General features: G+C 44.4%; 6 protein-coding genes and 1 non-coding gene across 11 annotated transcripts in view; 6 read left to right on the top strand and 1 right to left on the bottom strand.

Moving 5' to 3' along the window:
• The window catches only part of LOC125747530 (RNA-binding protein 38-like), a 10,205-nt gene extending 7,133 nt beyond the window's left edge, over nucleotides 1–3,072 (top strand). Inside the window, exon 4 of the mRNA XM_049022873.1 lies at nucleotides 1,773–3,072. Coding sequence (XP_048878830.1) covers nucleotides 1,773–2,070 — 298 coding nt within the window. The 3' untranslated portion in view covers nucleotides 2,071–3,072. The remainder of the gene's footprint in view (nucleotides 1–1,772) is intronic.
• Nucleotides 3,073–24,675: 21,603 nt separating this feature from the next.
• LOC125747526 (cytochrome b-c1 complex subunit 1, mitochondrial-like) lies at nucleotides 24,676–35,621 on the top strand. The gene is made up of 13 exons (XM_049022861.1): nucleotides 24,676–24,812; nucleotides 25,816–25,956; nucleotides 26,222–26,308; nucleotides 26,799–26,928; nucleotides 27,795–27,993; nucleotides 28,977–29,056; nucleotides 29,300–29,415; nucleotides 31,242–31,385; nucleotides 33,055–33,215; nucleotides 33,602–33,687; nucleotides 34,272–34,360; nucleotides 34,770–34,845; nucleotides 35,072–35,621. Exons 1-13 carry the CDS (start codon nucleotides 24,750–24,752, stop codon nucleotides 35,134–35,136), a joined length of 1,437 nt encoding a protein of 478 aa, XP_048878818.1. The 5' UTR covers nucleotides 24,676–24,749; the 3' UTR covers nucleotides 35,137–35,621.
• A 12,496-nt stretch (nucleotides 35,622–48,117) lies between these two features.
• cidec (cell death inducing DFFA like effector c) lies at nucleotides 48,118–53,312 on the top strand. Of its 2 annotated transcripts, none has more exons than XM_049022871.1 (6): nucleotides 48,118–48,260; nucleotides 50,723–50,805; nucleotides 50,895–51,048; nucleotides 51,666–51,815; nucleotides 52,312–52,502; nucleotides 52,775–53,312. In XM_049022871.1, exons 2-6 carry the CDS (start codon nucleotides 50,750–50,752, stop codon nucleotides 52,947–52,949), a joined length of 726 nt encoding a protein of 241 aa, XP_048878828.1. In that variant the 5' UTR covers nucleotides 48,118–48,260; nucleotides 50,723–50,749; the 3' UTR covers nucleotides 52,950–53,312. The 2 variants fall into 2 exon arrangements, with proteins under 2 accessions (XP_048878828.1, XP_048878829.1); XM_049022872.1 differs by lacking the exon at nucleotides 48,118–48,260 and adding an exon at nucleotides 49,882–50,040.
• Nucleotides 53,313–59,496: 6,184 nt separating this feature from the next.
• Nucleotides 59,497–81,741, top strand: LOC125747525 (G-protein coupled receptor 22-like). The gene is given in 3 exon segments (XM_049022860.1): nucleotides 59,497–59,881; nucleotides 78,173–79,143; nucleotides 79,145–81,741. Coding segments are annotated over 2 exon segments (1,473 nt in total). The 5' UTR covers nucleotides 59,497–59,881; nucleotides 78,173–78,279; the 3' UTR covers nucleotides 79,754–81,741.
• Nucleotides 81,742–92,586: 10,845 nt separating this feature from the next.
• On the top strand, nucleotides 92,587–92,659 carry trnaf-gaa (transfer RNA phenylalanine (anticodon GAA)). Its single transcript has one exon. It is a non-coding gene; the product is annotated as a tRNA-Phe (tRNA).
• Nucleotides 92,660–98,344: 5,685 nt separating this feature from the next.
• LOC125747531 (dynein light chain roadblock-type 1-like) lies at nucleotides 98,345–100,744 on the bottom strand. Its single transcript, XM_049022875.1, has 4 exons — nucleotides 100,624–100,744; nucleotides 100,076–100,151; nucleotides 99,397–99,564; nucleotides 98,345–99,111 (listed from the first exon to the last, which is right to left on the bottom strand). Exons 1-4 carry the CDS (start codon nucleotides 100,624–100,626, stop codon nucleotides 99,068–99,070), a joined length of 291 nt encoding a protein of 96 aa, XP_048878832.1. The 5' UTR covers nucleotides 100,627–100,744; the 3' UTR covers nucleotides 98,345–99,067.
• A 6,895-nt stretch (nucleotides 100,745–107,639) lies between these two features.
• The window catches only part of st3gal8 (ST3 beta-galactoside alpha-2,3-sialyltransferase 8), a 22,941-nt gene continuing 12,598 nt past the window's right edge, over nucleotides 107,640–117,982 (top strand). The window contains exons 1-3 of one of the 4 annotated variants that reach the window (XM_049022868.1): nucleotides 107,640–107,740; nucleotides 111,407–111,613; nucleotides 117,871–117,982. The exon at nucleotides 117,871–117,982 is cut by the window's right edge and continues 493 nt beyond it. The gene's annotated coding sequence lies outside the window, so the exon portion shown is untranslated. Of the gene's footprint in view, nucleotides 107,741–110,756; nucleotides 111,614–116,723; nucleotides 116,960–117,870 lie in introns of those variants that run through there. The other 3 variants (XM_049022869.1, XM_049022867.1, XM_049022870.1) reach the window with 3 other exon arrangements.

Here is a 117,982-nt window from a genome sequence, read left to right as displayed (position 1 = left end):
GTATTGACCCTAAATGTGGGCTATATGGTGTAAAATCATCCAATAGGTAAGTTCCTGAGGTTGACCGTGAGCCAGGAAGGGCCAGTCAGGTGGCTTGTGGTGACTCTTTCGGTAAATATGGTGGTGCTGCATGTGCGGTTCAGCTGTGCCTCTCTGTCCATGCTGTGCCGCCTCCCCTCAGAGACAGCGCTGTGGCTGCCCCACACAGCATATCCCCCAGGGCGCCCTGCGCTCCCCGATGAAGCAGTCCGAGCCAGAAGGGAGGGCGAGGAGGAGCCGTGTGAGGTGCAGGACTCTGCATGGCCTGGCCCAGTCCGCCTGGCCCCCCGAAGGTGCCGGAGTGCAGTGTGCTGGTGTGCAGTGTGCTGCTCGGTGCCGGCCGCCAGCCCGTCAGTGTGGCCCGCTTCTCCTTTCATGGCATGGCTTTGGTTTGCAGTGTGGAGTGTCCGCTTGGTGGGGGGGGGGGTTTGCTGTGTGGGTGAGGTGATTGGTGGAGCGTGGTAGTGTGCACTCAGTCGGCCCCCCTCCCCACTATGTCAGGTGGCCGTCCTGCAGCACCCAACCCCCCCAAATCACTGCTAGTCAGAGGTGGAAAGTTCAAGTGCAGAAAGTACAAAGCCAGACTGGGGTGTTATTTCAGCCAAGCAGCTGTGACTCTTTATATTCAACTGGTTGGTTGAGGCCAAACCTTGCTCTGGATTTGAACTTTCTGGACCTGAACTTCCACCTCTGGTGCTAGTTCAACTTTTCCTGGGCCTTGGACTCTGGAGCTGTGACAAGTAACCCAGACCCTTGTGTTGGTTTGCGCTGGTAAACATTGATAAGCTACTTTGGTTTCTTCGCTATATGAAAGATGCTCTTCTGGGTTCGAAATGTAACGCCAAGGCATTGCATTAAAATATGAATGGATAACCATTCATCTTAAATTTAATGTAGTCTTCAGCTTGCCAAGGTCTAGTCACACAAAGGCCTGCAAAAAATCCCAGGCTCCTTTCAGAGTTGGACAAAACAGGCATTATAACAGTGCAGGTACCGAAATGAATCGGAAATGCAGAAGACGACTGGGAGATGTTTTTAACTTTTGTTTTTACATTCCGCCTGGGTCTCTTCACCCCCCACCCCTCCTGTCTGTCACCTGGTGCTACTTTGTTTATAAAAACCCACCCAATCGGCTTTTAAATGTTTCCTCCCCCTCCTCCAGAAGAGGAAGAACAGAGCTGGCATGGTGGTCCCTTGCAGGTTCCCCATCTGTAGGGTTGGTTGGGTTCCCACACGCTGCTTCCGTTTTCTGACTGTGAAGAACAGCCACTTTTCAGATTCTCTGCCAGTCTTTGAGTCACATGTTGCATAATGTTAACGTGACTACTGTAACCATAAATGAGGTTACATTCCCCTGTGGGATCCTGCTGTACTTTTGCAATGGCTATGACATTAAGTTTTATCCATTTGTATCTTGTTCCCATCTTTGAATCTGGATTTGTACCATTAGTGACTCTTGAATATGGCCATTTTCTGACTCGACAAACCCGTGTATGTTCAACACTCTTTGAACAGTTCAACAGTTGGTCACCTGGTAACTCAAGCAGTCTCTCGAGATATGAAGCATCTACTTACTTTCTGTCCTTATTGTGTGTTCCTTTAACCGGGGGTGGGGGTGGGTGTGTGAACAATTGCAGTGCCTTTTGTTTGGAAAATGTTGTTTTTACCATGTTTTGCCCCCCTGAATGCCCTGCTCTCCACTGTACCTGACTCCTTTTTGTGTGTCTTTGCAGGCTGGCCCAGCAGTACATATATCCCCAGGCCTTTGTTCAGCCCAGCCTGGTGGTACCTGCCCAAGCCGCCGCCTCTTCCTCCGTTAGCTCCACCTACACCGATTACAGCTCCGCCTACGCCCAGTATGCAGCTGCCTCTGCTGCCTTTGAGCAGTACCCCTACGCTGCTTCGCCTGGGTTTCTGGGCTACAGTTATGCTCCCAGTCCTGCAACTCCAGCACCCATTCATCAGTCCCTCCCGGCAGCTGCCTTCCTGCAGTACCCCCCCCAGCCGGTGCAGCCTGACCGCATGCAATAAGGACCCGCGCACGCTAGGCACGAGCTGGACTGTTGCACTGATTGGGCAGGGTGAAACCCTCCTGGCTGCGACGTCTGGAAAGTTGTCAAGTTCTGCCAGAAGCACAGTCCAATGTTCGTTATTTTCGGTATTATTTCTTTGTTCTGAATATTTAGTTTCAATCATGGGACGCCTCACAGCGTCTGAGCTCGATCTGCCTGGCTAAGCGGATAGAGCCGGTGGGAGGGTCCCCGGGAGGGTCGGCAGGCAACAGGACCGAGAGGCTTGGCTTCTTGGACATTTTTGGGATGGGGGTTTGGGGTGTGGAAAAGGGCGAGCCGACAGGACAGCGGCTCAACAGAATGTCCGTGTACAACCCCATGGGGCCGGCACCACCCATCCAGCTGGGTCCTGCAGAAAGACACTTATCCAATTCGAGGCCTTAAAGACTACACTTTCTTATATGCACTCTTCACATACTCTCTCCCACCCTCACCCCAAATGTGAACATCATCCTCCACCTTTTGCTATAAAAGACTCTTTGATACAGTGCAACCTACATTACTCTAGATGGATGTAGATAATCATAGCTGATTTCAGTATGCAATGTTGTTTTTTTAAGCAGAAATATGTGGCAAGCACATTGAGTAAAATCCACAAGGTAGCTGACACTGTACTTCATGTGTATTTTGTACAACTGAATCGAATTTCATTCGTAAGATGTTGCTTTATAAAAGGATGTGTGTGCGACAGTTTTAAATGTTGCTGCAATTCTAAGGTAAATTTTACAGTATTTATGTCAAGATATTTAAATGAACACTTAAGTTAAACTTTCTAGGAGTGTTTTTGTGTCTCGTTACCTTGTTTTTAATTTGTCCCTGTGGGTCGTTCGGCACCTTCTCTCTAGCCGGATTATTGGCAGTGTGCTGGCGCTCTCCTTAATGGGGCCATTTCCATACTCCTTTTACTTATGGAAAAAGCCATACCAAAAACAATGGACAAAAATTAAAAAATTGCGGAAAAGCTGAGCGTTTGCTTGTATTTCTTTTATGCAGCCAAGCTCGAGCGTTTTGCCCTTTTCTCAGTACCATGGAGGGGGGGGGGGGTCCCCGTAGATGGCTGTGGTGATGCCATGTGGGACTGTGACCGTATCTGCTTGGTGTGAGAAGTGGCACTGCACTGCTGAACATCGGATTGCCGACACCCCTATGACTAACGCCTGGGATTTTGCACACCAAACATACAAACATTGCAGTGGTAGAGTTTTGATATTAAGAAATGTGGCAAAAACTTTTGCCGCTGTCTCCTCTACACTCGGAGTACCTTTACTGTCATTGTATAGGAAGTACAGTCAAATTCATTCTTCCTCTCCTGTAAGGGACACACACACACACAGGCTGCTTTCACACATGAATTCTGGACATTGCCTGGAGAATCAGGTTAGGGCGTTTTTGATGTGGCCCTTTCACATGTGTGCCGGACACATTTACACCTACTGGAAATGTTCTGGTTTAGATGAGGTGGCACTTGGGTAGTGCATGCGGGAGGCAGGCCTTGACGCAAAAAGTATGCTGCGGAAATCGCAGTGTTTTGCTTCCGGCACTACTAACAGGTTCTCTGATCCCGTCATCTCTCCAGTTAACTGTGTTCACTGGGGTCTCCTTTGTATTCGTGACCCTCTTAGCCCTCGGTGTTTCAGTTTTTATTTTCATGCCCGATGCATGATAGAAACACCAACAACACAGCCATTCACTTCCAATGAATTCTGGAATTCTTCCTGCTTCATTGACACATGGAGGTCAATCCGAAATTACCCAGACTTTATACTACGGAACTAGCAGGGTAAAATCCGTTTAATGTCCGGCATGACTGATTTGGATCGATACATACAACCCCTCTGAGTTATGTCTAGCGATGTCTGGCAGTGCGTGTCTGAAAAGGGCTGCATGTGTATTGGTGAGAGCGAAGTTAGGGGCCAGAGTGCACGGTCAGCTTTTCTGACACCTCTGGAGTGCGTAATAAAATTACTCTGCTGGCCATGGAAATCAGATACTGGTACCTGAAACCAAGGAGCCACATGCCAGCCCACCGCCACTGCGTTGGGTAATTCTTTATAGCACTAAACATGACCTCCTGTAATCTCCAGAACCACTGCAAGGGTTGATATCTGGAGATGACTCTATGCACACTACGGTGGCATGTGAAGTTATTTTTGCACTTGCAGCCTTCCTGTTAGCTTTAGCAAGTCTGGCCATGTTCCTCAGTTCCTATCTGTACTGTACTGAAGTGTAACCTCGTGATTGGTGGAGTTGGCTGTTTGTGCTACTAAATTGGCCACTGGGTGTTTCTGAATTACTGTGGTAGTTATACAGCATGTGCTGTGCTGTGGTTGGGTTAACAACGCCTGCTTTGGTATTCATATCTGCTGCTGTTTTGTGACCCTGTACTTCACTCTTGATTTTTTTATTTCATTTATTTCATTCAAAACTGCTATCTCCAATGGTCTAATAGTGTGTGACTGTGTGATATCACACAGGATATGCCCTGAAATGGGCTGGTATCCAGTCTTGTACCCTGTACTACCTGGGATAGGCTCCAGGCCCCCACAGGTGACCATGTACTGCATAAGTGGTTAGAAGGATGGATGGATGGATGGATGGAAATCCATCTTAAATGCAGTTTGGTGAGGTTTCAACTTAAATTGAAAATGGGAAATAATAGAGGTTTTTTTTTTTTCCAAGTCAATGTGGTCTAGTTTGATGGGACTAACTGGCCATTGTACAACCCCCTTTCAAAAAAAGTTGGGATGTTGTGGGAAACGTAAATAAAAACAGAAAAATGATTTGCGAATCATATAAGCCCATATTTAATTGTACATAGAATAAAGGTGTCATATCAAATATTGAAATGTTGTTTTATGACAAATACATTGTGCAATGCTAAAACAAAACACCTGGTTAAATACTTCTACTAGTTAGGTTAACTGACAACAGGTCGGTAAGATGACTGGGCACATGAGGAGCCTCCCAGTGTGTCTGTGCAGTGCAGATAGGGAGAGGTTCACCACTCTGTTGAAGGCTGGTGCAACAATTTATGAATAATGTTCCTCCAAATAATATTACAAAGAATTTGGGAATTTCATCATCTGTGGTACATAATATCATTACAATATTCCGAGAATCAGGAGAAATCCGTGTAGTAGGGAAGAAGGCCGAACACCAATATTGGATAGCAGTGATCTCCGGGTCCTCAGGCGGCACTGCATTAAAAACAGACAGAATTCCATGGTGGAAATCACTGCATGGACTCAGGAACACTTCCGAAAACCACTGTCTGTGAGCACAGTTTGTTGCTGCATCCACAAATGCAGGATGAAACGCAACCATGCAAAGAGAATAATCTGTATCTGAACATGATCCAGAAACAATGGCAACTTCTCTGCTCCTGAGTTCTTTTAAGTTGGGCTGAGGAAAATTGGAAAATTTCCCCGTGGTCTGTTTTTGGAAATCATGGACGCCGAGTCCTCCAAGCTAAAGAGGAGAGGGACCATGCAGCTTGTTATCAGCATACAATTCAAAACCCAGGATCCGTGATGGTATGGGGGTGCATTAGTGCCCGTGACTTGGGTAGTTTGCACATCTGGGGAGGTATCATTGATGCAGGTTTTGGAGAAACATATGCAGCCATCCCATCAACGCTGGATGACCCTGTATATTTCGACAAGACAATTTCAAACTGCATTCTGTCCGCATTACAACAGTACAACGCTTCTGTAGTATTGTAGAAGAGTCCAGGTGATAGACTGGCCTGCCTGCAGTCCAGATCCGTCACCCACTGAAAACATTTGGCACATCATAAAATTAAATATATGACAGAGGAGACCCTGAACTCTTGACCAGTGGAAATCCTATATCGTGCATGAATGGGACAACATTTCACTTTCAAAACTCCAGCAACTGCTCTCCTCAGTTACCAAATGTTTACAGAGTGATAAAAGAAGAGATGATGAAACACGGTGGCAAACATGCCCCCATCCCATCTCAGTGAAACGTGTTGCTGGCATCAAATTCAAATTGAGCTTATATTTGTCATAAAACAACAACATTTCTTAGTTTTGACATTTGATATGTCATCTTTGTTGTATTTTTAATTAAATGTCTGTTTATATGATTTGTAAATCATTGCCTTTATTTACTTTTTGCATAGTTTCCCAACTTGTTTGGAAACAGGGTTGTAGGATGCAGAAAACAGGACAACTAATATTAAATTAATTATACGTGTGTTGGCAAATGTAAACACTCTCCTGGAAGATTTTAAATGAAATTCTGAGAAATGAAAAAAAAAAAGCTTTTTGGAAATTTGATGTTTTTACCTACAGGCTCTGGATCGTAAAAAGCTAAAAAGTAATAAACAGAATTCGTCTGGCACTTTGCCCTAACCCAGCATGTGGCATGGGGGGTGGGACGTCGTTTTCGTCATCAGGAATCGAGGCTGGTTCGGGGTGGGGGGAGGTGTCAGGATGCTGAGGCCTTCTGTCTTATCTGCTGTTACAGGCAAGTGAGTCGTGACCTTCGTCAGGCTGGGGGTACAGGGGGGCGAGAGAGGCGGGGCAAAACTTGATGTAGTTACTCTGTTGCTGGGCAGAATCAGTAAAACTAACTCACATGTGGGACAAGGGCAGAAGGTCGCATTATTAATGAATTACCCTGCTCTGGGGTCCCATACGCAGCCAAGCATGGTGCAGTTTTAATAGCTCCATGCTAATCCAGCACAGGCTTGAGCTTGATGACTTTGGCAGGGAGGCTGTCTGGGAACTTGTAGTATCAAGCTATCCCTCAATCGCACATCCTTTTGCCCCCATAGGGGCCGCCTATAGGGCCTGGTCTGGCGTCCACAGCCTGGGACCCTACCTCCATCGCTCAGGGATATACTTAGGGGCCCAGGACACAGGGATCCGATATAGTCACCACGGGAGATAAAGTGGATGTTTCTGGAGTGGCTCTTTGAGGCCTGGAACCACATGCGGGTCAGGGAAGTAGCGTCAGGCAAATTATCAGCTCTGTTATCAGCCCTAATGGCAGTCTCTGGCTCGAGGTCAGACTTTGAGGGACTGCAGTGATAACAGCAAGAGTACATGGTTGGCAGATCTAGTTTACTTTCTTAAACTAGTAAACTAGTGGCCCGTACCCTGGTGCCGAGTGTGGCGCAGCAGGTAAACAGCCAGCGTCTGCATTGGGGGATTCGCAGCCCCGTCTTGCTGTGGCCCTGTCTGCAAACGCACGGCCTGATCCGGACTCCTCCTGCAGGTTAGCATCACTGGGGTCGTGACACAGAGCAGGAGGGTAACTCTTCAGTTCAGTTCAGTTCAGCGTTCACAGATCTGCAGAGGCGGAGGAAGTCACCAGCTGGGCCCGAATGTGTTTTCGCTTGAGTCACAGAGTGTTGCGTTCGGCTAATGCTATGTGGTTCACAAACTCCCTGCGGGTAACAACAAAGGGGGATGAAAAATAGGGTGGGGGGCATGGGGGGGCTCGATGCGTTTGGTTTACTATAGGAACAGCTGCAGGGTCTGGATAATTATAACACTTACGGTTGCATGCACATTGTAAAGCCTAAAGAAAACAGCTCTTCCACAGCCACAAAGAACACAGTGTATGTCAGGCATGGGGGGAAGGTTCTAGTAACAGGGTTTCCTTGGTTCTTTGCCAGATTTTCTTATCTGCTGTCAACATGCATAAGTTCCCCGAAGGGCCCCACCACACCCCTCCAGCACTCCCTCAGGGGGGCCCCGGTCCCTCTGTGGATACACTCTGCGGCCTTCTAATAAAGTTTTCCGTGGTGCCCTCACTCAGCTGCATGCTTGCACGCTTTTACACAGTGTCACGCTTGCACACTTACGTTACTCACCCTCTCCCCGTGAGCTCGGACGAGCTCAGCGTGATTTTGAAAAAAATAAAGAAGTCGCAACTGTAGCGGGAGCTGAAGCGGAGCGTGCGATTAAGCAGCCCCAGCGAGGAGAAGCGCAGATGCAGGGTTATTTTTACTGACTCTAAACATGGCTATGAAATGAGCAGGACAAGCTGATCCTTTTCTGCCAAGCTCATCTCCTCACATGGCTCCTAAACAGCTTTGCTTATATTCTCCACACGCTGTGGTTACCTCTTAAAGCTCTATGCTGATTGGTCTCCGTACCAGAACAGTGAGCCAACACTGACAAGTAAACTGACCGAAACAGCCTTTGTCCTGCAACACCACGGCACTCCGCAGGTATTCTGTTCTGAAGACGCTCTCATAATCTTCTTGCTGCTCTCCAGCTTCAGGTTCACTTTCCGTCAGAAAATTTCTGTGCTTGTGGAGGTATTTCACATGGACTGTTTCAGTAAAGGAGGGCATTGTGAGGTTCAGGATGTTCTCCAGCTCTATGCCTTACCCCTGAACCCCCCCCCCCCCCCCCCCCACCCCGCCATGCCAGTCTTGAGCAGGATAAGCGGTTAAATACCTGAGTTATACAATGTGATCACTCAGGATTATTATTACCAAAATGTTTAATAATATTAAGCAATTGAATGAAGTAACTCACAGAAGTGTGTGATCCTTGAACAGAGGTGTGTCACTGGACCAGCTCACATGCCAGGAGCAGCTCTCCCTCTGTACTGTATACTTGACCAGTGTTGTGTTTGCTCTTCTGTAAGAAGGAAGAAGCCTCACGTTACTGGTAACCAGAAGGCTCAGTCACCAACGCAAATCCTGTCCCTTCCTTGTATAACAAATGTGATCCTTTATTCAGTGCCCCAAGGATTTCAAAGATGTTTGTGCAAACACAGTACACTACAGCACAATTAGTGAGGAAAATGGAACATGTTTCACTTAGTGTATGCTTTTATCCAAAGTGATACATTTAAGAGAGTGGGGTCAGGAAGTCCCCAGGGTGACTGGGGGCTATGGGCCGCGCTCAGGGGCCCAATGGGGACATTAACTGCCACAGGATTTAATCATGAATCATAAATCATGAGTCCTAACCTGCAGAACTACACACTGCCTCCATATGTATCTGTAAAAGTATCACATAGGGATTGAAGGAGTTGGTAAAAAAATGCTTTTGTAAAATCCATCACCTCCACAGGAAAGATGGCTCTGTAGAACATTCACATGACGTATTTAAGGCAACTGACTTCCCCTGCGCACTGGCTTTGACCTCCCTAGATACACATGTCACCTCTCCCCTCCCTATTGGCTTGATGCTGGCCCATTGCTGATTTAAGGGCCCTGAACTTCACCATATAAAGGACAGCATTATTCCCAATACTGTGTCATGATCCGCAGTGGCGTGACACTGTGCCTGCCCTCCTACCCAGAGTTCGCTCTTTCTCTCTCAATGCCACCCACTTGTGGAAAAACATCCCAACATGTGCAAGATCACAACCACATAACTGCTATAAATGATGGACTCCTACATCTCTTAAAATTAAAAGGAGACGTGAACATCCCCTAATATACTACAGCGATGTCCATCCCCATCACAGAAGCTGACGTGACACACATCTCTATGCACTGACAGTGACCCAGAACATCACAGATACATACGAAGCAGCTGCTAATGCGATACCGTATGATTCAGCCCTATTGCAGTGCCGTGCATTTCGACATGATACGATGCCATGCAAAAGAATACGATGCTATGCAATTCAATATGGTGCAGATACAGGAAGAGTTTAGAGAGGGGGATCAATCTAAATATAAAATTATTGGCCAAACACTGGCCACATTTCTAAATAATAAAGGCATAGGGTCTTTACTAATAATTATATATTGATAAATCAGATTTTATCGATGCAAAGAAGTTAGAAATGATGCATCCCGAGTTCCTCCCAAATCACATCAGGTTTACACTGTTTTAATCGGGGCAGTTGCATTACGAACTTTTATGCTGGTGTAACGATGTGAATTGGTGAATCTTATCATCCCTACTGCGTTAATTATGTAATTACACTTACAACTGTTCATTTGCTTGCCGTGGCCCTTATCAGGTGAATAAAAGCTGAACAGAAATTGTCTTGATTTCCATGACGGCGATTCCATGTGAGAGAGGTCACATGACCGGTCTGAAAGGAGATTAAGGGGGTCTTCGGTGGAAAACTGCTTCTGAGTTGCAGCCTTTCGCAGGAACTTCCACATGGGAGTGAGCCAGAGACAGACCGCTACTGGGGCAGTTTTATTACTGGCAAGGCTAAACACATAGGTGGTCCTATAGCAATGCAAAAAATGGTGCAATGAAAGAACAGTCATTATGTCTAACAATGCATTTAAAAGCCCTGTAAATTTCCTAACTTATCCAGGTGAAGGTTAGTGTGAAAGAAAAGTCAAATGTCTTGTAAAAATGAGGCTAAGGAGCTTTGAGTTTATACTTTTGTTCAACTAACCCTGTTCTCTGACCGCATGCTTTTCTCATTTGTGCGTCGCTTTGGGCAAAAGTATCTGCTAAATATAACTATACTGACTGCAGCTATATAGCAGAGCCACTGCCACACGCCTACAGTACACTTCTCAAAGAATGGAGAACCCTTCTGTGGCCTGTAGGAGTCATGGCGGTTAAGAAACTGGATGTATGGCTGAAAGTTTATTGTCCACTTGTAAGAAGTATTATAATAAGTGTTAACTATATTTAACAAAACAATAACTATATATGAGTTTTGAACAAACAAATGTCTTACAGGGAACAGAAAAATGAATCTATGTTATGCATAATGATTAAACGGTTGAAATGTGATTAATAAGAACATAAGAAATTTACAAATGAGAGGAGGCCATTCGGCCCATCAAGCTCCTTTGGGGAGAACTTAACTAATAGCTCAGAGTTGTTAAAATCTTATTTAGCTCTGATTTAAAGTAACCCAGGGGTTTAGCTTGCGCTACACTATTCTATACTCTAACTACACGCTGTGTAAAGAAGTGCTTCCTCAAATTAGTTTTAAAATGTTCTCCCGCTTATTTCCACCTATGGCCACGAGTTCTAGTCCATCCATCCATTTTCCAAACCGCTTATCCTATTGGGTCGCGGGGGGTCCGGAGCCCATCCCGGAATCAATGGGCACGAGGCAGGGAACAACCCAGGATGGGGGGCCAGCCCATCGCAGGGCACACTCACACACCAGTCACTCACACATGCACACGAGTTCTAGTATTTAAACTAATTTTGAAGTAGCCATTTGACTGAACAGCATCCAGACCTGTTAGAATCTTATATACCTGGATCATGTCCCCCCTTAGTCTCCTTTGCTCGAGGCTAAACAGATTCAGCTCAGCTAACCTCTCCTCATAAGACATTTCTCTAAGACCAGCAAATCATTCTCATAGCCCCACGTTGCACTCTTTCCAAGGCAGCAATGTCCTTCTTAAGGTATGGTGACCAAACCTGCACACAATATTCTAGGTGGGGTCTTACCAAGGAATTATATAATCGTTGCATCAGCTCCCTTGACTTGAACTCCATACACCTAGAGATGTAACCCAACATCCTATTGGCCTTTTTTATTGCTTCCCCACACTGGTGAGAGTGGGACATGGAAGCATCAACATATACAACGAGGTCGTTCTCATAATGAACTACCTTTATTTCCGTCAAACCCATAAAATATCTGTACTTTATATTTCTGCTCTCTGCATGGATTACCTTACATTTATCTATGTTAAATTTCATGTGCCAGTTATCAGCCCAGTCGCTAATTAAATCAAGATCCCATTGTAGCCTCTGTGCTGCTAATTTAGTATCTGCTACACCACCCACCTTGGTGTCGTCTGCAAATCTAACCAGTTTACTGTACGTATTGGTGTCAATATCATTAATATAAATTAGAAACAATAATGGTCCTAAAACTGAACCCTGCAGTACCCCACTATGAATGCAAGCCCACTGTGACATTGTGCCTCTAATAACTACTCACTGCTTCCTGTCTGTTAACCAGTTTTCGATCCAAGCTGCTACAGTCCCTAAAATCCCTGTAGCTTTGAGCTTCAGCAAGAGCTGTTTGTGGGGGACAACATCAAAGGCCTTCTGGAAATTCCGAGTCCTCTGTGACTGTGACTCTTTATACTCAATTTGGTTGGTTGAAATAAAATCTAGGTCTGGACTTACCCTCTCTGGACCTGAATTACCCACCTCTGCTCCTGCACTTTTTGTTACATTATTGTTTACAATAGGGCTGCCCAAGCCTGCTGCAGGAGACCTCCCACCCTGTGGATCTTATGCTTTGTTCCATTTACCTCAGATGCCAGAACTAGGAATTGGGAATGATGTCACCCACGAGTTAACAGCGTTCCGGTACAGCAAGTCGGAAAGCCATTTAGCAATACCAGGGACCCATTTCAAAAAGCAAGATTTCTTGCTTACCCTGGATAACTTGTTGGATTTAATTTACCCCAGTTTAAATTACCTTCATCTGGCCTTTATTTAGCCGAGACTACGTTAAATCCGACAAGTTGCCCACTTAGCTTAATGAATCAGGCCTCAGTCCTAGCCTGGTTAATTGTTAGCTGTTGTTAGCAATATCAGTGGATAACAACACATTACATGGTATTTTGTGTAGCAACATGTCCACAGACGGTTGGATAACACTGTGTACGACTGATTTAATGAGCCACAAATAAGACATAAGTGCTAATAAACAGTATAAAACTACAGATTTAACTTCTGTTGATTAAGGGCGCAGCCATCTTGAATTCTGAGCTTTGGGTTATGTCGATTTCTTCAAGTTCACGAGTCAGATTTCCGACTTCAGGGGGCGTTCCAGTTGAAATTTATGACTAGGAACTCTAGGAACTAGGAACTAGAATTTATGAATTGCGAGTTGAAATGGAATACAGCATTAGCTGCAGCCATAGTTTAACACGCCTGATGCAGATAGTCAGGCCCTTTAGCTGCTGCTCAGTATTAGAGCCAGCTATACTAACATAGCCACTGAAGCAACGGATTGTCCGCTTCTTTGTAATTTGTTTTTTAAATAGCGTGACAACCTTGATATATTGCCGAATTTTATATATAGTTTAGTTTTGTATAATGTTTACCTCTTGAATCTTTTGTTACTTCAGATTGTAATTGCTTCGCTTGGGATGTTACGTCACGCTGTGGAACACGATGACAGGGGGGGTGTCTTCCTGATGGCAGGTCGGCCAGGGGGGTGTCTTGGGGCCACACTGGTCATGTGCTCTGAACACGCTGCAGAGAGCCGCTGCCCCTTTTCTCCGCGACGCTGTGCTTCTCTGTTCCAGCAGTGTCCCGGTTGCGCTGACCCCCACGTACCCTCTCCTGAGTGTGTTTGCAGGCACTAAAACCTCCCGTTCCTGCTGAAGCCAGCATTCCAGCGCTCAGTTTACACTCTGCTGTGCCCATATTAGGGTGCTTTCTCCAAGTAGCTGCCCCTGCAGAGCGTGTATGAGAGACACGGTGCAAATGAACAGTCCCATGTGGCAATACTGTATAACGTGCATTTCTGCAGAGTGACTTGCATTGAGTCGGTCTTATTCTTCTCCTCTTTATCTCAGTGGTAGGTGAAGCTCTTGGGTCTCTGAAGACCTAATGGCTGGAGCATCAAGCGACTTTCACCTTAGAGACATGTGTCTGCAAGACTGGGAAACGCAGATTTGGAAATTGTGCTGTTTTCCTGTTGGCAGGCACAGGTTTCCAAACATCCCGGGGTGGGGGGGGGGTGTGGAGTTCCACACCCACCTCATCCTGGGGGAGGGAATGGGGTTCCAGCTCCATTGGACTTTCTGCAGATGGATGCTAGGTGTCATAATAAACTGGTTGATTGCCTTGTTTTATACTGAAAGGAATATTCAAAACTTGCAGCTTACACATAGGATACCCATAAGATGGCGATGAACTATTTCTGGGAAAAGGATCCGTGAAGCTGCATAGTCATACTGTACCTTTAATCTGCATATATTTTAAAGTGTTCTTGGGAGAGCTTATACCACTTTTGGTGTGTGTGTGTGTGTGTGTGAGGTTGCTGTGTAGTGTAAATATGTCACACTTTGCCCTTACGTATCTTTTAGGCCAGTTCCGCTGTCATCTAAATGGCGTGACCATTCATCTCAGAGACAACTGTGTCATCCAGAGAACGAGCCTGGCACAGGTGCATGCTGGGGGCCCACAGCTGTCCACCCTCTGCCTGCCCCATGACCTTTGAACTCCACCTGTTGCTCTGGTGCTCAGTGCTGTCACCTTCGTGGGAACTGCTGGATGTCGCTTTACCCTTCTGACTGTAGATGTTCTGCAGGCCAAAGCAATGTACATTTCTGATAAATGTCAGTCCCCTGCAGCAGCTGGGGGTTAAGAGCTTAGCTGAGGGGCCAGGAATTATAGCCAGCACCCTTCTGATTACAGGCACAGCATATACTAACCCACTGAGCCCAACATAATACACAGCATCACATAATGCGAGCAGAGACCCTTACAGACCTATAGGCATATTCCGCCTGCTGTTCTCACATCTCAGACTGGATGGATTTCCTTTGTCCCTCTGCTAGAATGTGTGTGGGAGTTTGATGCAGGTTCTGCTCCAAACTTTATAAGGTCAGGAGTCGCTGCAGAAGTGCTGCTATTTATAAGCGAGGTTTATGGGGGGGGTGCCGAGGATGACGGGTGGCCATGTGTTTCCCGTCAGGGCACGATGCAGCCTGCCTGCCTCAAGCATCCTCAAAGACAACCTCCTAATCTGCATTATCACAGGCCCTGCCATTGTGACACACTTTATCTGTCTATTAGGTAAGATACCCCCCTTATCAAGGATTTTCCGTGGCCCCTGGCAACCTCTGTCTCCTCAGCTGACAGAGGGGGTGGGAGGGGAGCTGTGTTCAGTGTCTTTCACAGTTCGTGACACTGGAGGTGTTTCGGGTGAAGTCAGCGGTGTGATTTGAAAGGACAGACAGTCAGTAGACAGGCCGAGCTGGGAGTTCCGTGTCACGGCAGCCCCGCTCACAGAGAGGGCTAAGCAAAGAGGTGCGTTTAATGCTCTCCAAGCTCCCGCTGTGCTCGGACAGACCTGATGACTCAGGGATTCTGGGATTTTGTGAAGTGCTGGCAGTCGACCAACTTGGGAACAGATGTTTGCGGGATTAGCGGCTAACAGCTAACTCCTCCCCTATACAAACATGCACAGAGCCCCCACCCTGCTGAAACACCCTCCAATAAACAACAACATGACAGAACAGTAAATAAATCAGGGCTGTGCTCCTAGTCACAATCTCTGTTTGAGACCTACACGTGTAATCAGGATATACCTCACTGAATACCAGCATTTTATCTGTCGTCTTTATCCAGAGTGATTTGCAAACTTTATCGTGGATATTTTGCTGAAGAGCTGTAAGTACCTCTCAGTGGTCAGACAGCATGATCTAATCACAGCCCTCAAGGGCCAAGAACTGCTGATTTTCCAGCCTTGCTTTACCTGTGAGAGGCACTGTGACTCTGTGTGTATTTGTGGCACTTAATATGTGCCTCTATCAGCCCTGCCCCAGTCACTGTCCTTATTTTAGAAATTTCCCTCCATCATGCCTTTACATGCACTTTATAAGAGTTGGGTCAGTAAAGTAACCCTTCCTAAGGGTATTAGGGACAACTCAGCAAAGTTTGGGCATCTTCACTGTGCATGAATCTGGAAACAGAAGGACGAATGAGAGTCTCCTTCAGGGACAGGAAGGCCAAAGAGAAAGACAAGATATTAAATGGTCTGTAGCACTGAATCAATTCTACTGCCTCAGGAGTAAATACATACAATGTAAAATGCGAAGTCATGTCGTACACACCTTGTTTAACTTGTTACTTTTGGTGTTTCATGCATAGAAGTAAGGATAGTCTGAGAAAAAATGTTTGAACCATGTACCAGCATTTTATAAGCCATGACTGTACCTCAGGTGAATCTGCGAGATATTATGGTGATGTATTCATCAAAAGGGCATCTACCCCTGTACCACTCTCAGACCCAGTTAGCTATACAAACCATTCAGAGCTAAATCAGAAAAATCAACCCCCATTTGTGCACGGCTTTAAATATACAAGCAGCCGACCAGTTACCAACTGCCATGCAAATGATGAGGAAATGAGCACCTTATCGGTTTAATAAGAACTGGAAAGAGGTGCAGTGTGGCAGAAAAACTGGATCCACTGCAGCCGAACTGGGCAAGGACTGAACTGGTAATCATTTAAAAATCATTCCAGATGTCATCCACGGGAAAAAACCGGAAGAGCAGGTCGGCACGGTTTTCCTGAAGCTCGCACTAGTGCCTTTGTGTGTGCGTGTCTGTGTGTATGGATTAGGTTTATATTACATTGTGGGGACCAAATGTCCCCTACGATGTGATAAAAACCTGTTAATTTGACGTTGTGGGGACCATTTTTCAGGTCCCCACAAAGATCTGTGAATACGATCAAAAAAGGAAAAATGCCTGAAGTCCCGTATTTTGTTTGGTTACTTATGGTTAAGGTTAGGGCTGGGTGGGGGTTAGGTGAGGAGATTTCCTCATAGAAATGAATGGAGAATCCCCACAAATATATAATTACAAACCTGTGTGTGTGCGTGGGTGTGTGTGTGTGTGTGCACCATAGTGAGTTTCAACTGCCCTGAGACGTCAGGATTTTCATTTCCCCCTGTGGGCTGGGGAACGACATCACAATCCATGACATCACAACGGGGCACTATGTGTGCAGCGAAGACAATGGGGCTGTGTGTGGCACAGAGGGTCCTCACACACGCCCGCACAAAGGGCAAACACGGCGGCTCAATCGCTGCCTTTAAGGGCCGCCCTGTGGCCACGCCTCCTCCCTGTGGGCTGCCGAGATGGAGGGGGGGGGAACTGGGGGAAGGGGGTGACCCAACGGGGCCGCTTGACAAAAGGGCAGACGCTCGCTGCGGCTCCTAACGGCTGCCTGGCTGACCTTACTGGCGCATGCACACACACCACATTCATGCCGGAACCCCTCCCCGTCCTCCACCGGCCATCATGGCCTCCTACAAAAGCCCTCTTCTTAAGAGAGCAGGTCTGTGTAGCGCTAAAGCGCAGTTTGAAGGCAGCACCTGGAGCAGACTCCTCACCAAACGCTCGTTAAGCTCCAGTCCCTGAGCGCTGGCCCTGCCAGAGGCTTGAGCAATCGGCACCACAGTCAGCGGTTAGAGGGGAGGCTCTGTTTTGGTAAGGAGGCGTAAACAACCTGAGTTCTTCAGGACAAACACACCTGGCTGGTGAAGTGACTCAGCTCAGGACGCAACGCAGCCAGTGGCTATTCGAAAAAACAGCGACCACAAATTATCTCGGGATCCTAGCAACAGACATCTACACACCTGTCATCCTGGAACGCTGGATAAATAGTCAAGTGTGCCGCAGGGCTTTCTGTTATGTTACCATTCACACACTCGCCGGTGGTACCAGCCGGTGTCTGCCCTCTCTGTTCTTTGAGCTGACTTTCCATGTTACAGTTTCGGGAAGCAGCACAGAGCTTCAGCCAAGCCGTCCTCTGCAGTGTGTCGCTGCGGGATCTTTGGAACAGCCCAGCTCGAAATGTATGTTTTTAGTCTGGTCCACTGCAAATTGCAGGCCATAGAAGAGTTGTTCATTAAGCAGCATTGTATTTTAAACGTTTATTTAGCAGCTGGGGGAGGGGGGGGGGGGGGGGGTACATGATCAGGCTTTTGTGTTCGGAGGGCGGGCCCCCTGGAAAGCTGGCAAACACAAACACATGACCCAGCAGTGGGTGGAAGGAACGGGGGCTTTCGGGTGTTAGGAGATGTGTGCAACAGCAGAGAGGAACAACAACAAGGCCCATTTCAGCTTTGGCACAAGGGAAAACGCAATAAAACAAAATGAGAGTTGAGGCATGGAAAGGGCTGTAAGAGGGTGTTGGTTGGGCTGAGTCATTCTGCGGCCAATCGAAAACAGAGCTCGAGCTTACATAATGACGGCTGAAGCACATATGCAGGCAATGAACGTGTCAGGAGCTAGTTTGGGTACCTGGGGCGCAGGTAGTGAAATAGGTGTTTGGTGACAGGTATTCCTGGATGCCCACTGCCTGACATGTCACTCCTGTTCTGTGGGTCCTAATGGACCCCCTGTGACCCCTTCTTGCGCCCCCCTTCCTGTGCTCCCTCTGTAAGTTGCCGTCATTAGCGTGTCCTCACCGCGGCACCATCCTATTTTCTGTCTCTCTCTCTGTCTAGCACGCTGTGCTGCGGCGTGGGCAGACCTATTCCCTCCGCTGCAGAGGGGCTCTTTGTGGAGCTCTGCTGTAATTACCACCTTTGCTAGGAACTGCCTGGAACGTAAAGCGGAGCCAAGTGGTGGGTGGGGATTTGATGGGGATTGTCCTTCACTCAGGCTGAGAAAGCATGCAGCGGGTCACTGGGATTCAAGGGCAAAGCGTGGCTGTTATACCTTTGATTTTGATATAACCAGAAAGATATAGCTGCTTTCTCTAGACCATAAAAGAATGCTTCACGTTCTACCGGATTATTGCACAAGGAAAATTTGACGGCTCCGAATCTCATTAGTCACAAATGAATGTGACCCGGGACTGACATGAATCTGGTATATAAAAGTATATATATGGGAAAGACGTCAGGACCATGTGACAAGCGATTCAGTAACACAGAGCTACACATGCAGACTAGTTAGAGAGCAAGTTGCAGCATAAGAGAGAGCAGAAGGGTACCGGTATCTTTGATTTCCGGGAAGTGCTGTGTAATAGGTTGAAATAGTCTTTCTTGAATTTTCAGCACTCTAAAATGTTTTACCTACAGTTTAATATTAAATAACCAAACAAGTAAGATAAAGTAAATGAACGTCTGCACTACGATTTGAAATTAATTATTTGAAATAAACTGTCATTTGTGAAAGTAAACTAAAGTAAAGGCAGAAATAAATGGCAACAATTCACTCAGCAAATATTTGAAACACCAGACATGGCTTCCAGTAATGCTTATTGTAATTGGCCGTTATAGGTCTGTTTGCGTTTCCACTTTATCTGCTGGTCTTAGTGAGAGATGTGATACTGTTCATTTAAGGAAATGCCACTTAATATATTAATATGAGATCCAGGGTTACCAATAAGACAATCTATTGAAATGATACTGAAAAATACGTATTTAGTAAGCATTTCTTCTGAATCTTTTGTCAAATTGATCAAAGGGCAGCTTTGGCTTAACTGCACTCAGTTTGCAGTTTTATCAGGCTTAGTTTGACTTATCTGAAATTGTTCAATAAACAATATGCACTTTCCAGCACCTGCCTCTAACTGGGGCTCACTTTGTCTGTGGGTCCCTTGCACAGACATGCCAGGTAAATGTACATACAGGCAAGAAGGGGGTATATTTGCACATCCTGAAACAAGGCCTGAACATCTAAAGCTCTGTGTATTTTGGTACTGATAAAGCGTTTTGAATGCACAGACATTTTCATTATTAATGGGAACCGGTGCTCTTCCACCAAGTCAGGGGTCCATAGACAATTATTTACTTTTCTTATTTAGCAGACACCCTTCTTCAAAGACATACACTTCAGAGAGCAGCATCAGACTTTATCCCTTGGAGCAATGACCCAATGGGTAGGGTTTATTGGCCCGATAGTAAAGCCACTTTACCAGGCAGGGGATATAAACCAGCAACCTTCTGTCATAACCCAGGGAACCACACCACGTAATGGGGAGGGGAGAACAGGTCTGATCGGATTACTTCTAATACCAGATATGGGCATTAACATATTGGGCCCCATAATACCACAGCAGCCATTGACTCAACCAGCCTATGAAATGCTTACCATATTTAATTGTGTGGCTTTGGCTGTTTGGGGCTACCAGGGGTTTCTGGCTGATTCCATTCCACAGTATTTATGCCTTGGAGTTAAAAAAAGAAAAACAACCCATAAAGATTATAGCTAAAAGTGATCCTACAATGCCTCAGCAAACCATAACTGGCTTCAGCTCAAAAATAGACTTTGTCTTACGTTTTATTTTATGTATTGTCAAAACAAATGAGCTATCCTTCTATTTCTTCAGCTATCTCGTATGCCAAGTTATCTTTGTGGGCATCCACTTCTTGCTAACACAAGTTATGCTCACAATAGTCGCTAGATGTCAGAAAAGGACTAGCCCGTGTGTCCTCTGCCATACCCATGAGGATAAAATGTCGTTTTACATAGTCATTGATCGCCACCTGGTGGACAATACCCAATTATTACAGGGGTAACCAAAGGAAACCAACACAGACTTGAGAAGACCATGCAAACCCCACACCCACAGACCCATAACCTGGAGATGTTGAGGTTGCCACACCTCACTGTTTTTGTGGAAAATCCAGAAACTCAAATATAGTGGCATACTGACTCCAGTTTTTTTTTAATTTGTTGAACTTTTTAATTTACTAGTGCCCTCAAATTCATATCAGCTCTGCCGTGGCAAGAATGTAGCACGGGAACAAAAATGATTCAGCTGAACAAGATGTGAAAATGACGTGAGCTATTGCAGTGATCTGTTAAACACTTTCATTAGTGCAGTATTATGATGAATACGCCTGCTCCAGCAGTTCCCTGCATTTACACATAATTTAACGAGATTGTGAATTCAGATTCCTGGGAAGGGCTGCACTCTTCTGAGTGCTAGCCGACCTGAGCTGTTTTACAGTGCACATCCATCCATCCGTTTTCCAAACTGCTTATCCGTCTGGGTCATGGGGGGTCTGGAGCCTATCCTGGAAGCTACGGGCATGAGGCAGGGAACAACCCAGGACAGGTAGCTAGCCCATCACAGGGCACACTCACACAATTCACTCAGACATCCTATGGGCAATTTAGTAACTTCAATTAAACTGGAGTACATGGAGGAAACCCCACAACGACATGAGGAGAGCATGCAAACTCTGCATATCTCTGACTTACTGCAGTGGACCATAAGTGACAATCATGTATTATACATAAGCAGACGTGAAAGTGCAGTAATGTTGTCTTTAAACAAGGGAAGGAGTCAGTCATGCCCTGCCAGGGCCATAGGGGCTGATGCTGTCCATCGTGTGCCTGCACTCAGAACACTGATTATAATAATTCTATGATAAAACATTAAGCAACATCTGGCGTTTTTGGGTGTGAATGATTCACTGATTAGATCCATCCATCACTTTTCTAAACCGCTTATCCTACTGGGTTGTGGGGGGTCCGGAACCTATCTCGGAAGCAATGGGCACGAGGCAGGGAACAACTCAGGATGGGGGGGGGGGGGGGGGTCAGCCCATTGCAAGGCACACTCACACACCATTCACTCACACATGCACACCTATGGGCAATTTAGTAACTCCAATTAACCTCAGCATGTTTTTGGACTGTGGGGGGAAACCGGAGTACCCGGAGGAAACCCCACGACGACATGGGGAGAACATGCAAACTCCACACACATGTAACCCAGGCGGAGACTTGAACCTGGAAATCATGCTGATTAAAAATGATCTTCTTACTAAGCACAAAAATAATATCTGATTAGTAGTAGTGTACATAGATCAGCTACAGCAATAAATCATCTGACAGGTGAAGTTGAATGAAATTAAATATATCCTTATGTCTATATATAATGTCATTATATATAAGGCAAGTGGACAGTTAGTTCTTGAAGTTATTGTGTTGGAAGAAGGAAAAAAAATTCACAACGACCACATGGTGCTCGCTAGATGACTGGGCCAGAGCATTGCCAAAAGGGCAGGTCTTGTGTTGTCTTCTCAGTATGCATTGGTTAGTACCTACCAAAAGTGGTCAAAGGAAGACCAATTGTAAACCGGCCTTGAGGTCTGATCCCATAGGAGAGGTACTATAGCCTGAAAAGGTAAATGCTGGCTACGATTGAATGAGGTCAGAACACACAGTGGATCACAATTTGCTCTGTACAGGGCTGCACAGCCACAGACCGCTCAGAGTGTCATTGCTGTCCCCTGTCCACTGTCAAAAGTGCCTACAATGGGCATGTGAGCATCAGAACTGGACCATGAAGTAATGGAAGATGGTGGCCTGGTCTGATGAGTCATGTTTTCTGTTACATCATGTAGACGGCCAGGTGGATGTGCGTTGTTTACCTGAGGAAGAAATGGCACCAGGACGCACTATGGTAAGAAGGTAAGCTAGCAGAGGCAGTGTGATCAGGTCAGTGTTCTGCTGAGAAACCTTGGGTCCTGGCATGTATGTATATGATAATTTGACACGTATCACCCACCTAAACACTGCAGCAGACCAGATACACCCCTTCATGACAGTGGGGTTCCCTGATGGCAGTGATCTCTTTCAGCAGGATAATGTGCCTTGTCACACTGCAAAAATGGTTCAGGATTGGTTTGAGGAACATGACAAAGAGTTCAAGGTGTTGACTTGGCCTCCAAATTCTCCAGATCTCAATCCGACTGAGCATCTGCAGGACGTGCTGAACAAATGAGTCCGATCCATGGAGGCCCCACCTCACAACCTACAGGACTTAAAGGATCTGCTGCTAATGTCTAATCCCACAGGACACCTTCAGAGGTCTTCTGGAGTCAGTGCCTTGACAGGTCAGAGCTGCTGTGGTGGCACGAGGGGAACATACACAATATTAGGAAGGTGGTTTTAATGTTATGGCTGATCAGTGTACATAATTCCCTGTGAGAAGAGTGGAGACTCCTGCAAACCTGTTTGTTTTTTTCCAACTAACTCGCTGTGCCGTGCAAATGACATTTTCCATTAATAAGTAATGAGGACACCCTTAAATATAATGGGTGGAAAATTGCTTTGCAAGAAAGTGATGAATACAGTGATGACAAGTCATGCATTTTTAATATGTTTTATCGGCTGGTAGAAGGTGTGAAAGATCATGGGTTGGGTTTCAGGCCATCCTTTCATGGGCTTCATGCGATATTCATGCCTTGTTTCGTAGCAAGATGTTGCCTCTTGGGGAATCCCTTCTGTTTACAGTGTGTGCGTGTGGCCACAAGGGTGCCACAATAATGACTAAGAGCTGCATGAATTCCATAAAAGTGTTTACGAAGCATACGAAAAATGGTCCATGTGCACAAAATGCATTAATACATTATCCAAACATTAATATGCACACATCTAACCACTCTATCATGTGCATTACAATGAAAACATATATAATTAAAATTTCTACCCTCAGTGACTAGGCATTGGGGCAGTGAGTAGCTCTGCAGGTTGGAAGATCACTAGCTTGAGTCCCAGCCTTGGCAGAATAGTCACATGGTCTGTACATGGGCCCCTGAGCAAGGCCCTTAACCCCCATCTCTGGGGGAGCTACAAACTGGGTGATCCTGCGCTCTGACCCTCAACTTTGGTAAAGAAGATGGCACAGGAAGAGAGAAGCAATCCAACGTTCCTGTACTCATACTTGTGCAAATGGCAAATTAAGGGTGTTTTCTTCATTACCAACATACAGTATATAGCCAAAAGTATGTGGATACCAGCTTGTCCAACATATCAACATTCTGAAATCAAGGTGAAGCTGGTCAGCCTGTTGTCGTTAGAATAGCCTCCTCTATTATGGGAAGGCATTACATTAGATTGCTTGATCATTGATGGTGGGAATTGCTGCCATTTAAGTTGGGTATGTGTGTTGGATGAGCAGGTCCCTTTCCGTTGAGTCTGTGTGGCCGACCATTTGCTTTCAGATGGTTCAACTTCACAGTGACTTCGCACTGGACAGGGCAGGTCTAGCAGGGCAGAACTGTGGTGAACTGACATGTGGGAAAGATGCCGTCCTATGATGGTGCCAAGTGGAATGTCACTAACCTGCTCTGTGTGGCCATCCATTCTGCTGCTAATGTTTGCTGCAGGAGGTTGTGTGACTGTGTGCTTAAACAACGTCAGCAATGGGTGTGATGGAATGACGCAATCCCTCCTAGGAGTGTCCATGTATTGTAACTCATGCAGAAAACAATAAAACAAAATGAAAAACACTCAAATGACAAAATACATGCAATACTAAGAATGAGAGAAGTATATTCTATAATTTCCCAACAACCCAAACAGCCTGGCCAACATTTTATAATGGAATATTTTCTCATTATCCCCCATGTTTACAATCTAATCCATCTTCCCGGCTTAGTTGTCACCTATAATCTAAATATTTAGTTGAATTGGGTCTACTGGAACACTGCAGGGTGGCATGGTGCAGTGCAGTGCAGTGGCTCACGCTGTTGCCTCACACCTTTGGGGCCAGGGTTCAAGTATTTGTCATGGTACAAAGTATATGGAGTTTGTATGTTCTCCCTGTGTGGGGTTTCCTCTGAATACTATGGTCTCCCCTCCACACGCAGTCCAAAAATATGCTGATGTTAATTGGAGTTACCAACTTGTACATGTGTGAGTGATTGCTATGAGAGTGTGCCCTATGATGTGTTGTTCATTGCACCAGCAACCCTGAATATGACAAGCAGTTACAAAAAATTGATGGAGAGTTACGTTGCCGTTTCAGGCACAGACTGTAGTTAATAAAACTATATGACTATACTCATTACATGCATATAAGAAAGTAAAACCGATTTTTTAAAAAATCAAATGCATGTTAATTGAAACTGGATATATTGAAGTATGACTATTATAATAATGACTATTTGAATGCAGCTTGCCAATAATAGCATCGGAGACACGTGCGTCGCTCCTGACACCTAGTGGCCGTCAGTTTGCCCACAGTAAAGATGGCGGCGTCCATGTGGAGGGTTGGTAGCTCTGCAGGCCGAGCAATCGCTAAAGCTCGCAGTGTAAGTCGTTGATTTTTTAATGTACTGCTTAGTGGTATTATTATAAACCCTATGTGATTTCCCTATTTCTGCTTCAAAACACATGATCTCCACAAACAACCCGGGGATCACCTTAATAGTGCGGAATCAGGGGTCTGCGCTAGCAATTAGCCTAGCAGATCTGGGAAGGTCACACAGTACAGAGTCATTACAAGATTACAGTGTTGTCGGTACGGAGTAGGATGGCTGTTTCTAAAACGTTATTAAACCATTTTAGCAATCGCATGACTGCTTTGGTTTTATGCAAATATCTAACGTTACAGAGAAAGCAGAAGGACAGTTTGGTGGCCTATATACTGAATGTGCTTTATTTTGAAGTAATGACTATTTAGTCACAAAATCGAAATTAAAAGGTTAACACTGAATTAAATACTCTTGAAAGTATAACCTAGACTCGTTCATGTGCTGAACTGCTTAAAACTATTAACAAATTTAGTGATTTAATTATTATCTAGTGATCTGTCGTTACATAAACCGGCTATGATGGGGGGGAACCTAAAACAGAAAACTGTTTTGGTGTTATAACGATATTTATGATCATTGTATAATTTGCTTAAGGAATGATTTTGTAAACTATAAGCTTAACTAACTGATTAGCCGTTTACAGTACTTTTTATAACGTGAATATTTTGCGTTGTCCTTCATATGAAGTTGACTGCTTATACATGTCCGTATATACAAGCATAAGAGCTAGTTGTATGTTTTACTAACGAGTCATTTTTATATAAGGGTACATTTATTGCGTTGGAGGATGAATGGATTTATGAATGATTGTTATGCATACTTTTAATTGTACTATAGTGTTTGCAATATACAGGAAATGCTTTTAAACCAAGTTGGACAGGGTTAATATCTTGCTCCAAGCCATTACAGTAGGCCTTTCTGGCACTGTTTTTCCCTCCTACTGTATGTTCAGTTTTTAACTAGCATGTAGACCTAATATTTTGTCTTTTATTCTGTCCAGCCTGTCCTCCTGGCTTGGAAACGGGGACAGGGTAGCATCTCCTACGCCCAGAGTCTCCAGGCTCACCCAGAGACACTCCTGAGCACCCTGGACAATGGCCTTCGTGTGGCCTCTGAGGAGACAGGGCACAGCACCTGCACGGTGAGCATGTGCCACGCACGCATGCACGCACACACACACCACACCACAATTGCCAAGCAAAAAAGGCCCTTAAAACTGCTTTCTGACAATAAATTTATTGGACCAATATGCACCGTTATAGTATTTTTCTTTGAGGTTTCTTGTCATTATGGAAGTGTGTTGCAAATAATTATTATTCTTATTCAGTAATCAGGGTTTTGTGTTAAATATGAGGTGGTATGTGTGCCCCCCACCCCCCACCCCCCCCCCCCCCCCCCCCCTTCAGGTAGGGCTGTGGGTGAACTGCGGCAGTCGCTATGAAACGACAAAGAACAATGGAGCTGCTTTCTTCTTGGAGCACTTGGCATTTAAGGCAGGTATCCATCGGTCTGGCTGGCTGAAAATGCTCAAATGCAACCAGGGCCTCCTGCTGTCCTCCTCAGCAGTATAAACATCTGTCTCTTACTTACTGTTATTTAATTTTTTTAAGCCTGATACCCATTACCCATTCGACTCCTCGACAGCGTGTATGTTTGTAAGGTGCTCGTTGCCTCACTTGAACTTTGGACAAAAGCATCTGCCACATAAATGTGAATGTAGTGCTGTATTGCAATTCTTATCATTCTCTCAAATGTGAAAAATGAATGTTGGTAACTGCTGATAAAACTTGAAGTATTTAGACTGACTGGGCAATTGTCGGTCAGCACTGATCATGGTGAAAATCGGCTGTTTTCTGTCATAAGCCGGTCGATCAGTGCATTCTTATTTCTGTGTTTTAGTTTCTTGTTGCTATTTACACTGCTCTTAATATATTAAATGATGCGTTCCATCTTAATTCTTTCTCCTGCATTTTAAATTCCTAGGGGACCAAAAAGTACCCACAGGGGGCACTAGAGCAGGAGGTGGAGTCTATGGGCGCACACCTCAGTGCCTACACCTCCCGTGAGCTCACCGCCTACTACATGAAGAGCCTCGCCAAGGACCTTCCTAAAGGTGAGCTCTTTGCTGCTCTGAGGCTTTGGGGCCCTGTCGGGCCCTTGGGGACCTATGTCTGCCTGGGAGAGGCATGAGGTGCTTTCCCCCTGCAGGAACTGGTATATCTGGGACCATTTTTTGAGTCCCTGCTCCAGACTAGAACCATGAACTGTGGGAGTGGGATTTACAGCAATAAGCTTTGTCGATTGGATGATGACAAGCAGCTGCGCTAACATGGAAGTTGCACAGAAGTGCTGGGGGAAGAGATAGAAGGACTGGAGCAGATGAAATTATGGTTGCATCTCGATTACATTAAATGTATCAATGACTGCATCAATATACTTTTGTCCAATATCTCCGGTGTCGGCAGTGAAACTTGCGAGGTGCTTATTAGCGGAAGAAGGTTAAATAATTTTTTTTATTCTGTGGAGCCAGGTTTAGTAATGAATTATAAATGTGTCACGGGTCTTGTAAATGAAATGTAAATAAACGACTGTGTCCCATTTTTTAGATTGGGGGGATTAATTACACTAACAAAATGACTAGTGTATCCTCGACTGTTTTGGGGTGGCGGTGTAGTGACATTTAACCTACGTGTCTCCCACACTTCTTTAGCATTAAGGTCCCAGTTCTTACTATGTGGTGGGAAGACGCCACATGAAAAGTCGAGGTGACCCTGAAACTAGGTTATTGAACATCTGTGGCAAAGTGCCTATGGAGAGGAGCAGTTTCATAGACAGGGCATTCAGTGCCTCCTTAGGCCATGCCTGCATGTGTCAGTCTGTCCTGTCCGTCTGTCTTGCCTGCCTGCCTGTCCATCCATCCATCTGCCTACCTGCCCACCCATCTGTGTGTGTGTGTGTAATGGAGGCCATGTTTCCCAGCCGTGGAGCTGCTTGCGGAGGTGGTGCAGGGTAGCCTGCTGAGCGAGGCCGAGATCGATCGCCAGCGGGGGGTAGTGCTGCAGGAGCTGGAGGAAATGGAGGGCAGCCTGCAGGACGTCTGCCTGGATCTCCTGCATGCCACCGCCTTCCAGGGCACTCCCCTGGGACGGAGCATCCTGGGCCCCTCCCACAATGCCAGGTATGTGGCCAAACATGCTTCCACACTCACTCTCTCTCTCCCACCCCTTCATGCCGCAGCTCTCTTACATTAGTGCAATATGTATGTAAGTAATATGTAAATCCTTGAGCTCACCCCCAATTTCACAATGCCCTGTGTTTGTACTTTCTAAGTACTCTGCAAACCTTCCTCTTGCTACTTGCTGTGTGTATGTTGGCCCACCGTTTTCCTCCATATGGATGGCATGACGGTAAAGCCCGTCTGATTTGTTAATCTTTGTGGGTGTGTCCAGATGTCATCATCATTAATGAATCCCAGTCATACCCTCCTTGTCATCAAAAACACTGAAAATCATCCTTTTTGATACCTGGTGTTGGTTTAGGGATGAAACGGTTACCAGTTTCAAGGGATTCAAAATTCGTTAGTATCCCGCAACAAAGTACCAAAGTTTCACATTTTAATCAATTATTAAAATTGTGGCTGATACCGCACTTGGAAAAACTTGCATTAAATACTGTACAACATCAGCCAAAGTTGGTAGCAGTCTCTCAGGTGCAGTTCCGCAAGCGCAGCATGCAAAGTGGGTTTGTTTGTTTCAGTGAAAGCATGGAGGAAGGCAGTGACAGTGCAGCGGAGATTTTTAGTGTTAATGTACATTTAATATGGTTTTCATATGTTTACGTAAAGTATTGACTGTGATTATTTTAATGGTCATGCGAACATAAGGCATATAGTGCTGCTAATTTAGTATTTTTTCCAGTATAGAACTTGAAGTGATTTCAGTTTGTAAGTATTTTTTGAACATTTTTAGCACATTTTAACAGTACTGCGATAACATTGATTGGCGTGAATTTCAGTCACTATAATCTTATTCTATAATTTTCCTTCCGTTTCATCTCTAAGCTGGCTAAGTCTCCGCGAGTCTGTTCGCATTTCCACGTGTCAGGCCGCCTTCGCCCTGTAGAGCCACATCTCCCCCTTACTCTTGCTGTCCCGTCCTGCAGGACCCTCACTCGCCAGGACTTGCTGGAGTTCATCAGCAGCCACTTCAAGGCCCCTCGCATGGTACTGGCTGCAGCCGGAGGTACTTCTCTTCTCTTCCTGTGAATTTCCCATCGATTTCTGCTCTCAATCTGTATTGACTCATTTATAACGACATGCATGCTATTTCTGCATTGACTTAAGTGAGTTTGTGGACTTGTTTTGGTGCGCTTGGCTATTTCAGATTTCTTTTCATTTGAATCTACTGCTGTTGCATCGATGCTTTTTTTTGCCATATTTGGCTGGTCCCCATCCTATTTGCGGAATTGTGACCCTGCCCCCACAGGCGTGAATCACCGGGAGCTGGTGGACCTGGCGCGCCAGCACTTGGGGGGCATGTCCTTCCAGTACGAGAGAGATGCTGTGCCTGTGCTGTCTCACTGCCGCTTTACTGGGAGTGAGGTGAGACTGACTACGCACATGCTGGCCCAGATAGCCAATCCAACTGTAGCCACCACTAGCTCACCCCTGTTAATTGGAAGAACTAATTAAGCCACACCCATTGCTGACTTAGGTGTAGCGCACAGCCAATCAGTCCCCAGCTGCAAACACTGGCAGCAGGATATACTTCCTTCCTAATGCCATGCTACAGCTGCCCTGGCCAGTGTGAAGTAACTGTGAAGTGGAACCATCTGAGAGCACGAGGTCGGCTACACCGGTTCACGGAATGGGACCTGCTCATCGAACATCTATACCCAACCTGAATGGCAGCAAATGCCACCATAAATGTTCCAGCATCTTCCCAGTAGAGGAGAAGGTATTCTAGCATCAAAAGGTTTTCCAACTTCATGTCAGTGCTTTTGGTTTTGGAATGAGATGTTGGACGAGCTCGTGTCCATATGCTTTGCTGTATAGTGTTCGCTGAGGCTGAAATACAGCAGACATGCAAGCCAGATGTATTCCTGGTGATATGAGAAAGTTTCAGCCTTGAGGGAGTATGATGGAGGACATCAATAGCCACATAATAGATGACAAAGCAAAGATCAAATGGAGATAGAAGGAATACGTAGAAGACCTCTGTAGCGAAGCTATCAACAGACAGTATACATTTAATGAGGTCAGATCCTTGGAGAAGCCTTCAATAATGGATGGAACCTTCAAATGTCACTACTGTTACTGTTGAAAAGGATGGCCATCGGGATAGCTGGCGGCGAAGAACAGTCAGTCTTGACCGAATTATGCAAACTCAGTGTGCTACAGATTGAATGGATCTGCTTATATTATACCATATACCATAAAAGACCTGACAGTGTGCAAACTGTCATGCAATTTTCCTTATGTCTCATGCCAGTAAGATTATGTTAAATGTTGTTCAAGTTCAGATTAGTATCCTCCCTAAACAGAATTGCCTGATTTAGAAGTTAGATTCAGGAAAGGCCGCAGAGAGATCAGTGATGTCGCACAGTAGATAATCGAAAAAACCATGGAATAACAGGAGGAGGGAAATGTTTTTTTATTAATTACAATAAGGCCTTTGATTGCATTGACATGGACTTCTCAGGAAAATGGGTGTATCAGCAAATCTCATGAGAGAATTTTGAACTGGATGAAAATCTAGATTCAAGAGGGAATATTGAGAAATGTAGTGGTTTCGGATTAGTTAAGCCGTTAGATAAGGCTGCAGATTGGCTGCGCACCTATTCAGCTTGTATCCAGAACATACAATGAGACTTAACAGTGCATGAAGAAACCTCAATGACCTTCTATATACTGATAACACCGACTTACAGCAGGAAGTGAAAATTGGGCCGCAACGAAACCAAATAAGTAGAGTTTTGTTCAAATCCAAAAATTTGAATTTTCACACAAAACACAAATGACCAGATTGAGTGAGTTATGCCAAGATCCAGTGCATTGGGAAAGATCATAATATTTGAGTAAGGTAAAGAACAGGACAACCAGCAAGACGTTGGAAGATCTCAGCCATGTCAACCTGGATCGTGCCTTTGGGATACCTGAAGACCTGGAGAGATGACAGAAATATACAGAGGAATGTCATCTATGTGGTGACCACTAGACAAAGATTTGATTGGACCTATTAGTGATGACTTTCATGATAGCTGTCAAAGGCTGTAGTAGAATTTCAATAGATGTCATTGTACAGCGAGCATAAGAGTGAGGTTTACCAGTGTAAGTGTCACTGTGGCGGTGGTAGTATAATCCCGCCTTCAGCTTGCTTATGTTCTTGCGTTGGTTTGGTTGTTCCCACTTTTCCTGCCCCTCTGCAGGTACGCATGCGTGATGACGCCATGCCCCTGGCACACGTAGCCATCGCCGTGGAGGGGGCCAGCGCCACCAGTCCTGACCTCGTGCCCCTCATGCTGGCCAATGCCATCGTCGGGAGCTACGACGTGACCTACGGCGGGGGGAAGGTACGAACGCAAGGGGGGTCTCCCTGCCAGGATCCGTACCACGGCCATCGTGGGATTACCTTCCCCTCCACTCTGCCGCCTCCCACCTCCCTCCGATAGTTCACTGACAGGATTACAGATGACAAAACAAAGGATTACACCCCCCTGAGAAATGGCAGCATTTTTGTGTTGTTGTAAGGTTTTTATCTCATTTTGAGCTCAGCATTGATTTTGCAATGTGTCCCGGGGAGCAGGATAAACACCCTGTGATTCTCGGCGCTGGTAGATGCTGTGCTTTGGGCTCTTTTACCCCCCCCACCACGTCTTTACACTGGTGCTCCAGCTCTTTGCAGATGCTGGCTTCACGTACAGTTTTGCGCATTAATGGTGATGCTTCTTATGCAAAATTCTTTGCTGCAAAAATTACCATGCAGAGCAAACTGCAGTCAAAGTCCTGACTCTTGCTGGTGGAGGAATGATGATTAAAAACAGGATATAAATGGCATTTCAGGCACCTTCCAGAAGGCAGCAGTAGGTTCAGGTGTGGGACGCGCTTTGTGGAGCTCTCAGAGAAGCTGCTCTCCCTTTTGGAATTCTTAGAGATGCATGATATCATACTGGTATTGTTGATACCATTTTTTTAAATCAAATATCAGTCCAATGTGTCAGCCTTGCTTAATATTGCTGGCCAATATTTATATCTTTTCATATTTATATTAAGTTAGCAGCAACAGAGTTATAGACGCCACTATAGAAATATTGCAGATGATTGCATTTGATGATCAGCCATTTTCTGTAGTGGAGGACGAGGGATTTAATTGGTCGTTGCTGGCAAGTGACTCAGATTAGCTGGTTATCAGTGATATTAGACAAAACTATTCCTCCCTATTGGTCCGGATTTCCTTATGGGTACATAACTTTGTCCTAAATTGTACTTGGCACTGATCTAATGCATAGTATCATTATTGGACCAATACCACCAGAAATTGCTGGATCGGATAATGGGGGAGTCAGATGCCAATGATTCTTCCATTAGAAATAGCTGGAAAAATCACGAAAATGCTTGTCGTCTTACTACGACGCCATCGCCTGATCTGTCATGTTGACTAGTGGTGTAATAATGGACCGAGCCCCCCCCCATGGTTCAGCACACCGAACATTCCCTGCTTTACGTGTTATGTAAGATCTTGCACTAATAAATGGAAAGCAGAGCCGATTTTTCTTTACTGATCCGAAAAATGATCTGATCCGTGACTCAGAAGCAGTGATCCAGTCTAAATCATGAGTTTTGTGATCCATTGCACCACAAATGTTGGCTGAGTTGAAAGAGTTGGGGTATGCAGTGATATTTTTACGATCGCTTTCTCAATTTTTAATTTGGCGTCAGACTGCACAATTTGCACTTTAAGAAATATAAAATAAAAGAGAAGAAATTTCGGATTGGTATTTTAATATTGCTATCATGATCAGACCTGATGAAATACGATGCCGTCTCTAATTGTATTGTATGTATCACACAGGCATGTGTGTATAACGTGCATTTATATTATTAACTTGTCATCCGTCGCCTCACATGTGCTGCCATTTGCTGCAGTTTGTATCTGTAATGTGTTATTGATCAGTGACCCGTCTGGTTGGCATCACTGCTTGCGGGTCCGTGGCTTAACCCCCGTTCTCGGTGTCATGGCAGAACCTTAGCAGCAGGCTGGCACGTGCCGCCGTGGAAGACAAGCTGTGCCAGCGGTACCACGCCTTCCACACCTCCTATGCCGACACTGGCCTGCTGGGCGTGTACTTCGTCTCCGATAAGCACCACATCGATGACATGATGTTCATGGTGCAGAACACCTGGTCAGTGCATCGGCCCCCCCCCCCCCCCCCCCCCCGCCCCTCCTCACCTATTAAATAACAGGAAGCGGCAGTTCGGAATGCAGGCACGACGTCAGCATGCGGGAATGACCTTAAGCACTGTGCTTCTGCTAAAGCATTAAGCTCCTTCAGATTGCTGCCATCTTTTCCCTTTAATCTGAATCGTTTCCCGGTCCTCTTCCATCTGCTACCTTGTGTTCTGAGGCATCCTGACTAGTTCGTTGGATCAGTACTCGGTATTCCCTCATACCGAGCGCGTTCAGAGTGACTCACCTGCCGGTGGGCGGAGTTTCTCGCCCATCTCACCCTGTTAATATGGAATCATGGCCCATCGCATGATCGTGTGTCCCCCTCTCTCCCTGTCGCAGGATGAACCTTTGCACCACCGTGACCGAGAGCGACGTGGCCAGGGCCAAGAATGCGGTGAAGGCCGCACTGCTAGACCAGCTGGACGGTAAGCAGTGTCCGGTTTCTGATAACCAGCTGAATCCAGTTGTGTCATCTTCCCTGCTGCCACTGTGTGGTCTTGGCTTTGCTCTATAAGCTTGTAACACTGTTGTACTAATTGCCACCTTGACTATTCATCTCTGCTGCTCTGCTCATTTCCTTTAATGACATTCAGGGTGATGCAGTTAATCGTCTTTGTTTCTATGTTATTTTCCTAAGTGAATAATTCAGGGCTATTACCATATTAACTTTTTGAATAAATCAGCAACATGCGCCCCCCCCCCCCCCCACCTCCTCTTTATTGTTCTTCAGTCTGATTTTGTTCTTCAGAAAAAAAGAATCAGAGCTCAGTCTGAAGTTCGGTGAAATTAACTTGATTTTATTTGTTTCGAAAACTACTTAGAAGGTTTATTGCACATTATATTCTGAGCACAGGCTGACCCCCTCCGGAGCTTCAGTTAGAGGATCAGTTACAGCCTGTGCTGTCACAGCAGCGTATTCGCGTCCGCACCCATACCCTCCAGCTGGATCGGACCGTCTAGCATCCCCCCCCCCAGCTCGTGCTCACTCTGTCACTCTCCACCCCCCAAGGAACGACGTCAGCATGTGAGGACATCGGCCGGCAGGTCCTGACCCACGGCCGGCGTGTTCCCCTGGCAGAGTGGGACGCCAAGATCGACGTGAGTGTCTCTTAAGCCTCGTCCCTTTCGTTGACTCCCACGCGGCACAGTGACGCGTCACCAAGTCCGTGATGGAGTCTTGAACTTCGCTATTCACTGTCACCTGAATGTCCTGCTTTCAGCACTAGCAGCAGCTGCTGCTCGATACTGACATACGAAATGAGCCTCTTCAAAAAAGAATCTGAATGAAGGTCTTTAAAAAAAAAAAAAAATGTAATTAGTACTGTAGCTTTCATGGCCCCTGTCATCCATACTTGCTCAGGCCTGCTATCAGTAAAGAGTGAATTCTTGTTAAATATATTTTTTTACATCAGACCTTTGACCCTTGTGGTGGGAGTCTTGCTGACACGGTAAATGGGCGTCAGTGTCACTCGGTGTCCTGATCAGTGTGTTACCCCCCCCCCCACAGGCTGTCACCGCCAAGATGGTGCGTGACGTCTGCTCGAAATACATCTACGACAAGTGTCCTGCCGTGGCTGCAGTGGGTGAGTCACAGCCGATGGCACAGAGATGCTGCGCTCGTGTGTGTGTGTGTGTGTGTGTGTGTGTGTGTGTGTGTGTGTGTGCGTGCGTGCGTGACTGCAGTGGTGAGCTGTGCATGTGTGTGTGTGTGCAGTAAACATGTACATGTTGCCTGTGAGTCCTTTGCAGGCTGTCTGCCTGTGTGTCTGATAGAGCTGAGAGCTCTGCGCTCTCTGTCGCCCCCTCCAGGGCCCATCGAGCAGCTCCCTGACTACAACCGCGTCCGCAGCAGCATGTACTGGCTGAGGATCTGAGTCTGCCGCCACCCGCCTCCATGTGCATCTGCTCCCCCTCTCGCCTCTCCACCTTCTCCCTCACAGAGGAATACCATCCATCCATCCATCCTTCCTCGACCGTCGACCGTTTCCTTCTCTCTCCCACACTCAGCCCTGACGTCATGAAGTTCTATTCACCTCCAGCTGTTTATTTTCTTATTTCTGAGACTGTAAATTGGGTAGCAAACGCTTTATGGAGTTTGTCAGTTCTCTGTGATGTCACCGTGCTTCAGGACGGCTGGCGCTGTGCTGTATGGGGAGAGTGTCAGAGGAGAGCTTTGCAATCAAGAACATGAACTAGTACTCACCCCCTAGGGCCTTGCTGGACATCAGATGTAGCAGAGGGGAGTGGAGGGGGCGTATTTATTTCAGTGTGACCTGCGGTTTTCCTTTTTGTCTTCTACTCGACAATATTGTAGAAGATCTCATTCCATGAGGTTGAATAAAAGATTATATAAAGTGCTGCACACTGGTGACTGTCTTTCTTACTCCGCTCATCCACAGTCCACTTCTGTCATCCATGTTATTATGTTTTATTGCTAATATGGTTTCTTTATGCTGATCCATAATCATATTTTACTCTGCGTACTTCAGCTGATTATTCATTATTGAATACTGGAGATATTCCATGTTAAGTACCTTTCAGAAAGGTCTTACAGTACAGCCCCTATTTGATATCCCTTCTTACACATTGTGTGTCTGTGTGTGTGTGCATGCCTGCGTGTGGTCCAGATATACGTTATGTTGTGGGGGCCAAATGTCCCCACAATATGATAAAAACCTGTTGTTTTCACATTGTGGGGACCATTTTTTCGGTACCTGCAAGAGGGATTTCAATTAAATAAAAATCTGTCCCTGCAATCAAAAAACTAAAAATAATAATAGACTTGTATTCTATTTTGTTACTTATGATTAAGGTCAGGGCTGGGGAGGGGTTAAGGGTGTCAGGATTGGGATTAGGGTTATTCCCATGGAAATGAATGGATGGTCCCCATTTAGATGGGAAGACCAACTTGTGTGTGTGTGTGTGTGTGTGTGTGAGCTTGCTTGTCTGTGTTCGTATGTTAGAATGCCATGACTTGCAAACCATCAGCTGACGTATAAGTCTTGCCTGCTGAGCGGATCACCATAACAGCAGCTGACATCCGGCCTGCGTCCCTTCAGCTCTCCGTAAGCGAGACCGAATGGCCGTGTGCCCGGGTCATGCGTGCGGCAGAGGGATCATCTGTGGCGTCCCCCAAGCTGTCATGGTGGGCGATGACCGCAGGGTGCAGGCCGAGACGCCTCTTCATGCTGCTTTCTGATTCTAAGGAGATGACACATGTCAGGAGATGTTTGCCAGGGAGGCGTAATTCAGCAGGCACAAGCCCAGCATTCCCCCACCTGAACTCCGTGTAGAAGGAGCATTGTCACCGAACCTGGCAACCGGCTATGAGCTCTGCTTTTGAGCTCTGCACAGCTTCGCGTACCTCATCTTGGCACGGCTTTTCCTGTCGACCGTCCCTGAGAACCAAAACACAGAGTGTCTCTGTCTGAAAAGCTCACAAGAGCTTTTATTCTACTTTTTAGAACAGGGTTCTAAGTTTAGGAAGACATCTTAGATGACCGGGTTTAATAACTGAACGATAAATGACAGCCGAAGAACAAGTTTGGCCCCGTATGTATGGAGGTGGGCAAACAAAACTGAGGTGCAAACAGCAGCATCAAGCATCCTAAAGTGCAACCGAAAGTGACACTTTCTCACTGTACCTATGAGAATCCATGAGCTGGTCATACGACACAGTGTTACAGAAAACACACATCCACAGATGCATGAATATAGAAAAGCCAATGCAACCTGCAGAAGACACTTTAACCAAAATATTCCACACACTTCACATAAAAGCAGAATGCGTGCCAGAGAGTCACTGCTGATGTACCCTTGCAGTGTGACAATATTCCTGGAAGCCACTGTGATATACTCATACTGGAGAAAAGAGATGGATGTGTCACGTCCAGAGTCCGCATGGGGTCAGAGGTGCACCTGGCTGTCTAGACGTGGCTGTGGCCCACCGCGTGGAAATCATTAGCAGGTGACAGGGAGGCACCTGGGGACAACAGGTTTGTAGTGACAAAGCAGGCCGTGGAGCTTTTACACAGCAGGGAACAGCACCCACCAAGAAAGAGAACAGAGGACTAAAAATGTGTGTGTTACGAAATTTAAACAGGGCGTATGAGTGTAAGGCTTGAAATAGGAACAAAACGCAAACAAGAGGGTCGGTCGTATTACACTGCGATGGCATTTCCTGTCCCGATCAAATATGTTAACACTCTGATCTATATTATTTGGGGGCAGTGTGTCTCAGAAAGTGATGGGATCTGTGCCTGTTTCCAGGTTGCTGGTTCAAATCCCCTGGGTAGCGGAGTAATCGCATCACCACTGGGCCCTTCAGCACGGCCCTTAATTCCAGCTGCTCCAGAGTCCCCGGGAGCCTCTCTGGCCCCAAACTTTCCTCACAAAGGCACCTGCTGAATATGTACACTGATCTCAGAAGAATGGCAATGACAATTAATTTATCATGAGATCACAAACAAACAGACCTCAACTTGATGTTTTTCCACTATTTTTGTTTTAAGGAAAATTCCATCCTGTTAGCTGTAGCTAAGTGAGAACTTGTGTGAGCCACTGCTCTGTAAGCTAATATAAGAGTGAAAACATGGTTAATCCTGATATCTTTTGATAAATACACGATGTACAAGCACCTCCCACGGATTCCGTAGACGTCACTCTGCGTCAATGTTGTCAACCACCATCTCATAATGTTCTAATAGTTGAATTAGCCTCCTGTCATAAATGCACCCGTCATGCGTAATTCAAAGAAGTCAGATTCTGGCCACCTGACAGGATGTGTAATCCATCACTCTGTGTGTGAATGAGGGGACGCCGTGGATTATATAGCTATCTATGCAGCCTTGATAAAGCTGTCAGCTCTGCCACCCTGCTCATTTCCTGCCTGTGTTATCACTGGGGGCAGGCCCTGTCACTTGCGTTGCTGGCTGATTGTTGGCTGAGGGTGCCCGGGCAGTTCCTGTATTAAAACTGCACTTACAGTGGGTCCAAATTTAATTATTCATTTGTCCTCAATCTTGCTCGTCATGTGTCTTGTGGGAGATGAGGTATTTGCAGCTTTGAGTTGTGAGTTCTGTGAGCATTACTAACAGGGTGCCAGAGAAGTGACCCCCGTATCAGGTCCACAGAGGACTGTGATGGCGAGCCAGGTGCCGGAGATAATGCTGTAACAGAAAACGTATGAGGTATTTCATAGTGGAAGTAATCAGGGTAAAGGTCATGCGAAATTCAGGTGAGACAGAGCAGTGTGTCGAATTATAGCCAGCGGAGTATTACGTCACTTAATGGGACCAAAGTCTGGATTGGGATCAGTTTGTATGTTTATGTCTCTGACTTACTGCAGTGGACCATAAGTGACAATCATGTATTATACATAAGCAGACGTGAAAGTGCAGTAATGTTGTCTTTAAATACGGGAAGGAGTCAGTCATGCCCTGCCAGTGCCATAGGGGCTGATGCTGTCCATCGTGTGCCTGCACTCAGAACACTGATTATAATAATTCTATGATAAAAAAATTAAGCAACATTTGGCGTTTTGGGGTGTGAATGATTCACTGATTATATCACCAATTATTATCATTATTGTTTATCTGCTAGGTGAGGTATCACATAAACAGTGGCTTTAGTAATCTGGCTCCCCCCAAATCACATAATCCCTTTGACTTTGATTCTGCCTTAATGTTCAGTATTTCGGCCACACTTGACCTACAGAGTAGGAGATCAGCTTGATGGGAGATGTCCTGCCGGCGTGTGTTGGGGGGGTTTTGACCCGGACAATGTCGGAGAAATGCCTGACATCTCTCTTACCCACAGTGGGGTAGAAAGTCTTTGGATTCACAGTCACACAGGTACAAGCTGAAACATCGTCGCATAAACTCAGTCATGTTGCACAGCATAGGGCTGTATGTAGAATCCTTTTGTAGAAGTATGCATGCACAGAACAGCAGGTGGTGCAAAAAATTGATTTTCCCTTGATTTACCCCTCTGAGTATCTTCTCTGGTGATGCTCTGCCAAGCCTCTACTGCAGCCATCTCCAGCTTCTCCTTGTTTCAGGGACTTGCCCCTTTAAGTTTCTTCTTCGGCATATGGATTGACTCCATATTTAGCTATTGTTGCCTTAGCAGTATGTTTGGGATCATTATCTTGCTGCAGGATGAAACGTCATCCAATGAGTTTGGAGACATTTACTGGAACTTGAGCAGATAAGATTTTTCTACACACCTCAGAATTCATTGTTAGCAGTTACATCATCAAGGAAGGTAAGTGTGCCGGTACCTGAGGCAGCCAAACATGTGCAAGCAACAACACCCCCACTACAATATTTTACAGATGAGGTGGTATGCTTTGTATCTTGGGCTGTTCCTCTCCACACTTTCCTGTTGCCATCACTCTGACACAGGTTAATCTTCATCTCATCTGTCCACAATACCTTTTTCCAGTATTCTCCTGGATCTTTTAAGTACCTTTCCCCCAAACTGTAATCTGGTTATTCTGTTTTTGTGGCTAGTTAGTGGTTTGCATCTTGCATTGTAGCCCCTGTATTTCTGTTCATGAAGTCTTCTGTGGGTGGGAGTCTCTGACAAAGACGCACTTGCCTCCTGAAGCGGTGGAGGTCTTCCTTGGCCTACCTGAGCTCACCAGTGCATTCTTTCTTCTGAATGATACTCCAGACAGCTGATCTTGTATTGCTAAGGTTTGATTGATGTCTCTAATGGTTTTACTCTTGTTTTTCGGCCTCATAATAGTCCAGTGTCTTTGACTTTCATTGGCACAGCTTTGCTCCTCATGTTGAACAATGGCAACTATAGATTCCACATGGTAGAAGCCAGCCTAGGTGTCTTATCCATGCACTAATAAAGGAATGAAACACACCAGCATAATCGCAAACAGCTGTGAATCCCATTGTCCCAAATATAATGGAGGGCACTGCATAATGGCATTAACTGTATAACAATATAATTTCATTCAGTGAACTGTACAAAACTGTGAACTATTCCCCCTTTTTTACAATGAAACTAAGCAAATAAAAATAAATGCTTTAACAACGTGACAAAAGTGTAAAGAACATTTTAATTAAAAATATGAAGATCAAGTACCACACTGTGAGACCTAAAGATACAAGAGATGAAACTGGTGTAACATTTGGCCAGTGTTTTACCTACAAGCTAAAAAGAGAGCCACTGTCTGGCTGGGTGGCAGAACATTCTTTGCTCTCCACATCTCAGTCCTGTAAATGGTCCCTCCCAGCTCAAACATGGACTGTCTGGAGGTCCTCGAGGACCAGCTTGGGAAACACTGATCTTGACACTTTGGATTTCCCTTACAGTCCATGCAGTTTGATGGATCGATTGCTTGCTGCCTTGTGCCCTGTGGATACTGCACTTGGATTACAGTATTTTTTTGCTCTTGCTGTGTTCCTATGCATTTCCTCGAGCATGTGAGTTACCCATAAGTCTGTGCTCTGTGATAGCCAAATGTCCCATACAAAATTTGACACCCCTGCTCTAAGGAGACCGAAGTGACCATGGAAGATGAAGGGTTAATGCTGGGTTAGTTTCAAAGCATCACATTCAGGGAAAATGAAAAGTTACATTCCTATAAAATAATCTCATCCCAAGCGTGAAGCATGGTGGTGATTTATGGGTTGAGACTGTTTTACAGCCTCTGGACTCAACCCAAAGAAGTCAGTGAGTAGAAGCTATTCTGTAAACAGGAAGAGGCACAATATTACCAAGCAAAGAGACTGATAAACAAGTACAGGGAACGTTCGGTGTTGTTACAACAAAAAAACCCATAGTCACTAAATCTAAGTGTTCATATTCATTTTAAAAAATATGATATACTAAATCAAGAGAAAGGGCACGATTTATGTATTTAATAAGATTTTCTTTCTGTGATTGGGACTTCATACATTACATTTATTTATTTAGCATACACTTCTGTCCAAAGAGACATATGACTGAGGGTTGGAGAGCTGGGTCAGCCAGTCCCTGAAGCAACTGTAGATTAAAGATGCTGCTCAGGGGCCCAAAGGTGACATCACTCTGCCTGCTACAGGACTTTAATCTGCAACTTTCTGATCCAGCTGTCATGAACAAGCAACCTGGTAAAATACTGTGTCAATAGATAAAGTAACATCAGAACCGTCTGCCCGCCCATGAATAGCCACTTTATCGTGGTGGAGGGGTATGCATGTCTCTCTCATTCTAGGAGCTATGTTGTCTTGGGCCCCTGGTAGGGTGATGATCAGGGCCTCGCCCTGGTGGAGCTCAAAGGCGAGTGGCTGGTGGCCAGGCCTCCACCCAGGGGCCTGCCCAGGCACAGCCCAAAGGGACAGCATGGGTTTACATCCCTGTGCAACCATTAACTATAGGGTGGTTGTGTTCAATGGCGAATGAGTCACAGTCAGAGACAACAGATCGATTTTCAGCGACCAAAACTGGCTCTTGGTAAATGGAATATAACCTCTCCAGTGGGAAAGGAGCCTTAGCTGGTCAGGGATGTAGAGAAACACCAAATAGTATAGTTGGGCTCACCTCAACGCATGGCTCAGGCTCTGGAACTAAACTCCTGGAAAGGGGCTGGACTCCGCCTGGCAGGGGTGGATCTGCTTATAGCCCCCCAGTTTGGTGCCAGTATGTTGGAGGTTATTCCTGTGAACGACAGGCCTGCCTCCCTTCAACTTCAAGTTGTCCAGAGTATCCGGCCTTCTTGGAGAGCGTGGAAGGGGGGCTGGAAGGTGCCCTGTTTGGGGACTCCACTGTTTTCCTGGGGGCCTTTAATACACACCTGGCTAATTACAGTGAAACCTGGAAGGGTGTGACTGGGAAGAATGGCCTGCCCCACTGGAATTCAAGCAGCGATCAGTTATTGGACTTCTGTGCTAACCACAGTCTGTGCATGACGAACACCATGTTCAAACATAACGATGTTCATAAGTGCACATGGCACAGGAGCACTGTAGGCTGCAGTTTGATGGTCGATAAATCCTATTGTCGGAACTGCGTCCACATGTTTTGGACAATCAGGTGAAGAGGGGAGCTGAGCTGTCAACTGATCACCACCTGGTGGTGAGTTGGATCCGATGGTGGGGGATGATGCTGGATAGACCTGGTAAACCTACATGAATAGTGAGGGTGTGCTGGGATCATCTGGCAGAGGCCCTTGTCCAGGAGATCTTTAATTCAATCCTCAGGCAGATTTTCTCCTGCATCTCAAGAGAGTCAGGGGACATTGAGCCCGAATGGGCCATGTTCCAGGACTCCATTGCTGTAGCAGCGGTACGGAGCTATCGCCATAAGGTTGTTAGTGCCAGTCATGGCAGGAATCCCCAAACCTGGTGGTGGATACCAACAGTAAAGGGAGCTGTCAAGCTGAAGAAGGAGGCCTTCTGGAAGCAGTTAACAGGTACCGGCAGGCCAAGCAGAAAGTGGCTTTGGCAGTTACTGAAACACAAACTCAGGTGTGGGAGGAGTTTGGTGAGGCCATGGAGTAGGGCTTTCAGTCAGCCTCGAAAAGATTCTGGCAAACTGTCAGATGCTGTTTATAGCAGGGATGGAGAACTGTTGACTTCAACTGGGGATATAGACAGGCACTGGAAAGAATATTTCAAGGACCTCCTGAATCCCACTGTTTTGTCTTCCTTGGAGGAAGGAGAGCTGAAGAAGTCAAACAGCTGTTCAGTGGTAAGGCTCCGGGAGTGGATGACATTCGACCCTGAGTTCTTGAAAACTCTATATGTTTTGAGGCTGTCTTGGCTGCCATGCATCTTCCGCATTGTGTGGACGTTGGGGACAGCGACTTCGGATTGGCACTCTGGGGTGTTAGTCCCAATCTTTAAGAAAGGAGGCTGGAGGATATGTTCCAACTTCAGGGGGATCACACTCCTCAGCCTCCCTGCGAGGATCTATGCCAGGGTACTGCAGAGGAGGGTCCGTCTGTTGGTCACACCTTGGATCCAGGAGGAACAATGCAGATTCCATCCTGGTCACGGATCACTGGATCACAAGGATCCTGGAGGGTTCGTGGGAGTTTTTCCAACCGGTCTACATGTGTTTTGTGGACTTGGAAAAGGCAGGGGGTCTGGTTCAGGGGCCTCAGGATCACACCTCTGTGTTTTGCAGATGACGTGGTCCTTTTGCATCATTGGGCTATGACCTGCAGCACGCATTGGGGCCATTTGCAGCTGAGTGGGATAGAACTGTCCAGAAATGCAAATCAGACAGTTTCTACAAAGAAACAGTAAATAGAGTGGAGGTTTCATAAAGTATTGGGCATTAAATATATACCTGACATCAAGAAACTAAATGAATCTTAAGTCATTCTGGAGGGTCATATTTAATTAATTGTCTTGAAACAGGCCGTTAATCAAAGAAGTTTTATCCTCCAGTAGGACAACAATCCTATAGACCCACCTTCGTTATCGGTGGATAAATCTCTGAAAACAAAAGGCAGGTCACGCTGTGTTGCTGGTACATCAGTGCCTTGCTCATTCACTTTGTCCTCCAGTTGATTTGATATTTTGTGTCTTAGCAGTTGTCCTTCATTATTTCAGATCTAACCAACAATGACTTATGTAGGATACAGGCACCACAGAAAGCCTGGCTTGCAAAAAGTGCAGTGACAGCAAGGAAGTGAAGCTTAATGTCACATCTCTTCTACTTTCACTTATTTTCTTGTCATTACATATACGTTTTGGCTTCTATTTATGATTCTGTCACTTTACATCCATGTGGAAATAAAAGAATGCCTGTCCAATGGGAGAGTGATGCACACTTGGGCAGAAGACAGTAGTTTGGACAATTGAGTTTTGGTTGAAATTCCAGTTTTTTGAATGGTCCTTTGAATAGACAATGAAAAAAATTCCAGCATAAGTAATGCTGAATGGAACAGGAGAGATTTGTGGTGGGAGGAGACAAGAATGGTTTAAGCACCATGGAGGTGGAAAAAGAGCCATGATGAAAAGATGAAAAGATCACTGGACAGGATGGGGGTGGGGTCAGGGTGACGGCAGAGCATCGTGGAAAAGGAAACGAGAGGGAGAGAGTTTATTAGAGCAGAGCTTGGCGCACCTGAGCGGACGATCTGCGGCTAAGCCCAACAGGACGGAACGACCAGTGCCGGGACGCAGTGAGGAACAGCGATCCGGCGTCACTGCGCACTTCAGAGAAGAGGGCAAGGCGACCGCAGGTACAGCCTCTTTGTTGTCCTCCCACCACGGTTGGTGAACTAGCACCAGCAGAGTTTGAATAGTCAGAAGATGGAGATATAGGTACCAGCCCCTCCTTTAAATACAGGATGCAACAGGTTAAAATCTAAGCATTTGATCTAACTCTATTTGGTGATACGTGCTAGACCGGAATATTCTTTGTGACCTCGTCAATAATGTGTTTTCTGTCTGAAAACTGCATTGGCATTATTTGTATGTGCATTGATTGTGTTGCACTGTGAAGTCAAGTCCTCAAAACATTCTACTTCAGAAATATTATGATAAAACCTTGCTTGTTATACCATAAAATTATACCTGTGGTTTCTGAATCTAAGCTTTATTGACTTTTAAGACTTTTTCATGTTTTGTCCAAAGTTTGGGTGAGTTTAATCCCTTCATCCATTAATTCTGCAGTATAAATACTAAGGCTAATGAGAAGGGAGTTTCATTGTCAGTCTGAGCACAATCTGCAGCATCAGCACTCTCTTGCCGTCCCTCCACTAAACCTCAGTACTCCTGCTCTCCCATCCCGTCCCAGACAGGTTCCGTCTCCGATAAAGATGAGCGCAGTGTGGGTGTCTGCATGCCTCGTGTCTCTGCTGATGTCGAGCGCGTTGTGCCAAAGGCAGACATTTGACGGGCTCCTGGGGAAGTGGGACAGGGACATCGACATCCTGAACGGGAACCGCGACCTGCTGCTTCCAGCCGCGGTCCAGAAGAACCGGACCCCGCAGCGCCGGCCTCTGGCCCCAAAGAGGAGCCCCCAGGGGTCTCGCTTCTCCCTGTCACTGGACGTGCCTACCCGCATCCTCAGCGTGCTCATCGACCTGGCCAAGAACCAGGATATGCACGCCAAAGCCGCCGCCAACGCCGAGCTGATGGCCCGTGTGGGCAAGAGGAAGTAGGGATGCAGGCAGGGCTGGCTGCTGCGTTTGAGTGTTGGGGGGCCGCAAATGTGAACACAGCAGCCATAACAAATCCCAGTTATCACAATGTATGGCTAATACCAAACAAATATCGACACAAAAGCAGTACAAATCTGAGTCATATAAAAGTTTCTCTCCTTATTGTTATACTTCATCTGTGTTAAAAGTATAACACAAATATAGCAACAACAACAACAACCATATGATAATATGACGATGATGAACATGTGCTATATTTATAGACTTAGAGATAAATAAAATACAAAGACAGCACCGTAGCGACATTATTTCTAAGCATCACTGTGGGTTTAATCAGATAAGAGGCTTCTTTCCCTCAGCAAAGCAGTGATAACTGAGAATGGCTCAATTGACAGCCACTCAGAAAGATGAGATTGATTTGCTCTGACTACAAAGATAGAACAAGAGATTGTTCTGTGGGTGGGGACTCCGGATGCAATAAAGTCTGGATATTTGTGTAAACGGGCATCAGTTAAGTGTATTTTATTGCCGTCAACATGCAGTGCGCTGGTTAACGTACGGAAAAGTCAGCTGAAAGGTATAAGAAGCTAATTTGGGGAAAAAATTAGTGACAATTCTTCCCTTGATTTAATAAGAAAGCTTGGCTGTTAAGTTTAAGCATCACACATGACGTCATTTTTGTTCCGTTTTTCCAGATGCAATGACTTGTTTCTGTAATTTATCAAATGAAACTCAAAAACAGTACAATCCTGTGTACTCTCTGCTTGTGCATCAAATGTTTTGGTTGCCATCTTGTACAAAGGCCTCCGCCAAGCCAGTCAGAAACATCTGTATTGTAAACAACGTAAATATAATCCATTAATCCGATATTGTGATGTTGTATTAAAAGGGGGTGAGTGTAATAAACAACAGGAAAAGAGGAAAAAAGGAAAGCTTCTTGTTTTTCCTCTGAAGTACACCTGCATATGCTTTTAGACATTACACGAATAACTTTAATAAAATTCTGATGAGTCATCTGAAATGTACGTTGACTCTATTCATGTAAAACACGTTATAAATAACCGTGTGTACGGATGTGCGTGAATACAGGCCGGATGAGTCACCGGACCCAGGGCACAATATTGGGCAACTCTGCTACACCGTGTGCTTGATTGCGCATGACAGCTTGCTAGGGCCACTCTGCTTACGGCGGTAACTTTCAATGGAGGATTTTAAGTAGCTCACGGCATTCCGGATTTCTAACCAGCACAATGGCAATGCTGGCTTAGACCCTCAGCTCAAGTTTGGAATTGCGGCTTGATGATTCTATATCAAAAGAACGTAGCTTTTCTTTTATATACTCATTGTACATATTGTGATACCATGATCTAGGAGAAATTTATTTATTGTTCAGCTCAATCTATCACAATGAGCAATGCTAAGGTCATGTGATTCACAGAGGTGCTTTATTGCAGTATGATGAGATCAGCCAGCATGGTAACATACAGTAACGTAACGTTCCCCAAAGCTCCTTGGGTATTGGGGAAACCCCACGACAACATGGGGAGAACATGCAAACTCCGCACACATGTGACCCAGGCGGAGACTCGAACCCGGGTCCCACAGGTGTGAGGCAACAGTGCTAACCACTGCACCACCATGCCGCGTTTCCCATAAATACATTCTATTCAAGCACTGGACAATATGACTAAAGTAATAAACTAATCTTCAAGGCCTGCCCCATCCAGGCTGACCCCGGCCGGGTTACGTGGGCGCTCCGGTTGGCCAGCAGACGTTTGCTTCTGGGCACCACACCCCGGTCTGGCTCCAGGGCCGCTCCCGCTCTGCCGCTTCCAGGAAGAGTTCTTTACAGAATATTCCATTGGCTTTCTGCAGTTATTCAGCCACTGAGGTCTGACCTGGCTGCAGATATTTCTACAATCTAAATTATTTTTTAGCACAAAAAAACAAACTTTTTGGTTTATTATGTTTAATTATAATTAGCATCTGCCCCAAGAAATTTGTGTTTTACATATGAATAAACATTTATATTGCCGCAATTAAAAAAGAAGCACGTCCATCCATCCATCCATCCATCCATCCATCCATCCATCCATCCATCCATCCATCTCTTATCCTCACTGGGGATGCAGGGGTCCCATCCCCTGTCCCAGGCAGCACAGGTCACAAGGGTAGGGGGCCACGCTGTATGGGATGCCAATGTGCAAACCGCAGCACATGGATGTTCACAGTCATGGGCCCTGTAAAGGGAGATTCTTAGGACAATTCCAAGGGACTCTGAGTGACATGGGGCTTAAAAATGTTGAACACAATTGGACTGAGGGCCCAAAATGTCTGGTGGTACTTTCATGCAAACTCCAGACACACAAATCAGAAAGAGAGAGAAAGAGGGTGGGGGGATGAACTCGAACCACCAAGCATGGAGGTGTGATGCCGCAATGCTATCCAACGAACCACCATGTTAGAACAGGGCGTCTGACTGTAATTTGAGTTCTCATTAGCTATAGTGCGTTCAATATGAATCCCATTAAACTGAAAATTAATGCGATAAAATTCGCATAGGGTGCGCAATGTGTACGAAAATAGAGGAAAAATTGCGTATTTTCGTATTTCAATACAGGACAAGGCATTTCATTTTTCAAATAGGGCACCACCGTAATATACGTAACGGGTAGCGGCTCTCCACTGGAGCACCGCGTTTTACAAAACGTCCGATCCTTTAACAAGGAGTTTCACAGGTGGCGTGCTCACGCCAATCAGACATATGCAAATATTTAAGTAGGTAAATGCCGAAAGACATCGTATTAAATTTTCTGCTTCAGGATTTTTTCGGCCAGCTATCGTGGAAGTTTGAATCTCTATCTTATAATACACTTACAGGTATGGCGTTAATTAAAGTTTATCCTTATTCGATTTAATGTCTTATTTCCATTCGTTTTAGTGGATTAAATAGGTGAAAACTCCTTTATGTAGCGATAAAAATGAAACGATCATGATTCTCTCAAATAGAGGAGCTTGCTGATAAACATTGATCTTCTACGGAGCCTTTTTGGTCTGGAAGGTTTAATCCGAATCACGGGTTTCACAGATGCCTGCTGAATGCCATTCTTTAAATGCAACCTTTGTTGGAGTTAGTTTTTTTTTTTTTTTTAAATCTGGTTGGAAAATTGGATGTAAGGGTTCTTGTTGCAGAACAAGCGAAATATGTAAGTAGGTGCCTGTATCTTGAGAAATGCTCTGCGGATCAGCTGTTGCGAGAGGCTCTGCTCATTTCACATTGCGTTATCATCGTCTGCCCTAAGCGCACAGGCTGTGTGTGTCTGATTTCTTTATCTCCTTGGCACTTGTGATCTTATACTCTGGCAGGCAAACTCTGAAGAGAGCTTTTGTGTTATTGGTTTAATTGTATTAATGTGTGTGTAATGTAACAATGTCATACATGCATAGTGCATGCCCTGTATTTGTTAAATACTGAATTGACTGTAATACCGAGTTGCAGTCTGAAAGGACAGTGCACACTCTTGGCCTTTGAGCAGACATCTGTGCAGTCATGAATACAACTGATGGATTCTGGCTACATCCTCTGTAATTTTAGCATGGTGTATGTAGCCACCTGTACTGCTAGTGAAGAGACCTGCATGATTGGTGGTAGGTCTGGTGGCATTTATGAATCCTTCATATGTTGTCTTGGGTTCTGCAGTGCATGATGGGATTGGGCCTGTACTTCGTGTCATATTGCTGATGCTGATTTGGCAATTATTGGTTTTCGGTGCTGTCCTCTGCCCATAGATGCTCTGTTAACTGCGAGGCTAGTGAGCTGCTTGTGAACTGGAGACCCCTGTGTCGAGTGAAATTTCCTAATAACGGCCTGTCTTCTGCCGCAAGCAAGGCAAGGTGTCGTAATACTAAAAGCTTTACCCCCCCATGTGCTAAAAACTGCCATATTTGCTCTGAGGTTCATGTTTGCCGTGAGGCTTTTGGACAGGGAGGATTAAGGAGAAGCTTCTATTCTTGCATCCTGGAGGGCTGCTCTTCCATCTCACACAAACTGAGACACTGCTGCAGAGCCCGTGCTCTGAACAGCCCCTTTGGATCATTTAGCTACAAACTTGTGTGTTTAAAAATGTTACCGACACAGCAGTTTTGGGGAATGGATGGAGGTAAACGGCTGCCTGGGTAAGGCCTGAGGGAATTATTGTGTTAATGAGCTCAATGGATGTCTTTAGCCTGTGGTTTAGCTGTTTTTCAAGCACTAAAAAGGCCTAAAGACCATCTACCAGGAGAACTATTATGCTTTAAAGGCAATGTCCCACTTCTGTGATGCAACGCTGTCCTGAGTAAGCAAAAGGTCCCCCCCCCCCCCCCTCACACACACACACACACACACACACACACCCTGTTAATAAGCAAGAGGGCGGTTCAGTCGAGGAGGCGGGACAGCTGCCAGTGTGGGAGAGGTAGGGTTATGGGTGGGTGACATGGGAGCAGCGCACGCGTGGCATTGCTCAATGAAGCTGACTGTACCTTGAGGGGCCAGTGGTGACAGTGACGTGACTGTGCTCAGCTGGATGGGGCTGCTGTGTGTCTCTGAGTGTTGACTTCAAGACAGCCGAGAGCTCAAGCACAGCGGGCTATACTAAACTTGCACTCTCTCCAAATAGTAAGTAGCTTTTTCCTGCTAATGATTGTTAGCATACTTGTGGTTCTATCGGGTTCCAATACATCTTTTTATGGTGGATAATGAAGACTGGTGTTTGTCTGTGTTCACTGGTAGCTTGATTTGGCAGGCTGCTGTTAGTCTGCTTTTCTAAAAACAAGCCTCTTAAAGCAAGGAACAGGTTTTCTGAATATGGTTTTGGTCCTCTTCCAACAGAGGATTAAAATGGAGTGCTGTACTCAGTCTCTTGAAGTGTAGATATCACAGGGCAATGGTTTTTGAGTAGAAGTAGTGTGTCTGGTTTTAATTCTCAGAGAACATACTCCATCAGCAGTAATCTTTTTAAGAAGTGCTGTGATATTGGCTCCCCCTGGGGCAACAGCTTGGTACTACTCTACTGTGGCAGAAAACATTTTGGAGTGCTTTGAAGCTTCCTTTTTCGGTCCAAAGACACAGTTGGGTAAATTTTGCATCTCTATTTGTGGTGTTAAGGTTGTCGTTGTGGTTAGGGTTATGCCCATAAAAATGAATGGCGAGTCTCCACAATGAGGAATATGAGCTGTTTACCTATCCACCTGTGATAGGCTGTGTGCCCACCCTGGCCAATCTTGCCCTGGATAATGTATGTACTAATCTATGTACTCTCTATAGACTGCCTGCAGTAAAGTGACCCTTCTCATTGCAGACGACGGCTTGGCCGGAAAGACACTGAATGATGGAATATGCCAAGAGGTCGCTTGGTCTGTTGTCTCCCACCTCCCTCTCAAAGTAAGAGCTTCTGGTGAAGATGACTGAGAATGTTCTCCTCCATCCTGTAGTACAGCCTCAGTGGGCATAATGCTGCCACCTTTCTCTAGATGCGTGACAGCCAGCGTCAACGCCAGTGCCTCCATGACCCAGCAGCTCTTCACGGGGCTGAACTCGCGACCCCGGCCCTTCCGGGTCTCCAATGCTGACCGAAGCGTGAAGAAGGGCATCATGGCTGACAGCCTGCGCGATCTCCTGGACAAGGTGAACGTGCTAGGATTGAGAAGTCGAGCTGTGTTTGGGCCAGCTGCATTCACTGAGGGGTCTTAAGGACTGGCTCAGAACGAAGCTACGCACGCAGTGTCCTAGAAGAATGACTGCGCTCTTGACCAGGGGGACCCCAGAATGTGAGCGCAGTGTTGTTAGGGTCAACATTACTACAGTCCCAAGACGCCTTCGACTTTTAGCAAGCGTAGGTTTTGGCCATGAGTGTTCAGCTTCCTTCTTGGTTTACATTTTGCATCCTCTACTGTAATAGAATTGGTAATAGTTGCACATGATGCTCCAAATGTACTGAGGCAGCATACAAACTTGGATGCATTTAGTAATTAAGGAAGAACTGGTACCAAGTGCATTTCCCATTTAACATAATTGAGGAGTGTCCATTGGACACGCAGGGAGCTTTTAAAGGAAAGTGAATAGATTATGCCTGTGAAATGAATGACTAATGAATCTACAACAACTTCTAGAAAAAGTGTTTGCTGAGCTTGTTTATAAGAGGGAGAGGCATTGAATGGCAGTGCACACGTCCGGTCTATGCTGATGTCACGGTAAATCAGGACAGCTGGTTTGATCCTGACTGTTTATACCTGCTCTCCTAGGCTGCCGATGCCCTGCAAGTGAGCTGTACAAGCTCCCTGGTGCTGGATGAGGATGGAACTGGGGTGGACACAGAGGAGTTTTTCATTACCCTGGAGGACAATGCTGTCCTCATGATTTTGGAAAAAGGACAGAAGTGGACACCACCACTCGTGAGTCTCTGAATCTCTGGGGGGCGTCAGGCGGGCTTGAATGCTGTTCCTGAATGTGCAGGACATCATGGTTTTTGTGCGAGTATCAAATTTGATACGTTCGCCTGATATAAGCCAGATTTTGGCACCTGAATTCCATTAGATGGCTGCTGGCTTTGAAGAAAATGTGGAGCGTATCAGTGTTTGTGCTTTTCATTTATATTCAGAGTGCAAGGATTTCTTTCCCTGTCCCCAGAGTACAGCGACTCCTTCCGTGTGTCTGACACTGATCAACTACAGTTTGCTAAAAGGTGGCTTTGAAGTTAATGTGGCTTTGCTCGTGTATGCAGCCTGTAGGTTGCCTGTTACCTTCAGTGCCAGGGAAGGTGTTCCTGACCAGGGGAAATGCAAGGAGTACTTTACTATTACCTAAATACTTCCTGTTGTACTGTGATTCTCTCATGTGACAAAACATTCTTCAAGATGTCTTGCCCTGATTTATTTTAACCCCCACCAGCACGGTCCACAGAGGGCACCTTCCAGTGACCGCCACCCCCGCCACAGAAAGGATGTGGCAAAGCTGACCTTTGACCTGTACAAGACCAACCCCCAGGAATTCATTGGCTGCCTTAATGTGAAGGCCACGCTGTATGGAATGTACTCCATCTCGTATGACCTGCGCTGCTACAGTGCGAAGAGGATGCTGAAGTGAGTGGGGTCAGCCTTGGTGGAGGGGGGGGTGTCTGCTCTTGATTTCAGCCAAATGTCCTGGTCAGCATTCAGAAATGCATCTGAAGGCAAATTGCATGCATACATAAGTTGCCTTGAACTCTCAATTGACTGTCTTCAATGGGAGAAGAGTGATATTCTACCAATATAATCAAAAAATGGATTTTAGCCCTGTCTGTGTACTGTGCTCTGACGTTTATTATTCGCTGCCTCGGGATATTCTTACGCTCACTACCCCCCTGTAATCCCAGGGAAGTGCTGCGATGGACGCTGTTTTCCATGCAAGCCACGGGCCACGTCCTGCTAGGCACTTCCTGCTACATGCAGCAGCTCCTGGATGAGGAGGAGAAGGCAGAGGCAACAGCCGTGCTGCCCAGCCTGAGGAATGGGATGCGAGCTATCCAATGGGGACGGACCCAGTGCTGAATGAAGCAAAGCTGGCAGAAGCATGGGAGGGGTGCTGGTTATTGGATGGACACACTAGGACCTTGGCTACCTGGAGGTGGAAGACCATGCAGCAGAGGGTCCTGACTCATGGCAGCTTGGACCAGGTGGCCACTGTTCTGGAGTGGTGTGGCTCAACTCCAGTAATCCTATGTACTTTGCAGCTGGAACATTGCCTTGGGTGTGTGTGTGCGCGCTTCTGGATTTCACAGGAAGGTGTAGAGAAGTTAACTTGTTTATGCATGTTAATCTGTTCCCTGTGCTCACCATCTATTTATACTTTTTTTTTGTATTCATATTGACTGCTGCTATGTGCAAAATGACCAATAAAATGTTACACTGGGAGTCTGGTGTTTCTGGATGTCAAGCCTGTAGGTCTGGGAACCCATCGTTTCATTTAGTTAATGTTGTGCCTTTTGTGGATGTCATTTTAACATAAGATGTGTACACAGCATCCTAAGGCATTGTAGGCAAGTGGGAATGCTTTGCTAATGGCTTCGGAGAACATTAATTCTTTGCAATCTACATAATAAGCAACTACAGCAGGGCTCTTCAAATCTGGCTCTCGATTCCAAATCCACGCCTTGTTTTCAGGTCTCCCAGGTAGTTTAATTACTGATTCTGATTGGCCAAGGGAATTCACACCTGGTTCCACGTAAATGAAAGCTGGAAAATTAGCAGAGCTTGGATCTTGAGGACCATGATGTGAATGGCCCTGAAACTAAGTGCTGCAACAAATTTAAGATCTTTGTTTCTTCTCGTACAAATGTGGAGAATGTTCTCCAGGTTTTCAGGAGAAGCTACTGTTGGCCAATAAATTTTCCACTGCAGTATTTTTTATTTATATTTTTAAACCTGGCTGTCACTTTTGCTGCTTCCTCATGTTCTGTCAAGTGGGAAATTAGTTTCAGCCATAATAGGTGGGTTTTTATGGGGGGGATTTACCCAAGACTGGCCATTCATCTTTGCCCACTATCCCATCACTGTTTACAGCTTGTGCTGGCAGCCCCTCCCCCCCCCCCCCCCCCCCCCCCCGAAGGCCAAATAGTCGTGAAATCACGTGACCTGGGAAGAAACCTGTCCGCTGTTCTATCCTAAACTAAAAGGTCTTTGACGTTCTGGCTACCAACCACATGTGGTTTATGATTCCCGGTGGTCCAACAGCTGACTATCATGCAAAAGGTTACCATGAAAGCGGCTGTTTCCCCCCCCCCCCCCCCATTCCAGGCGGTTGTCCTGAGTGGCGGCAGGTTAAGCCGGCTGTGCAGCTGCACGATGCGGGAGGGCACACTGGGCATGGCGCAGGCGGGCTGCCGATTCTGTAATTGCTTCAAGCTGGGTGTTTGCTCAGATACTGTAATTGTCTTTGCTTTTGCTCCTCCAAGGCAGAGCCAGCTATGGGCTCTGGGGAAAAGGGGGCGGGGCATATGAGAGCAATAGGGCGGGACAGCGGAGTGGGAGCAGAGACAGCTAAGGTGTAGATGAGAGCCGTGTGCGTTTCCTGCCGTAATCCACGGCTCTCGGTTTGCGGCCTCGTTCCAGCCACTGGCCAAACGGGCAGGACCTGGAGCAGCAGCAGATGCAGATTTACATTACATTTATATTTCTGACTTCAAGGTTGGAGGTTGCAGTTCAAGGAGAGGCTCCTGTCGTTGACTTTATCGCTTGGTACTTATTCTTGCCCTAGTTGAATATTAAACCAGTTAAACAGATCAATACAACATGTGGCTTTAATCTTGCGAAGACATTTTTGAAGAAAATGACAATGGCACACTGACACCAGGAATAAAGAGGAGCCGCCGGGCAGAATGAAAGCCGCCTTTCATGCGTGCCGCTGCCAGCATCCTGCCTGCCTATTACCTGCCCTTAATGAGGGTGAATAGCCGCCTCGCGCCCGCCAGCTGTGATCCCTTCACTCAGCCTGTGGCCAAAGAGACGCTTCAGTGCCTTAGTAGTACATACCATCCTCCATTCTATGTGTGTCACATAATCGTTTCTGCATTGATTCATAGTGAATTACAGTTATTCAGTTCCTTCCAGTAAAATTCTCAGGGCTTAAGGCTTTGTACAGTCTATCCGGATGAAAGCTTGTTTGGAACAGCTGAAAACGATGATGATGAGGATGACCGTGCCACAGCTCCTCCAGCTCATTTGCTGGCATAGGTGCTTAAATCCCCCAGTTCAGCTAAGTCAGTCAGAAATACCCTACCCCCACTAGTATAGTGTATAATTACAAGGGCACTTTGAGCCCCCTACTGTTTGGAAATGAGAATAACAATAGGCCAATGGGCTAAAGGAAGACAAGGTTTTGATAACCCCTGGTGGGTGGGATTTGTCGTGTTCTGTCAATCACTTCCTTTATTTAAACCAAAGAGAGAGAAAGAAGTAAACAGTGAGAAGCTGCTTCATCCAATGACCGATGCCTCATTTTCCCAGCATTAATAAAAGTATCAGTTCAAGCTTCATAGATTTATTTTAGGATTTTTGAAACTGAATGTATGATATGATGATATGGTCCTAAACATTAATGTAAACCTTCCCAGACTCGCAGGACACAAAAACATTATCAAAATTGTTCACACCCCCTGAGTTTGGTAGGTTTGCAAAAACGGTTTAAATAGCCACCAGCCAGCCCTGCTAAAAACTAGACAGGTAGGTACTTTATTAATCTCATAAAGGAAACTGCAATGTAGCAGCAGCCAGGCATAGTGCAGTGCAGTGATTCAGTAAATTAAAAGTATAACAGTAAAAGGACAACAGCTGAACATCTGACTGTATACCCTGTGTGCGAACGTCAGCCGATGGCAGTGTGTTAGATCCTAAGGGTCAGAGACCCCCAGCGAAGGTCCTCCCATGGCTGCGAATCATCACTCTGCAGGATCGTATGAGTCAGTGGCCAGGCTGGGTGGAGTTCTGTTTGGAGGAATTTCCTCCTGTCAGGTTAGTCATGCTTTCTGTCAAAAGGCCTAAAATTAAGGGATTTGGTTTCCCAGAGTCCTTTGCACATGTATAGTTCCTTATCCTGTACAGGGACTGCTGCCCTTTTTAACCAGAAGCATCTATGTTTATGCCCACTTCAGGAAATGCTATGATATTCAGTGAGATCATGTTATGAAATATCAGTTTTACAAAGGAAGCCAAATATAGACTGTATACACACGTTATGTTTGGCCTTTATATTTCTCGCTGGGTGTCGATTCAGACCTAAGCTTGATCAATAATTTACAGTTTCTAATTGGGACGTTTGATCAAACAGCAGATGGAAGCCAGCTGTGTAAGTCCGGCCCAAAGTTTTAATAGGGCTTTCATGCTTTCTTAAGCCCCCTGTTACAGTTTATGATGCATCCTTAATTAATACCTTAATGGCCTTTTATCCAAGACTCTAACAAGGTGTTTGATTTGATCATGACAGGATTGCAAAGTTCAGGCAGTCCGGCTTGAGGACGCCCAGCCCCCCTCACCTCTCACTCTACACCTCATTCACCTGCTCCTCTTCTCCTCTTCCTCTCCATTTATCTCGTTCCTCATTTCCTCTATCACAACTCAGCAGAATGCGAATTAAAATGCAACTGGACAGGTTTATATTTGTGGATCCGTCTGCGAGGCGCTCGTTCTGCAATTAATTAGGAAGTGCTGTGCCCCTGCTGACATATTCCTGGCAGATTGATGACTTCTTCATTGAGACACCATGTGCGGTTATGCTAATGATTAATGGCAGGGGGGTTTATGGCCATTATTAAACAGCATCCATGAAAATGCTTTCACTGCACTGCAAATTTAACCACAGAAACATGAAGAGATTCATTTTGGACCTCGAATCAAGGTTGGATTTTTATTTCTTATGAAACGACAGGGGCGCCGTGATGGATGAGTGGGTTGTCCTGTTGGGGGGCGCCATGGTGGATGGGTAGGATGCACAGTTGGGGTTCTGGATGCTACATCTGCTCGTGTGTTGGGAGTTTGCATGTGTTGCATGGGCTTCATCTTCTATACTCCCCGTCTGTGGAACAAGCTTCCGGAAGACCTGAGGTCTGTTAAGACTGTCAGCTCTTTTAAATCAGGTCTTAAAACTTTATTGTTTGCTGCACATTTTAGTCGTAAACTAAGACCAAGTTTAGTCATTCACTGTCACTATAATATAACTTCTTTTCAGTTAGCTATTCATATAGTTTTATTTCATTTTATTTATTTGTTTGTGTATTTGTTTATTTAGATTTTTTTTGTCTTTTAAATGTGATTTTAATGTTTATTATTAAAATGTGCTCTTCTGCCTTTGTAAAGCATTTTGAATTGCCTTGTCTCGCCTTACTGCAGTCCAGAGACATGCAGTACAGCTGACCAGTGTTTCTAAGCCCCTTCAAAATGTTCTGCGATGCACTGCCATCCCCTCCAGGGTGTGTCCCAGCCTCGTACCCAGTGCTGCCTGGGACAGGCCCCTGCCCCCCACGTGACCCTCACCAGAATATGCATAACAGTATACTGGCCCATCTGCTTCAATGTAGTGTCCATGTCTACTGCCACATGCTAAATAATGAAATCGATACACTTTTGCAGATGAACATGAATTGTGCAAACTGACCCAAATGCATTTAATCTTGACCGTTACAACATCCATTTGTCTCTTAAAAGCTTAAACACTACAGGGTCACCAGAACAGTTTGCTCTTATCCAGAGCAATTCGGAAATTTCCTATGTACTACTACCAGTCAAAAGTTTTTGCATACACTGAGACTTTATGCATAGGCATGTTACTCACTTAACATGTACTAAAAATACACTCAATTTTCTTTGCTAACAAATAAATTTACAGTATATTCACCATTTGAGTACCTTTATCAGCAGAGAAAATTCAAGGCATTCTTCCTACTACCAATATGCGACATTAAATCCTGCTTTGGCTTATAATTTGTCTCTGCCATCACCACACAATAGGGTGTCAGACATGTACTGTCACATGCTCTTTCCATGTTATAAAGGAAGCTTGTTTATTTGACTTATATGTTCATTTACAGTTTATGTTCATTCAACTTTCCAATACTTAGCAAGAGCAAATAAATAAACGGAAAAGTGGTAAAAACCTGCGCTGTGCAAAAACGTTTGACTAGTCATGTACTTTTCTAAATGTTCATATTTTATGCATTTTTAAGCAGCTGAACATACTGACTCCAAGGGGAGTTCCCTGCTCAAAGGTATAACAGAATTGTCTTATTAAGACTGAAATCCAGTTCCTCCTGGATTGCATACCCCTTTCACAGTGTCCTGTTCTGCTTGCATGGACCGATAGATTTTTGTTTATAAATCACAAAAAGTCCCTCCTTTCAGCAAGACCCCTGCCTTCCTTGTCTCACACGTTCTTGCTGTTCCAGGTGTCCTCTGCCCAGTTCCAGTGGTGATTCTGATAATCGGCACCTCTGATGTCAGCAGAGCACCCTCCTCTGATGCTGAGAGACACATTGGCTTTCCATAACCAGCTGTGAGGACCTTCTGGGTGGGGGCTACAGTGAGAGGATGCCTCTGGAATCCAGCAAAGGCAGGAGATGCTCTGTCATTGCATGATTAAAGATATCTTTATCAAGCACTGTTTTAGTGATTGTAAGCCCCTGGGAAGAACTGAATGATGGCACCACCCCCCCCCCCCCCCCCCAACTGACTTGTATCAAGATCCTAAGCTTCACTAAATGTCTGGCTTTGTGGGTAGAAACCCCTGCACTGGACCAGGCTCTGAAATGGTCCACCTTGGTTCTGCTTGTAGGACTTGGCCAGATTTGGCAGTTGATGGTAGGAAGAGAAAAACTGAGAAACTTGAAGCTGCCTTAGTGACACGTGCTACATCACCTGACCGCACACCTGAGACATATGGCTCATATGGCTTAATGCTAGCTGCTGGTGGTCATGGTTATAATGGAAAACGTCCTTTCAGCTATTATCCAAACATAACATCTATGTCTGGTGTAGCAGCTCATGTGCATTTATGAATAGATATCCTTTGTTTCTGACATGACTGTATTCTGTCAAGGTCATCTTCTGACAAACCACACAGCCCTTCCACTTCAGTGGGAACATCTTCATTACTGGTCCTGTGTCAGAATTACAGAAGTGGGGCTTCGCTAGACACATTTGCGTTTAATACGGTTTTCCTGGCGTGGTGTCCCTGTACTGCGAATTCACTTTAATTCAGTTTTAGCCTTAGGGGCGACGAGGTTTAAGACTGCATGGCTAATACGATAAGTGGATGTGCGAGAGGTATTCTTCGGTAATTGCAAAATGTGAAACTCTCATATCCTATTCTTATGTCTCTTTCAAGACATTAATGATGATGAATATCCCGAGTGAAATTAGCTCATTTCGGATAAATGCTCCGAAAGCCCACGTTCCACGTTCACCCTTGAGGCGTCTTGCTCGTCCTTGCATCGCTTGCCACCTCCTCTCTGCTCCTTTCCACTCAAACAGTCGATCCCCCTCGCGCGACACTCCCTCCCTCGCAGCCTGCAGATAGTGTTCGTATTGGACAAGGGAAGGAGCGCCTTTTACCCTTCACTGGCTACGACCGGTACCCGCTCTAATGCATGTTATCATCACTCTATATTTGGTCAATGTTGTATTGCTTTTCTAGACAGTTGTACACGCATGGGACCTTGGATTTTGCGCACAAACTCTTGCATGCGGTTTTAAATATAAAGACGGTGTTTAGTTCTTTGAACCGAAGGGGGTTATCCTCTTCCTCCAGAGGCATATGCATTAGACACGGGAACACGGGAGTGCAATTCTGGTCACGGACAGCGCATTTCACTGAGGGAAGGCTGTCCCGATATTTACTACGGAGGGACTGTCAACTGAGCAGCGACAGGCGACAAGCGACAAGCGGACACCTGCAGTAGGATGTAGCGCCGTTCTTCTGCTACTGCCCCGTGGACGTGAGTTAAATATGTTTCATACGGCGTGAATATTCATGCCTTATAACGCGTTGTTTAAGTGCTAAATCAGTTCTTGCAATTCAAGCAAGCACTATGAACACTTAAATCTGAAAACTGATTCCCATTTGCAATAATTTCATTTTGTCGGAAACTTGTCAGTTTATTTTGTTAAGTTTATTATATGATTATAATGATCATGTTTTATATTGAAGTGTCTGGTGCAGCATTTGGAGAGCAATGCTTGTCAAGTGTCAATGGTCCCTCTAGCCCGGAATCAGGCAATTCTTCCACCAATAATTAGTTGTAAAAAAAAAAATCAAGCACAAATTCCAGATTCAGAAGATTGAGGGATTTGGGGTAATAGTACTCTGTAGTTATTTATGATCTGGTCCAACTGTTGATGGTTGTGGATCAGTGTACCGGGCAGTTTAGCTGTATTCTGCAGTAAACTGTACGTCGGTCTGCCATGTAATCGCGTGTCTTGCGAAAGTCTGGGCTTGGGACAGCCTGGAAAAATGTATCTGTGAGCATGCTGTCGTGCATTGTTTATTATGACGCGTATTAATATCACTCTTATTGACATTAATACATTTCTATCAAGTTTATGTCTTTATCCCATACCTTTTCTTTTCAGTCAATCATAATATCCATCGACTTTGCCTCGTCTGGAATGAAAGCAGTATGATTTATTCTCTCCGACGACAATAGAGCAGTACTTTAAATGCTGCAGCTGGATGAACGCGGTTATCCATAAAGCAAGTTGCAGGCACCGGAAATCTCTTCGTATTCTCCCCGGACCTCTCTCGGGATTTCCTGTTATCGGATGCCATCTCAAGTGATCTGACTATAGGGAAAACATCCTCACTTTTCAAACGAGCATTTATTTTTGTGTTTAAATATGCATATATGAAAATGCTAGTCTATGAACTACCTAATGAAAACGCTTCCGTTTCGTGTTCAGGATTTTAAAAAACGATCATATTATTCCTTGACACAAATGCTAACGGATGAATTTCCTCACTATTAGTACTAACAATGGCACTAATCCATTTAAATGTGTAACTACATGTTCAAATTTGGCTGGGAGTAAACACTGAAGATTTACAAAGAAAAATGATTGGGAAAAGTTTGATTTTAGTGGCAATAATAAAATGTTGCATTATGACGTTTTCATTGCAGACTGATGACGCTATTAGGGAGCAAAAAGATGAAATCGGAAAAAGTAGAATGACAAAGGGAAAGACACAATGGAAAAGACAGGGAGAAGTGAAAAGGTAGATTGAAATAAATTCAAGGGGGCAGGTGAGAAAAGAGGGAATGGTGAGAGTGAGATAGGCATGGAGGTGAGAGGTGGTGTGAGAATTAAGAGATGAGAACGGGATGCTGATGAAAGGCTTCAGATTGAGTCCCAGTGATCTGCTGTGCAAACCCGGGCTGGCACCGCCCCGTTTTGTGGGGCTCACAATAAGCTGAGGGCACCCCTTTGACCAGCAGAAACACCTTAATTACCGCCGCGACCCCCACAGCCGGGATCGACCCGCACCGGATGAATGGGATTAATTGTGCTGTAATTGCCTCCTTCTGTAGATGTGTGCGTTCATTATTATGACTAAATAGCTTCCAATTCAGCCTCCTGATACCCCCTCTTTTGAGTGCCGCGTGCGTCCCAGCTGTAATGCTCCCTTAAATTATTAAAGTGCACGGTTACATGCGTCATGACAAAACAAGCTGTCCAGTACCTCCCATTCACTGGGCCGCGATATTTCTGCTCAGAATAAACAGTACTCAGTAACTTTGTCTTGCTAGGCTTAAAACCTCACTTCACTCCTGTGCCATCGCTATTGTGTTTCATGTCCGTCTCGTTTTCATACATCCGCCGTCTCAGCCCCTCATTCCTTTACCTTCTGTTCTTTTCCCATCCCTCCGGCCATCCTCACCTCCCTCCCCGTCTCTTAATGCTGACAGCAGTATTTCTCCATGGTTCAATGCCTTATGGATTTCTCCATAAAACCAGGAAGATGCAGCAGCGAATATAGACAGGGAATAAAATCGGGTTATGGTCTCAATAGTGCAATCACAGTGGAATGGATAGCAAGCTCCGGTGGATCTTATTAACGAGGAATATCTTGTATATGGCGAAGAACTTGTCATTACAGTCATGGTTATATGTTGCTTGTGAATGGCAGTGACCAGTTTCAGTGTCGCGAGAAGTACTTTCAGATGTGGCTGCTTGACCGAAAGCTTGACCGCAGCATAATAAACAAAGGTCAGAGGTTATAGGTGTGACGAAGTGATCGATTAGCTATGTAAGGCTGTATCATTCTAGTTAATTACTGATAGTTACTCACTGTTAACAAGGGCTGTAGTTTGGCGTGTATTGGTGTATTCTGAAGACCTTCATTTGTATGTTTTTATTGATGAATGCTTATTGAGGGTCGTCTCTGTATCTGTAATGCTCATTGTGTAGCATTCACAGATTTTTGTTAATTACGTTTATTATGCCAGTGGGTCGTAGTAAATAGCCTTCGGGTTCAGTGTTTGGTTGGTGTCATTTTTGTGCATGCCTTCTTGGGTGAGCTGCTGTGTCTGCCACAAGGGGGCAGTGTTAAACACAACGCATTCTCCAGTAGCTATGGAGCTAACGCTAATTTCCCAGCTCTCCATGAAAGTGAAAGATTTTTTTCCCCCCCGTATTCATTCAATTTTATAACTGTCTTCCGAATTCACTGTTTTTCTTGGCACTGAAGGCTCCTGTGCTCATGCCCTTATTGGGAGTGACACACAGAGTCAGTGTAGTTTGTGTCTGCTGGCCATTACCAGCTGTGAGCACATCTACATGCTGAGCAAGTTAATCACTGAGGAACCGGTTCCTCTCCAGTTTATCTCTTCAGGGATTCACAGGTGTGACCCAAGGGTTGGCGTCCTGTGACCGGAAGGTCATTGGTTCAAATCTGTCACTATGATTTCACCATTGGGCCCTGGTGCCAGGCCCATAACACCAGGACCTGGCTGTGCTCTAATCCACACTTGTATGGTGTTTTGGACAAAAATGCCTGCTAAGTAAATAAATGTGTATAAAGTATGTGTGCCTCCCGCTGTACAGTAGGAGTTGAAGTGCATGGGGAGTCTTTCAGCTTGTGTGTAGGTGTATGTCTGCGTGATCCAGGATCTCATCCACGGATGTCATGTTGCATGTAACGGAATGTAGCATATCGATGGGGTTCTCTCTCCCTCTGCTCTCTGCCACTTGTATGTCAGAGTGTTATCTTTTGTACTGTAAATCCTTGCAAATCCGCGCTGTGGGGGGCCATGTGTTCTGGTGGAAGGTCATGCCCACTGATGGGTTGTTGTTATTTCAGCATCACAATGCCCCCCCTAGTCATAATGTCGAGCCGTGTCCCAGCTCTGTGTTCACCCAGCATTTTGCTGAGTCGCGCTGTTGCAGTGTGACTTATTAGCCCCGAGTCGAGATGACGGGAGCAGGCGGGGGCCGGTGATGAATGAGTAAATGCAGTAAATGTATGGGCTTAAGGGGAGTGTTTCTCTGCTCACTGAACACCCTCTCCCCCACCCTCCGCTGCTCTCTCCGTCTACTGGTGGCCTACATCTAACAGAAGTCTGCTCAGCACACCTGACACAGCAGAGGCAGCAGGTGGTGAAGAAATTTAGGAGCTGACACCGTGTCTGGAATATTCTGCACCTTGGGGCATTTTGAATGGATGCAGTATGATATGCAGTTTTATGCATGAGCAAGACCATAAGCTGTGAATTGGGTTCAGGTGAAAAGTGTCGTCCAGCTGCCTGAATAGTATATGCAATGCAATGTATTAATACTGCCATTCAGTCTCTGTTTTCTTTAGTTTTGCCTGCTTGCTTATACATATTTCTTTGGTAACTTGGAAGCATGTTCCCTGACCCCCCCCCCCTTCTGATCCCACCCACTTCAGTGTTGGTTGGGATCCAACACCCTCCTGAACATGCAGAGCTACAGTTTGAAAGTCATGGCCATCAGTCTCATGTTCCCACAGCAGTTGTAGGAGAGAAGCTACATCATAGGCTGTGGGCGTTTGAGGGTGTACAAAGCCTCAAGAAGATATATGTTAGTGAGCCAAACTGTGTGCTATGGATTCTGCTTCTGGATATATGCAATGGATAAAATAAGGAATTATTCCTTGACCTGAGGTTCAGGCATTTAAGTAAAACTCCTGCAGAATCGAGAACAAATGTCTAACAGTGGAGTGTGGGCAATTATGCAAGGAGCAGAATTCGGTAATCAGTTTCCAGGGTTCACTTGCAGGCCATGGTGTGATTCAGAGCCAGTGTTCTAGCCAGCAAACTCCTGGGTCAAATTAGAGATTCATATTAAGTTCTTTGAGTCCATGTCCAAGTTCAGCTCTTGTGGGCATTTGTTTTGCTGGGGAAGGGATCGTTGCTGCAAGACCTTAGAGTGTTTCAGATGGACTGACAACATGTACAGTTCTCGTGGTCAAAATATTAATAATTCTTTTTTCATTTAGTGCACTGTTTAATGCAGAGCCACATATGCAGAGCTTACAGCTCCCCCTGCTCCCCACCTGCTTCCTGGGTCTGGCTGCGTGGGTTCTGATTTGGTGCCTGAATGCAGGTGGTTGCTGGTTCTAATCTGGGGGTTGGCTGAGTGATTTCGCTCTTGGGCCCTTCAACAAGACCCTTAATCTCTGGGGACTGTCAGACCCTAGTTTCTCAAAAAGATTTATTGTTCTGTATAAGAGAGCGTGCATTCTATATAATAATAATTTTATAAATTATAAAATTTATAATAATAAATTTCTTTATAATATGAATTGGACATATTAGAAAAGTCCTTCAACACATTAGCGGGCACCTTTCATATCGGGCCACAGGAATCAGCATAGAGTTATGGGCAGAATAACAGGGTGGATAAAAGGATTTTATTTATTTTTTTATCTTGCATCAATTGTTGAAGAAGAAACCAGCCATGAAAAGAGCAGTTTGAGATATCAGCTCTCCCTGGAGGAAAGCAAGAAAACACGGTAAAGCTGCAGTAAGCACACAGTTTCAGAAAGAAAGGTCAAGGCGATGCCCTCCGTCCGAGCGGGACGACATTGACGCCCCTGTGCGTCCTGCTGAAGGCGGCGCAGTGCCGGGCTCGGCTCTCGGAAAGGATATCACTGCATGCGGTGAGGTCAGCAGCCAGCCACCTGACCGACTCCCGGTTCAGGGATAGATTATCAGCACTAAATCCTTTAAGTCCCAATCAAAGGCTGCTAAGGAGGAACACAATCCCAGGGCATAAAGCCACGCGGGGAATCAACAAGGTGAGAAGGGATCCTCACGTTACAGGTAGCCGGGGACCGATTTATATCACAGGCAAGGAAACCTTTCTCTTACACAAAAAGCTGCCAGCTTTGGGAATAAGCCTGGTTAATGGAAGGACAGCACTTAGATCCATTTAAGTCAGCGGACGAAAAAGTGTTACAGCACTTAGTTATTCGATGTAAAAATACCCTAAGTCAGTGGATCTACACCTGGTCCTCGGACAGTCCACATTTTGTACATGTGTGTATGTGTTTGTGTGTGTGTGGGTTTGCATAGATCACAATTTTGACATCATTTATATATAACATATATATAAAATACAATCTTATATGTTGTAAGTAAAATGTCAAAAGTCTTGTATTTTGTTTGGTTACTTATGGTTAAGGTTAGGGCTGGGTAGGGGTTAAGGCTGTCGTGTTGGGATTTGAGTTTTTCCCATAGAAATGAATCAATGTGTGAAGTTTGCATGTTCTCAGTGTCTTGCATAGGTATCCTCCCCTTGAGAAATGTCCGACAACAGAGAAACGAATTGGTGTTTCTGTAACCTGCAGTGTTATTAGCGTGTGGCGCCATGCCCAGAATGCACCCCTGCCTCGATCCCTGTGCTGCCTTGCCTGGGCAGTCCTGGATAAGCAGGTGGAAGACAGATAGACTCACTCCACTATGCACATAATGGTACAGTAATGATGCTCGTTTGATCCTTTTCCAGAGAGTACAACATTCAGAAATCGGTTTGATGCGACCCACCGAAGTAGGCTAAGCCGGAACCACCTTGGTTTACATTTAAAAACAGAGAATGTGTGTGAATTTTGAACACAAGCTGCCTCAATAATATTTGGTTTGATTGCAGAGGAGTGCAGAGGAAAATGCGATTACTCACACGAGTTAACATAAGTCTGTTCAAAGATGACTAAACCTATTGTAGTTTTTATTTTCAGCTTCAAACAATGCAGGGCAGTGAGACTTTACTTAAAACCCCTAGACTAGTGATTTAACACAAAAACGCACCCTTCAGACCTTAGACTTGAGCCTCTGTCTCTATGAATGGCGGATGTGAGATTTGCTTAAGACTTGAGGGATAAAAGGCTCCATAGCAACTCTTCTGTTTTGTGGTTCTTGGATTAACCTCCAAAAAAATATGCCTGCCTGTTGGAGAGATAAGGACAGCAGGAGAAGCACAGGAGGAGAGTGTAAGGCTTTAGCAATGCATACAGTAAGTGCTGCTCTGTGCAATTGTGGCTTTTTGCAGTAGTATCATTTCATGGGGCAGTGAGTGACATTGTACCCTTCTACTCACGGCCCAAAAGCCATTTCAATTAGCAGATTCCCCATGCTTCATTTAGAATTTTGCTCCCTTTAACAATATTTTAGTTTTCACTTAAAAATATGTAATTCATTGATTATTTTGGAGTGTTTACAGTCATAGCTGCAGAGCTTGTGGAATCAAGCTAAATTAAGACACGGGGCATTTGTCTACCGTTAGTGAAGCTCTGTTTGAGTTTAAATTGAGTTTGATTGCATTCAGGGTGAACAACAGAGTCTGCGAGCAAGTTTTAATGAAGAAGCACTTTACTATTATTATGCGATTAGGAAGTAGATAATTTGACCATGTTTGAATATTGTAATAGTTTCATTCTATATACAGTGTCTAAAGAGCTAAAATTCTGTAATTATTGTATTTTGTCCTCTTGCCACTTGTAGTTTGAAACAGTCTTAATAAAGTGTGTAAATAGACGCTATTAATGGCGACGGAAGGGCCTGGACATAGAGGCTCTTTTAGTGGTTCAGCCTTTGTGTCTAGTGCTGGCATGTCGTCCTGCCTGACAGTGGTGAGCCAACCGTGCCTGAGCACCCAACACAGACATGACGTTAGTGATGCCGCTGGCACACGCATGTGCACATGAACATGATACATGTACTGGACCTGGAATGGATCAGGTCTGGTGTGCAGAGGGATCACTTTGGTCTACAGCAGAGGTGTAGTGTTTGCTGGACACTTGGGCTGACAAGAGTATCTAGAAAAAACTGGATGTAACAGATAAAGACTCTAAGATATTTAGTAAAATATCTTCTTATATGTGCAGTATGGTTAAATAAAAGTTGCTCCATAGCTTTACTCAATAAATCCATAAGAGGACCTTGTGTCATTGTGCCAAAAACAACTCCGAATAAGCCACAAAATAAGAACATGAATTAATCATGAATTCTCTTCATCGGTTTTCTTCATCAGAAAAAGTTGCAAGGTGATGACAAGAGTGTGCTCGGGCCTGGATCGTTATGTGCAAGGTGAGCATTGACCAGCGGGGGAGGGGTGGGGGCGTAATCGTGCTTGGGTATGGTATAAGGCGACCCTGAAAATTCAGCTATCGATCCTTGACGTTTCTTACTTGGAGCCTCAAAGGACGCCTCTTTCACACCCATCTGAGCATCGAACAGAGGCTGGAACCCACCGCGGACCCTAGAGCTAACAACCTCATTTCTGGCCCGGTGGAAAGTGCTCTATTTACACGTTGACTGGCTGACTTGCTAAATTTCTTCACTAACATTAATCCCACTCGAGATCTTTATCCGACATCAGCTGCAGCTGGGTGCACAGGGCTAGTGTAGCCCACAAGCTCAGAGTATAATTGTTTTAGCCAATGGAATGAACGTGGGTGTCTTGGAAGATAATATATTTCCATGTTATTTACTTTTTTACCTAATATTTTGCATTATAATTATATACTGTCACCTTATCGTCGCGGAGGGGTTTGTGTGTCTCTGTGATCATAGGAGCTGTGTTATCGGGGGCTGTTTCCCTTAGCAGGGTCTCCAAAGGCAAACAGATCTATGGTGTGTGATCAGACAGCTCTGACTGTTGTCTGTGCTTGTGCATTGAACACCAGCTCAGGGTTTCCGGACTACTTGGAGACCTTGGATGCGGCGCTGGAAGGGTGTCCTCTTTGGGGACTCCAACCATAGTTCTACTGGGGGGACTTTAACGCTCACATGGGTAACAGTGACCTTTGAAGGGTGCGATCGGGAGGAATGGCCTGCCTGATCTGCACATGAGCGGCTCTCTGTTATTGGAGTTCTGTGCAGATTGTCTATACAAAATGCCATTCTTGAGCATAGGGGTGTTTGCAAGTGTACCTGGCACCAGAGCGCCCTAGGCCACAGCTCCATGACTGATTTTTTAATTGTATCGTCAGATCTGTGATCATATGTCTTGGACATATGGGTGAATAGGGGAGCTGAGCTGTCAACTGATCACCGAGATGGAACATATAGTGTAGGTATGCTTGAAGCATAAAGCAGATACCCCTGAGGTGGATGAGAGTCACCCTGAAGACTCTGGATGTTGTTGGGCTCTGCTAGCTGACATGGAGGTTGGGGACAGTGCCGCTGGATTGCCAGACTGGGGTGGTGATCCCAATCCTTAAGTAAGGGCCCGGAGGATGAGTTACGACTTCAGAGTGTAAAGCAACTGGGAAGAGGATCAGCACCTCCTCATATGAGGCCATGGTTCCCAAGTGGAAAAGGATAGATTTCCCCATAGAAAGGAGGCAGCTGAGGTGGTTACCTGCTCAGGTAGGTGGATTCCTGCCCAGGGATGTGCTTCAGGCATGGTGAACCCCGAGGCAGACGCAGGACAAGGAGGTCTGGGTATATCTGCTCAGACTGCTGCCACTGCAACCTCCACCCAGGTGTAGAATGGATGGATGAATGGATGAAATATTGTTCTATGGTGACTGTACTCAATTCCCTTTCAAAAACAGGTTTCCTGACTAACTATACTGCCATTGCATCTTTCATCAATTTATTTTCTAACATTTTATTAGTTCTGCCGCAGACAGCTGCTTGTTTTGCAGCAAACCCTTCTCACAAAGGTCACGTTCTACACATGCCCCTCCATTTCTCATCTGTCTGCTGAATGGAGTGGCGTCCATCTGGCAAACAAGGTTACGAGATGCTACATCTGACATGGAGTCAGGAATTGCGTCACCGTCTCGATTTTACTGGTCTGGGAGTCTTTTGCTTCCTCCCAATTTCATTTCAGGGTAATTCTGGTCAGTTAATCAGCATGGTGAGAGCAAGTGTTCATCTCGCTAAAAGTATCTGTATTGCAGATGAACTAAATGACAGACTAAATCTGTAGCCTAATGACACAGGGTGGAGCAACATCTTCCGGTCACTGGCAAACGAACACTAGAGGCAATTTAAAGCCAGCTGTGTGGGACAAAGGTGATGCGACCCAGGAGACACAAGAGGGCTAAATTCAGACCCACCGCTCAGCAGTGCTGAGCTCCCCACTGCAGCCCCTGTATGCACAGTTATGCATTTCAGAGCAACCAAACCAGTGAACATATGCTTTGGCTAAAGAAGTCCAACAGAAGAATTTACATAAAACGTTTTTCGTCATTATAGTTGTAGGGCCCAGGCGACCACGCTTATCCCACCCACTGTTAAAAGGGAGTCATTCCACACAAACGGCATGTGGATGGATCTCTTACTACAGAATGCTGATAGCTCCTGTGCTTCACCATCAGACGTATGGCTTCCCTATCTCACTCCGGTGGGATATAACCCTTTATCCCTGTCGGGGTACTGACCCCAACCTACTTCTAAAGCCAGTTATTCTTGTGTGCCAGTCCGCTAGGCTTCATCAAGTTACCTCCAGGGTCTTTACAGAGGGCAGTGTGACTGTCCTACAGCTTTCAAATATCAACATCCTTACTGGAAATGGTAGTAAAGGCACTCATGTGTTAGTTTTGAACACAGCAAGTACTCTTTCATAAAGAACCCATATTACTAACACTGCATGTTTTACTATAAACTCAAGGGTTTTCAAAAATCTGTAATGGGGATCTGCAGATATACTTTTAAAGCCTGTAATTTCCAGTCTCCATGATTTTTATTTCAGGTGGAAGAGGCCTCCCAAAGTGTTTGTTTGGGAATATTTTCTCTGTTATAAGTACTGACTACTGACTCTATGAGTACTATAAATGAGTACTGGGTAGTGATTTAAGTATACGTCCTTGGTAGCTCTATTCTCGGTGGTAAGTGTTGGTTAGCGGCTCTGCGTGTGCGTTGAAGATCCGCTGTTGACTTCCCGTAGTCGCAGCTAGTTGCTCGGTGAGTGGCGTGTCGAGTGGCAGCTTGCGGCTCAGCATGCTCCGTGTCGAGCGCCTGGTCGTACCCACTTCGTAGCTGCGCGTTGGCCCCACACGTAGCTCCTGGAGGAGATCACGACAGGCTCGACGGGGTGACGCCGTTCTCCTCTCTGGTAGCCGCTCACAATAAGGAGCAGACTTTGCAATTAGCTACAGCCGCTGGGCTCCCCGGTGGGCTGCCTCCACTAACGAGGGAGTTAATTAGGAGCAGAACGCTAGGGCTGCCGCACCTGGGTTTCGCATCGAGGCAGGCAGGAGCACGCTGTTTCATCTGCGGCCCGTCCGCATTAAGCGGGGAGGGGCTTAGGGGATTGAGTCACCCGGATCACATGGTGCGGTCATTCCAGATGGCCGCCGCTCTGCTCCGCAGCTAGATGTGCATCAGAAATGCTGCCGTGGGGAAGAAAACATTGTCTGAGTGGGACCTGGATCAGCCAGAGATGCGATTCATTGGCCAGCTGAGGCCTTGCCAGAGGGTAACTGAAGGTCATGTCGGATTAGCGGCCCGGTCACTCAGGCCTCCCAGTCTCCCATTACTGTGAGCCGGTCTTGGATACCGCATGACACCACAGTACAACATCCTGCAGGTGCCTTTTGTCTTCCGATTACAAAAGCCCAAAATACACCTGCTTCTCTTTGTAATCGTGCCAGGGATGGGTATGAAACTGAGTGCTACTTTCTTGGCTTTGATGTGGACATCTGCAGGATGACTGTGTAGGTGTCGGGGAGAACAGCCACCCTGTTCTAAGAGAAGCCCCCCCCCAGGCTTCAAGCATGCACCCCAGCCTCTGTAAGACCCCAATCTCACCCACGTCAGTTCATACATTTTCTTTACCTTTGTAATGACTTTGCTAACTGGCAGGTGGCCTCTCCTGAATCACAGCCGTCACTCACGGACCCACATTAGTGGACCAGACGGCTGGCCTCCCCGTAGGACCCTGCACTGCTCTGCTGTGAAGCCGCACTCCTCTCAGGCCATGGTGGGGTCTTACACTTCTTTGGCTGCAATCCTTTGGGCAAAAGCATGTCATTATCTCATTACATCACATTGTAGAGGCAGAATTGTGTCATAATTTCAGCACTGAATAATAATATTGCATTATGGAATCAGTAGTTCAGTACGTAGAACTTCATGGTTGTGACAGTCCTTCATAACCCTTCTCTGCACGAGTGTGTGTGTGTGTGTGTGTATTAGGTTTATATTACATTGTGAGTACCAAATGTCTTCCGCAATGTGATAAAAACCTGTTATTTTGACGTTGTGGGGACCATTTGTCAAATCCCCACAAAGATCTGTGAATGCAATCAAAAAAGTATAATTGTCAAAAGTCTCATATTTGGTTAAGGTTAGGGCTGGGTAGGGGTTAAGGTCATCATGTTGGGATTAGAGTTTTCCCTATAGAAATGAATGGCGAGTCCCCACAAATATATAATTACAAACCTGTGTGTGTGTCTGTGTGTTTCTCTTTTCCTCGCACAGTCCACAGATATGTGGTATAGATGGATCAATGTCTCCTTTGCTCTTATTCCACCCTGTGATGGCCTGGCACCTTGTCCGGGACATAGCTTGTCCCGTGGCCTGTGCTTCTATGGATAAGTTTCAGGGTCACTTTCCATCAATACTTGCTTTGCAGATGAAAATAACTCACTTTATATTTTTGCGCTTCTAATGTACTTTGGGGTTACATGCTGCTATAGCCAGTGCACAGCAGCAGGCCTCCCTGCCCCTGAATGCTGAAGCCAGTCTGTCAGAAATGCACTTTCTTGAAAGTGACGCTGCACGATCAGCATCTTAGGCTGAAATATTGACAGTCAAAGAGGAAAGAGCACCTGAGGCCAGAGGTCTGGATTTCAAAACCTTGAGAGAGCAGAATCTCAACAGGCGTGCGAAGGGGCCCCCCCTGAACACTGCGGTCCATCGGAAGAGCTCCGTCAGCTTTTCGGGACTGTGGGGGGGGTAGGTTCTGTGGTGACAGTGCAGAGCCACTGCAGGACCTCTAGGGAGGAAGTGAAGGAGTTTGGAGGAAGTAAGCGAGCCTCAGGCCGCTAGCCCAGGGTGACTGTCTTCATGCCCCCCCCCGCCCCCCCCCTTGTGGGGCTGCTAAATATACCAGCTGGGTGATGTTGGCAAGCAAGGGACGGCCTGGCACCTGCACCACACCTTGGCGGTGAGTCTCCACAGTGTGTCTCAGGAGTCAGGTGAGGCAAGGGGGCCTCATTTTCCACCACTCAGCAGTTTCTCCCACCCCCAATCCCGTGCCCTGCCCCCCCCTCCCTGGGCAGGCCGAGCCGGGCAGCAATCAGGCAGGCGGCTCACGATCGCTGCCAGCTGGAAATCTCTTCGTAATGAGCTGAGCATCGGACCGCAGCATCCGTGCCACCCCCCGCCCCAGGCTCTCAGCTACATCTTTCTCCTTCTCTCCCCCTTTCCCCCTCACTCTCTGCCTTTCCTTTCAGCTTATGCCCCTCTCATCCACCCGCCTTCTGCTATTCGCATTTCTGCCGGTGAGGGTAGCACCACTGTGCATTAAGATGCTCTGTGACTGAATGAGAGCCTCTTTCTCCGCATCTCTCTCCACACTCCCCCCCTCTAACTCCCCATTGCCTGCATCTGATGCATCAAAAAACCATTTCTGTGATTTTCACCACCTCCTCCGCCATCCGCGCCTCCCTCCTCTGCCTCCCACGGGTCTGACACGCCCTGCCGCTGTTTTATGAAAAGATGGACCTCGCCCGTGCAAAATGCAGAGCCGGGTGTGAGTCGTAGGAAAAACGGACCCAGAGACGTAACAGTCAGTAGCGGAACAGTATCTGACAGAGCAGCTGGGAATCTGAGGGGTTTTTATGGTCCTAAAATGTGCAGAATAACTGACACAAGGGCACTTTGATCAATGCAAAATAGAGAATATCAGAGATGCTGATCTCCATCACAGATAAAAATCAAATCACTTTTATCGCCATAGTAGTAGAACAACTGAACTAGTGAGTGAGTCTTGGGTGCAGAGCTGACTGAGGCCGATGAGATGCACATCTCAGTGCACTGTCTACCATCCAATACATTAAAGATACATATGTAGCAACTATTAATGGGATGCCATCTGATTCAGTCCTATTGCGATGCAGTGCGATTCCACACGATGCCATGCAAAAGACTACGATGCTATGCAATTCAATATGGTACAGATACAGGAAGAGTTTAGAGAGGGGAATCAATCTAAATTGTTGGTTGCATTTCTAAATAATAAAGGGTTTTACCGATGGAAAGATGTTAGACAATGCATTCCATGTTCATCCCAAATCGTGTCTGGTGAACACTGTTTTAATGGGGGAAATTGCATTATGAATTTTTATGCTGGTGCACCAATGCGAATCAGTGAATCTTACCGTCCCTAGTATCTATAGTAGGTCTCTGTTGCTTCAACCCTAAGACTATTATACCAATGTAAGAGTTCATTTGTTGGCTGATATGTGGAGTTTTCCTGTCTTTCCTGCCGCAGTCCACAGACAGTCAGGTGAACTGATGTGCCCGGTGTTGGACTGGCACCCCATTCTGTACCCGATTAGCCTTTGGAAGATGGATGAGTCACATCGCAACAGACTGATACACCAGATGGTACACAAACACTTGCTAAGATATCGATTCACTGAAACTGACCGATCTCTGTCCTGACTCGTTATGGACTGACTGATTGCCTAACATATTGAGCCTCTGACAGCTTTTCATGCTCACTCGCTGATTGATGAGATGACTGCAGTGACTCTTATAGCCACTGATCTCCGCGCTTATTGTTAGAGTGTGATATTTGCTATAACTGATTATATTTGGTGGATAAGAGGTGGCTTCTGTCACAGCTACAGTAAATGGCCCATCCTTTGAACAACTGATTTTAACACGCCTGTACATATAGTCATATGTACCCTCTGGCTGCAGTGTCACCAGTTCCGCGAGTCAGCTGTGGCCTCATTGTTACCACGCTCACGTACTCTATGCTTTGATTGTCAGCTATATGATGCTTTTCTGGTACTTTGTCTTGTGGCAGAAGTGCGTTTACGCACTAATATAGTCAGCAGCGACGAAATGCTAAGACGTCCCTGTTTATTCGCAGTATTAGCAAACACAAGCAAGCCAGCGCACCGCTGATTAAATTTGGTTAATTTTCTGAAGATTAATGCCACTCTTTATTTCCAAGGTCTGCTGAGCCAAGTTCTCATTATGAGTGTTTTTTCCCATCATTTATCTTCAGTGCAGCAAGGGAAGGTGAATATGAACTGATGCGTAAATTAATTAAGATTGACAGTCGGTCATGAATAAATTTCTGGTGGGCCGGTGGGGAGTGCACTCACTCAGCAGGTAAAGATGCCACTTCATAAAACCTGGATTGTAGAATTTAAATGTAGCTCCAATTTGCGTGTGGAGTTTGCCGTTTGCGCGACAGTGTTTGCTTGGGATCTGACCCACGTAGACGTGCTGTCTGGGTGCGCTGGCACTAAGGGCTGTTTCACATTTGTTTCATCATTTTCTATTCCTAACTTTTTTAGATTTGATGGGAATGCTAACTTAGGTGCCTTTTCAAGTTTAGCCGGAACTAAAACTGAAATCTTCCAAGGAGATCTGACTACAGGTCATTACACTTAACAGCTGCCTGAAATGACGGCGGATTGTTAACGAATTTGCCTGGATCCTTTCCGAGCAGGATTGCATAAGTAAAACATTTATGGTGACTGTGGGGATCATTCCAGTTTGGGAGGTGTGACAGAGATGGAAGTGCAGAATCATGGGGTTAGTGTGGATGAAAATGTACAGGAGGTGGGCAAAGCCAGGAAAAAGGTCGACCGCAGGAGGGGAAACTCGAAAGTTAAAGAGACAATAAAAATAAAACTTGGATATGTGCATTGGAGAACTCAGTGTCTGGTCGCAGTTACTGTGCTTGTGAAAGAGCAGAACACATAAATTTCAATATCATGAATCAGTGATAGGTGGAATGAACCAACACAAAAATTCCCAGTCACTGGACTCCATTCCAATTGTCTATGTGCTACGGTGCTATTTAGTGGGGGCCTTTTGCTTTGAGTTTATTATGAGTTTGTGAGTTTCAGTATGAATTCATTTGCTCATATGAGCTTTTTTGGGGCGGGGGAGGGGGGGGTTAGCGTGGGGTTTGCCAGCGTTGGGGGTTTGAATCCCACTTTTCTCTTTTTGAGGAATGTTTTTCCTTTCTTGTGTACTTAAACTATCATATGAGAATTGCCTGTAGTGGACGTCTGTATAAACCCTGTGACGGACTGGCATTCTGTCCTAATCATACCCCTAATTATTTGTAATGATAAAATAATCAAGATTTGAAGATTGAATCAGGATTTGAATAACAATTTTGTATGGTGTCGTTGGATGGATCTAATAGAGATTCTGAGAAAGCATGCATTTTCCCTCTTTAACAGCAGCTGGTCAAGGAAATGTAATATATTTCTGTTAGTTATGGAGGGCATGCAGTGAAATGAGTTATAGGTAACTAGAAAGATGACCTAGGCAAATGGCTTACAGTGTAAAATATGGCAATGAATGGGAAAGCAATAATGTGTAAAGCAGGGTGCGGCAGCAGTGAGCCGGTGTGATGGCATGGATCTGCCCGGAGCAGAGGGCTGCCGTAATGGTCGGGGTCAGCACTAGCCACTGCTACAGCGACCGGACCGCCATGGCCCTGCCTGCGGCTGATAGCATGCGTTTGTGGATCACACGGGTATGTCATGAGCGCTTCATAAACATGGCTGTTCTTCCTGTCTGGCCACTTGGCCCCTCTGTGAATACAGGCCCAGATATCTCCTTCAGGAGCAGGAGGGTGCAGAGAGAAGCATCACGAGCAGGAATGAGGTCGCTCTGAGGCATACTGACACAGTACGGGACGTGCTCACGTCCTGCCCGGCCGCTCGCCGGCCCCCTTTCCAACCCATCTGTCTTTACAGAGAAAAACCTATTTTCTCTGCATCGCGGTCGGCTGCATGGGCGATATTCGCTGAGCCGCTGGCAAAGGCCCGCCCCAAGCGGGCAAGCAGGCGTTTGCCGACAAGGTGCTCAGCGAGTCAGTGTGATGGCACACAAAACGTCCAGGCCGGTGATAGGCGACTCCATCTGTGGACACCTCCCACGATGGAGCCAAAAAGGTTGGCAATAATAATAATAATAATAATAATAATAATAATATTGGTCAGAAGGGTGTCGATTGATTTTCTATAACCGTACATTTAGTGACAGCCAGGCAAATCATAGCAGTAAAGCAGTTTTACTAATAAATGTTTTCTGTTCATAAAAATGAAGATTTAGGTACTTTGGGCACAAACGAGTAGATAACATTGAGCGTTAAGAATGTAGAATGCATGGCTCCTTGTGCATTAACCCTTATGATGTCTTAATAATATTGATGTTTCCCTGATATTTGTCTCATCCACATTTTCACCCAACCATACTCATAAGGAAATAGTTTTTGCATGTGCTGATCACGCCCATCTTCCAAAACTACTTGTTAAGTGCAGAGGTACAGTAAGCCAGGAAGCAAAGGGGAAAAGTCAGGAGACTCCCACCTGCCTTGGAAGCGACCACCTGGAGGGGACACCCTGTGGGGGACACCGTGGATGGGACACCCTGTAGGGGACACCGTGGACGGGATGCTTTGGAGGGGACACCCTGTAGGGGACACCGTGGACGGGATGCTTTAGAGGGGACACCTTGTTCATACATGGAGACACATACACTGTGGACAATTTGGAGATACCAGTTCACCTAAATGCACGAAAGTGGAGCACAGGAACTGAGAATGCAAGCATATAGCACACAGACCGAGTCAGGGGGAGGGGCCAAACGCACAGCCCTGGAGGTGTGAGGCACAGCACTACCTAGCAAGCTACCAGTATACCTCCATCTGAATGAGCAAAGTGATAGTGAGGCTGTGGTAGGACAGGGATGTCGTGCTACATTCATGCAGCTGGTTGGAACTGCTTGGTCTCCTGGAGACCAAGGAGAAGGTGAGAGCGAGGCCACACATGGGAACTGTAATTACAGAGCTGTACATCTCCTTAGGAGCTGGGGGCTGGTGGCCCTTGGCTTTGGAACAGGTGCTTTCAATACTTCCGCAATGACACTTTTAATAAGCCACCGGGGGCCTTTGTCCCTGTTACACAGGAAAACACAAGAATCCGTTCTCCCTTTGCCCTACCATGCAGTAGCTTTGACACAGAACCCTTATCTGTTAAAATTTGCTGGGGCACCAGGTGGGCTTTTGTGTGAAGGTTGTCTGCCGAAACTCTGATTGTGTTCCTGCGATTTGTCTCCCTCGTGGGAACGAAATGACTTAAATAAAAAACAAACAACTTACTGTACTTTCTACCATCTATGGCCACATCAAGTGTATATAAAAAATTACATTAGCTCCTTTTTGTCATCACTGGGGGGCAGTGCTGAGACAATATCAGAGAGCTTTGGCTGAATGTAACCACGTGCTCCTCACCAGTTTTGCTGCGGTAGAGGCATCTCCTTTTTTCTTCCTGAGAGTGGGAGACAGCTGGTTTGACGCAGTGCGATGCTGCTAGGACACAGAGAAGCCGATGCAAACTGTTCCGGCATTTTTTGGGGCTTTCTCAAGCCCTAGCAAAACCCCATGATCATATATATTCTATCAACTGGCTTCTCCCCCTCCAGTGGTCGGGTCCTTATGACTCACTCCATTACCCCCTCTTTCTGCCTGTCTACCCAGTGCTGACCCCCTTTTGTAGCTGTAACTCGCATCACTTCCTGTCTCTCTCTCTCTCTTTCCCTGGACACCTGCAGGACCACCACGGAAGTGCCGCCCCTGTCAGGTGACCGGTGAGAAGGCTTGGGCTATGGGGGCCAGCGTTTATGGGCCCTGCTATGCTTGAGGGAAGCAGGAACCGACCATGGAGACCGACAGTTACGGCCAGCATCCGGAAACCAGCGATGGGCTGGCCAGGTTGGCCGGGGAGGAAGGCCCAGAGGGCTCGGCTGGGGCGGGCCTGGATTCGGGCTGGTACCTGCCATACCCAGTCAGCTTCCAGGCTTCGCTCACCAGCTTCCTCATGCTGGAACTCATCCTGGGCTTCAGCAGCAACCTGACAGTGCTGGTTCTCTACTGCGCCCAGTCCAACCTCGTTGACTCGGTCAGCAACATGGTGACGGTGAACCTGCATGTCCTTGACGTCATCGTGTGTGTGCTCTGCCTGCCGCTGACAGTGGTGGTGGTCCTGCTCCCACTGGGCCGTGACCTGGCACTGCTCTGCTGCTTCCATGAGGCCTGTGTCACTTTTGCCAGTGTGGCCACAGCCATCAACGTACTGGTCATCAGCGTGGACCGCTATGACATCTCCGTGCGGCCGGCCAACAGGCTGCTGACGCCCCGCCGGGCCGCCCTTCTGCTCACCACGGTGTGGGCCATCTCGCTCGCCGTGTTCTTTGTGCCCTTCCTTGAGGTGGAATTCCTCTCGGGGCTGTCGGACGAGGGCGAGCAGGCCTGGCGTAATCGGACGCTACTGTGCGTGGGAGGGCCTGGCTACCCAGCCGTGGAGCTGACTGGCTACTACCACCTGCTGCTGGAGGTTCCCATTTTCTTCACTGCAGTAGTAGTCATGCTGGTCACCTACTCCAAGATTCTACGGGCTCTCAACATCCGCATCAGCTCCCACCTTCGCAAGGGTCAGCGTCCTCGCAGCTTGGGCTGCAGGGGGCGCCGTCTGCGCCGAAGGCGGAAGGGTTCGACAGCGGGGGGAGAGAGACAGGGGGAGGCCGGAGTCTTCCAGCCAGGGTCAGCACCTCTCGCAGCCTCCTCTTATTCCCTCCCCCACGCCAACGGCCACCTCACCTCCACCCATGTCCTCGGCGCCCCTAGTGGCAGCTGATGGAACTGCGGGCGACGGCGCATCTGGCCCCATCCCGACACCCATGGGGGTGCACGCTTCCGTATCGGCCATCATCGCGCTGCGACGGGCCGTCCGCCGACACCGGGACCGGCGAGAGCGGCAGCGGCGTGTCTTCCGCATGTCGCTCATCATCATTTCCACCTTTCTGGGTTGCTGGGCACCCATCTCGGTGGTGAATGTACTCATCCTGAGCCTGGGTCCCAGCCAGCACCTGGTGCGCCTCCGCCTCTGCTTTCTGGCCGCCGCCTACGGCACCACCATCTTCCACCCGCTGCTGTACGCCTTCACACGGCAGAAGCTGCGCCGCGCCCTGCGCACCCGGGTCAAGAAGCGCGTCGTGTCGCTGTTGCAGGTGGACCCCGCCCCCAGCGGCACCGTCATCCATAACTCATGGGTGGAGCCTCGCAAAGGGCGTAAGCAACGGCAGGAGGGCAGCGACGCCACGGACCGCTGCCTCACGGAGGCAGTGCGCGAGTGAGAGGGCACGCCGCCGTGGCAGCGCCGTCATGTCCGCGCATCCTGCGTCCGTACATCTGTGCTTCCGGTGCGCGTGCTTGCCCTCACGTGCGTGCGCTTCAGGGACGAAACATCCGACAGCTGATACATCACAGCTGAGTCAGGGTCTGTAAATCTTCCAATAAAATCCAAAGCAGTTTACGAGTAACATCGGTTACGGATTTATGTACAGCATTTCGTTTTTACTTTTAGGACAGAAAGTTTACGCCCCACACCGGTGTCCTGAGTGAGTAGGTGAGTGTGGTAGTTCCTCACGATCCTGCCCGAGATCCGCAGGATCTACAGGTTTGCCAATGAATTCCCACTCTCCCTGAAAACATGCTTAGTATTCTTCAGGTAGAGACAGCAGCTATAGCGATCCATGCACAGGATATATTACATTAGACAATAAATCGACCTACTCAAGTCACAAATGTGCAGCACCAGCAACGCATGTATGATCACACACATGGACACCTGTTTAAGGGTCTGGATGACACAGGGAAGTGTGCATTTGTTATCTGATGTGCAGGTCTGGTTGGTAGGACAGACTACAGAATGTGAGAAGTGCATTCGGTTTCTCATATAAACTCTTTTTACACTCTTGATTGACGGTTGCTATCGCTGGTAATTTTTATTCAAGAGTACAAAGTGCAGAGCATTTGAAAGGGGATAGAGCAATATAGACAGCAGGAACCCAAACGTATCTCACAGAACCTCATAAATAAGAAATCATGTTCATGTTCTTTAAATCACAGTGGGGGACATTTGTAAGGCACCATTCTGAAGCGATATCGACCCATTATCTCTGGAAGCTGAATATGTTAGGAAGGAATATCGTGAAATAACTTCTGCCAGTATCTCTGCTTTAGTTTCCAACACACAATGTTAATAGGAAAATTAGGGCCTAAAGTGAAGAAATACTTAAAAATACTAACTTGAAATAGCTCAGTGTTACTCCACTGTTTTTTGTGCTGTGGTGGTAAATGCTATTGCCCTAATGATTACTTTTCACAGTCACCGTTTTAGGAAAAATATGGAGAAGACGAGAAGCTAACAGCAGATTAGCAGATTAACTAAGTAGAAATCTCTTATTATATATTTAGCAGAATCAAATGTAATTACAGATGAAAATTGTGCATGGAAATAGTTTTGTTAAAATGGTACAATTGTTCCAGAGTTATATATGTCCAAACAGAATTATCACAATTGGTCAATCCAGTTCTAAAAGCTTTAGAAGGTGCACTAGATATGTGAGATAATGCTGAATTAATACCCATATCACAATAATAATAAAAAAAAAGTTTGCTGGTACAGTGAAATTTTCTGAGCTGCTTTGTGAAATTTACATGTCAGCTCAATGTAACCACCTTTTAGAGGGTTGAATGATTTTGATCAATCTGGTAATTTTGTAATTGTTTGTCCAAGGGACAGCGGTCTGTACACTATATATCTTTGTGATTTTAATTACCAAAAGGAAAAAAAATGGTCAGATTAGTTGCTACGTATCATTTGCTCTTTGAAACACTGTACATAAGGTGAGAAAATGATATGTACTTAAAATCCTGTGCTTGGCTGTTGAGAAGTTTGTGATCAAGACGAAACTCTAGAAGAACCCCTGGCCTGGACCCTTTCATCTTTGAAGGCACCCCCCCCCCCCCCCCCCCCCCCGAACAAAGCCCGGCATCCAGGCACTACAGTGCTCATCACATGCTTACATTAAGGAATCAAAGAACAGACTTCAGTGATGGGTTTGGGGTGGGCAGGGCATCACTGGCCCGAGAGGAACCTTCCATACAACAAGGGAAGTGTCTTCACTGTGAATGGGTTCAACTGTCAGACATGTGCGTCTGGTGTATTTGTGTTGATATATGTGCACTTACTACATCTACATGCAAATTTGTGGCTATAAATGTATAAAATTTATATTGTGTTATTTTATGGTATTTATAGAGGAGATACAGTCTATTATTAAATTTTACTATTTCAGCTGTGTTTTGCTGGTCCTTGCCACATCCCTAATGCCTGCACACACACCCGCATCGCAATCGGCAGTGCGGCTGCTCTCACTGTCGCAGAGTCTCTGTTTGGGGGTGATCCAGCCTCCGGCTTGGTTAAAATACCGATTCTGTTGTGGCGTCGGCTGCAGTGAGCCCGTGCCAGGCCGCAGGAGATCACTGCGATTGCAGCACTCTCTCTCTCTCGCTCTCTCTCTGGCTTGGGGGTAAAACAGCAGCACTGGGAGCGTGTGGATCTGTCACATGAGTGGGCAGTAGCGGGGGGAGCATGATGTTCAGAGTGCATAGCGCAGCGAGGCCACAAAAGGACCTCCTACACAACCATTACGGTGCACCAGTAACAGAAAGACAAAAATTATAATAAAAGCTGTCTAGTTGGAAATTCTGAATTATAAAAGAAAAACACTAAAGCCGCTTTTAAAATTCATATTTTGGTTTTAGTATTCATACATATAAATCAAGTAGGTGTTTGCTATTATACATTTGAAATGTTTTCGTGCTTGGTGTTAAATAACGTTATATATTATAAATAACCAGGTACAGAGGTACCGTTTATACAAAATACCTGATAAATGCACAATTTCCATTTGCAAATATTTCAGGATTATGAACATTACACAGATAATGCTATAACATTGGTCCCTTCTCTCTTCATCCATCCATGTTCTTAGCACCTACCCCAGAGGCAGGGATACTGCCCACATGGGATGCCAGTCCGCTGCAGGGCACACATATTCACACACAGTCACACCCTACAGGCAGCGTAGAAAAGCCAGTTTTCCATATGCATGTCTTTGGACTGCAGAAGGGAGCTGAGATTCTCACACAATGTGGGCAGAGCATCCAGGCTCCACCCACGCATGCAGCTTTTAACATAGATGTAGTATAGATATGCTAAACAGTATAGATTGAGTCTCAGAAATGGGCAGAAATTGCTAAGTTGTGAGACCATTAGCCTGATGAGCCAATGGTTCCTGGTTCAGGTCTAGGTCAGGGCAGAAGAAGCACTAACCCTGTGAATTATGAATGGACATAGGACATCATAATGGGTGAGTGGTGATTTCTGCGGGAGTCAGAGTTGCCTATTAAACCGTGGATACAGTACAGCTCGCTTGGCAGTCTGCCCTGACACAGACCTAACTGCTGCTATTTGAGAAAGTTTTCTGTGGTGTCATGTGACAAGCGAAGGGCTATGCAAATCACAGGGGGGGGTACTTCCTCTTAAGTCTGCAAATCAGAGGACAAAAGGTTCAGCTAAGAGTCATTCTTGGACTCTAGCCGACCCCCCTGTCCCACACACACACACACACACCTCAAATTTCCCCTTTAGCTCCTTGATTACTGAATTTTGAGGCCCTGCCCAGACCCTGTAGTTCTTGCCAGAGGTTCCTCATTAACTTGTTCATCACAGTCTTTAGCACTTCAGTAATACATTGTGACTGATGATGATGAAAAACAAAGTGAATACGAACTGTATCATAAGAAAAAAATGTATGTAATTAATGAAAAAGGACATAAGGTGTCCTTTTTCATAAAGCAATTCTGTAATGCTTTGTAATGCCAAAAGCCTTCTCTCTCTCTCTCTCTTTTCTTTCCTTTAATTTTTCTTCTCTCCACCATGCGATCAAACCTTCTGCATTATTCAGCTGTGGAAAAACATTAATGGTGCAGCATATTATATATAAATATCCAGTATTAGCCTTGGATTCAGATAAAACTAAACACGTGCCTTTCCACAGAATAAGAAACCAATCTCAATAAGAAGGAGAATCGGAAGAAACAGTCCAAACCGAAAAGAACCACTGGGATGCGGTCATTTTTTATGACAACTGGGAATGATCATCATGGCAGGAAGACCATGAGGTGGATGTCACCCTTATTTCAATATCAGGTGTTTGATGAGGCCTTGTACTGATGCCAATACCTTCTGAAACATTAATGTGGAGCCCACATGCCATCAATGCTATAAATAGCGACTGAATGATCATCCAGATCCGTGGGTGAATCAGCATGAGAAGGGCAGAGTGTCCAGTCCAGAGATCTCATTGCTTGAGGGAGGTCCTGAGAAAGGCGAGGCCCATGTCTCTCGCTGTGACTTCAATCAGCCATTGCCGCACGAGGCCAGCATACTGAACAGCCCTGTTGCTGTCACACGGGGATTCCTGGGATGAGAGGGCCTACATCAGGGCTGATTAAACTGCATTTAAGCCAGCTGTCCTGCTTTTTAAAAGAAAGCTCTAGCTTCAAGCCAGTTGTAATAACGATGCATGCATTCTCCCAAGGTCATGTCACAGTCAGATTAAAATCCGAATATAGCTGGAGAAATTAATTTAATTTTTTGAAGTGTTAATAAATGATTGCAAGGATAATCTTACCTTTAGAAAACCGTACGGTGGTTATGCTGTAGAACAAGCCTGCAGGAAAGTCTGTGTCTTGATGAATACTATACAGCGTTATGAGTGGGAGAGCAGTTCCCTGGGACTCCTGCTGGCGAACCTTCCAGGAGGGGAGAGCGTGTTTGATGGTCAGCCTGCAGGTACTGTGACAAACCAGAGGACCCAGAGCAGTGACAAAGAATTCATGGTACCTGTGACAATGGATCGTCTGAGGTTTCGGCACCACTCGTAATATTCACTTAGACGGTTCAGACAGCAACCAGATTCACGTGGCACAGGAATGGAGAATTTATTTGAGGAAACAGCCATTCCAAGACAGAAAGTGGGCACCGAAAACTGACACCAGGATCCGGGATGGATAATAATCCCAGATGGGTCACACGGAGAGACGTGTGCAGTTTCGAAACTTCAGCCACTGACAAAATATTACCATTATTTCTTAGTAAAAATGCACGGTTGGGTAGTACAGCAAACCCACAACAGACTCTCATTGCAGGAAGCAAACAAAGGAAATCTGCTTGCTTATAGCCTTACATACAATAAGGAACAAATAGCTCGAATAATGCAATGCTATGTACTGTAGGGCAGACTTCTCTATAAATAGCATATCTTATAATTGTTTTTATCTTCAAACGTATACTGCTTAATGCAATTTACAGCAATGTAATTCCAATCCTGTACGTTTTTGACATTTCGGTGAGAATTATGTATAAATAGGTTTGACTGATTCTTAGAGATTTTTTATGTGGTTCTATTTTGACATTTATAAAGCTAACTCTATTAGTAGAAGACTTATATATTGAAATGGTCTGATAAAGTATTAAAGTATTAGAGAAAATTGCAAATTATGCGGTCCACCGCATGTATTTAATAGATTTAATCTGTGGATTACTAGCTAGCTCATGCCTGTAGTTTTTTTTTCATAATATTTCAGTTTAGCAATTTTTATATGATGTGACTGCTGACTTGTCTGTGCTGAAGCCGTTCACGATGTGAGCCCTTTTCAAAGGTAAAACTTGTCTATGCAACCCTATATCTGATACTGACCATGAAAATGTATTTTTGAAAAGTAATGAAACATATAAACTCCTGGTCCCCAATCCTGCATATACATAAACAGTCACTGACATTTTGAAATGTTTAAACTGAAGATGTTGAGCGCCCCCATATGTTCACAAGAAGCATCTGCATCTAAAGGATGGAGCGGCTGCTTATGTCACTGTGTCTAAAGTCAATCAATCAGACCTTATTTACATCCTACAAGCACAATGCAAGACAAAGTATTTTGCATAATAAAGAAATAGGATATATTTCCACAAAAGACAATTATAAAAAAATATGTAAATAAACAATAAATAAATAAAATAATAGACGTGACAATAAAAAAAGCAGCAAGTGACAATAAAAACAGGAATTGAGGAAACACTATTATAGGTCAAAGGTCAAAACTATACAGTGGTACCTCGGCTCACGAACTCACGAAGCCTCGGTTCGTGACCCGAAAAGTTTACCTGTTGTTGACCTGAATCAATTATATAATGTAAATACAAATAATTCCTTCAAACCTCAGAAACACAGATTTTTTTCAATCATTTTTATGTGACCAAGAATATAGACTTCAATTAAAATAACCTTAATCACACACAAATAATGCTAAATTAAATAAAACAGTAGAACTGAGCATACGCTTGTTGACTGGCTGGTCGCTTGAAAGACGGCAAAACACGGAAAAGAACCACACAACATTCCCTCCAAAGGAAAAAAAAAAAAAACGAAACAATTAAAAGACTGATTAACAGTCAAAAACAATACAGTAATTTTGAAAATGTGATTTTTTTTTTTCAATTATACTGTACATTATTTTCATATGTCTAAAATTTGTGTAACCTTGAAACATGTCAAAACTGTTCAGATGCAACTGCACATAAAACATTGATTTTTATCTTCTTCACAAAACTTTTCCTGTTGAGGGTTGTGGTTCAATAAAGATGATACAAATAAAGTAAATATGATATCCCTGAGGCTGGTGCTGACTTGTAACTGTAATTGAATCTATGAAACTCTTGGAGTAGGCCTTATAGCACGTATTTTGGCATTACTGCAGTATTATGCTTTTAATGCCTGCAGTCCTTTCTAGCGTAAGCAGTTGATGGCCAGATGTAGCGTATCTCTGACCAGTTACACCTGTGTTGCTTAGGATTTCATGAAAACAAGAATCCACGTTGCTCTCAGAGCAGAAGAATATTTCAGAAGTAGCATCAGTTTTATAATCTTATTTTTAATGTTTGTATTTGTCTCCGGTTTTCCCCCTAGGCTTCACCGGCCATGTGTACCTGATCGTTTTTTGCTGCACAACTCCTTCTAGAACCTTCCGTGTTCTTACTGTGAGAGCAACAGGAAAATATAACCGTAGAACATTATCATACTGAAAAGAGAAAGAAAAAGAAAGATGAAATTACGATACAACATCAAATATCTATACGATATACAGTCACTCAAAACTATTTTGACAATAATCTATTAACTTAGAATGTGCAGTTTCAGCCAAGCATTAACTTCCTAGTTTCCCAATGCATTAAACCCAACTTCTGATCTGGCATCGATGCAAAAAGACATAACAAGATAGACAAGTGTGGAGATACCCACAGCCTTTGAAAGAAAAACATTACTTTGAGCTTTCCTGCGAGGGTTGACTTAATTAGCAAACAGCCAGGTATCACTGCCCGGCCTGGGTTGTTGGCTTGCCTTCGCCTCCTCTCGCGTTCCTTTCTGACATGCCGCAATTAGTGATAACATCCAGCTCTTCCAGTGTTAAATGCTCTATTTTCTTCCCATATTGCGAGATGAATGCATGCACAAAGTCGTCCATCAAACGATGAGGTAAACCACAATCTGGAAGCTTTACCTGTATTACGTGTAAGAAGGCTGTCATTTTCAAGGGAAGACATTCTTCCTAAATTCTCTTTTGTTGTCTAGTTCAAAGAAATATGCCATTTTCTCCAAATCCTACCCATGGGTGTGTACCTATATACTAGACCTTTATCAGAATCAGAAAAGAACTTTATTGGTGCCGGAAAGGAAATTGCTTACTACAACTGCACATATAGGCAGAGACACCACTGGACATGTTCAACACTATATAACAAGATGATAAAGTATGAAAAACAAAAATGAAATAAAATACAATAAAATAAGATGGAAAAGATAGAATAGATGTTAAATAACTACAGTATAAACTCTTTAGGAGAATAGATATATAATCTGCTTTCTATTAAATACTATATATAACTATGTATAGCTATATATACAGTAATTAGTTATATATAACAGTATATATACATATACTATTATATATAACTATCATCTTCATGGGGATTTCAGATATTAGCATTTTCTAATGCCTTTGCTTTAGTGAATTCTTTACTAAAATGTATAGAATTTGTTCTTCATTCATATTTAATTATTTCCCCGTTTGAAATTTCAAAGCCAGTAGTTTTTGCTTAAAATTATTCAATAATGCTCCTAATACGTAAACAAGAGGAATGTTTTGCAAAAGATAAATTTAACTTTCTGCAGCATCTGGAGTTTTCTTTTTTGTTATCAGATGGACACAGGTACAGTCAGCGAGCGCTGCGGGAGCGATGTCACACTGAGATGCAAGGCAAAAAACTGTACTATGTTTTTGTGATGTCTGTCTTAAACCAAGTACATGAAGACACACTCCTATGATGATCCAGAAAGGTGGGAATGCTACAGAACTCACTAATAATTATATTAGAACCATCAGCACCTCCTTATGGTGGGAAGTGGTCTACATGCAAACCAGGGTCTCATTAAAATTGCCTCTAACAAGGACTAACAAGGACAAAGATATTTAACTATTTTTAGATTTTTGTAGAGACTACTTCCAGAATCATGCTATTCACACCACAGCCCTTGGAAAACAAATATTAGTTAAAATAAAGAATATGGGTATTTAAACCATTAACTATTTGACACTGGAAGAAGGTGATTTAGAAACACAGCTGCTAAAATTATGATCAAATAACAATGAAACTTCCACAGAATGATTTGGGCTGTGGCAGATTACAAATGAACTGCTGCATTGATTACTTGAGAACGCTTCATCGTTACTGGCAGAGTGCAATCATCTTGATGGAAGCTATGGCCTTCACATGCTGAACTACTCCATCAAAAATGGTTTTGCAGTGTGGTGAGTCCTTGTTTTATCCCTTCACATCACTTTACACAACACTCCCTCAGTTTTGGAGATCAGACACAGTGTGAGGACTGCGGCAATGCATCCATCCATCCCCATAACCACTTAATCCCAAACGGGGTTACCAGCGCCTACCCTGGGAACAATGGGCACAGGCAGGAACCAACACACTCATGGGACCAAGTCAGAGTCGCCTATCAACCTACTGAGAACACTTTTGGACTATGGGAGGAAACTGGAGCCCCCGGTGGAAACGTGGAGAGCATACGCACTCCACACAGAAAGGTCTTACGCCTGACCCAAGGATCGAACCCAGGACGTTCTTGCTGCAAGACAGCAGCCCTAGCCACTCCATCCATCCATCGATTCATTCATTCATTCATTCTTCAACTGTTTATCAGGTAATCATTAACCCTCAGAGTCAACCAAAGCATGTACTAAGTTTGCAAATGACATTGCATTATCAAACTAGATAAACGTACTGAATATATTCACCAATTTGAAAAAAAAAATTGCACAAAAAGATTTGAATCACTTTATGTGGAGGGTTGCTGTTTAAGTTTTTCCACGAGTTCCCCCAATCAGAATTGCTACAGCGGTAAGTTAAAATCAGACAACTGCAGCGCAGCTTGTTGAGAGCTATGTCCTGCAGACGCTGCTCAGCTCTGTCTGGGGCTGGAAAGAGAAGGAACTTTCATGTGGTCTGCATTTCCTGTTACCCAAAGGGAGGCCGCTAGACTCCAGCCTGGTGAAACTTATATCTTTTTGCCAGTACCGTTGGCTGGAAAATTTAGCAGGAAAGAACCATTGAGATTTAGCCATTCATGGTCGCTGGTGTGCGCCAGGGCTTAACGAAGAGCTGGCAAACGACAAGGCATCATCATACAGCACAGCGGCATTAGCCTGAATGCATCTCCTATCTTTGCCGCACCTCAGCACACGGACGCCCGCGTGACCTCCTTCCTCTGCAAAGACTTTGAGGATCTGATTAGGATCACTGTTCATTTTCTAACAAATTCTCACCACCTATTGTGTCAGAAAACTGTCATGTTGGTGAAATTTGAACCATGTTGTAACTTGTCATAGTTAGCCATGCACATCTGTGATATATCTGTGCCAGATCTCCCTGAACTGGAAAGCTGTGGGAGAGCGGCTTACTTTTAAGTATGTGGGCCAATAATCACATTTACCTTAAAATGAATCATCTGTTTTCATTTTAAAAACTTTTTTATTTATATTCTTAAGATAAAACTGTCCACTTAACCCACCTCTGGGAACATAAGACATCAGTCCTTTATTCTAGCTACTGAATTGTGCTGTCAGTAACGTTTTTCTCCTGAGAGCTTCCTCAGATGCTTCATCGAGCTGGATGTCCTTGCTGTCTCTCTGTTAATGTCTGACAGGCTCCATGTCACAGACAGGAAACCATTTTCAATTTTCCAGAAGCAAGTGGGTATCAGCATGGGAGACACAGCCACCCTTAGTAGGACAGGAATTATGCTCAAATTTGGATACAGTTATTACCCCTGACGGCACCAGCTCGCAAAGTCGGACGTGTACCTTGAACATTCTGGAGCCAGAATGTTCTGGAATCGTATCCCTAGAAGTACCCCATTGTCCAAAACATGATGCACCTGGACCCAAAGAGAATGTACTTTGATCCAAAAGTGCATATTAAATGTCCCCTGTGCAGCATAAATAATTTCCAGGCTGAATAACATCTGGTAAACATAGAGAAATAAGAGCAGGAATTAGACAAGTATGGAGGACCTTTGGTAAGTTTTACATTAACTGCACCGTCACAATACCTTTATAATGCGTTCGTAGAATATTCCTAAGTAGCATGTAAGTATGCCATAACATCCTAACATACCTTCACAGCTTTGATATAAATTAATAGCAAACATTATATTGTAATACCAAACATTATAATTGTATAATCATATAATGTTTGCTATTAATCTATAATCAAGCTGTTAGCATACAGTACTGTATATTGCCAAAAGGAAATCACTGAATTCAAGTCTTCCAATCACTTCCATAACCACAAGTGTATAAAATTGAGCACCTTGGCATGCAGTCTGCTTCTACAAACATTTGTGAAAGAATGGGTCACTCTCAGGAGCTCAGTGAATTCAAGTGTGATCCCGTGATAGGAAACCACGTGGGTCATTTCGTGAAATTTCCTCTCTACTAAATATACCACAGTCAACTGTTAGTGGTATTATAACAAAGTGGAAGCAACTGGGAACAACAGCCACCCAGCCACAGTGGTAGACCACGTAAAATCCCAGTCGCCAACTGTCTGCACAGTCAATAGCTAAAGACCTCCAAACTTCGTACAGCCCTAATTGTGTACTGAACATTATGAAACTTGTGCACTGGTGCCTCGACCCACGAACAGTACTGTTCACGAACAAATGAAGTTACGAACCAGATGATCGAATTTTTTTGTACCGGTTCGTAAACCGTGTTTCAGGCTGCGAACACACAAACATCCCCCCAAAGCTCCCCAAGGAACCACCCGAAACACGAAGAAGCGTACATTATGCCCAAGAACGGTTGTGGAATGTATAAAGAAAAAAACTTTTTGTAGATGTATGTCTTTACTATATCTCTTCAGAGGTCTAATATCTGAAAAAAGAAAAAAATAGGGAGTGAACGTTCTGTTATAGAGATAGTGATTGATAAATATGTTTGTGATGTTTTTTAACAGTCACATATCTATACATAAAATCGCAATACTTTATTAATAACATAAATTAATAAGTAACTCCTATTTAAGTGTTATATTCTCCGCAGGGACGGATTACAGACCGGGCCAGCAGGGCTGCTGCCCAGGGGCCCTTGGGTTGCAGGGGGCCCGTGGGGCCCCTAGCCCAAAACAATTTGCAACGCTTATCAACAATGTATTTTCGTTTGTCTATTTTAGAGGGCCTACATTCTTTGATCCTCTGCCTACAAGGGCCCCTGACCCTATAGGGAGGGCGTTTGGCTGCAAAGGGCCCTTGAGTTTTGGTGGTTGTGGTGGTGGTGGTGGGGGGCCTCGCGAACGTTTTGCCCAGGGGCCCACACAACCCATAATCCGTCCCTCATTCTCCTGCCACACACTGATCGTGCTGCTCCTCCTGTGCCACGCCCCCTCATCTACCTCAAGTGGAATATATGCCTGTATTTACCAGCTGCTTCTTGTTGTTTCATTAGTCTCCTGCATTTAAGTCAGTGTTCCAGTATGTTTCCCTAGTCTTATCAGTCTTACCCGTCTGTTTCATCCCTCCAATAAATCCCGAGTTTTACCAGTATCCCTGGACTCCCGTGCCTCTCTTCTGGTCGTGCTTACAGCCCCGTGTGACATCTCAATTCGCACATAGTGGCAACTGCGTATTATTTGTACAGTACAAACAAAAAAAAATCATCGCCATACAACGCGTCACATCACGAAATGTACATAAAAGTTTTTAGACATATGAAAATAATGTACAGTATAATAAAAAAAAACATTTTTGAAATTACTGTATTGTTTTTGACTGTTACTCCTTTAATATGAATTGTTTAGTTTTTCTGAGGGGATGTTTTGTGGTTCTTTTCCGTGTTTTGGCGTCTTTCGAGCGACCAGCCAGCCAACAAGAATGCTCAGTTGTACTGTTTTATTTAGCATTATCTGTGTATAATTAAGGTTACTTTAATTTAAGTGTGTATTGTTGGTCACGGAAAAACATAAAACTGATTAAAAAAAAATGTGTTTCTGAGGTTTGAAGGAATTATTTGTATTTACATTATTTTAAATGGGAAAAATTGATTCAGGTCGCGATCGAACTTTTCGTCCTTGAACGAATTAAGTTCGTGAGCCGATCGAGGTACCACTGTACTCCAATAAGCTAGAAATAAATAGCAAAATGTTATCAATGAAAATTTGTATTATAAAAATATAATAATAAAATTGCATATTACGTAGTCGTTTGTCATTACGCAATTGAAATGCTTTCGTCCTTAGAGTTACGTAGCCCTGTATTTTTTAATTATTGGGCTTCGTGAGTACGACATAATTTACCCGGGATATAAAACAGACCTTGTGCAATTGATTTATTGCATGTTTCACGTTCGCAGATTATAAGGCACTAACTTACTTAACTAATGCCAAAGTCTTTAATTTGGAGGGAGGTTTGAAGGCGTTTTTCACCGCGCCGAAATAGCTCAGTTGGGAGAGCGTTAGACTGAAGATCTAAAGGTCCCTGGTTCGATCCCGGGTTTCGGCAGGTTGCGGCTGCATATAAGTTTTCCCAAATAGAATTATTACTAATAGTAATAGCTAATAATAGTGATTATTAATAGCATTGACCCACGAACTGTTTGGTACCGTAGTTCTTTTCACAAACCCCGTAAACAGCCAAAAGGGTACCTAACAGTTGTTATATAACGCTTTCTGTTATGTATATGGAGTAGGGAGGCCTTTTACCTTTAAAACTGCTTCAGTTCTTCATCTGATGTCATACAAGCCCTGAAATGCGTGTCGCAGGATAGCAGATCATTCTTCAATATACTGCATTTAGGGATGAAGAAAGGGGAAATATACTTCACATTCAGTATTGCAGGACTTCTCATTAAGGTTCAATAATGTTTAGATGGTGACTGGTGATTTCACCTTTGTGTCCAGGAAAACTGAATTTCCAGTCAGAGCCATAAATATTTGGACAGAGACAAAGTTTCAGTTAAGTTCTGTACATCACCACAATACATTTTAAAAGAAACAAGTCAGATGCAGTTGAAGTGCAGACTTTCAGCTTTAACCCAGTGGGTAGAACAAAAACATTGCATGAAAACGTGGGGAACTAAAGTAAATTTCTCTACACAATCCCCTCCTTTCAGGGGTTCATAAGTAATTGGACAAATAAATATAACTGCAAATAAAACGTTCAATTCTAATACTTAGTTGAAAACCCTTTGCAGGCAATGACTGTCTGAAGTCTTTAACTGTTGGACATGAGCAGACGCTGGGTTTCCTCCTTTTTACTGCTCTGCCAGGCCTTTACTGCAGCAGCTTTCAGTTGCTGTTTCAGGGTCTTTCTGATTGTAGTTTAGTCTTTAGCAAATTAAATGCATGCTCATTGGGGTTGAGATCAGGTGACTGACTTGGCCATTCGAGAATATTCCACTTCTTTGCTTTATTAAAGTCCTGGGTTCCTTTTGCTGTGTGTTTTGGGTCATTGTCCATCCGTATTATGAAACGCCGCCCAATCAGTTTGGCTGGATTTGAGCAGACATGATGCCTCTGAACACCTCAGCATTCATTCGGCTGCTTCCATCCTGTGTCACATCATCACTTCACACTAAAGACCCAGAGCCACTGGCAGCCATGCACGCCCAAGCCATCACACTGCCTCCACCATGTTTTACAGATGATGCGGTGCTCTTTAGATCATAAGCTGTTTCAGCCCTTCTCCATCTTGCATCTTGCAGTGAACCCTCTGTATTTGCTTTCATGCAGTCTTCTCTTTATGGTAGGCTTGGATATTGATACGCCTACCTCCTGGAGAGTGTTGTTCACTTGGTTGGCTGTTACGAAGGGGTTTCTCTTCACCATGGAAATGATTCTGCAGTCATCCACCACCGTAGTCGTCCATGGACGTCCAGGCCTAATTGTGTTGCTGAGTTCACCAATGCTTTCTTTCTTTCTCAGGATGTGCCAAACTGTGGATCTGGCCACTCCAAATGTTATGGCAATTTCTCAAATTTGTTTTTTTCTGTTTTCGCAGCCTCAGGATGGCCTGTTTCACCTGTATACAAAGTTCCTTTGAACGCATGTTGTATGTTCACACCTCAATCTTCCAAATGCAAACAAGACACTTCAATTGAACTCCAGGCCTTTTATCTGCTTAATTTATAATGAGATTAACGAATGAATTGCCCACACCTGTCCAGGAAATAGATTTTAAGTAAATTGTCTAATTACTTCTGGCCCCTTTAAAAAGAGGGTGGCACATGTTAATGAGCTGAAACTCCTAAACCCTTCATCCAGTTTGAATGTGGATACGCATTATTAAATGAAATCTGATCAGTAGATTTGCAATAGAATATTACATATTCTATTCTATACAAAATATCTTCATTGGCACTGTACAAGTACAATGAGATGATGTTTGAATCATCCTGTGGACACCTTAATAAAAACTGTACAAACTAAATATTTAAAGAGAAAACAAGTAAAATTAAATAGCATATAGCAATTACAATACATGGTATAAAAGCATAGAAAGAATACGGTACAAGAATTTTTGCACCATGAGGCAGCAGTTGAGAGTGCATGATCAGCAATATTGCACGTTATAAGGTATACATGGAGCACAATTGTAGTACCGAGATGAATGTTAGGAGTGAGAACAGTTAAATTGCTGATGTCTACGTGCGCATTGCCTGAAATGTGTGGTGTGGATAAGTAGATAGGACACAGTTCAGTTCAGTCTGGAACTGCTGGGAGGGGGTGGGGGGCAGTGTGTTTAGTAGTGTGACAGCTTGGGGTTAGAAAGTGGTGCAGTAATCTTGCCATGCAAGCGCAGAGGGCACTGTAATGTTTGCCAGATGGCAGAAGTGTGAAAAGGTTATGTCCGGTTGGATCACGGCAGATGTTCCTGACTTTGTGGCTACAGAGGGTTCTGAAGAGTTGCTCCAGGGTGGGAAACTGTGAGTCAGTGATCCTGTGGGCTGCATGCGCTGGAGGGCCTTCCTGTTCTCAGAGTTGCTCCCTGGGTACCATGCTGTGATGCAGTATGTTATGATGCACTGGAGGGCCTTCCCGTTCTCAGAGTTGCTCCCTGGGTACCATGCTGTGATGCAGTATGTTAATATGCTCTGGAAGGCCTTCCCGTTCTCAGAGTTACTCCCTGGGTACCATGTTGTGATGCAGTATGTGATGATGCACTGGAGGGCCTTCCCGTTCTCAGAGTTGCTCCCTGGGTACCATGCTGTGATGCAGTATGTGATGATGCACTGGAGGGCCTTCCCGTTCTCAGAGTTGCTCCCTGGGTACCATGCCGTGATGCAGTATGTTATGATGCACTGGAGGGCCTTCCCGTTCTCAGAGTTGCTCCCTGGGTACCATGCCGTGATGCAGTATGTTATGATGCACTGGAGGGCCTTCCCGTTCTCAGAGTTGCTCCCTGGGTACCATGCTGTGATGCAGTATGTTAATATGCTCTGGAAGGCCTTCCCGTTCTCAGAGTTACTCCCTGGGTACCATGCTGTGATGCAGTATGTGATGATGCACTGGAGGGCCTTCCCGTTCTCAGAGTTGCTCCCTGGGTACCATGCTGTGATGCAGTATGTGATGATGCACTGGAGGGCCTTCCTGTTCTCAGATGGGCTTCCTGGGTACCATGCTGTGATGCAGTATGTTATGATGCACTGGAGGCCCTTCCTGTTCTCAGAGGTGTTGCCTGGGTTCCATGCTGTGATGCAGTATGTTATGATGCACTGGAGGCCCTTCCTGTTCTCAGAGGTGTTGCCTGGGTTCCATGCTGTGATGCAGTATGTGATGATGCACTGGAGGGCCTTCCTGTTCTCAGATGGGCTTCCTGGGTACCATGCTGTGATGCAGTATGTTATGATGCACTGGAGGCCCTCCCTGTTCTCAGCGGTGTTGCCTGGGTACCATGCTGTGATGCAGTATGTGATGATAGTATTCTGAATAAAAGAATGCACCACTTGAAGTGTAACCTATAGCATAAATAACTCTCATTCCATGTACCAGGGAGGATCTCGTCATAGGAAAAGAGGAGTGCCTTTCCCCAAAACTGAAGGATGGTTATAATGACTGCAGTGCCCAACCAAAGAAACAGCCCAATCTCTTTCCCCAAATGGAAAGTCAAACCAGTCCCTCACTTGTTAAGAAAGCTTCAGATAATGTCACTGTATACCCAAGTCAATCATCTTTGGCTTATTTGAAACCAAACCAGCATCCCTGATCTAGCAAAACTTGCCTGTAAGCACCTTGCATAAGCAGCTTTCTCTGTACCTGGTGAGAGCATCTTCAGTGTAGCAAGCTAGAAATTTGCAATGAAAATGATCAAATATTTGAAGATCTTTTGCTGATTTGCTGACTGCACTTGACATGATGTTGTGTTTTTTGTTATAGCGATAAAGTTGAACAGAAAAACAAAACTGATTGTTTTACACATAAGAAAATAGATAGGAACAATTGCATAAATTAGTTTTTTATGCCATGCGTATCCCTACTTTCATTTGCTTGTTAAAAAATTAACCACCTGTCAATCAATAACAAAAAAGATACATTTGATGTTTGACTTCAGCAGGTATACAGAGTCATACTGCTATCCATGTCATGACCCTGTACATCTGAAAACCCACGGACACTCGGAATAAGAGCATGAGTAGGATCCTCACAAATGCTAACACACATAAAGAGTTAAATATGCAAAAACAATAAATACGTGAGCAAGGAAAAAGATGTCTTTCTTATTATAAATATAACAGAAAAGCGGTCAACTTACTTCACAAAGAGCAAGTTGAGGGAGGCGTAAAGATAATTTCCCTACAGGGGATCAATAAAGTATCAATTATTATCAATTATTATTATTATTAAGAACAGAAACTTATACACAAATTTTGTCTTACAGTCATGCAAATAAAAAGTCCACTTCACGTATTCATACATATACAAACTATAAACCTATACACATCTGCCATTTAGAAAGTACCTCTGAATCTAATATGTATTTGTGTTTTTATAGGTTAAATGACGTTCCCATGTAGTGTGATTGCACTAAATTTCTTTTAAATTGCAATGAATTAAATTCTTCTTCCAGGCATTCAAATTCAAATTCCAATTCAATATCCTGTGGAGGGTGGCCAGTTTATTTCACGAATGGCGTGGGGCACAACCTTGCTACGGGGGCATGATTGTCTTGGAATATAGAGGAACCGTATTTGCATCACTAGGGCAGCCTTGGTGTCAGATAGAAATGAAAACTCATGGTATCACCCATTCCTACGATTTAATTAAACGCCATGCTATATATAGGCTATGTTTTTTGGTGAAAGGGAACAACTCACACCTGATTTTATTAGGAAGCCTGTACTTAAGCCTGATTGTAACAAATTAGGTGTACAGTGCAAACTACCATGGCAATGGACCCCGTTTAAAAAGTGAACTACAATTTGTAGCACCCAAAACTCAAAAGCCTCAAGAAACCTGACTAAGCCAGTAAATTCATCTGGTCCTGAGACTTGGCCTCATGCTCTCTGGCCATTATATGACAGAGCAATCAGCAGGTCTAATGACTCTCATCAGACTCTCATCAGGCATCCTTTGGTTTTATCCTAACAAACACCCACCCGGATGTAGCAAAATGGGTGAACGATGACTCATCAGACCGCAGTGCATTACTGTCCTTCGCTGTTCTGTGCACCTTACAGCATCTTCGTGCATTAATCTTGGATACAAGTGGCTCCTGAACTAAATCCCAGCTTTGTGATGCTCCCAATGTACAGTTTTTGAGACTGGGGCACAGAGATGGTGAGTCAGTTCTGTAGTAATTCTTTAGGGTGTACTTTAGTGTTTAGCAGCTACCGTTAAGCGTTTATCGCTCCCTGTCTCTGAGTTCCGATGGACGCGTGCTGTTCCTCTTTGCCAGAGCAGTATATCCATGTTTAACAGATGCTCTCATGCTTTTTCATGCTGTTCCTTTTGACGCAACAAATAACTCTGTAAAGCACGTTGCTTTGAAAATTCACACATAAGAGTGCTTGTCAGATCTTTTATAGACGAGATATACTGCTAATCGCCATTCATTAGCATGACTCATTTTTGCAGCTGTTTATAATCATGATTTTGTTACTTCAAAGTAGCACACCTGTTTTCATGTGGTGGTTGAATTATTTTATCCATGAATATACTCCACCACAGAATAACATATTTTACTACAGTATGAGGGCCAAGTTCCTGCATTTATTTAATCATTATCAATGATCTTTCAAAAGAATGTTAAGAAAACAAGGGATTTATATCTAAGGTGATACGTATTATGATTATGAAGAAGTATTAGTACTCGAGTATATTTACAATGGGTCAGAGATGCCTGTAACGGTACAAAATAATCAGTAACAATACAAAATGATGCCTAATGTCACTAGCAGCATGTCAACACAACTTAAAAAGGTTTACATCAGACACAATCACTGCAGTCTGGAATATTCTGCAAAAGCCCTATTAAAAATGTGGAAAGGCTTGATTTACAAAGAACGGCACAACAGTCTTTATATTACTGATGGTCAAATAAAAAATAGGGGACAGGACGGACAATAGTTAATCTTGGGGTTAGAATTAAATTAATTTGCATCATAAACTGAATATTTCATATTATCTTCATAATATGATGTATCCTTTACAATAAGGTGAAGTCAATGAAGATGAAGATCAACTAATAACATTTCAGATTTATTTAAAGAAATGGCACTAGAATTATGGGTTTAAATGTACATAAGCTGTCAAAACCTGTCAAAAACACTGTCAAAACCTCCAATGGATCCTGACCACGAAGAAATCCTCTATTTTCAGGTAGTGTTCCTAAAGAATCTGCAACAGAAACATTTAAATAATAAGAAAAAAAAACGTATTTAATATGTATTTAAAAAAGGATGATGGGTTCTCTTCAGTCAGTCGGATTTTGAATCACAATGAGGAAATAATCCTTATCTGTTGGGGAAAAAGAAAGATTAATTCAACTCAGCTGTGCACTTTCTGCAAGATGTAGTGTGTACCTTTCATACAAAACCATCAAAGTACCATTCAAATAAGATGCTAGTACATACGTAACAGTACCGCTACAAAAACCATGTTATTCTTAAAAAGACTAAATTCTCTGAGCATAACCTTTGATATGTAAATACAATGTGTATTATATGCAAGGTATTGTACAAAATTTAAAAAATCTTGTTTGAATAGGCAGTCTGCCTCAGAAATATCAGAGTATATGAGAACCTGGAGCGATCATGATCTCATTTTTCTTGGAGCGGATCCTGAGGAAGGTGAGGTCATTCTGGGGGTCCATTTCCCTCACAGTTACCCGTGCTTTCATCACCAGCTGCTGGATGAGGCCGGCATACTGAACAGTACTGGCGTTGTCCAGAGTGCTTCTGATGGGGATTCCTGGGACAAGAGAGAGCCCACTTCAGGAACTCAATTACTGGCTTAAATTTCATGTATGACATCAATGTTGTTCTTTTCAGAAATGCCATGGTTACCAAAGACAGATAAAACCAGGACACAACACAGCAGCACACATTGTAAGCAGTGAACCCCTTTCCCTCAAAATAATGTGTGTGTGTGTGTGTGTGTGTGCATTAAATTACTTTCATTGTCTAAGAAATAATTACATGGGCGATGCTTCTGCATCCGGCGGCAAAATCATTGTCAAATATTACGCTTAATGGACGTCCAAGGCAAATAATTCCTGATCCAGCTGATTGTTAACATGCATAAAAATGCCAATATAATAACGAAAGCTTCAGGACACCATTAGATGTTACAGAAACTACGGAAGTAGACGAAATGCTCAGACTATAACTTTAACACTACGAGTTTCTGCTTTAAGATATCCGGACAGCTAGATTAAACGGGAAACCAGCTGATACAACATTGAGCAGGATCCTTCCAGTACCTTCTGCTGTGACGATGATGATCCCCTGAACTCCTTTTTGGGTCTGGATCCGTTTCAGTGTTTCCTCGACTTCGGCCTAAGAAACAAATCAATCACTTCCTCGACAAATTCATGGTTGTGCACCGTATGATATAATACTACGTATATAAAAGAATGACGAAAGCCTGCATTTCATGCTTTATTACTATTGACCCACTGCATTGTGATAGCAACATAGATGACGAGCAACTACGCAGCATCACATCATATTAATCATTTCACCCAGTTAATTGATAAATAGGAAACAACCGGAAGGAAGCTTCGAGACAGCGAGCTGCCTCTGCGCCATTCATTCTTCTGCTTGTTTACACAGATGATCCGTTAAAGTCGCTAGGTGATCATCTACCCAGCTACCGTTAGCTAAACATTGCTAACAGCGCCCAGCAAAATGTAGCCGGCTGTAGACAGACTGCAATTAGTCATACAAAAATAACGAGCCTTCGCTGACTGATTCACGTAACATACATAAGTGAGAGCACAGAATACGCTAAAATGTCAAATAAACTCACCATTTTTAGAATAATTGTCACTTGCTTTACTAGCCTCCCTTTGCTTCCCTACACAGCAGAGACCCAGAGTCACTACCTGTCATGCGCACTCAGTCTCTGCGTCACGCACACCGACCACGCCCACTAGGCGGGGCTAACGAGATCTACATGAGTCCTCATGGCCGTCTGTTTGGTCTGTCTGCTTAGCGTTGGAAATTTGTGATTAGACCGTTTAACTGTCATGTCGTGTAATTCCAATGAAGTTAAACGTATACTCTATGTAAAATAGTTGGTTTTATCTTCGCTGTTTAGAGTCCCCATTGTAAAACGGTTACATAGCAACAAACTCGTTACAAACTCCTGCAGTTTGACTAATTGACTTCTCTAAACACGTGTGACTCAATGTGCCCTCAAGTGGTATCTCGTAAATGGTGTACCCCAGCATTGTACTCTGTGCTGACGGCAACAGTGACGGTCCAAACAACATGTTCATGAGATTTATTAAATGCCTACCAAATAATTTATAGCAGCAGAAGATATTTTGATCTATTATGTAGTGAGGTTACATCCAAAGTTATAAGCTTTGCAAAATCACCAGAGACTGAAGACCCTGTGAGGCTGGCTTTAGCCTGAGGTATTCAATAAAGTGAAAAGCCATTTGTGCTGCATGTTATGCCAAGAAACAAATAACTTTTCTGTTGTTTTTTCATTAAAGTCAAATACCAGCTTAAATTGTGGTGTTAATATTAGATGTGTGTGGCTTTTGATCCAATGACATCATATCAGATATGCAAGAGACTTTTGTACAGTTCTGCATCAGTGTACAATTTAGATCTCAGTGGACCTTTGGTTTTTGTTGTGTTTACTTATGAGTAAAAAATGAACGTAATAAAATGTAAGCAATTGAAGGCACTGAGATGGTGAGATTGGCTTAGCTCCCAGCCTTACAAGACATTTATCACTCACACTCCCCGAAGAAGGCCATCAAAATCACTATGGAGCATGGCCGTCCAGCTATTATGTACTGTAGTAGACACTACACTAGTCAATTTACAATTTACACTAGTCAGTGTCACTTCATGGTTAATGCGGCTGCTTTTGTTGTATTTATATTTTTACCCTTTAATTCTATGGGTGGAGTTTGGGGGTGGGGGGCAGCAGGGGGCAGTACCCCCCCAGTTGTCTGAGGCGAATGATATCAATGCAGGGGTTTGGTTAGTTCTTTGAGTTTTAAATGCAGTTGTTTACCATCAAGGTTCAGTAAATTGATGGTATTGTGAGGTTATGATTGTGCTCTATGTTGTCACTTTGCACCTTGGTTTAAAGTGGTTTGTTGATTCCCTGTAAGTAGACAAAATAATAGGTTATGTTTGCATCAGATACTTGTGTTAACACAAGGTGAGCAGGATGTGGGTTTTTTACCTCCTCCAATCGCAAACATGAAACTCTGCTTGTGCTTAATTACCTTTTTATGCTGCTCGTATCTTTGTCTGTGTAATGATTACCCCAGGCTCATCTCCAGCATTTCAGTGTAAGGAAATTGCTGTCATACTGTTCTCATACTGTTATATGATATATAAAAGACTGTGACTTTGCTTAGCCACCTGTCTATACTGTGCAAAGCAAGAATGAACAAGTTAAATGATACAATGTTATAGACTGGGACGTAGATAGAATTTCTGGGGTCCCTGAAGGAATGTCAGCTTGCCCCCCCCCCGCACCCACCCAATTTTAGATATACTATTACATATTCATCGGTCCTAGTAAAGTAGGCCCCCCGAATCTGCCAAAGTGTCCAAGAACCTTGAAAACCCATAGTTACAAACTGATTTATCTGAGAAAACAAGTTCCTGTTACAACATGTAATATTCTTTTCCTCAAACATGTTTGTAAACTGTCATTTTATGCTTCGTAGCTTGAATATATTCCAGGTGGTTAATGTATACATCTTCCAAGCTCTTCTCCTGGATGGGGTCACAGGGGGGCTCACACCTCTGGGACCAGGGTTTGAGTCTTCGCCAGAGTGTGGAATTTGTCCCCATATTGTCGTGGGGTTTCCTCCGGGTACTCCAGTTTCCCCCCACAGTCCAAAAACATGCTGAGGCTAATTGGAGTTACCAAATAACCTGTAGGTGTGCGTGTGTGAGGTGTGTGAGTGAATGGTGTGTGAGTGAGCCCTGCGATGGGTTGGCGCCCCGTCCTAGGCTGTTTCCTGCCTTGCGCCTGTAGCTTTTGGGATATGCTCCGGACCCCCTGCCAACCTGCATAGGACAGGTGGTTTCAGAAAATGAAGGGATGAATCATTTAATACTGTAGCTGTTTATTAGTAGAAGCAAGAGCTGAGTATTTGTAAAACAGTAGTTCTGGTTCAGCACTCTTCTCAAGGGCATACTGTGCCTATGTGTCCACATGTTATATTTGCTATGCAAAGTCACACTTTCTATTTTGCCAGCCCTCAAACCTGCATACTTAATATAACCACTGTCCTTCAACTACATGTAGACAACTAAACAAGCAACTTCACATGTTTCCTAACCTGAAGGTCAAAAGCCTATGGCAGGGTTGCCTAGTTCAGTCCTAGGGGTCTGAATCCAACATAGTTCACAGATTTCTCTGCTAAGGCACACATTCTAAACCTGGTAATTAGCTGATTAAGATCTGTTTAGCAGGGAAATCTGCAAACCGTGTTGGATTCTGGTGCTCCAGAACCAGGACTGGGGAATCCTGGTCAGTGATATCCAAAACGTTTCATTGTAAAACTTTATTACTGCCTACAATTCAAGTACTCCATCCATCCATTTTCCAAACCGCTTGTCCTACTGGGTCGCTGGGGGTCCGGAGCCTATCCCAGAAGCAATGGGCACAAGGCAGGAAACAACCCAGGATGGGGGGCCAGCCCATCGCAGGGCACACTCACACACCATTCACTCTCACATGCATTCCTACAGGCAATTTAGCAAGTCCAATTAGCCTCAGCATGTTTTTGGACTGTGGGGGGAAACCGGAGTACCCGGAGGAAACCCCCCGATGACATGGGGAGAACATGCAAACTCCACACACAATGTGACCCAGGCGAAGACTCGAACCTGGGTCCCAGAGGTGTGAGACAACAGTGCTAACCACTGCACCACCATGCCGCCCCTCAATTCAAGTACTCTTCACTGATTATTCTTATGTTCATTTACAAATGACAAAGCTGTGAAATGATCTGTTTCAGTGTTAAATAAGGTTGTAGTGAACTAATTTCTGAGGTCACGGCATGCATTTTGCATCAGAGCAGACGTGGGAGGCAACATTGTAGTTTTAGGGTTCAGGTTTTAAATAAGAATGTGAAAGTCTGTAGATATTTAGTGATTTCATAAATGGGATACATATTTACCAATGAAATTGTGATTTATATCTGTTTTTAGAGTTCTGCTAGGCATGCAATGAATTAATATAACCACACATTCATATGCATTGCCAAGAGTGTTTCATGTACTCTTTACTTGGTCCAGTCTCAGCACTCAATTCCTGTTTTGTCTGCAGTTTATTCATTATAATGCAGTGGCTGTGAAAGTGTTGAATCATGTGATTTTTCCTGTTTACATCACACAGACACTGTCACAGAGAGACATTTGAGCATGAAGGATTTCTGACATCTCTCCGTTTGTTCAGTCAAACTTATAAAATGGTTAGAGATATTATTATTAAACATAATGAGGTTGAAAATCTGGCTAAGAACCATTTACTAGTAACGGAGTCCTTGATTCAAGCATTGAGAGAACGGCTCCTTTTTCACATAAAATAAACGTGCAGTGGACTGTGGCCAGAAATAAATTTCACAGTGCGTCTGATAACTTCCTCGGTAGATTTTGCCAGCCTGGGTGGTGGGTTTAATCCCTTAATATTATTGCCTGTCTACGTAGCTGCTACAGTGATTTGTTATTTCCTGTCATTCTTCTACATAAAACTTACAGAATTTAGTGTGCAGGTTACATTGCCACGCGTTGCAAGAGAAATCTTATTGGTCCTCTAAGTTAGTCACATACCTTACCTTTCAGACCACTGCAGAGCATAAGGAAAAGGTGCTTGTCAAAGATTGTGTGTTTGGTTATTTTCATTTCCGTTAACAAATGTTTCTTATTCAGATGTTTCTGTTGTGCCTATGAAAGTTTCCCTGCTGTCATCATTTCACTCAATCTCAGTCTTAACATCTTTATTTAGACATTTCTGTTTGTAGTACAAATATGAATGTCTCAGGTCATAACAGTGCCGCCTCATACTTCCAGGCTTGTCTTCAGTAAATGCCCCCAACTCCGTGTGGAGTTTGCATTGTATAGCTTTTCTCAGGCTACTCTGGTTTCCTTCTGCAGTCCAAAAGCATGCAGTAAGGTCAGCTGACGCTGCTGAAATGCCCGCAGTGTGTGCGTGACCCAGCTTAGACTGGCATCCCCTGCTATGTGCCCTGTACGTCAGGGTGGGATCCTCTACTGGATAAGCAGCTACAGAAAATGGATGGATTATTGGATTTATAGCACATAATTACAGTTTCAGGTTTTACGCTTACATTGTATTTTTAATTAAAAAGGGATGTACCTATTTGAGAGAGCAAGTTCAGAAAGTCCCTAGAGTAACTAGTGGTTAAGAGTCTTGCACAAAACCCCTATGTTGAAATCACACTGGCAACCCTGAGATTTAAACTGGCAACCTTCCAATCACAGGCACAGCAGCCTAACTTGCTGAGCCAGACACCGTCCCCATTTTAACAAAAATGTAACCCAAAACTGGCTGCAATACATCACTGAATCGCACGATGATTGTTTGTTTGATAATTCAACCACAATGAGACATTTACATTATCAGTTTTCACATGAACATGTAAGATAAACTACAGGCCTCTGGGAACCATAAAATAGTTCCAGATCAGCCTTGGAAGGAAACAACATCTGACATGGAGTCATAGAGAAGTGTTTTATTTGTTTGTATTTGAACTTAACGGTGCTTTCTTCTGGATCCCATTACTTCTGCAAGTGGATTTCATTGTTTCAGGTTAGAGTAAATATTTATTTCTACTGTTGGTGACTAGAAAAAAAGTAAGTGAATTAGTCTGGATTCACTTAAAACATGGAGGATCTCTTGGCATCTGTTTAACTCTTGGAGATGTCAGTCAAAGGAAATGTTAATGTTCGGAGACATGTAAACACATTTGTTAAAGTGAAATAATTTAGGGCTGTTTAAAGATGTCAACCGAAGTTACCATACGATGCAGAATAGTAATATTTAATATGACTAAAACGAAATGTTTACTTGTCATATTTCACTATCACCAATCCATATTTACTGCCACGGCAAAATCACAAAAATCACTCACAATTAACAGAGAATGTTACTAGCTGCATCCTTAATGCAGCTGAAATGCTGATTTCTGTAAGGCACTGAATGCAATGTACAGAATTTTAATCGATGTAATCCGCTATTATGTTGATTAGGGGAAGTAACATCAGACACACGCATATGTATAATGTCAAGTGTTTTTTTTCCGAAATGGAAGTCATCAGCTACTTATTTTAACTATGGACTGAAACATAAATCTCTCACAATGTGCTGGAGAAGCCAGGAGATCCTAACCGCTCTGGGAGATCAGGGCACACAGACACACGAGGAAGCACCAACAAGCCAGCAGCACCCAGACAGCAGTCAGTCATTACAATGGAGCTGGCTGCCTCTGGGACTTCACAGAGCGTGCTACTCCAGGTACGGAGCAGAAAACAACTCTGGCTGGGTTACAAATTCTTCACTCGTTCATTCAGTCTGCATTTCCCTATATTGGGACATATATGTAGCTGAAACACTAAATTTCAAAATGCTCTATGTTGGTATTCTAGAAACACTTGCAGATAACAGAATACAGCAACAACATATAAAGAATAAAGGAGGTATTGTCTGTGGATATATCATAGGTCAATTTGCAGTGCATCGTGGATATCTCATAGGTCAATTTGCAGTGCATCGTGGATATCTCATAGGTCAATTTGCAGTGCATCGTGGATATCTCATAGGTCAGTCTTTTAAGATGATGTGAGGGGGATACAGGGCTCTCAAAAGAACAAATAGGCACACCTAGGTTTGCTTATAAGAACTATTTATTACAGGCAATACAAAATATAATCATTAACAAGATTAAAACAGAAAATACAAGAGATTATAGGTATATATAAAAAGTGATAAGAAAACATGCATAGATAGAAAGTGCAAATTGATAGTATTGTTATTGTGATAATTGACTGACGTGCCATCATCACCTACCCTCACTCTTAGACTGGGGAGCCCTTTTCAGTCCTGGCAACGCGTAAGTCCCAAGGTCCCCACAAAGATCTGTGAATGCAATCAAAAAGCTAAAAATGCCAAAATTCTTGTATTTTGTTTGGTTATTTATGGTGAAGGTTAGGGCTGGGTGGGGGTTAAAGCTGTCATTGCTGAGATCAGGGTTTCGCCCATAGAAATGAATGTACGGTCCCCACAAAAATATGAGTACAGGTCTGTGTGTGTGTGTGTGTGTATGTGTGTGTGTGTGTGTGTGTGTGTGTGTGTGTGTGTGTGTGTGTGTGTGTGCGCGCCATCTCTTGGGTCTTTTAACCCCCACATATACTATTCACTGCGCTGGCTCTGCCGACCTGGCTGACTCAATGCCCAGGCCCTCCACAGAGCAGCAGAAACTCCACGGCCTGCCAAGCTCTGGGACCAACGCGCCTGGACGCCTCAGCCTCCACCTTCTGCCCAACCCGCACTGTAACTAAACAGCACCTTCCCAAGTCTCTGGGTCATGAAGATCGTAATTGCCTGGAAAAACACAATGGTAACGATCTAGAACGATTCCAGAATTAAAAAACATAAAAGCAATCGTCTGAAATACAACACACTTTTTTCACATTCAGCAACTCTGAGTCTAAAGCGCGGAAAAGAAAAAGAAAAAAATAATCTTGCCATACTCCAACTCCTGAGAAAACACTGCGAGACATGCCCATTCGTGTCATAATCTAAACCATCTTGTGCAGATATTTTCCACTGAACAACTGGCCAGGGAGTGGATCACAGCAAGAGGGACTCCAAACCAAGCATCAGGACGATCACTCATTTATATCCCCACAGAATAAAGGTAAATTTGTCTGTCATCATTCAGCTTGTTCTTTATCTGCATATGGCTATTTTCCTGTCTTTCCTTTCTTCTTAGAGCCGGGTTAATTTACTGCATTTTATTTAACGCATTAATCTTTATATCCTGTGTAAAAGCATGTTGTACTTCGGTTTAAATGTTGGGAAACAATGGAGAGCTGGCGAAAGATGGTACAGCTGACAGCATGTTGTCTTTTTGCCTAAGAAGATGCATTTTTAAATGACTGGTAATATATAAATCTACATTATCTTAGTCTGCTTTCCTTAAATTTTGTTCTTGACCAATTTTACAAAAATTGCAACCTCATAGTTTGATTTTACAGATTGCTTTTAGTACTTGTTTATTTAAAGTCTTTTAGATGTTTCAGATGTCATTGAGGTTTGTAAGTGTATGTTCTTTGGCAAATAATGGTGGGACTTTTTTTTTTGTATTGATCCTTTTTCATTTGAACTCTGCCAGCTGCCTGAATCCACTTATTTGTCTTGCTTGTGTGACACCTAGGGTGTGAGACACGTAGCAGCTGTTGTTCTGGGACAGCTGGCAGACGCTACAATATATTTTCCTTCCAAGGTGGTCAGTGTGAATTTTTCCTCAAGTTTATTAAACAAAACAGAAATCGCTAGGATCACTAGCCGGCTTCCGATTTTCTACTTCCCAGTCACCATGGGTCGTGGCAAATGCTTGGTGCCGGCAGGACGATCCACTTAGCGGCTCCGAAACAAAAGGGGTTTATTAAACAAAAACAGAACACATTGGGAACCATAAAATAAAGGGACCACAAGGGGTCAGAACGCAATCGGGAAAAACAACATGAGAAGTAAATAACGCTAATGAACACAGAACTGAGGAACTTACAAGACCTGAAACTAAGGAAATACTGCACTAGGAAAATAAACAAGAAAACAAATTACAAAATAAAAGCAGAACAGAACATAAGAAGGGCAAAACCTAGAAGAGGGAACTTAAATGGAAACATAGCAAAACACTGGGAAACAGAAATCCATAAATACAAAGAAACAGAAGAGCCAGCGTCAAACCCCCGAGCAGGGGGATGCATCCTCTGAGCTGCATGCTCAACCCGCCGAGCCCCTGACAGTCCCAGGAGAAGGGAAAACACACAAAGGGTTGAAGGACTATATGGCAGAGAGAGGGAAAGGTGAAATGACCGGCAATGGCTGCTGGTTAATCAGGGAGAGGTCACACAGGGTGCTGCCCCCACCGCTGTGGACTTTAAAACCGACTGCATTACTTGGAAATGTAAGCAGTGAGCATGTGGATTTTATTCCGGTCTGCTGGAGGAACAGGTAAAGGCGAAGAGGAAAGAAAGCACTACGGTGACACGTGAATGCTGCTTTCCTTGGACTGAGCAACCTCAAACCCCTCCCATGCCATGGGAATAAATCGTTTTCAGACATGCAGTGCTGTGCAAAACTCTTAGACCGGCAAAAAAAAAAATAATGCTTAAATTTTGGTTACGTGGCTGTAAAACTATGATTTTATGCCTGTCAAAGTGCATCAACTCAGCCATTTGAAAACCAGAATATCTGTAGTTACCATATGTATTTGTACTTGATCATAACCACAACGATGGCTGATCAATTATACCCCAAGAAATTAACTAATTAATCGTGCTGGTGGTGAAATACGTGGAATGGCTGGGGTACCCCTGAAGAGAGGTTTGGGAACCAAAGTGGTGTTCATCTAGCCATCCAACTAGATACCAGCGTCTTTTTGGAGAACAAATACAATTCTTGTTACTTCTTATTGGGTTAGTGTTTATTAGTATATTTTGTGTGTTTTAAACGTGAGCAAACTCTTCCCTTCCCAGTGATTAACGGCTCCAAGATACATACCACGTATTTTTTAAAAACCTCACATCTCGTGCGACTTTCTGCCATGGATAATGGATAGGATTGTTTTAAACTTTAACATAGCTATATAGCTACGTTGCTTTGGAAACTTAGGCGCTATTAAATTAACCCTGCAAGTTCAGGGAGTTTAAATTATTAAGCACTAAAAGAAGTGAGTAGTCATCTTACTAAATAAGTGTCACATTTGGCCCAAGTTTTCCATCTTCCCTGCTGAATAATTGCTTTTTCTTGCACCTACTGTGATAAGTGCAGCTGGACGTGCCTCAACGTCTGGTTGTTCTTGGCTGAGCCTCTGCTGAGTGATTTCAGTGATATTGCAAAACTCTGCATACTGCCAAGCCACCACACTCCTGGGACTTATTCAGAGTTTGTGTTACTTTATGACAAAATGTTTCCTTTGTCACAGTTTATATATAAATCATTTTTAAATATATATATATAAAAAATGAAATAATCACGTTCCACCCAAAGCATCATCTATGCGCCAGTTGGTGGCCTGTGTGGAGTTCAGCTTGCTGTGTTTCATGTCCATAGGACATTCCTGTTCTTCAATGCAGATTCATGTCGACATCCCTAAAAACTGTGAAGCAGAACCCCACCCTCTGTAAGCCCACGACTCAAACAATCTGCATAGACGTCCAAGCTATCAGTTACTACTAAATCGAACTTCTCATTCCCACATTCTCTCTTCTTTAATGGTAGAAACTACTGCCAGATTTGGGACCGAAAATATACGACTAAATCTCAAATCATGTTGCTGTCCTACACAATAAATTAAAATGTTGAATTTGATTTTTTTGCCATTAGAGGTTGCCAGGTTGGCTACACAGATGAAATGTAAAATGCAGTTGCTGGCCACTGGCCTGGGTTATCCATTTGACAATGCAGCAATAATTCTGGATCAATGCTTTGCTTCACCAGCATATTTCCGTCCTGTTTGGCCCAGTAAGGACTGCACTGAGGTGATAACGTTATCATTCACTAATAACGACAGATAGACGCTGATGTTTCAGTTGGTGCAGAAACAGACAGGGTATGTCATCGCTGTCAGAAGGGCAGGAGCCTGATAAGGCACGTGCTGGAGTTCAGGGTGTTATCCATATTTGGTGTGCTTGTAGTCCATAGCCAGGCTCCTGACATGAAATTGTATTAGCATATAGTGGAAGAAATAGAGGCAGCTCTCAATAGCAGCTAATGTGTAAATTTCAACTGAAATTCTGTGCAATTTAGGATACACTACAAATTGCAACAAATCAGAACTTTCGTCGATGTCATTTAAGTTCATTTTCGCTACATTGCGGTCAGACGACACGTGTCATTGACTGACACGCTGTAAATGTGAATATTAATTTGAGGAAACCAACGAGTTGTACCGAACGAAAACTAATTTAAGCGAGATGCTACTTGGTGGCAGTTGCGGTGCAATAGCACCAGCTGCTGTTTAAAAACCACATTAAACAAATATTTAGTTAAACGAAGTATGAGCAGCTAAGTTCCCGTATCACATGTTTCTGTTTCATGCTTACTATGAACGAGTTTTATTAACGTTTTATTGAGCAATCCATCAATCAACGATCCGTGGCTTAAAACAAGTTTTTTAATGTAACATCTTTTTATTCGTTTTTATGCAAGTTCACAAATGTTTTATGTAAACCCACGATTAGCGGAAGCTATTTTCAAATACATGCATTCTATAGATAACGGCGTTGATCTACATGTTGGCTTTCAGAGCTTTGAAAGGCAAATTCGTTTTTTTATTTATCCCCCCCGGTGCAAGTTCATTTGCACCATAACGAAGAAATCTATCTAAAGCGAAGTGTTAGTACTGGGAACATGAAGAGGAGGCAGACGTGCCACACAAACTCGGAGATATTCAAGATCACACTGGGGGCCGGGCAACACAGCCCGACATCATTTCCCTTTTGAACATGCACCACGGAGGCTTGCTGCTTGTTCAGCTCTGATCGCACCGTTTCCTAACTTGGTAAGTATGCAATTATTGCCGTAAAATATCACGTTTAGACACGATTTTCAGCTAATTATAATCAGTTTATAATAAGACGGCGGCTGCTGCTGTAAACGTGCCTCCAGAAAAGCGGTAACTGTATTAGAATATACTTCAACTCTGATCATAAGTGACATTTTAACATCGTATTGTAATACATGCCTGTAACTGCTCTATTTTTCGCTACATTCCCACCATCAGAAGCGCATGGCTGTTGTAATCCCGTAAAACTTTCTTTACATTTTCTTCAACTAATCATACGACGGCACCGTTTACGCCATTAGAGAATCAGTCCTCCTAGCCTGTAAATTTAAACATATCTGAAAGTTAACTTAGTTGCCTTTATGCGAAACCAAATTCACCTCAGTGTGCCCCATGCAGTTTCACTGTTTTATTATTTTTCTACTATCAGCCCGGCCGAGCGGAGAAACACCCAGAGTTAATAGAGACGAAGCGAAGTTTTCTTTAATTTCACCATAGATGGGGGTTTGGGGAGTATAGTTACTTGGTTTTGGTTAATGAAGGTCATGGTTTCCTTTGTATTCGCTCAGCCTCGACAGCAGGGTAATTACGGAGTCTCTTTGTGCTTACCTTATTTCGGGCTCTGTATGGTTAATGTATTTACATAGGCACTATAATCTTGTATTCAGTCTTTATTCATACAGTATACATGCTACAAAAGCTATAAAGCTGTGTAGTTATTCGTATATATGTATGCTTTATTCATGATAGATTACGCTGATCTATTCACTTACCTAGGCATTCATTTACTTTAAAGAAAGCTTGTCTCTATAATCGCCTGCATATTATGCAGTATTTGCTATTCTACTATAAATTCTGATATTTCATCGTTTTAACAGCGATTTTCTAAAGTGATGCTGAAGAGCACTGATCAGACTTCAGGGTTCTGGGGCGGCATAAGTGACACCCTCATTGCTCCGATATTTGTGATATTTGTGGAGGGGGGAAGACATTTTTACATAAGCGATAAAGCTCTTTGTATGTTATTTTCCCTGCTGAATACGATACAGTGTCATCTGTTTGGAAAGTTCAGTTTTAGTGCTCGATTTGGTTTTATGCTTGTATACCTTTATACCATTTTGAGATCAAAATATTCTCAAGACGGATAAATAGTTCATTATATGTTTTGTTAGAATGTTAAATGGTTCATCTTGATGGATAGGAGTTTTTTCAATTAACTATAGACTGTTCTACACGAATCATTTGTATAAATTAAACTTTTTTATATGCATTGACTAATGCATTGCTATTTGGCCCCTTTTGTTAAATAAGCCATATTTACTACTAGGTGTTTTTTTTAAATATAAAAGAACAATGTATATTATTTTTTTAAGCTATTTAGAAATCAAAGCGTTTCTGGCCTTTAAAATGCCGAGACTGTATTAAAATGAGCTGTTTGCCGATATTTTTATCACATTGACTTTGCAACACTGCTTGTCAAACTGGATGTTTATCTTTTGTTATTGTTTTTCTGTAGTGGACATTCTCTTTATATTGTCTCTTAAATCAACAATAGGCTACTTTAAGTAAATGTTGTTCCCTGAGTCCCTCTGTAAAAGCAGTAAGTGGTGGATCAGATTGCTTTTAGTGTATTTTTATTAGGGTTTCTTTACTAATTATTTATTAGACTAATTCAGAAAGTGTTCATTATTTGACAGCGGCCAGTCACACGAAAACACAAATGTCAAAAGGTCGAATCGGGGTTGTAATTCAAAGGTCATAGGTTTTCCATTGCTTCAGTTTAATAATTTAATATCTTTGTATCCTGGTCACATTTTGTGGTGACCAGCAGCTCAGCAGAGGGTGTCTGAGGAAACATTTTTTTTTATATCGAAAGCGATGTTTTAGCATATGAATGACAAACTCAGAAACCTGTATAACAATTGATTTATCCTCGGGTTTTCCAAAAATGTTATAAAGACAATGAAATTTTTCATTTGAGGTCAAAATGTATTTCAAATGATTATTAAAAGTATTATTGCAGTAGCGGTTCAGTCTAGATGTCATGTACACAGTGTATATAGCAACCCTAATCATTTAGATTGGTTGCTTAATCCATCAAATATTTGATGGATTAATCTACAGAAAAATAGTCCTTAGTGGTGGCCGTACTTTTAACACATTTTTTTTATTGTTTGAAGTTGGGAATTCTTGTCGGGGTCACGAGTGTTTTCTGGCAAGTTTAGAAGTTAGAAAGTGATAGCAGACCAATAATTAAGTAAATCTTATTGATTTAATAAATATATTTTTAAATATAAAATTTCACCAAAAAAATAAGATTGGTATGTTGATATATAATAATTTTAAGTTTTTTGATGGAATGTGATTTGGCCCAATTCTGAAGAATGGGTGTGTACAGTTTAGTTAAATCCATGTGGGCCCCAGGCCACTAGCAAACATAACATACCTGGGCCAACAACAGACAAACTACGAGCTAGACAGTTGAAAACTGTGCATCACTCCATAGGCATGTGATAGACTTTTGCTAGATGTTTCGACAGATTGCTTGTGTTTCCGCCTCTACATTCAAAAGACTTATTGCACCTGTGGGAACTACCATTCTTAGCATCGACTCTAGTGACATGTAACCACACTTTTGAACATTTTAGTTCTCTCTGCAGCGTGTGTGTCTGTGTGCTGCCCTGTGTACCGCTTCTCTTTTTTTTTTGTTTGACGAAAATAACTCTTAATTTTAAAGATACTTGTTAGTGTAACTGCATACTGTATTATCCATCCATCCATTTTCCAAACCGCTTATCCTACTGGGTCGCGGGGGGTCCGGAGCCTATCCCGGAAGCAATGGGTATGAGGCAGGGAACAACCCAGGATGGGGGGCCAGCCCATCGCAGGGCACACTCACACACCATTCACTCTCACATGCACACTTATGGACAATTTAGCAACTCCAATTAGCCTCAGCATGTTTTTGGACTGTGGGGGGAAACCGGAGTACCCGGAGGAAACCCCACGACGATATGGGGAGAACATGCAAACTCCACACACGTAACCCAGGCGGAGACTCGAACCCGGGTCTCAGAGGTGTGAGACAACAGTGCTAACCATTGCACCACCATGCCGCCCCCAACAAGTATTATATGAAGATTTTTCAGTGTCATATGTATATTTGGCTTGCACATCGTATCGTTTCTGTGATTGTTTGTTTATTCATTTATTCATCAAAAATATTCCCATGTAATTATTCACAGGCAACTCGCAAATATGCTAATCTGGAGTGGCTTGTGTGCGTGAAGGGGGGGTTGTTGTGTAAATATTACATTGTGGGACCAAATGTCCATATAATGTAATAAAAACCAGTTATTTCTGACGCTGTGGGGACCATTTTCTCATTTTTTATAAAAATCTGTATCTGCGGTCAAAAAACTGAAGATACCAGAAGTTTTGTTTTTGTTTGGTTACTTATGGTTAAGGTTAGGGCTGGGTGGGGGTTAAGGTAGTCATAGTTGGGATTAGGGTCTCACTGTGATTAGCACTGTAAATTTGCACCTTCGTGACTGTGACTTTCCTCTAGATGCTTTTGTCCTTAAAGTGTTCATAGCCCATGCTCACTGACTGTTGGCTCTGCAGTTCACTGGCTGTCTGCTTTGGGCCCTGCCTTGTGCTTCCTGGGATAGACACTGGAATCGCAGTGACCTTTGTCCCAAATACGAAGTTCTGCGAAATAGATTCCGGCACAAACGCGGCACATACGATTGAGACCTGGTTGAAATCTGAAACATGTGGGGGGCCAACTTCACGCAGGTGAAATGGATTGCTTCCATGCAAGTTGAGAAACTTTATACAATTAAATTCCAGTAGGCTTGCTGGCTTAAAATTGGTTTGCTGTTGAATAATAAAAAATAATACAGCTGTCATGGTAGTGCAGCCTACCAACAATCCCATGCAATTCACTTCTTATCTATAAATATGATATCCTAGTTTAACAGTATAAGTTGAGTTTAACATAGGGATTTCCTTTTAAAGATGTTTGGAGAACATGCAGACTTTCCTCAGACAAGGATGGAGTTGAATCCAGAATAGTGGAATGGGTAACATACCAGTCGACTCATTGTTTTACGTCAGTTGTTAAATTATCTGCAGTAATCTGAATTTAGACACACCTCTAATGCAGATTTCCATTACTCCTACTTGCAGGCCTGTAATTTCTTTAATGTGATTTTGACCACTGTTAATATGTCTGCAAATAACTGCTCAAGTTATTGAGCTTGTGGCTATGTCAACAAAACGGCGAAGATGAGTAGATGCAGTTTGTGGGCTTGCATGCCATTATATATTATACCCAGACAGGGCTAATGCAGTGCCCTCTGTTGCCCGCAGAGCTGTACCAGAAGTCACATGACAGGGTATGTTTGGCCAGTGGTGTACAAAAAATATTCAGGATGGTTGGTTTAATTACTCTGCTTTTGCACCATTGGTTCATGAGAAAGCATTTCTGAAACCCTAGACGAACGTGAAGCAACACTGAGGATAAGTAGCTGGCGATGCAACTGAGTGATCCACGGTAATGCCGTACCTCGGGCACGGCAGTCATATGTACTTTTAGTTAAATTTCCTGCTCCGGAATTGCCAGCTGTGAGATTTTCTGTGGTTCAGAATGTCTGCTAAGCAGTTTCTCAATAAAGCATCGCATTTTGATAGGAAGCACATGCCCTTCAGTAGCATGGCAGTGGGGTTTCCCAGCTGCATATGAGACCGGGGCTGTGTCATTGTAAATAAACAGCAGGCTGAATTCACCGGTGTCTGGTGTCGGTAATGTGAGAGTCACCCTCAGGCGCTCTGTCCCGTTATGCCTTTGGATCGCCCCACACTCCGTCCGCCCTCCGCTGCCTTTAGATTCCCTGCCATTCAATTTGACTGGTGTTCAGAGCAGTGGGCTGTGTACTCTCTGTTCCCCGTATAACCCTTTCCCTTATTTATTATTCATTTATTTATTTAGCGCTGGCCCACGCCCCCTGGCTGTACCTCCTGTCCTCTGGCTTGTAGCTTGACAGTTGCAGGACCCAAAGGGATTGATCTGGCATCATTCTTGGTCTTGGGGGAGTGATCAGGGGAGGGGTGATGTTGGCTGGAGGACCTGGAGACTGCGGTTACTTCGGCTCTGTCTCTCTCGCTTGCTTGGTCTCTCAGCCTTGGACGTGAGCTTGCGGGCTCCAAATTCTGGCAAACCCCCGGGCGTCAGCAAAAGGGATTGTGAGCTAGCCGGCAGGGAGCCGCCCGCTGTGCGCAGAGCGTGTTTTGGGGGCCAGCCATCCATCGGGAGCCCAAGTCAAGGCAGAAAGGTGACCGGTACGTTGACATGCATCAGTCTGAGGCCTTTCAAGCCTTTTTTTAATGCTTGTTCTGCACTCTGAGTTCAAGGAGGCGGCTTATAAAAACTGGCCGGCACTTTTATTTCTGAAAGTGGTGCAGCAGGAATGGTGAGGGGGCGCACTGGTCAGGGGATGGGGGCGGGGCATGGACAATGGCGGACAGGGGGTCCCTCGGGGGATGGGGCGCCGGCATGTGCAGGAGTAACAGCTGCTTTGGATTTTCCATCCAGTTGAGTCATGCTGCTGTGCCATTTGTGTCATGCTAATGGATACAATGATAAAAATAATTAGCGCAGGAAGTCGCCGGCTTCTGTGTTCATTTTCCGAAACGCACGGTAAGCCGAGTGCTTCAGGAAGCAGTAGGCTTTGTGGGAGGAGCTTGTCATGCACTGAAACCGAAATGTTCTCACTGCTCGTGCAGTTCGCTGATACCTTTGGGTTTGGGGGGGCGGGACTTGCATATATTACATTGTGGAAACATTTGATAAAATGTTATTTTGACATTTCTTCTGTCCTCATGAGACTAAGTCTTGTATTTAGTTTGGTTACTTATGGTTAAGGTTGGGGCTGGGTAGGGGTGAAGGTCGTCCATGACTGGGATTAGAGTTATAATCATAGTAATGAGTAGAGAGTCCTGACTGTGACAAAGACGTCTAATCCACACTCCAGACTAACCTTTTCCACTAGTAGCACTGGTGCTAAAATTTAGATGCACCTCTTAGATCAACATGTAACACAACACATTCATTTTTTCCGTCTTAACTGTATTACTGATAAGTGCTTTGGTTTTAAACATACAGAAATAAAATGTAAAATCACAGAGTGAAGTAGTGCTTTAAGAGAAATAAAACCATGAAGTTAAATTGTGTTTTTTTTTTTTTTTTACAGGCCACACAGAGCGTGACTGTGTCATGTGGACCCCGTGGTGTTAAAACCTGATCAGAAACTAGAGCTGCTATTGGTGCCATCATCAGAGGCCTCTCTGTAGCTCGACCGCCGT

The sequence above is a fragment of the Brienomyrus brachyistius genome, chromosome 8 (genome assembly GCF_023856365.1).
Source record: "Brienomyrus brachyistius isolate T26 chromosome 8, BBRACH_0.4, whole genome shotgun sequence".
Lineage (NCBI taxonomy): Eukaryota > Metazoa > Chordata > Actinopteri > Osteoglossiformes > Mormyridae > Brienomyrus > Brienomyrus brachyistius.
The sequence above is the reverse complement of the archived record's forward strand: the minus strand, read 5'-3'. Positions and strand labels throughout refer to the sequence as shown.

What these genes read in the sequence shown, in the direction of transcription:
- LOC125747526 (XM_049022861.1), top strand. Translation starts at nt 24,750, where the DNA reads ATGGCGGCGTCCATGTGGAGGGTTGGTAGCTCTGCAGGCCGAGCAATC. An exon ending in GGCCCCTCCCACAATGCCAG is followed by an intron (nt 27,994 to 28,976) that starts GTATGTGGCCAA and finishes CCCGTCCTGCAG; the next exon opens with GACCCTCACTCGCCAGGACT. An exon ending in ACTGCTAGACCAGCTGGACG is followed by an intron (nt 33,688 to 34,271) that starts GTAAGCAGTGTC and finishes CCACCCCCCAAG; the next exon opens with GAACGACGTCAGCATGTGAG.
- cidec (XM_049022871.1), top strand. Translation starts at nt 50,750, where the DNA reads ATGATGGAATATGCCAAGAGGTCGCTTGGTCTGTTGTCTCCCACCTCC. An exon ending in TGCGCGATCTCCTGGACAAG is followed by an intron (nt 51,049 to 51,665) that starts GTGAACGTGCTA and finishes CTGCTCTCCTAG; the next exon opens with GCTGCCGATGCCCTGCAAGT. An exon ending in AGAAGTGGACACCACCACTC is followed by an intron (nt 51,816 to 52,311) that starts GTGAGTCTCTGA and finishes AACCCCCACCAG; the next exon opens with CACGGTCCACAGAGGGCACC.
- LOC125747531 (XM_049022875.1), bottom strand. An exon ending in CATCATCGTCACAGCAGAAG is followed by an intron (nt 99,565 to 100,075) that starts GTACTGGAAGGA and finishes CTCTTGTCCCAG; the next exon opens with GAATCCCCATCAGAAGCACT. An exon ending in TGAGATCATGATCGCTCCAG is followed by an intron (nt 99,112 to 99,396) that starts GTTCTCATATAC and finishes TTTCCCCAACAG; the next exon opens with ATAAGGATTATTTCCTCATT.